At 39.1% G+C, this 144,179-nt stretch overlaps 1 protein-coding gene and 1 pseudogene across 1 annotated transcript; both read left to right on the forward strand.

The window, feature by feature from the left end:
• The first annotated feature begins 2,222 nt into the window (after positions 1-2,222).
• LOC142844668 (uncharacterized) lies at positions 2,223-33,712 on the forward strand. The gene is made up of 5 exons (XM_075963479.1): positions 2,223-2,335; positions 29,433-29,496; positions 30,362-30,488; positions 30,682-30,742; positions 31,916-33,712. Exons 2-5 carry the CDS (start codon positions 29,482-29,484, stop codon positions 33,039-33,041), a joined length of 1,329 nt encoding a protein of 442 aa, XP_075819594.1. The 5' UTR covers positions 2,223-2,335; positions 29,433-29,481; the 3' UTR covers positions 33,042-33,712.
• A 1,381-nt stretch (positions 33,713-35,093) lies between these two features.
• Positions 35,094-121,170, forward strand: LOC142845237 (serine/threonine-protein kinase DCLK2-like; annotated as a pseudogene).
• Positions 121,171-144,179: the final 23,009 nt, after the last annotated feature.

The raw sequence follows: 144,179 nt of genomic DNA on the forward strand, positions 1-144,179 counted from the left end.
CACAAAGCTTGTCACCTATACCTGTGATCACAGCCAGAGGCCGGCTTCTGAAACTGTGGCCCTGAGGGCTGGTTTGGAGCCTCTTCCTACAGTAAAATCTAGCACCAGGTGTGTGTCAAAGGGCTTTTACAACCTTGAGGTCAGGCTTAAAGTCACTTTACATTGTTAGTTTTACAACTTTTGTTTATAGAGCATTAGAATGCTAACTTAGAGTGATTGTGAAAGTTAGTGGCTGGCACAGCCACTTTTCACGGCACCTGAGAGAATGTAAGGCAGAAGAGAGTAGAGTTACATAAGGGGACAGTTAAAAATTAGAATACAAGTAGAGTGTCCCATAGAGACAATATCTAGAAGCTAACTTTTTTTTTTTTTTTTTTTGTGCCAGCACTTGCCTAGCTGAAAAGCTGGGAGGCAGGAAATGACTGTTAAAAGTTTACCTCTGTACACAGTGGCTGCCAGGATGCATGCTCTTAAGGCAGAAAGTGTTTGTTAGTGGTTAACAGTGGCTGGCAGCTCTCTCTCTCTCTCTCTCTCTGTCCTCTCTCTGTTCTCTCTCTCTGTTTCCTCTCTCTCTCTGTTCTCTCTGTTCTCTCTGTTCTCTCTGTTCTCTCTCTCTCTCTCTCTCTCTCTCTCTCTCTCTCTCTGTCCTCTCTTTCTCTGTTCTCTCTGTTTTCTCTCTCTCTCTCTCTCTCTTTCTAAAATGTGTTTTTGCTTACAACTTTATATTTTTGCACTTCTGGACTGGACCCTTAATTTCTACAACTTATTTCTGTATTTTTTATTGCTGAAGAAGGAAGCTCTCTCTGTGTCCACTTGCCCTAGCTCTGGCTACCAAGCTCATTTCTTTACGAGCATCTTCCTTGAAATTTTGGTATATACTGAAGACCAGCTGAGATCTCCAGCCTCATGAACTTAACAACTACTAGAATCTTCAAATTTCTTGGATTACCTGGACCACAGCTTGTAAGACATTCTAATAAATCTACTTTCTATATACGTGGAGAGATTCATTCTACCAGTGCTATTCATGGAGACAACTTTGAATAATGCTGCTGTGGGTTTTTTCACCTGCCCATTGAGGAAGATGTGACGGCATTAGTGCTCATAAACACTTTTTTCCTGTCTTATTATTCTCTAAGTATTCAACTTTCCCTGGAGACTAATCTTTATTATTATCCATTTGACAACTGTTTGTTCTGAATTTCATGAATGAAACTCCAAAGTAATGGAAGCATCATGCAGCTTTCTGGTGGGAGAAAGACTTATTATCTGTTTTTAATCTATGATCTAGTTCTTACTTTTCTTTCCTGGTTATCTGAAGTCCCTGGGACAACCAGGTAAAAATTATCTTCAGTTCACCTGACCTCAGTGTCACATAACAAATATCTCCTTTTGTATCTTTAAATCTCCCTTTAGCTGTTAATATTCTGGGCATCCTTCCACCTGTGGGACAGGGACGTAGTATATAACAGTGGCCCACACAAGCTAGCTAGCCACATTGTGTCAAGGAGAAGAACGGGCAGTGCCTGTGGAGAGCTGGAAGATAGCAGGGTCTGCTATTGGAGCCAAGGTCTCGTGCTATGGATCTTTTCTAGATCTCTGATGATCTAGAAAAGGTCTTTGGGATGAAAGGCAGGGCCAGGAACCACTGAGCTGTGTCTTTAATTTTTATTTTTTAAATTTTTATTTCATTAGTTAATTAATTAATTTATTGTTTTTCGAGACAGGATTCCTCTGTAGCTTTGGAGCCTTTCCTGGAACTAGCTTTTGCAGATTTCTTTCTTTCTTTCTCTCTTTCTTTCTCTCTCTCTTTCTTTCTTTCTTTCTTTCTTTCTTTCTTTCTTTCTTTCTTTCTTTCTTTCTTTCTAGCTTTTGCAGATTTCTTTCTTTCTTCCTTCCTCTTTCTTTCTTTCTTTCTTTCTTTCTTTCTTTCTTTCTTTTTTAATTTAGTTTTAGTTTTTTGAGGCAGGGTTTCTCTGCACCTTTGGAGCCTGTCCTGAAAAAGGGCAGGCTGGTTTAGAACTCAAGGAGATTAGCGTACCTCTGCTTCCTAAGGGCTGGGATTAAAGGCATGCTCCGCCACCATGACCAACCAGCTGAGCTGTGTCTTTAAGCACAGAATAACTCTATGGGAGGTGCTCTTGTCACTCAGGACTCACTAGCCAATCAGGCCCTCCAGGTGACCTGCCAGTCAGAAGTTGTACAGGATCCTTCCGGTGGTGGCCACTTTCAAGCTTGACTTTGAAGAGAATTTGGCGTCAGTGGTTTTGTGTGTTCTACTGTGAGTGCAGGGAGCTGAGCAGGGAGCATGGACAAGCTGGAAAACCATGACGTGGTGAGCTTGGGGTTATCCTCAGACTGAGAGGAGCGGCTAGTTGAGCCATGGGAGACAGTGTGGTGCATCCTCCTCTAAGCTGGGTGGGAGCTGGTGACCAGATGCAGAGTTAATCATATTTCTGCCTGGTCCTGCTGGTACTCCATGCCCCAGCAGGGTCTGTGTGATCCTGTGTGATTCTGCATGATCTTTGAAATTCCTGAGCTGGCTGGCAGCCTCTGAGTAATTTACTATCCTTACTGCGTCTGCTCAGAGATTTGGGAGTGGGACTGTGCTTTGAAATACCCTTATTGTTGACTTCACTGTGACATGTGGGCTCCCTTAGTGCTTGTATTGTCGCAGTGGAACACAGATTTGCCAAAGACAGATAGCTCTGTTTCCTCTAGTATCTTCCAGAAGTTCTTCACTTGGAACATTTAATATTTAGGTTTAGGATCCATCTGGAGTTAATTGTGTGGAGCTTGTAACAGTATTTCTTGTATAGAGTAGCACTCCACTGCTAAATTGTAGAAGCGTAGAATTGATGGTAATAGAATCACCGGTTCTTAGAAGACATTAAGTCACAAAATAGAATTTCGGTAAGGGAGAGCTGCATCCCAAATACCCCAAAGGCAATGGTATTCTAACCTGTTAGAGATTAGTATGATAAAATATAAAAGTTTGTTCCCCAGGATTAACCAGCTACATTCCCATCACAAAGGAGACAAGCCTGATTTACAACCAGCACAAATGCCCATCCGTCCATTAAAAAACTGGCTTCTAAATGCTGTTCAAGGAGCCATTACAGGGTCACAACTAACATTAAGTCCTGTTGTGCCATAAACGTATATTAATTCTATGATTAATTTCCAGTCTTTTTGAAAAGTGTTTTTGAGTCAAGGTCTCCTAATTTTATTGAGATGTGCTTGAACCCTGTCTGTAGCCCCACAAGGCATTGTCCTTGTTCTCCTCTTGACTAAACACTCTAAACCTTGGATTACATGTCTGCAGCACCACACAGTTCTAAAATTACCACACAGTTCTAAAATTGTGTTTGAGTCACATAGTGGACTGTCCATTGCAGAATAGGGAAAGGATTTGTGTGTGGAGCATGGCTTCTCCCTTCAGACCAGAAGAGGAGGAACATTGTTCTGTGTTCACTGTAGGGGGAAACAGACTAGATAATGGCTAAGTCACAGACTGCACTGCAGGGGTCTCCATTATAAAGAAGGACTGATGGGGCCTGGTGAGTGACTTTCTGTGTAATTTCCCTGCATGTTTTCATTCCTTCCATGTGAATGAAGACAGACAGAATTGGTGGGTGTACAATTTAGGGAGGATAGCTTGAACTACTAAGTATTCAGTTTCCAATTAGAGAGCTCTCCTATGCAGATATGTACAATCTTAGTTGACATTGTTAAGTTAGCTGAAAGGTTTGAGAAACAGGCAATTGACTGTAACACCATCACATCACAACACTCAGTGGCTAACATTTTACATGGAACAAAGCCATACAGTCTCTTATTAATGGCACTCTTTCTCTCAGGGAAAGGACTACTCCATTTCAAATTTAGTATAGATAAATGTTCTATTTTCTTTTATCATTTTAAAGCATCAATTATTGGTATCATTTTTAACCTTCATTATTTTTAGATGAATTACTGCTATATTTTCAATATTTCCTAGTTTAAAAATTTCATTCCATTCTTTCTTAAGTGCTGTTTATTTATTTATATCAGTTTAGAGCAGGGTTTCTTAACCTTGTTGGTCACAGCTTCCTTTGGGGGATCAAATGATCCTATCACAGGACTGGCCTAAGACCATCAGAAAGCACGGATATTTTATATTATAATTCATAACAGTAGCAAAAATATAGTTATAAAGGAGCAGTGAAAATAATTTTATAGTTGGGGGTTCAACACATCAGGAGGAACTGTTTTAAATGGTCACAACATTAGGAAGATTGAGAACAATTGGTTTATATCAGTGTCTCCTGTAGCTCAGGCTTTCCTCACACTATGTAATTGAGAATTGCTTTGAACACCTAATCCTGCCTCTGCTACCCAGTGCTAGAAAGATAGTCCTGCAACTCTAACCAGGATGGACTTTGACTGGTCTGTGGAAAGGAGAAATAGATCAGTGAATGAGTATCCTCCAACTTCTCTAGATTTTATTGTGAATTTACAAGTGGAGTAGGACCGATGTAAGAATTTAGTTCACTGACTAACTGTAAAGCAAGCATAGTCACAACAGAAAAGGGAATTGGCAAGAAAAAGGGTGAAAGATTTCCTGCTGGGGCAGTAGTTGTCATTAGCAATGAGTAGTGACACACCATAAACTCTGCATTCAAGAATCTATATAAAAACATAATTAAACCAAATTACTGTAGTTACAGTAGTTCAAGCAAACTAGAAGAACTGGGTAAAAGGGTTTGGTCCTGCCTAACATGACTGTATACCCTGAGAGAAATGATGTGAGTTGTACTTGGTGTGCTCTAATACAGATCCCTAGTCTCTGGAGCACACAACCATGAAGCTTGTTTGAACTTTTTAACCGTATTCTTTTGATATTGTAATTACATTATTTTTACTATCAGTCTCTAGCTTCCAACTGTTCTCATGGACCCTTTATTGTGTTCTAATCCATGGCCTCTTTTTGTTTAACAATCACTGCTTGAATGTGACCTGGGTTTGGTTACAAGACCTCCCAGCTATGAAGTAAAGGGTCGACTACACTGGACATTGAGTGTGTAATAGAATATGTACACATAGGACCATGTGCCTTGGAGGAAGAACAGGAATTGCTCTGGGAAAATGGAAGATTTTACTAAACTATAAATTAGGGTCTTGTCTCACCATAGTGTGGAAGAAAACCTGGAGGGGTTTTGCTCTCTGAGACATTTGATCTCTGTTCACCCCGTAGGCTAACTGCTAATGTCTTGAAGCCCAGCTGGGTGGTTCTAGCTAATGAAGGACTCTACTTGGCAGTCAGTATCACCGTAGGAGGTAGCTTACAGGTTCTTTCCAGGGTTCTCTTGTTCTGCTGATTGGAGATGTGAGGAGGACCACAAAGCCATGCCATGGTATATGTAGGGGCCACTTCCCCAGACCAGGAAGAGCAGGTTGGCTGAGCTATTAGCTGCTTGGAAAGCAATGGACCATGATCCAGACAGGTTCTGTTAGTTTGTTTGGTGATCTGGGTAGTGGCCCTTGGCCTCTGAGCTTTGTTGAGTGTGGATTCCCTGGGGGAGGGAGAGGCTGTGCCATACTGGTGTGGGAGACTATGAGCTTATATAATATTATTGCCTCATGCTATGTAATTGATAATTTCTTTAAACACCCCAATACTGCCTCTGCTGCCCAGTGCTGGGTAGATAGTCCTGAAACTCCTTCAGGACAGGGCCTTGACTGGTTTGTGAGAAAGCAAAAATAGAACAGCTAGTGAGTGACCTCCAGTATCTCAGTCTTTTAGTGCTTGCTTATAAATGAAGAGGGATCTGTGCAAGAATTGAGTACATAGGTCAAGCTTGAAGCTGGTATATTCACAGTGCAGAAAGTGAAAGACAGGACAGTGGTTGAGAACTTTCCTACTTCAACGGAAGTTGAGATTAGCAATGCTTAGCTATTTACTAATTACCTAATTAGGAATTCAGTAATCAATTTTAGATGCTCCATAAATGTCCTGATGGCCATTTCTTGTTGTCCACAGGCCAGGGCAATCAAGAATCTAAATAAAAAACTGACTTTCTCATAAAACCAAATTGCTATATTTATAGTAGTTCAACCAAAATAGATCTGAGTAAAATGTAGCCCACCTAACAGGACTGTTATTTTACTGGTTTTAAATATATCTCCAGAGATGAAAGGTTTGAGAAATCTTTGATGTGCTCTAATATAAATCTCTAGTTTCTGAAGCACATGGCCATGAATCCTATTTCAACTTTTCAAAATATTTTTTTGAGATTATAACAATATCATATCCGCATTCTCTTTCCTGTCCCCACGCTTTACCATGACCCCTTATTATCTTCTAATTCATGGCCTATTTTTCTTTAACAACGGTTGTAAATGTGACCCATGTTTGGCTGCAGGATTTCCCAGGTATGACGTGATAGGTTGGCTGCACTGCACATTGAGTGTGTAATAGAAGGTGTATTCAAAGGACCCTGTGCTTTGGATGAGGAATGGGATATGTGCTAGGAAAGTGGATGACTGTCTACTAAAATACAAACTTTCTGTCTAGAACCCTGTCTACTGGGCTGGAAGGGCAGAATAGGAAGTACTGTGCTGTCTGGTGATCTCTGATCACCCATTAGGGGAGCTGAAAATATTCTGAGGCCCAGCAGAATTGCCCTTAGCCAATGAGGAACTCTGGACATCTTAGCAAGCAGGTAGGTTGCAGGTTCTTTTCAGGATTCTTTTCTACTTTTGTTGTAATGAGTTGTAAGGAAGACCACAACCTATGCCATGGTGCATGTAGGGTGTTCAGAGCTGTAATTTCTGCTGGGATTTGGATGGACCATGAGCCAGGCTGTGGTTCTGTTGCTCTGTGTAATGACCTGGGTAGTTCCCCTTGTCTTCTGAGCCTCCTCGTGTATGGATTTCCCGGGGAGAGGGAGACTCCGCAGCCCTGGCATGGTTGGATATTGTCCTTGTAATATCACTGTCCAGTGTACATACAGAGCCATGCTCTTGGTGTACAGTGGAAAGAAAAATTTGAAAACTGATAATCTGGTTTCTAGAAGTTCTGAATATTGCAGTCTACTTTCAAGTTTGTCTGATAAATGTCTCAAATTGTTTAAAAGCTGGTAGAACTATGGTGATGTTGATTGTCTTTTAGCAATACATGATTAAAATGCTTCTAACTTTCTGCTACCACCAGCTGCAATGGTGTAATTCAGTGGTGTTTAGTTCCATGGGACAAAGGGAGTTTCTGTGCTACAGAGGTTTCTTAGGTTTTTATGGTGTTGGGCAGGTAGATAGAGCAGAATCTATATCTTGCACTAAAATCCATTTGACAGGAAGCAGAAGTTATTCTATATTGTTTTGGGATTGATCTTCAGTGTGTCTGGGTTTACCTGAAAACACAAGGAGGTCTAAGGGGCTACATAACCTTAGCAGGAGATCATCTCTTTTTGCAGAGAGGGCTCTAGAGCATGAGGCCTCTCTGGAAGAAATAACAGTAGCTGGAAGGTCAGAAACAACAGTTTAAGGGTCACATTGAAGTAATTTTATGAAAATTGTGAAGACTTTATTTAATTTCCATACACATAGAATCATAGGTAGCTGGGTAACATTGGTCAGGACCACACGTTTCCTGACTGTTTCCTTTGGTCTTTTGATTAATAGCTGACTATATTTTCCTGACTTTGCTCTTGGCCTTTTCTCTCCATCCTCTTTATTCTTTCCCAAATATCATACACATTCTAGGTTGATCAGCTTTGTGGTAATTTTTTTTTCCTGAGACAGGGTTTCTCTGTAACTTTGGAGCCTGTCCTGGAACTCACTTTGTAGACCAGACTGGCTTCAAACTCACAGAGATCCTGCTGTCTCTGCCTCCTGAGTGCTGGGATTAGAGGTATGTACAATCTCCACCCAGAAAGAAGTCATATTATGTCAATCTGTGTACTATTTTTTGATAATCCCATGATTACTCTGTGTGCTTACAATATGAATGTAGCTTTGTAATAGCTTTCCTGTTATAAATCGTTGGGAATTGCCATTGCACTGTATTCATTTATGATGCAAATTTACCATACACGTCATCTTAGTTTTGATGCCTCATGTTTCCAAGGATCATTTATTTACTTCTTTCTTTATTTAGGTTTTGTTGCTCTTGTTGTTAATCTGTGAGAGACTTTTGGTTTATTGGATAAAAGGTATTATGGATGTTGGCAGGTGGCTCAGCACATATTCATTTTGGAGGTGACCTGAGTTCAGATACCTACACTCAAGTTGTGAGGCTCATAACTCTAGCATTTTTAGATCCAGGGCATCTGAAATTCTTTTTTGTATGTTACTTGTATATATATGGAAGATATTCTCACTCATTGCCAAACATATGCAAAAAATAGCAATAAACTTGCTTTCAAAAGTGCTTGTGACTTATAAAGCAATTAGAGTAAAACAAGCTGCTCTAGGTGTCCACAGATACTTTAAAAATCTGTGATCTTGCATTTTGTGTTAAAATATTTTCATTTCCTCACTTTGATTGCAGACCTACAGGCAATCAGCAATCAGGGGGAGCAAAATGGTGTCTAAGTGATTCTAACAGACATCCTTTTCTTTACTATAAGATAATGAGATTTTTTTAAGTAGTCAAAACTATTTTCTATGAAAAACATGAGAAGGTTTCAAGTGAATCTCTCCAATTTTGGTAGAACAGCTCTCCTCACCCAAGCCATTTTCTATTTTTGTAAAGGATAAAGAACAGAAGTGTACAGGATGAGTGCTAGTCACTGATTTCTTAGAGTTTGATTTTGATTAGAATCTTCTAGTTTTTCTTTAAAGGAGAATAATATGTCTTTGTGTCTTTGTCAGTGCTATCAATCTATGTTGTTGATTTTATTCATTTTTATCTAAGTATATTGTTTATTTTCTGGAAAATAATTGTCTCACCAATTTCTTATTCAGATTTCTCATGTTATGAGTTCCTTGAGTTTTTGTTTGTTTGGAAAGTTTCTGTGGAGAGACAGTTTTAGTTTTATCTTCTTTATCTTAAATGGTTTTTTTCTTCTTTCCATTTCCTGGCATATCTATCTTTGTTTGTGTTTTTGCTGCTTAAGTTATTGATATAATTAGTACGTTGCCTTGGATCTTAATATCTTTTTGTATATTAGCCTCAGCTATCAGAATGGTATTGCTTAGAGTAATCTCAGAAAATACCAATTGAGAGTATGACTAGATAAGACTATCTGATTAGGGTATCTGAGAGAGATTGTGTTGATTTTGATTGATATAGGTAGGCTCTTCCACTGAGTTGGCAATATCTCTGAGCACAAAGCTCTGAGCACAAGATGGTGACAAAACAAGAGGGAAAGTCAGAAAACAATGATTCCACATGTTTTGCCTTTAGTTATCAGCTTGGGTATCTATCCTAAGCTCTCATAAGGAGGAACTGTGAAATAGGGTTAACAACCAAATAAACATGTTCATTACCTGAGTTGCTTTTGATTGCATAATTTAATAACAATAGCAGAAGAAAATTGAAACAAAAATAGGATTCAAAGGGGATTTTGTTGCTGCAAAGGACCTGGAAATGTTGACTCTTATTAGAATGCCGAAGAGATCAGAAAACTGGACAAAGAGCTTAATCAGCTGTTTTTGTAGGACATAAACGAAGGGAATGTTGAGAGTAATGGCAGACAGTGAAGGTCAAGGTCATAGGATTTTAGTGGGCAGTAGACTCTTCAGGGAACCATGGAGTTGGCCTGACCTAACTGTCTTTAGAGACATGTGTCATAGGATTTTCAGGTTAAAGCCCATGGTTCCTGGTCATAATATACCTCCCAGTTCCTGACAGACTGTTGCATTCCCTCATGCAGTGAAACATTCAGGCTGATTTGTGCTTCTTTGTACAATTCCTTAGTAGTCAAGGAACAGGACATTTGAACTTAGACATTAATTTTGTGTATGCTGTATAGCTTGCAAACTTCATTATATCCTGGTATAGACAGAGGTTGTTTAGTCATTTCCCCACTATCCACACCCATAGTAATTATACAGAACTTATATTAATTATAAGACTGCATATCCAATAGCTTAGGCTTCTTATTAAATAACTTTTACATCTTAAATTAACCCAATTCATCTGTGTATTGCCACATAGCTGTGGCCTACCAATAAGGTTCCATCCAGCATCTGTCTCCTCCAGTGGCTACATGGCATTCTCCCTGACTCTGCCTTCTTTTCTCCTCTATCTCTGCTTGCAATTCTTACCTTTTTTTATTCTGTGCTACCATAGGCCCAAAGCGGTTTCTTTATTAACCAATGGGAATAGAACATATTCACAGCATACAGAGGGGAATTTTGTCTACAAAAAAAGGAAGGTTTTAACTTTGATATAGCAAGGTTACATATAACAAAACCATATCAAGCAAGAATTATAGTTACAATATTTAGTCCATTTACATTTGGCAAATTAAGAAAAATACTCTATCATGTATTTTATCTTTATGAGTCTAAAGTTTTTTTTATTTTTTAAAATTTATTTATTTATTAAAGATTTCTGTCTCTTCCCCACCACTGCCTCCCATTTCCTTCCCCCATATATAATCTATCTTTTATAATAATAAAATGGTCTTTCTTCAACTCCACCAAAGACTCTAGAAGGATATATATTACTTAACTAATTATAAGCACTTCCAAAACTCTAGAATTGACAAAGACATCTTGCTGCCTGGACAGTCACCCAAAGTTCTTCTGTAACATCTGCAGTCTAGAGGCCCATAGTGTCTGATAGACTTTTCCATGAAGCAGAAAATTTCAAAGACAGTTCCACTTATATTGGCACTTTCTCAGTCACCTTTTTTCTGTGTCTTGCAGAATGTCTAGCAGACTCTTTCATGAAGCAGGACCTGTCTCACCTTTTTAAGGCAACTTTATTAGTCCTTTTTGTAGGTCCTGCATGTTCAGTTTATACAACATACCATCAAGCAATCCAGTCAAGAGCAGTTTCTTGCCCAAATGGCTAGCCTAGTCACATTGAAGGCAAATTCCATAATAAGTTCCTTCAATGCCCATCAACCCCTCTGAAATAATTGGTGCTACCAGAAGGATTCATGTCTCACTGTCATGAAGAGGCATAAATTTTAAAAACATTTAAAATGCCATATTCTATATGTCTTTGAAAGATTTGAAGAATACCTATCCATATGAAGTATATCTCTGTACATCTAGAAAACTTAACTAACATGACTACAAGTTTAACTATTATAAATGACTTTCTATTAATTTGTATTTTAACTATACATTATCATAAATGAACTGAACAAATATAATACCTTAAACAAGAGCAGACATTCATTTAACAAAATAGACATTAAATTTATATCAATAGACTTCCACTGTTTCTCTGATCTTTCAGGTTTTTACCCCTGATATCTACCTCCCAATTTTTATTGATAAAGATTAATTAGTTAATGTTTCATCTGGCCCCCTAAAAATATGCTTAATAAACAGAAAGGGGTAATTAAGACACCTAGATATAGATTGCATAGTAGTTTTTTAACTTTCATTTTTTAATGCTAATGGAAAGGAAATGGCAGCTGTGGAGAAAGTTAAAAGTTGTAACCTTTCATTTTTTATTTAGACAAAAGGGGAAATGTTGTACAACATTAATTCAAGGTGTGTTACATTTGTTTATGCTGTGAAATATTTGTTTAATGATGCAAGAGTGTGTGCATTCTTTTATGTTGCATTTTTTAACTCTGAAGCCATGTTACTTTGCCTGCCTAAAACAACTGATTGGTCTAACAAAGATCTGAATGGCCAATAGCTAGGCAGGAGAGGGATAGGATGGGATGCCAGCCAGAGAGAATAAATAAAAGGAGAAAGAGAGAAGGATTGAGGACCAAAAAGAGAAGGAGCAGAATGTCAGGGACCAGCCACCCAGCTTCACAGTTAGCCACAGAGTAAAAAGTAAAGAAAGGTATATAGAATAAAGGTAAAATCCCAAAGGCAAAGGTAGATAAAATAATTTAAAATAAGAAAAGTTGACTAGAACCAAGCTAAGGTTGGGCATTCATAGGTAAGAATAATCCTTCATGTGATTTATTTGGGTGTTGGGTGGTGGGCTCCCAAAAGAGCCAAACAGTAAAATACTAACTATAGGATGAATCATCTGTGGTTATATGCCCAAGACTGGTACAACAGAATCCTGAGGTAGATCTATTTCCAATTTTCTGAGGAACTGCCATTGTGATTTCCATAGCAGCTATATAAGTTTGTAAAGGTTTTTCCCCCATAGATAACCAGAGTGTTATAGCTAAAGTGCTGCGTAGCTTATACCAGTTTATATTTTAAGAGTTTTTGGTGACTTGAAATTATTAGGCCTGTTCATATCCCAATATCTGAGTTGGGAGTCCCAGAACCACCTGCTACTCTAGATTCAGGGGATCTGACACCATCTTTTCTTATATGTCACCTGTATATACATGGAAAACATTCTTTCTCACAAATAAACATATATAAAATATGGGGATAAGCTTCTTTTCAAAAATCCTTGTGACTCATAAAACAATTAGAGCAAAACAAGTTGCTTTAGGTATATATTACAAATCATACACTGTTTCTTTAAAAAATTGTTATCTTGCATTTGGTTTGAAAAAGTTTTTATTTCCCCACTATGATGCAGACTTACAGGCAATCTTCAGTCATAGGAAACAAAATGGTGCCTAAGTGATGTTAATCAATATAATTTTCTTTTTATAAGAGAATGGGATCCTTTTAGTAATCAAAACTCTTTATATATTTAAAACATCAGAAAGCTTTATGCAAATTTCTTCAATTATGGTGGATCAGCTCTCCTCACCCAATCCATTGTCTATTATCAGCAAAGGAGAGAAGTTGTACACAGGATGGCTGCTGGCCAGTGATTTCTTGTTATTTAATTTTGGTTAGTATCTTGTCATTCTTATTTAAGGAACTATGATATGTATTTGTAGGCCTGTCTTTGTGTCTTGTTTCGCCTATGATACCATCTATATTATTTTTTTATTAATTATCATCTAAATTTATTGTTGTTTCTCTATAAAATGACAGATTTTCATTATTCTTTTTCAGAAAATTTCCTATATTATGAGGTCCCTGAGCATTTCTCGGTTTAGGAAGTGTCTGTGGAGAAACAGTTTTAGTTTTCTCTTTTTGAACTTAGAGGCTTACTTTTTCTCATTTATTTTTTTGGAAATGTGTCATATTTTTATTAGAGATCAACATAGCATATATGCCTCTGTGCACAAATTTAATAACACATAGAAAGTATAGAACATTATCATTGTCCGTGCAATCACACAGGTTGTTGGGATCCCATGTTAGGGTGACATCTGTTGGAGTCAAGTCTTGACAAGTTTATATGTTCCACCAGGGTAGGATCATGTGGATTAGAAATGTTAGACAAAAACAAAAAAGAAAGAGAAACACAAAGACACAGAATAGAGTTGGGAAGGTAACCCAGTGAATACTGAATTCTCATTTATGTTCCATATGCTTTATATACCCCAATCCAAAAGCAGGGGAAGAAGACAAGACTTCTTTACCATAATACAAACAAGAAACAAACTAATTACCTCTACAATACCTGTACCATCAAGTCACTCTACCCTAAGTTAAGTTGGTTAGGCAGGACACACAGCCACCACACCTTAGGTCGAACATCCTGTAGGTAGATACACCTTGGGTCAAAATTCCTATTGAAGGAGCAAGAATAGCCCTAAATTCAGAACCTTTGGTCAAGGTGAAATGGATTCACATCCATGGGCTCTAGTAACATATAAACAAATGCACATATTTGAGTCATTTTGATTTGGACAAATTTGCAATATATTTAAGATTCTATCATCTGATTCCACTGGAGATATTCTGAATTTTGGCTTAAACTTACCTTTTGTTTTTTAGCTCAATCTTTGAAGTTTGTAGACCTGAAAGTCTGCTTTAAATATTCACTTATCTTAATGTTGATTAATTAATAATATACATGATTATATGTAAGAAAGTAGGATTTTAAAATTTTGTTTACCATCATAAGAATAAAATATTTTGGTATTTTATAATAATTTTGAAAGATTTATGATGAAAAGTGTTTAATAACTTTCAATTATTTACAGAAGTAGAAAATAGAGTAACACATATTTTGTTAATTATTTGACTTTTATTGTGGTTTGTCTATATTTTACAATCTTTGAGGAAGATTATAATTATTAAATAAAAATGTCGTGCATCATTAAGAAGAGATAAAAGGAGACCAACCATAAGATTCCAAAGAACCAGAGCAAACTTAAGACCAAAGCTGAAGACCTTAAAGTATTTCATTTCAAACTACATTTCAAATTACAAACTCATTATAATAACAAATTATGATCCTGGCATAAAAATAGACTGAAAGGTTAGTAGAATAATGGAGAAATCTCCCAAACTATACCCAAACACTTAAAATCAAGTGTAATTTATCATTCTATCAAAAGTTCAATAGGGAAAATATATTCTCTTCCAGAAATACTATTGTGAAACAGGTTATCCATTTGTAAATAATGAATTGGGGCTCTTCCTTTAAAGTATGCATGAAAGTTGGGTCAAAATGGATGAAAAACTTTAATGTAAAACCTGAAATTACAAAACTATATTTTTAGAAGAAAATGTAGGGCAAATCTCAAATGATTTTGGTTTGAGAATATGTCCTTTTTATTGTTGATAGCTACAGTCTCAGAAGTAGAATGAATAGAATGAAAAAATAGACAAATAAAACCACATATAATTAAAAGCACTCTGCATAACAAAGTAACTTGTTAACCATGAAAAGAAAACTGAGAGAATAGCAGACTATATCACCAAACACCTTATCTAACAAGGGAATAAATCTAAAGTTTCATAAGAAATTATTCAAAGCAAAGCAAAATCTAAATAAAAGCAAAACCAAACAGTATGCTCAAACGATAGGTAAAATACTTGAAAATGAAAATGTGTTCATCATTAATATTAGTATTTGAATTTCATAAATTTTTAATTGTTGTATCAGCTGTTTTTTACAGAAAGTATATTTTTCTTTTGATATAACAACTATTTATTTTCATCTTTATTTTTTTAATTTTTTTATTAAATTTTTTTAATTAAAAATTTCCACCTACTCCCCGTCTCCCTTTTCCCTCCCCCTTGCTTCACTCCCCATGCCCCACTCTCCTCCCCCTCCTTCTCCTGTCCAAAGAGCAGTCAGGGTTCCCTGCACTGCGGGTAGTCCAAGGTCCTCCCCCTTCCATCCAGGTCTAGGACTGTGAGCATCCAAACCGGCTAGGCTCCTACAAAGCCAGTACATGCAGTAGGGTCAAAACTCAGTGCCATTGTCCTTGGCTTCTCAGCAGTCCTCATTTTCCACCATATTCAGGGAGTCTGGTTTTATCCCATGCATTTTCAGTCCCAGTCCAGCTGGCTTTGGTGATCTCCCAATAGATCAACGCCACCGTCTCAGTGGGTGGGTGCCCTCCTCGCGGTCTTGACTTCCTTGCTCATGTTCTCCCTCCTTCTGTTCCTCATTTGGACCTTGGGAGCTCAGTCCATTGCTCCAATGTGGGTCTCTGTCTCTATCTCCATCCATCGCCGATGAAGGTTCTATGTTGATGTGCAAGATATTCCTTCGTATGGCTATAGGATAGGGTCATTTCAGGCTATCTCTCCTCAGCTGCCCAAGGACCTAGTTGGGTACATCTCTCTGAACCCCTGGGAACCCCTCTAGAGTCAAGGCTCTTGCCAACCTTAAATGGCTTCCTTAATTAAGATATATACTTCCCTGTTCCCATATCCATCCTTCCATTATCCCAACCATCCCATTCCCCCAAGTTCTCCCTATCCTCCCCTTCTCACTTTTCTCTCCCCATTTCCCCTTTTCCCCATCCCACCCCACCTCCCACTTCCCAAATTTTTGCCCAGCAATCTTGACTGGTTCCAATATCCAGGAGGATAACTCTATGTTTTTCTGTGTGTTCACCTTCTTATTTAGCTTCTCTAGAATTGCAAATTATAGGCTCAATGTCCTATATTTATGGCTAAAAACCAATTATGAGTGAGTACATCCCATGTTCATCTTTTTTGGGTCTGGGTTACCTCACTCAGGATAATGTTTTCTATTTCCATCCATTTGCATGCAAAATTCAAGAAGTCATTGTTGCCGGGCGGTGGTGGCTCACGCCTTCAATCCCAGCACTCGGGAGGCAGAGGCAGGCGGATCTCTGTGAGTTGGAGACCAGCCTGGTCTACAAGAGCTAGTTCCAGGACAGGCTCCAAAACCACAGAGAAACCCTTTCTCTAAAAACAAACAAACAAAAAAAAGAAGTCATTGTTTTTTTACTGCTGAGTAGTACTCTAATATGTATATATTCCACACTTTCTTCATCCATTCTTCCATGGAAGGGCATCTAGGTTGTTTCCAGGTTCTGGCTATTACAAATAATGCTGCTATGAACATAGTTGAACAAATACTTTTGTAGTATGATAAGGCATCTCTTGGGTATATTCCCAAGAGTGGTATTGCTGGGTCCAGGGGTAGGTTGATCCCGAATTTCCTGAGAAACCGCCACACTGCTTTCCAGAGTGGTTGCACAAGTTTGCATTCCCACCAGCAATGGATGAGTGTACCCCTTGCTCCACAACCTCTCCAGCAAAGGCTATCATTGGTGTTTTTGATTTTAGCCATTCTGACAGGTGTAAGATGGTATCTTAAAGTTGTCTTGATTTGCATTTCCCTGATCGCTAAGGAAGTTGAGCATGACTTTAAGTGTCTTTTGGCTGTTTGAAGTTCTTCTGTTGAGAATTCTCTGTTCAGCTCAGTGCCCCATTTTATAATTGGGTTGATTAGCCTTTTGCGGTCTAGTTTCTTGAGTTCTTTCTATATTTTGGAGATCAGACCTTTGTCAGTTGCGGGGTTGGTGAAGATCTTCTCCCAGTCAGTGGGTTGCCTTTTTGTCTTAGCGACATTGTCCTTTGCTTTACAGAAGCTTCTCAGTTTCGGGAGATCCCATTTATTCAATGAGGCCCTTAATGTCTGTGCTGCTGGGGTTGTATGTAGGAAGTGGTCTCCTGTGCCCATATGTTGTAGAGTACTTCCCACTTTCTCTTCTGTCAGGTTCAGTGTGTTCAGACTGATATTGAGGTCTTTGATCCATTGGGACTTGAGTTTTGTGCATGGTGATAGATATGGGTCTATTTTCATTCTTCTACAGGTTGACATCCAGTTATTCCAGCACCATTTGTTGAAGATGCTTTCTTTTTTCCATTGTATACTTTTAGCTCCTTTATTGAAAATCAGGTGTTCCTAGGTCCTTGAGCATTTCTTGGTTTAGTAAGTTTCTGTGGAGAAACAGTTTTTGTTTTCTCTTCTTGATCTTAGAGGTTTACTTTTTCTCATTTCTTGACCTATCTGTGTTTTTCAGTTCTTCATGTTTGATATGGTTAATATATTGATTTTGTGCTAAAAAATCTCCTCATGTATTATCATCTCTACCTTAATTAGCTTCAGCTGTCAACATGATGTAGATTAGAGTCATCTTGAGAGAACATCAGTTGAGGCTTTGCCCAGATCAAAATTGCTACTAAATATGGGAAAATTGTGTTGATTGATGATTCATGTGGGAAGGCTCTTCTCTTCCACTCATGGTTTCAATACCCTAAGAAAGTGGGACTGAGAGGGATAAGAAAGCTAGCTGAACAAGAGAGAGTGACTAAGCAAGAGTGAAAACCAGTAAAAGTTTTTCCTTAGTGTCTCTTGCCTTCATTTTGTAACTTGAATTTCTATCCTAAGCTTCCACAGTTGTGGGTTGTGATCTGGAAATATCAGTCAAAGAAACCTGTTTATTACCTCACATGCTATTTTTAGAGAATTTAATCACAGCAAGAAATGAATAAATTAGGTCAAAATGTGGTGCACCAAAAGTGATTTTGTTGCTGGGTAGAATGTGGGAACGTTGTCTTTTGGAGGAATGTGGATGATATTAGGACTTTAGGTGGCAAAAGGCATAGAAAACTGTACAGAGCTTAATTAACTATTCTTGTAGGACTAGGAATATGGGGGTGTTGAAAGTAATGCACACAGTGGAGCTTGAGTTCATTGGATTTCAGTGGGAAATAGACTTCATGAAAAATTTATCTATTGGTCATTTGTATAATATTTTCTTCCCAAATCATTCCAATTTTCTCCATTCCCTGAGAAGTTGAGTAAGGCAAACTTTAAAAAGTTATTGGGTGATTTCTTAGACAAAGCATTGATTCTGTTAGGTATTTATTACTGATGATTTATTTAGGTCTACAGTGGAAAAAAATGAGTGATGTGGATAGAAACAAAAAGTCAGTTTTGTAGAGAAAAACACTAGGAAGATTCAAATGGCAGTCCTGTCGTGAAAAAGAGGACAACATTTCAAGAAGTTTAGAACCATTAAAGAGAAGGCCCTTCTTATTATTTGAAGCCTAGGAAGGTAAGTTAGGGAAAGATTTCATCTATCTAAGTCTTCAATTTCTCAAAGAAGTAGGCAACCTGATTCCTAATCTGAGAAAGCAACTTCATGCAGAAGCTGCTGGAACTCTGAACCAAGCATAGTAGCATCCATAACAACTTAGAAGCCAAACTGTGTGTGTTGTGGAGGGACCCATGTTGTATTGTTTCTGGAAAAAAGAAAGAAGCAAAATTTATAGGTCATAAATTCTTCCTCTTTAGTTTCAGTTGAACATGGTTTTGTCCATCTGTGTTTGGCAGAGTCAGAAACCCACTGAGGAGACTGTGAAACTTTATCGCATGAAGTTGTGAAGATGAAGATAGAGTTGTATTTTTAGATGATAGGATGTTGTGATACCCAAGCTATGAGATATCTGCCATGGAGAACTACATATAGGAGGTAGATATATACATATATATATAATAAATATATAAGGATATATGTATATAATTTTTCATATGAATAGTGCTATCTAAGCTCTTTGAAAACGAATCCCTACCTGTCTGAGGCACAGCTAAAGGATTTGTTGTTTGCCCTACTGAGTTTTAGTGTTACCATGAACCAATCTTCCCTCACTGTGTCCACATTTCTCTCTCTCTCTTTTCAAAATTTATTCTTCTTGTAAACACAGGCGGCTTATTCATTTCCCAGGCACCCAGACCTGAAGAATCACAGAGAAACTATATTAATTACAGCACTGTTTGGCCTACTAGCTCAGGCTTCTTATTAACTTGCTCTTTCATCTTAACCCATGTCTATTAATCTCTGTGTCACCACGAGGCTGTGGCCTACTGATAAGGTTCTGGGGCGTCTTTCTGCTTTGGCAGCTACATGGCCTCTCTTACATTCTGCCTACTCTCTATATATATCTCTTCCAACCTGGCTATATTCTGCCTTGCCAAAGCAGCTTTATTCATTAACCAATAAAAGCAACACTTATATAGAAGGACATCACACATCACTTTTCTTATAATATATCCCAACTGCAGTTTTTCTGTTCTCCATTTCTCTCAGTCCTCTCCACTACTCCCTTCTCCACCAGATCCAGTCAGTCTTCATTTCCCTTCAGAATAGAGCAGACACATAAGAGATATCAATAAAGCCATACATAGCAAATTGAAATTAGACTAGGCACATATCAAAGACTGCATGGGTCAATCTAGTAGGAGAAAAAGGGTTCCAAGAGCAGGCAAAAGAGTCAGAGACATTCCCCACTCCCACTGTTAGGAGTTGCACAAAAATAGCAAGCTACAAATGATAACATATATATAGAGGAATTGGGGCAAACTCCTACAGGCTCCATGATTGCTATTTCAGCCTCTGTGAGCTCCTAAGAGCCCTGCTTAGTTGATTCTGTGGCCTGCGTTCTCCTGTGTCATTTTAGTTAGAAAAGATTTTGACTATGAATTTTTTTGAAATATTTTTCTGTGTTTTTGGGGTGAGATTGTTCTCCATTTCCTGTTATTATTAGGGTTGGTATTTTTCTAGTGTTTCAGATTTCCTGGATGTTATGTTTCAGGAAATTTTTGGTTTAACATTTTCTTTGATCAATATGTCCATTTCTTTGATCAAGCCTTTAAAGTCTGAAATTCTCTGTTCAATGTCTTGTATTCTTTTAGTGAAACATGCCTCTGTATGTCTTATTTGATTACTTAGATTTTCATTTTCATAATTATTTCAGTTCATATTTTTTAATTGCTCCTATTTCTATTTTAAGGTCTTGAACAGCTTCATTTCTGTCAACTGTTTCTTCATTTGCTTTTTGGTTTTCTTTAAGGGATATATTAATTTTCTCCAATACTTCATTTATCCTTTCTCTACTTTTTTAAAAAAGGGATTCATTTACTTCTTTAAGGACTTCTGTCATCTTCATAAAGTTGGTCTTAACTTAATTGTGCTTCAACTCTATTGGAATATTCAGAGCTTGCAGCAGTAGGATACCTGGAATCTGGTAGTGGCTTATTGCTCTGGCTGTTGCTGATTGTGTTTTTATGTTGGTGTCCAAGTATCTGGGTTTTAGGAATTTGTGGATCTAGGTACTCATCTCTCAGTTTGTTTTTGTTGCATGGGTGTTATTTTGCTTGGTTTCTATTTGCTTTCTAATTTTCTGCTTTATGTGGCCTATGGTTGAGCAGGTGCTCTCATGCCAAGTTAGAGATGGAAATCTTACAAATGGTGTCCACCCATGTTTGGGCATGAAAGGAGAGGAGACCATAGGGAATTTGGAGATAGTGTTGATGGGGACTGAGAGACTGAGGAAGGTCAGTTGGAAGGTGGCCTACATAGACTTCTTGCAGATAGTTGAAGTTGAAGGCTACAACACAGAGAAGAGGAGGGAAGTGGGGTTGGGTATAGTGTTGTGGGATTATCAAAAGAATGGAGGAGGTGCACAGACAAGAAACCCATGTGAATTTCTGGTGACTCCCATAGGTTCTGGTCCAGCAGAGAGTCTTTACCTCTGTTTTCCTATCTTTTTTTTTTTTTTTTGGCTGATGTGGCCTGCACTTGAGCAGAGGCTATGCATCTGATATAGGGGTAGGTACATGGTTTTGGTAGTAGCAGCTGTAGGGTTGCTGAAAGATCATGTCTGTGGGAATGTAGGGAGTGTGGAAATTTCATGGGTTTGTGGTCTGCCTATCTGTTCTCACTGGTGTGACATACACATGAGTCTGCCTAAGATGGGAGGTGTATTATAGTCATATTCCTGTTTTTATGAATGGGAATATGCCCTGTGCCATTATATGTTGTAAATCTTTATTTTTTTATTTTACAACATGTGACAGTCAAGAGATTGTCTAAAATGTCAGAAGAGACTTTGGACATTTGTGATGTTTGGGCTGCTACAGATTATAAGGATCATTGAACTTACACTAAATGCATTTTATTTTTATTTGTATTTATTCTTCTCTCATTCTATATATCCTGATTCAATTCTCACCCTCCTCTACTCATTCCAGTTCCTCCTCCACCAAATCCCATTGTCCCAGCTCCACTGCCTCCTTTTCCCTTCAAAAAAAAAAAGAGCAGACCTCCCAGGGAAATCAACAAAATAAATCATACCAAGGTGCAATAAGACTAGGCACAGACTCATATTTCAAGGCTAGAGAAGGCCAATGCAATAGAAGGAAAAGGGTCCTAAGAACAGACAAAAGAGTCAGAGATGCCATGACTCCTACAGTTAGGAGTTTCACAAACACCCCAAGCTGAACTATAGCATGTATGCAGAGGACCTGGCACAGAGCCATGAAGACTCTGTGATTGCTACATCAGTTTTCTTTGAGCCACTATATGCCCTACTTAGTTGATTGTGTGGGCCATGTTCTTCTGATTTCCTCAACCACTGAATGCTACAATCCTCACTCCTTCCTTCTACAAGATCCCTACAGCTCAAGCTTATGTTTGGGTAAGGATCTCTGATGGGCTTCCATCAGCCCCTGGAAGAAGCCTCTTAATAACAGTAGGCCAGGTATCAACCTATGATTATAGCAAGAAATAGTTAAGAATCATTTTATTGATATCTTTTCTTGGTCTGCTGTTATTTGGTTCTACCCCTGTTCTCTGAGCCATTCAAGTTCTAATTCCTGGCCATCTAGGCAGTGTCAGTTATGGGTTTCCTCTCACAGTATGAGCTTCAAGTTAGACCAGTCATTTATTGGCCATTAAGAAATCTCAGAGTCACCAGTGCCCCAGCATATCTTGCAGGTGGTACAAGTGGGTTGAATATTTTGTGGCTGGCTTGGTGTCCCAGTCCCACTGGGAGCTTTATGTGGTTACAGAAGATGGCTAGTTCAACCTCCATATTCTTGATTACTAGGAACAGTCACTAGGGTCTCCTTTATAGTTTCCAGAATGTTTTCACTACAGTTTCCACATCCCCTGTTAAAAGCTTCTCTATTCCCATCATCTTTCCCTGTCTTCTCCCCATCTCTCCCTTCCTCGCTCACCTGATCCTTCCTCTTCCCATCCCCCCTGCCTCCAGTATACCCACAAGATCTGTTCTATTTCTGCCTACCAGGGAGATCCATGCATCTCCCCTAGAGCTGTTGTTACTTAGCCTCTCTGTGTCTGTGGATTGTACTGTGATTAACTGTGATTAACTGCTAATATCCACCTATAAGTGAGTAAATATCATATTTTTCCATGTGACTATGGGCTTCCTCACCTAGGATATTAAAGAATTCAAGAAACTAGACAACAACAAAGCAAATAATCCAACTATAATGGGGAATACCTCTAAACAGAATTCTCAGTAAAAGAATCTAAAGTGACTGAGAAACACTTGAAGACATGTTCAACATCTTTAGCCATCAGGAAAATGAATATCAAGACGACTTTGAGATTTTATTTTACACCTGTTCGATTTGTTAAGCTCCATAAATCAAGGGGCAGCTAATGCTGGCAAGGACATGTAGCAAGCGGATTCATTGTACAAGTGCAAACCTGTACAGCCAATGTGGAAATCAACATGCAGTCATCAGGAAGTTGTGAGTAAATTCACCTCAAGACCCAGCTATACCACTCTTGGACATATATCCAAAAGATCCTACCACAAGGACATTTGCTCAACTGTGTTCAGAGTGGCGTGGTTCATAAAAGCCATAGACTGCTGTATCTGGGAGAGATTGTGTTGATGATTGACGTGGGAAGGCTCCTCCAATGAGGGTGGCAATATCCCTAAGAAAGTGGGCTTGGGCTACAAAAGGGAGCTATCTTAGCATGAATGAAAGAGTGACTGACTAGGCAAGAGCAAAAGTCAGGAAAAAATCTTTGTCCATGGATTTTTGCATTCAACTATTAACTTGATTTTCTATCCTAAGCTCTGAAAATGATGAAGTCAGATTACCCCACTCATTGTCTGAGCTGGTTTTGGTTAGAATATTTAATCAGAGCAACATAAATGCAAGTTAGGACAAAGAAATGGAAAACCAAAAGTAATATTGTTGCTAGGCAGAACCTGGGAATGATGTCTCTTGAAAGAGTGTAGAAGATATCTAGACTTTCGGTGGTGAAAAAAATATAGAAACTAGTACACAGAACTAAATTGGCTGTTCTTATAGGACCAGGAAGACAGAACTGTTAAGAAGAATGCCAGAAAGTAGAGACTGAGATCATAGGATTTCAGTTGGAAATTATAGACTCCATAACAGATTAAGTTAGAGGTCATTTGTGTGATATTTTGGCTCCAAAATCTTTCTATTACCTGGAAATTTAGTAAAGCACAATTTAAAAAAATGGGATGATTCCTTAAATGAAATATTGGGTCTGTTGGATGGTTATTACTGATGATTCATTCAGGTCTACAGTAAAAAGAAAACACGTGGGGCTGAAATAAATGAAAATGAAAAGGTAGTTTCAGGTGGCAACCAATTACTGAAAGAAGCAGGGATTTTCAAGGAGTTTATTACTATTATAGATAGGCCCTTGCCATGGAATGGAAGTCTAGCAAGGTGCTCCAGGAGTAAGACTCCATCCACATAAATCTTCAATTTATATAAGGAGTAAGCAAAGTGATTCCTAATCCCAGGAAGCAATTTCATACAAAATCTGCTACACCTGTGGTCCAAGTGTGTTAGTGTCTGTCAATTAAGAAGTTAAGCTTTTCAGGACCACTCATCATGTGCTGGTCCTGGAAACAAGAAAGAATCAAAATTTAGGGTACTGGGTTTTTAGTTTGTGGTTACAATTCAGCATTGTTACTGGCATCCATGTTTGGCAGAGACAGAAACCCAGTGAAAAGATTGTGAGAGTTCATACCATGAAGCTATGAGGACAAAACCTGTTGTTGTTTTTACTCTTTTGGAGGTCTGCCACCCAGCTCTCAAAAAGTGACATACACTGAGGCTTATTTTTATTATAAATTTCTGGTCTTAGGTTGTCTTATTTCTAGCCAGTGTTTCTAAACTAATTGTCCCATCTACCTTTTGCCTCTGGGTTTTTATCTTTCTCTATTCTGTATAAATTTTATTTACTTCTTATTCTGTGGCTTGCTGTGCATCTGAGTCGCTGGCCCATGCTTTTCTCCCCTTTTCTTGGTCATCCGTCCTTTTTTTCCTCCAAGATTTCTCCTCCTGTTTATTCTTTCTGCTTGCCAGCCCTTCTTATACTTTTCTACTAAGCTACTGACTGTTCATTAGGCCAAATAGGTATTTTAGACCAGCCCAGTATCATAGCTTCACAGAATTATACACATACAACATAAAAGAATTCAACACATATTTGTATCATTGAAACAATTGTTTCACAACATAAACAAATATAACACATCTTACAATAATATTCCACAACAGCCAGGGTTGTATTTTGATACAGCCTAGGTTGCATTTTGATACCACAAGATATTGAGATGCCTAAACTATAAAACATCTTCTGTGGAGAACTAGCTGAATATAGGGAGTGAAATTAACCACAGAGATATATGAAAAGATGCAGGGTTGGGTGGTAGTGGTGCATGCCTTTAATCCCAGCACTCGGGAGGCAGAGCAGGTAGATCTCTATGAGTTCGAGGCCAGCCTGGTCTACAAGAGCTAGTTCCAGGACAGGCTCTAAAGCTACAGGAAAACCCTGTCTCAAAAAAAAAAATGAAAAATAGATGCAGGGATAGGGCCATCTAAGCCCTTTGAAACTGAAGCCTTGTGTATCTGAGACAGAGCTACAGGATTTGATATTTGTCCTGCTGTGCTTCAATCTTGCCTTGGTTCAATCTTCTCTCACTATGTCTCCATTTCTCTATTTTGGAATGTAAATAGTATTCTATATTCTATACCATTGTATGTTGGAAAGATGTAACTTGTTTTCTGATTTTTACAAGATGTTATTTGCTGTGGGACACTGGTCTTGTACCTTGCAAAGATTTGTCACTTGTATTAGTTTAATAAAATGCTGATTACCAGTAACCAGGCAGGAAGGATATGTGGGGTGATGAGAACAGGTGAATTTTGGGAAGAGGAAAGGCTAAGTCTGCAGTCATCACCCAGACATAGAGGAAACAAGATGAGAATGCCTCACTGATAAAAGGTACCAAACCATGTGGCTAACACAGACAAAAATTATGTACTAATGTAAGATGTGAGAATTAGTTAATAAAAAGCCTGAGCTAATAGGCTAACCAGTTTATAATTAATGTAGACCTCTGTGTGTTTCTTTGGGATTGAATGACTGAGACCAGGTAGGACAGAAACCTCTGTCCACAAGTCACTGTCAAGTGATTGTTTTGAGCATCAGAAGAGACTTTTAACATTTGAAAAGTGTAGGGGCTATTGCAGACTATGAGTATCATTGAAATGACTAAATTAATTTTCTTCTTGGATCACCATAAGCCTCTAGTGACCCAGGTTAGAATTTAATTGATTGAATGAAAACCTCCCAGATAAGAAGATGTATTTTAACATGTGCCTCTTCTTGGTAACTTTCATTTGATTGCTTGTGAAATTATTAGTAGGAGGAGCCTCTCTGGATGGAATCTTTCATTGGGGCTGTGATATGATGTAGTAAAGAGGGCTACTTGTTTGCTCCCAGCTGCTCAGCCCTGAAATAATCACACAGAAACTGTATTAATTAAATCACTGCCTGGCCTTTTAGCTTTAGCTTCTTATTTAAGGCTAACTGTTACATTTTAATTTAACCCATTTCTATTAATCTGTATAACACTATGTGGCTTTGGTTTACCAGCTAAAGTTCCCAGAATCTGTCTCTGGCAAGGCTACATAACTTCTTTCTGACTCCGCATTCTTCCTCCCAGCATTCAGTTTAGTTACCCCCCCCCACCTAAGTTCTGCCCTATAGCTCTGCTATAGGTCCAAAACAGTTCCCTTATTAAACAATGATAATCACAGCATAGAGAGAGGAATTCCATATCACCTCCCAATTCTTCAACTCCATCAGAGACTCCAGAAGGATATAATATTACCTAGGTAAACAGGAAGTATATTGTAAGCAACTTCCAAAACTCTAGAAATGACAAAGACATCTTGTTGCCTGTACAGTCACCCAAAGTTCTTCTGTGTTGTTGGGGGCATCCAATCTTCAGCTCACGGGTCCATACTATCAAGCAGACTTTTCCATAAAGTAGGAAATTTGAAGAACTGTTCTGCCTTGCAATGGAAAAGTCCATCAGTTGCCTTCTTCTGTGTCCTGCAGAATGTCTAGCAGATGCTTTCATGAATCAGGAACCCTGTGAGTCCTGCATGTCTAGTTCATCAAGCAGTCCAGCCTAGAGCAGTTTCTTGCCCAAATGGCTAACAAACTCCATAAGGAGCCTCTTCAATGCTGATTGTCCTCTTGAAGTAGATTGGTGCTGCCAGGAGCAGATGTGTCTCATTGTCATGAAAAGTCTTAAGCTCTTAAAACATTTTAAAGGTCATATTGTGAAAGTCTCTGAAAGATTTGAAGAATCCCTATCTATCTGAAATACATTTCTATACATCGAGAAAATCTAACTAACATGCTACTAACTATTACTATTATAGATGACTCTCTATTTACCTATATTTTAATTATACATTACATTTTTAAATGAGCTAGACAAATACAATGCCTTAATCAAGAGCAGAAATGCATATAATAAAATTGACCTTAAATTAGTATCAATAAACCAAGATCCATACCAATGCAAATATCTATAGCATATTCCCTTTTAAATGTAAACAAACATTTATGAACAGTATTTAGGAATATGGGCATAGTTCTCTTCAAACTGCTTCCTGCTCTTTATTTGGTGAAGTAATTTTTTGGGTGTGTTCATAGTGACCTTTTGGGCAGTCTTGCTTCATCAAACCACATTAGTCTGGAGGGATTCCACAGGTTCTCATCCTTTGTGGGGAAAAAAAAGGGAGAACCTCTTTTGCAAAGCAACAAATCCTTAGACCCAAATTCTGAAGACATGATACCTTTAAAATATATATGTTGGTTACTTAGCTCCTTTACAGCCAAAAAAATTAAAGAAAACACAATAATATACATAATCCAGAGACTCTGTATATAGTCCATGTTTATGTGGCTTATTATTTTATTCTATTACTTTTTAATATTTATTTTATTATCTTTACTCCTTTAATTTATGATTGTCTATACTCTGATTCTTTAAAGACTTTGTTTCATTTTTATAAACCATTTACTTCTTTTTATAACTTTCTATATTTTTCTTCTCTCTCCCAAGCCTATGTACATTTTTTAAACACACCATGTCTCATTTAGAGGTCTTTTATGTATGAATCTGTCCTATTGTGTGTCTGTAATTCTTTACTGTTTAGGAGCGCTTCTTAAAATGCTAAGCACTTTGGAACTTAAGCTGTGCCATTGGTAGAGCAAATACGGCCTGCCTGCTTGCTCCATCCAGTCAACATGGCAGAGGCATGCTTGCTGCCTCTGAGAGCCATGTACATTGCCCCATTTTCAGGCATATAGGGGATCTAAGTTGCCAGTAGCAATCTGCTCACAGATCCCATAGCTGGTCCTCCAGAAAGTCAGAGTTCACGGTGGCAGCACAGTCCAGAAAGCCGGCATTTCAAAATGGTGCAGGTTTTTTTTCCTGCTATCTCTGAATCAGAAAAAACTCTCTTAAAGGAACCACAGCATGTCACCAGTAAGCAAACCCCATTTGGGGAAATAAATGTGGCTAAACTTTATTTATTTAGTGTCTAGAATTCTTTTCCAAGCTCTCTAAGATTTTAAGTGGATTTTAGTTGGCCACATAAGCACCAGTTTGTTGTGGGAAGCCACTTGTTAGTTCCCAGCTGCTCAGCCCTGAAATAATCACACAGAAACTGTATTAATAAATCACTGCTTTGCCCATTAGCTTTAGCTTCTTACTGGCTAACAGTTACATATTAATTTAACCAATTTCTATTAATCTGTATATTGCTATGTGACTGTGGCTTACGTAAAATTCTCAGCATCTGTCTCTGGAGGGGCTCCATGACTTCTTTCTGACTCCACCTTCTTTCTCCTAGCATTCAGTTTAGTTTTCCCCACCTAGCTAAGTTCTTTCCCATAGCTCTGCTTAAGCCCAAAGCAGTTCCTGTATTAACCAATGATAATCACAGCATACAGAAGAGAATCCCACAATATGAGTTTCTGTAGCCTCAACCCATTTCCTGTTCTTTGTGCCTACCATGTTGTGGTTGAAACTAATCAGTCAGCTTTCTTCTTTTGCTGTCATAACTTCCCCACCATCATAAATTCTAACACTAAATCACACAAGATCAGTAGAATTAGCTGCTATTTGGTGCCTAGGTGGTTTAATAGCCCACTGTTTTCATTTTTGTTTGTTTATTTTTAGAGACAAGGTTTGTCTTTGTAGCCCTAGCTGTCCTGAAACTAGCTCTATATACCAGGCTGGCTTCAAACTCAGAGATCTTTTGACTCTGACTCCCAAGTGCTGGGATTAAAAGTGGGCCAGCATTCATGGCTTTTGTTTTAATATTGTTGTATGATGGTTCCTATCAAGCATATGCTATTGTACTGAGCTTCACCCATATCTTGAATTTTAAAATTTGTCAGAAGGTTTCATTATGTTTCCCAGAATGGCATGTATTCATGACATTAATACTGCCTGTGCCTTCTGAGTCATTGGATTGCAGGTGCATAAACTTCTTCCTGCCTGTTTTGTTTGTTTTGAATTTTTATTTTAAAAAGAATATTTTTGTAGTAGGAGGAGGGTGGCCCTTTGTTCCCTTCTTGGTGACGAAGATGGGATTGCTTGTCGTTCTGGCTAGCTTACACCCAAAATAATTACACAGAAGCTGTATTAATTTAAACACTACCTGGTTCATTATCTGTAGCCTCTTATTGGCTAACTCTCATATATTGATTTAACCCATTTCTAGTAATCTGGATATCACCACAAGGTTGTGGCTTACTGGGAAAGATGCAGCATGTCTGATATTGGCACCTCCATGGTGGTTCTCTATGACTCTGCCTTCTTCCTTCCAGAATTCAATCCTGTCTACTCTGCCTACCTCTACGTATTTTACCTGTATGCATGGATATGCACCATGTGAGTACCTGGTCTTTACATTGATCAAAAGATGGTATTAGAAACCCTATGCTGGGAACAATGGATAGTTATGATCCCCCATGTAAGTCCTTGAGCCCACCTGTATGCAAGACCAGGAGGACTATTTACTGTTGATCTATCTTTCCTGCTCTGTGTTGATTATTTATAATCAGCATATTAATTGCTATTGTTTTCATTTGTCAATTTGTAACTTTAAACACACAGTGCTTTTAGTAAAATCTTATTTACATTGCAGTTAAAATTGGGACACTTCAGGTTTCTGGTAGATGAATAAAGAGTTCAAGTGAATGCATAACTCTTTGTAGAAACTTCAGCAAAACCCTATGAGTTATTTCTTTTATATTTGTTTGATATTTTTCATGTGAAACAGATATTTAATATGTATTTCTTGCTGTCCTAGAAGTGATTGCATAGACTAGGCTGGTATTCAACTCAGAGGAAGATAGATATACATGCCTCTGCCTTCTGAGTACAAGGATTAGAGGTATGATTCAATACATCTGGCTTTTTCATCTTATTTTTCTTTTTGTAGGTAGGAATTAATCTTTCATACAGTTTCTCTTATCTGTACTCTGTACTCTTGATCTGTTTATATATCTTTCATTGTTGGTTAGTAGGCATTTCTCTTGTAAGGTGATATCCCATTCAAAGGGTCAGAAATGACAGAGGTGAGCCTCCTATTCATTTTGCTTCTAAAGTGACTTGGTGATTAAATTATGATGTCTGTGTCATGGAATAAGTATGGGGAGCACCATAATTATATGACTATACTGTCAAAGAAGTATAGCTTTACAGTGTTGTCAGAATCATGCTTTTGGTTGTACACATGTATGGCATATTTTAGAATACAGTGACCTATGATGATGTGCATGTTGACTTCAATTGGGAAGAATGGACTTTGCTGGATCCTTCGCAGAAGAATCTCTACAAAGATGTGATGGTGGAGACCTACAGAAACCTCACTACTATAGGTAGGGCTGAATTGTCTTTCATGTTTCAAATAAGGGGACAACTATTCATTGGTTAATGGTGCTCTTTTGTAATATGATTGAGAAAGAAGAATGGGGTAAATAAATCAGGCATGGTTGTAAGGTTTGCTACAAATGGTAGCTAAATTTTTTTTTTTACAATTTTTAATATATAATGTCTGGCACTATATTTTAGGATACAGTTGGGAAGACCATAATGTTGAAGAACATTGTCAAAGTTCTAGAAGACATGAAAGGTAATTTTCATTTATAAATATACAAATATACCTCTGAAGAATTGTAATACATCCTATATGTTTTAAACAAAAGCAGCAGTGTATATAATAACATGCATTGATAATTATTAAATTCTCACAAAATCATATACCTTAATTTCAGATAGGTGAACTGCATTTACAAGTCATTCTTTTAAGAAAGAAGTCAAGGAAACAATGTCTTAACTTATATTACCATTTGAATCATAATACAATGAGAACTATACTGTAAAATTGTCTGTTTATTTCATATTATTCATATTATAAAAGATATACATGTTGAAAAGATGATAAGTATATCTCTAAAACTCTATTACACTAATAGTCCATAGAAAAGGTAGTTTAACCCATATACTTGTGACTGTGTTAAGTTTAGTGAGGGGGCAGTTAGAGTCATGAATCAAGGGGCAGCTGTTGTGGAGAGGCCTTAATTCAGATGCCACAAGTCTATGAGGACATAAAGTGTGAACTCAATGTGGAAATCTTGTATTCGTTATTCTTCCTTTACTAGGTATATCATATGTAACTCTGGATACAAGCCACATGAGCATAGGGATGTGAAAAGATATAGCATACTTCTCTCTCAGAACAAACAGAAGATATGTAGCAGTCTCCGTGTTGACTATACTTGTTGAATTTGATGTAAAAGTATACAAGTAATTAGTTTTATAGCCTCATTGTTAATATATCAACCATCTCACATTTCAGAAAAGCACCATGAGTACTAGGACTGTATAAATATTTCTGTTTGTCCTAGCTCACTTAGCAAATGTATTATCACTCACAGTAGAGGAAACATTATGAATGCAATAAGAGTGGTAAAGCTCTGAGTTTTTTCAGTTCTCTTCAAATACACGAAAATTCTCATGTAGAAAAAAGATTCTGTGAATGTGAATCATGTATCTTCTAAGATGAAAAGCAAGCCTTAATGGGGAAAAACAAAATTGTAAACATGGTAATAAAACGTTAACATATAATTCCTCTTTAAAATAGGACTAAATTGTAAAATTAATTCATGCAGATAAAAAATTCAACAATGTATTAAATGTAGTAATGCTTTTACATGTACCATTATCATTGTAGGCATGAAAAAAGTCAAACTAGAGAGAAAACTTCTGCATATACTCAATGTATTAAAGCCATTACATGTGACAGTCATCTTCACATGCCTGAAAAAACACATACTAGATTAAAACCCTATGAAGGAAATGAGTGTGGTCAAGCCTTTTCACATCACAGTCATCTTCAAATGCATAAAAAGACATACACTGGAAAGAAACTCTATGAATGTAACCAGTGTGGTAAAGCCTTTGCACGTCACAGTAATCTACAAAGGCATGAAAGAAGCCATACTGGAGAGAAACCCTATGAATGTAACTTGTGTGGTAAAGCCTTTGCATGTCACAGTAATCTACAAAGGCATGAAAGAAGCCATACTGGAGAGAGGCCCTATGAATGTAATCAGTGTGGTAAGGCCTTCACACGTCACAGTCATCTTCAAAGTCATGAACGAACCCATACTGGAGAGAAACCCTATGAATGTAACCAGTGTGGTAAAGCCTTTGCATGTCACAGTCATCTACAAAGGCATGAAAGAAGCCATACTGGAGAGAAACCCTATGAATGTAATCAGTGTGTTAAAGCCTTTGCATGTCACAGTGATCTTCAAAGTCATGAAAGAAGCCATACTGGAGAGAAGCCCTATGAATGTAATCAGTGTGGTAAAGGCTTTGCATATCACAGCTACCTCAGAAAGCATAAAAGAACCCATACTGGAGGGAAACCCTATGAATGTAACCAGTGTGGTAAAGCCTTTGCATGTCACAGTTACCTCCGAAAGCATAAAAGAACTCATACTGGAGAGAAACCCTATGAATGTAATCAATGTTTTAAAACCTTTGCACATCATAGTACTCTTCAAACACATGAAAGAAGCCATATTGGAGAGAACCCCTATGAATGTAACCAGTGTGGTAAAGCTTTTGCATATCACAGTCATCTACAAAGGCATGAAAGAAGCCATACTGGAGAGAGGCCCTATGAATGTAACCAGTGTGGTAAAGCCTTTGCATATCACAGTCATCTACAAAGGCATGAAAGAAGCCATACTGGAGAGAGGCCCTATGAATGTAATCAGTGTGGTAAGGCCTTCACACGTCACAGTCATCTTCAACGTCATGAACGAACCCATACTGGAGAGAAACCCTATGAATGTAACCAGTGTGGTAAAGCCTTTGCATGTCACAGTAACTTCCGAAAGCATAAAGGAACACATATTTGATAGAAACCCTATGAATGTAACCAGTGTGGTAAAGCCTTTGCATGTCACAGTCATCTCCAAAGGCATGAAAGAACCCATATTGGAGAGAAACATTGTGTATGTAATTAGTGTGGTAAAGGCTTTGTTTATCATAGTCATCTTCAAAGACATACTAACACATACTGGAGACAAACCCTATGAATGTAATGAGTGTGGTAAAGCCTTTGTACGTCACAGTACTCTTCAAATGCATAAAATATCACACTGGGGATAAACTCTATGAATGTAATCAGTGTGATAAAGCATTTGCATGTATGAATAATCTAAATCATGAGAAAAAATTATACTGCAGAGAAACCCTACAAATGTATTCAGTGTGGTAAAATTTGTGCTTTATATAGGAGTAAAATTTTTGTGTGCAGCAATCTTTTAAAATCTTTGCATATTACAGTAGACATTGACTACCTGAAATAAAAAAGAGGACCTCTTATTATACAGTATTTGGTCAGATCTTTAGCCAAAACATTTATAATCAGCTACACAGTGATTTGGTATTCCCCTCTGTATGCTGTGAATATATTTTGTTGCCTTTGTTTAATAAAAATAGCTGCTTTGGGTCTATGGCATGGCAGAATAGAGCAAGGCAGGAATTCCAAGCAGAGATAGAGGAGAAAAGAAAGTGGAGTCAGACTCCATGTCCTGGAATCTTACTGGTAAATCACTAGTCTTGTGGTAAAATACAAAATAATAGGAATGGGTTAATATAAGATGTCAAAGTTAGTTAATAAGAATTCTAAGCTAGCTGGGCGGAGGTGGTGCATGCCTTTAATCCCAGGACTAGGGAGGCAGAGACAGGCGGATCTCTGTGAGTTTGAGGTCAGCCTGGTCTACAAGAGCTAGTTCCAAGACAGGCTCCAAAGCCACAGAGAAACCCTGTCTCAAAAACCAAAAAAAAAAAAAAAAAAAAAAAAAGAAAAAAAAAAGAAATCTAAGCTAATAGGCCAAGCAGTGTTTTAATTAATATAGTTTCTGTGTAATTATTTTGGGTCCAGGCAGCCAGGAATGAACAAGGATCTTCTGCCTACAACACAGTGCTATTTCTTCTGTAGAAATAAATTTGACAGTGTTAACAATCTTTTCAAGCATTATGATGTCATTTTTATACTGTTTGTATTTACAAACTCATGGTAAAATGAATTTATGAAGTCCTATGTGTAGGGTAAATGGGCCAGCTAAGGAAACACATCCTGACTCTGAAATCAGAGCCAGTGAAATACATAATTTTGACTCTGAAACTGGAGACAAAGGAATACATCCTGACTCTAAAACCAAGACAAGGAAATACACTTTGTTTCTGAATCCAGAGCCAATGAAAGAAACACCTGACCCTGAAACCAGACTTAAAAGACTATAAAAGGCAAGTGACAGAACACACTTTGACCCTAAAACAAAAGCCAAAGAAACACACTCTACCCTTGACCAACTGAGCACAAAACCAGCTAATCCCTAAGCTCAAGATCTACCAACCTCTGAGCATGAAATCCAGCCAATCTCTGCATTGTTCAAGATCAGGGATTGACATCTAACCAATTCCCACTCTGAGAATCTTCTCCCTGGGAACACTCTATGACTAAGAAGTCCTATATAAGTTCTGTACATGTTCAGTTGGCTTCTGCCCTGGCAAGACAGCCCCTCTCCTGGATTCTTCCCTTCCAAATAAATTTCTTGAATGAGTTTTGGGTGAAGACCTTCACTGTAGTGGTAAGAAACTTTGTAGTGGATTGGAACAGAGAAGCTTTGGTCACCTCTGCTGGCAAACTCCCTTAAAGGAGCAGGGCAGAAGTAGCAACTCTTCACCAAAGACTGCAACATTTCTGCAAGTTTCCCATTAACTCCAGTGAAGCAGAGAAGTAACAATTTGGGCTGAAGATGAGAAAAAAATGGGCATCTCTGTTAGGAAACTCCCTAGTGGAGTGGAACAGAAAAGCACTGGGCACCTCTGCTGGGAAACTCCCTTAGGGAAGTGGAACAGAACAGCCATGGGCATGTCTGCTTTGAAGCTCTCTTAGCAGAATGAAGCAGGGTCCAGCTGTGATGGCTCTTTTGGAGAGGAGCAGTATTGCTACATCCTGCATGGAGAACATCTCCCACTGGAACACAGCCTCATGTATAGCGGGACTTCCCAATAGCCAGTATTTGTCAGGGACCATCTTTGACAAGTATACCAGTTACCACGGTAGGGGTATGGGGATTAGAAAAATAAGTAAAGAGAATGAAGACATGTAGTAATAAGAGCAACAGGGCTGTGTCCCCAACACCCCAGCTGCCTGCTCGGCTAGCTTATGCCCCGAAATAATTACACAGACACTGTATTCATTTAATCACTGCTTGGCCCTTTAGCTCTGGCCCTTACTGGCTAATTCTGATATACCGATCAACCCATCTCTAATAATCTGTGAGCACCGGTCTTACCGGGAAGATTCTAGGTCGGAGCTTCATCGCGTGTGTCTCCCTGGGAGCGGGGCATGGCGTCTCTCTGAGGCGTCTGCTCTGGAGAGGAGAGCTGTCGAGTCTGACCTCACTTCCTCTTCCTCCCGGAATTCTGTTCTGTTTTCTCCACCTACCTATGTCCTAACCAATAAAATGGGCCAAGGCAGTTCCTTTATTAGCCAATGACCTTCCTCCATCAAAGACACAAGTGAAAATAATAAAACAGAAGCATAGGATAGTACTGGCAGGGAGTTCCAGTGAATACTGTAAATCTACCTGCATTTAATTTCCCATTATGTTTATACCCCAATACAACAGGGGGAAGAAGACAAAAGACTGCTTTAACACAATGCCAAGGACAACTAGAACAGTTACTTGCTTCAATACTTTGATTCATCAAGTCCTTAATTACTGAGAAAAACATTCTGTTATTCAGGCAGTGAACCGACCCTAGACCAAGGATCCTAAAGGCAGTCATTCCTTAGGCCAAACATCTTAATTCAAAAGAAGGAGCAGAAGTATTTTTATAATTCTCTCACCTTTGCTCAAGGGGGAGTGGATTTATCTGCCTAGGCCCTCTTAAAGTCCAAAACACAAAACAACCACACCTTAGGTCAGGGTGTGTAGCCATACCTGTTAACAACTTTGCCACCCTGAAACTGACCTTCAGACAAGGTGGAAATAGGCTCATGGTTTGGGGCCTCTACAAGGATACCTTTTCTTCTCATAGCTGTAGGTATCCAGTACACTTTCTTTCACAACTGTAGGTATGGCCTGACTTCTACCAACCAGGCTACCATTTTCTTCAGAGCCCTAGGTATCAGGCTACCTTCCCTCCACAGCTTCAGTTATAGCCAGACTTCTCAACAGTCAGGATTCCTTTCTCCTTATAGCTGTAGGTATCCAGTATACTTTCCCTTCACAGCTGTAGGTATGTCCTGACAGGACAGTGAGGGTACCTTTCTCTTTAGAGCTATAACTATTCAGAATACCTTTTCTCCACAGTTTCAGGCATAGCCTGATTTAATAACAGTCAGGGTAGCTTTCCTATCAGCTATAGATATCGAGGATTGTAATTTGAGACTGTTCAGGAAGTTTCTGGAGCCATCTAGACACAAATAGTCACACAGAAAATATATTAGTTACAACACTGTTTGGTCTGTTAGCTCAAGATTCTTATTGACTAATTCTTACATCTTAAATTAACCCATTTCTGTTAATCTCACTATAGGCTGTGGCTTATCAGTAATGTTCTGTTCTGGCATCTTTCTGCTTGAACAACTACATTTCTTTTACTCCACCTATTCTCTCTCTCTCTCTCTCTCTCTCTCTCTCTCTCTCTCTCTCTCTCTCTTCCAGCCTGACTATATTCTGCCCTGCTGTAGGCCAAAGCAACTTTTTTTAACCAATGGTAATAAATCATGTTCACAGAATACAGAGGGGAATCCCACATCCCAAGATTGTAGCGGCGTAAACGAATGCAGACAGATTGTAAAAATATATATAGTTTTAATGTAGAAATAGACTTACAGAACCACCATTCCCGCGGAGACCAGGAAAGCAGAAGCGACAGCTCAGAGCACGCTCGCCAAATTTAAAGGCAGACATTAGCCCTAGACGAACACGCCCCCTAAGGGGTGGGACTTATCCCTACATCTCCCCTTTTTGTCTAAATAAGACAGAACTAAACCAAATACAACTACATACAATAACAACAAATAATAAATATAACAAACAATATTGAGAACAAAAGCTTTGCTAAACATTCTATCTCAAGGAGTCCAAATAATGTAAAGAGTAACTACAATTATATAATCTTCAACTCAGTCAAAGATCTGAGAAGGGAATAAACACTACTCAACAAACGAGATATATCCAAAATGTGCAACAATTGACAGAGACAACTGACTACCTGGGCAATCACCCAAAGTCTCGTTTGCAATGTTGAGTCAACCAATTTTGGCTAAGGCCTAACATAACTGACATACCATTATTAAAGGCAAGGAACTTTTCAAAACTATCTTACCCTGTCTTGGCAGGATATGACAGTCCCGTTTTATCCACTGATGCATGCTCTGTATCTGTGTCAGTGGTTGAGGTATGGGCATTTCTTTGCCCAAAGGCCAGTTCTGCCAAATAGAAAGGCTCCAGGTGGAGTGTCTTTGGTGCTCAACATTCTCTCGGGAATAGAGTGGTGTTGCCAGGAGCAATTGTGTCTCACTATCACGAAACTCTGAGTTAGATTAAAGGCCATTTTCTACAGCTCTTTGAAGAGATTGAAGATTATCTATCTATACTGACGATAATCTCTATAAATCTAAAGAACCTGATTAGTCTGATTATAAATGACAAACTTAGATGACTATTTATCTATATAATTCTCAATCTCTATCTAACTTAAAGACTAAGACAATAAACAACTGTGTAACAAATGAGGATAATGACCTCCAAATATAAACACTGTACAAATATACATTGCAATATGGCAAATATATATTAATACACAAACATTATATAATTTTCTTAATCAGAGGTAGAAATGTACATTGCAATGTGGTAAATATTTACAATATATATATATATCAATACAATATATGTCAATACATAAAAATGTTTTAAACAGACATAGAAACATGCATGCATACAATAGTCAATATAATTTAACTTTGTTTCAATATACAAGAATTGATACCAATATATTTGTCTAAAAGCAGTAACTCACAATTATAAATCTATTATCACATCATTCCCTCTTTTTTTTTTCAAAATGATCCCTGAGCTTATAAAATTCCTCCCCCAACCTCCCATCCCCTAAATGATGTCCCTAAACCCAGGGGTAAACTTTACTGGGAGAGGGGACGTCGTCCTCTAGAATTACTTCCACCTCTCATGGGGGCAACGTTCTTTCTGGGGGATCCTGTGAAAGTAAAATGATGGTTAAATTTCAAGATCAATGTCTTTTAAAATTGCAAATAGTCTCTGAGTATTTTGTGAAGGTCTGGCCAGAATGTTGTACAAGATGTGCACCATTTCAGCTAACCAAGTTGGGATCGTCTTGTGCAGCTGGTATCCAAAACAGGTCTTGTAGTAGTGCTATCAGTATCATGACGTCATATCAGCCAGGTAGAGTTGTTGTTGTGGGGCCCCATCTTCTTCCTGGAAACTTCAAATGTCACTTCAGGAAAAACTCATTGTTCATTGTGAGAAACTTAAACATTAATCATATAGACATATATATACATACATATATATATTCAATAAAAGGCATGATAGATATATTCAATGAAAAATATGATAGATATGAAGAAAAGCAAAGATGTTTTCTAAACTCATATTTCTTTCTGTCCCATATCATGGCTCTTGACATGAGACAGAAACTCCAGAAACTCTGGGTTTTTCTCTTACTAACAGGCTTGGAATTGAAGAGGGACTGAGCCAGAGTCCAACTTCAAAACCAGCTCTATATATTTATGAAGAAATGTTTAATAAGACATATAAATAAAAATTAATACTTACAAAATGTGTCCATCCATCAGTAATTAAATATTCAGGGTCCCTCAATTTCTTTGAAGATGAGTATTTTCCTGTGGAGATAAGAAAAGAACCCTGCCTCCAACCTATCTGTATTTCTTACCATCAGTATGTTCGCCATCCTTATGAAAGAATTGTTATTTATCTTTTCCAAGTGGCTTCTCTTCTTCAAACCGAACCTTTATTAATTTTGATGGTATCCACAATTTTTCCTCACCTGTGGAGATAAGAGCAAAACCCCTTCCCCAACGTAGCACATATCCTGGCTTCCATTGTGAGGTCAGCACATCCTTGAACTAAACTGGTTGATTTAGTTCAGTAGACTTTTCCATTATCCAATGTCTTTCTGCAGCCGTTGTTCCTTTCTCATTAGCGTTGAGAAAATTCAAGGTTAACAAAGCATTATGTAGCCTATTTCTGGGGGTGTTTTCCACCCCTTTCTGTTTGTTCAACATATCTTTTATAGTTCGATTTGATCTTTCTATGACTGCTTGACCTGTAGGATTGTATGGTATACCTGTAACATGCTTGATATTGTAATAATCAAAAAACCGTTTCATTTTCCTAGAAACATAAGCAGGACCATTGTCCGTTTTTATTTGTGTAGGTATACCCATGATAGCCATGACTTCTAATAAATGAGTGATTACTGAATCAGCTTTTTCTGAACTTAAAGCAGTTGCCCACTGAAAGCCTGAATAAGTGTCAAAGGTGTGATGAACACATTTTAATTTGCCAAATTCTGCAAAGTGGAACACATCCATCTGCCAGATTTCATTCCTTTGGGTGCCCTTTGGATTAGCCCCTGCAGGCAGTGGCGTTTGGTTATAGAAAGAGCAAGTCGGGCATTTCTTTACAATCTCCTTAGCTTGTTGCCATGTAATTGAAAACTCCTTCTTCAAACCTTTGCTATTAACATGATGTTTTTTATGAAATTCAGAGGCTTGTAGCACACTACCAATCAGTAATTGATCAATTTCTGCATTACCTTGTGCTAGAGGACCTGGCAGACCCGTATGGGATCGGATGTGTGTTATGTACATAGGACAAAGCCTGTTCCTGATCAAATCTTGAACCTGGAGAAACAATGAGGTTAGTTCAGTATCATCAGGTATAAATTCAGCAGTTTCAATATGTAAAATAACTCTTTCTGCATATTGTGAATCTGTAACTATATTAATAGGTTCTTTAAAATCCCTTAGCACCATAAGAATGGCATATAATTCTGCCTTCTGGACAGAATTATACGGACTTTGTTCCACCTTATCCAAGTCTTCTGATTTGTAGCCTGCCTTCCCTGATTTATTGGCATCAGTATAGAATGTATGGGCTCCAGTTATTGGAGCATCACGGACGATTTGAGGAAGAATCCAAGAAGTTCTCTTTATGAAGTTAAGCCGCTTGCTTTTTGGATAGTTGTTATTAATGTCTCCCAAAAAATTAGCACAAGCTCTTTGCCATGGTTCATTATCTTCCCATAATTTCTTTAGTTTATCAGCAGTGAAAGGCACTATAATTTCTGCTGTGTCTATGCCTGCTAGTTGATGAAGTCTGAGCTTGCCTTTTATAATTAACTCAGAGACTTTTTCCACATAAGTTTTCAGTTTCCTACTTGGTTTATGTGGTAAAAAGATCCATTCCAAAATAATATCATCTCTCTGCATTAAAATTCCTGTAGGAGAAATTTTTGATGGTAGTATGACGAGAATACAATTGAGCTCTGGATTCACCCTGTCCACATGTGCCTGTTGTAATTTTTCCTCAATCATTGTCAGTTCCTTTTCTGCTTCAGCTGTTAATTCTCTGGGACTGTTTAAATCTTTATCACCATCCAAGGTTTTGTTCAAATGAATTATTAGATCAGGTGTTATTCCAATAGCTGGTTGTAGACTTGAAATGTTACCTAACAGTCTTTGAAAGTCATTAAGAGTCCGTAGGCGATCTCTCCTAATTTGTGCTTTTTGTGTCTTAATTTTTTGCAAACCTATTTTATAACCTAAATAATTAACAGAATCTCCCTTCTGAATCTTTTCAGGAGCGATTTGCAATCCCCATTTAGGTAAAAGTATCTTTATTTCTTCAAACAGTCTGTTCAAGGTATCCATGTTTGAATCGGATAACAAGATGTCGTCCATGTAATGGTATACTATAGATTTGGGAAATTTCTTGCGTATTATTTGCAATGGTTGGTTCACAAACTATTGGCACAGGGAGGGGCTATTTAACATATCCTGGGGGAGAACGGTCCAGTGGTACCTCCTCGAAGGTTGAGAATTGTTATAAGTAGGCACTGTGAAGGCAAATTTTTCTCTATCTTCTTTTTGCAAAGGTATAGTGAAAAAACAATCCTTTAAATCAATAACTATGAGAGGCCATCCTTTTGGTAATAAAGAGGGCAAAGAAATTCCAGATTGCAGAGGGCCCATAGGTTGAATAACCTTGTTGATGGCCCTGAGATCTGTCACCATTCTCCATTTACCTGATTTTTTCTTAACCACAAATACAGGAGAATTCCAAGGGCTGGTAGATTCTTCTATATGTCCAGCATCTAATTGTTCTTGTACCAGCTGTTCTAAAGCCTGTAACTTTTCCTCAGCTAAAGGCCATTGCTTTGTCCATATTGGTTTCTCAGTCAACCATTTTAGAGGCAAGGCTGTTGGTATCTCTGAAGGGACATCAATTGCTTGTTCTTGTACAGCCCGAATGGTCGGTTTTCTCCATTTGTAATATCTTTTAATATTATTCTCAGAAATATAGGCTCTAGAAGTATCAGGAATGTTAATTTCGGTATTCCATTGTTGTAATAGGTCACGACCCCATAAATTCATTGCGATATTGGCTACATATGGCTTTAATTTTCCTATTTGTCCCTCTGGCCCTATACATTCAACCCATCTCGTGCTCTGCCTTACTCGAGATAGGGTTCCAATTCCCAGGAGCTGAACATTTACATTCTGAAGAGGCCAATACAGATGCCAAGATTCTGGGGTAATGATACTTACATCAGCACCTGTGTCCAGCAGGCCAGTAATAAAAATGCCATTTACACACACTCTCAGTTTAGGTCTTTGATCATGTATAGAAGTTTGCCAAAACACATGTAACTTATCTTTCTGATCATTATTGCTTGTAACAGTAGGCATGGGGCTTCCTAATTGTCCTGATGAGGCACGTTCTCTGCAGAAACTGGATATGACTGAACCGTGTTTGCCATGGGGGCCTGTGAGGCCCCCCTCTCACGTTTCCCCATTGTATCAGGTTGCCTTGTCTATCTCTTGTAGACTTGCATTCATTCGTCCAATGTCTGTCTTTTCCACATCTTCTACATAAACCTGAAGGCTGAGTCCTCCTATTTCTGTTATTTCTAGAAGATGCATCATTATTATTTCTGAAAGATGCATTATTATTATTATTATTATTTCTGAAAATCCGTTGTCTACAATTCCGTTTCATATGACCCATTTTGCCACAATTAAAACATTTGGTATTCTGGTGTCTCCTTTTACCATTGGAAATTGCTTCTTCTACCCATGCTTCAGTGCCATAATCAAATGTATCAACATTGAGTGTATGCAAGACCCATTCTTCCAAAGGTGCTGATCTGACCTTTAAAGGCCCCCAAATCCTTTTGCATTCCACATTTGCATTTTCATAAGCCAAAGACTCAATCATTATACGTCTTGCTTCTGGGTCAGATATCCCTATTTGTACAGCCTTAGTTAATCTTTGTAAAAAGTCACTAAAGGGTTCTCTCTGACCCTGTTTAACTCTGACAAATGATTCCATTCTCTGTCCTGGGTCTTGTGCCCTGTCCCAAGCCCTTAAGGCTGCTGTAGTACACATGAAGAGTGTGTTTTCATCCAAATTAGCTTGTTCCTGAGGGTCGGAAAAGAGCCCTTCACCTAGAATTTTATCTAGGGAAATGTCAATTCCCTTTGCTTTTTCCTGCTGTTCTAAGAGTCTAGCCTCTTGCCTGAATAAGCATTGCCATTTCAATTGCGGTCCACTCTCAAGTACTGCAGAGCTCAGCTGGAGCCAGTCTGAGGGGGTTGCTCTGCTTGTCGTGGCCCAAGATCTTAGCATCTCTTTAACAAAAGAGGCTTGCATCCCAAAAGTCATGACAGCCTGTTTAATTTCCTTGAGGTCATTCATATGGACAGGCTCCCATGTATCCTCCTTGATGACCCTAGGGTTTCTGGAACCAATCACCTTCTCTGTTGTTATTACTGGAAAGACAGGTAGAGCTGTAGGTAGAGCTTTGTGGAAATTGTCCCGGAGAGATTTACCCACAGATGTAGTTAAAATTTGCCTTTCTACCCTTTGCTCTTCTTCATCAGAATTTAGAAATTCCTCAATCTTTTCAATTCTATTCACCATTGCCTTCTGCAATGTCTGAATCTCCTGTCCAGAATTATGTTCCAAAGCCTTCATTGAGGATTCTAAAGTATGAAGTTTGTCCGTTAGAGATAACATCTCATCTTTGGACATAATTTTTATGGCATAAACCGTGCCTTCTTGTATTGACAATCTTTCCGTCAATCTGTCATAAGCTTTAGACAAAATCCGATTGTCACATTCAGCAGTTTTGATTCTCTCAGTTAATGCTTCATTTCCTACAGAAAGGGACTGAATCTTATTGTCCAAATCAGCTGTTCCCTCTTCCATAGTAATGAATTTCTCCTTAATATCAGCCACTAATGTTTCAGTTCCTACAGAAAGGGACTGAACTTTACGATACAGATCAGCTGTTCCCTCTTCCATAGTAATGAATTTCTCCTTAATATCATCCTGGAGAACTTCAAACTGATTCTTGAGAAGATTGTTATCAGCCTGGAGAACTTCAAACTGATTCTCGAGAAGATTGTTATCAGCTTGGAGAACTTCAAACTGATTCTTGAGAAGATTGTTATCATTCTCAATTGTTTTTAAGCGTTCAATCTCTGCCTTAAGAATCCTGGATTCGTCTCGTAAAGACTTTATCATATTTCTATTATCAAACCATTTGGTGCCAATGAAAACTACGAATCCCAGAAGGATCCATAGAAGTGGGGTGATAGACACCTCTTGTAAAATCTCCCACATGGTACAATTAAAAAAACTGTTAAATTCTTGAACAGTAATGTGTTCAGACATTTTATTTATAAAAGAAAAAATTTTTTACCTGCAATGATCGGTTCCTGTCAGTGGTGGTCTCTGTGTTTTTGGAGCCTGTCCTAGAACTAGCTCTTGTAGACAAGGCTGGCCTTGAACTCACAGAGATCCACCTGTCTCTATCTCCCAAGTGCTGGGATTAAAGGCGTGCACTACCATGGCCTGGCAGGCCTCAAACTCACAGAGATCCGCCTGCCTCTGCTTCCCAAGTGCTGGGATTAAAGGTGTGTGCTACCACTGCCTGGCCGGCCTCAAACTCACAGAGATCCGCCTGCCTCTGCTTCCCAAGTGCTGGTATCAAAAGCGTGCGCCACCACTGCCCGGCCAAGTCACTTTGTGTCAGACCAAATCTGCCGCTGTGGCAGCTTTTGTTGCAAAACCGCAGGTACTTGAGCTTCTGCTAATTCAGGCAGTGTGGTTTCGCTGCAAAACTTAGCCAAGGCAGGCAGAATGGGCCTGTGTGGCCAAGTATGTCTTGGACTTGGCACTGGGGCTGGAGTCACGAACTGAAAAACAGCACCCGGGAGGGTGCTGTGTTAGCTAGCGGGCTACCCGCTTGAGTCGGGGCAAAATAGCCCGACGTTGGACGCCAAAATGTAGTGGCGTAAACGAATGCAGACAGACTGTAAAAATATATATAGCTTTAATGTAGAAATAGACTTACAGAACCACCGTTCCCGCGGAGACCAGGAAAGCAGAAGTGACAGCTCGGCGTGCTCGCCAAATTTAAAGGCAGACGTTAGCCCGAGGCGAACACGCCCCCTAAGGGGCGGGACTTATCCCTACACAATATACCTTCTCTTCACTACTGTAGATATAGCCTGACTTCTGACAGTCAGTGTTGTAGGGAGGTTGCTTGTTTGGTTCCCAGGCACCTGGCTAGCTTAGATCTGAAATAATCACACAAACACTGTATAAATTAAACAACTGCTTGGCCCATTAGCTCTGGCTTCTTATTGGCTAAGTCTTACATATAAATTTAACCCATTTCTATTAATCTGTGTATGGTCTTGTGGCTGTGACTTACTGGGTAAAATTCCCAGCATCTGTCTTCAGCATCTCCATGGCATCTCACTTACTCTGCCCTTCTTTCTCCCAGCATTCAGTTCAGTTATCACTGCCGAACTAAGTCCTGCCCTATCAACAAGCCAAGGCAGTTTTGTTATTCATTAACGGTAATCACATCACACAGAGGGGAATCCCACATCAGATCAGGGTATCTTTCTCCACACAGCTGTAAATATCCAGACTACCTTCCTTTCATAGCTGTAGGTATAGTCTGACTTCTGACAGTCAGGATAACTCCCCCCCCCAGAGCTGTAACACTTGCACTATGAATTTTAACAGTAATGTAACCCTTTTAGATTTTATATTTCTCCTCAATTGAATGGAATCACTGATTCAGGTGTAAAACTTTATTTGTTCCTTTTCTGTTGCTGTGATATAATGTCTAGGTCAACTTATAAAAATTAATTTGGCCTTTGGCTCCAGCGGCATACAGGATCACCATGAAAGTACATGACAGCTGGACAGTGGTGGCATACACTTTTGATCCCACTCTCAGGAGGCAGAGGCAGGTGGGTCTCTGTGAGTTTGAGGCCAGCCTGGTCTACAAAGCTAGTTCTAGGACAGACTTCAAAGCTACAGAGAAACACTTTCTCAAAAAAGAAAGAAAGATAGTGTTATGGCTACAACTGTCTAACATGACAGCTAAAACAGGAAGCTGAGAACTCAAATCCTTGACCTACAGCATGAAGCAGAGGGTGTAAACTAGAAAAGCCTACCCCCAGTGACTTATTTCCTCCAGCAGGACAGCATTTCATAAGTCTTCCCAAATGATTCCATCAACTTAGAAGGATTGATTTCTCAGACTTCAAGCCTGCCTGATTGCTTCATGGTGAAGAAAAACTCTGTAAGCCATTAGGTGCCTTAACACCTATATTATAGGAATGAATTCTTACATGAGAAAAAATTTTCATGAGTGAAAATATGTTTAAAGAGTTGTTTTGATTGTGATTATGTGATATCAGTGTGCTTAGTGTGGGTATGTGAATGTGCATGCTGGTTTCTGATATATTAGATTCTAGGATTTTATTGCAGAAATTACAGGAGGTTGTCAAAAAATCAGACCTTGGTCCAGGTAGCAAACATTTCTTAACTGCCCAGCCATGTTTCTAGTGCTCTAAATATTTTAAAACCTATTTTTCAATTAAAAGACAGAAATAGGAATAAACTCACATAAAAGAAAACGCTTTCTGAAAATGATTTTGTAAAGGCTTTAGACATTACAGTTGTCTTCAGCTTCAAGAAAAAATTAATGATCCATTTATTTTTCATCATAGCCTTGAAGGAAGTAAATTATTTACTATGCTCACTGAAGACTGATGGTAGAGATCACTGCATTGTGGTTTCTACTTTGAAACATTTGAGGTAGATACTAAAGTGTGCTCCATGTGTGACAGATCCATTTAGTGAAGTTTATTTTGTGGTCCTTATATTTCTTCTGTGACCTTTGTTAATCTGTTGTGTTTTTACTTAGTGATAGGTATTTTCCTACTATAATGTGTAGAATGGTAACCCCATCATCTAATTGATTCATTTTTTTATCTAAATATCAGGCAGTGTGTGATCATACTTTTTAAGTAAGAGCATCTATGAAATGGTGATGGGTTGTTGCTCCTGGTTTTGTTTTTCATATTTCCACAAATTCTCAAATTCCCTTGAGATTTTCTTGTTTGTTATTCAGTTTTGCCTAGATGCTAGTAATGATTCAGGGATACATTTGAACTCATGATCCTCATGAGTCTACCTCCTTAGTACAAGTCTAAGGGTAGATGAAGTACTCACAACATTTGCTCTTTGGTCAACACAATTTAACAATGTTTATGTTAAAAATGCTTAAGAGAAGAGAATATAAGAAACATTAATGATCTCGTGTGTGTACTCAAAACAGTATTTTCATTTATCTGGTAGAGATGTAATAAAGTAGGATAATGAACATTCAATTGTGTATCTCATACCATAGCTTGATGTTTTATATGTGTGTTATAAATATATATTAGAATATATATACATAATACTGATGTTCCATGCTTCCCCACTCCCAATTAGTTAACCATTTTATCTTGAAGAATTGCCTTCTAAGGAAATTATCCAAAGATGTCAGGTAATGTAAGGGCACTAAGATTTATTTTGTAACAGATTTACGGTGTGTGTGCAATGTGATTATGGGTTTTTAGGACCAATGCAGATATTTGGAGACCAGAATACCACTTTGCAGTTTCTACTTTTGGTCCTCTTAATCTGATGATCAAGGTCAGTTTTCCATCCTTGCACACCACAGACCTTTCCCATGGAGCCATTTCCCTGGTCCTCAAATAAGATTATGAGGAATATTATAATAGTAAACTATTGTCCTCTTTTCAGATTGTAAACAAGACAGATGAACCCTGTATAATTTGAATGCAAAATCCTCTTTGCATAGGAAAATATTTATATGATCAAACTGCCACACCAACTCCAGTGTCGTCTGTGTGACATGACATATGTCATTATACCAGATGGGAGCTACGTATCCTATGGGACTAGGCTTTCTGGAGGTCAATGGAAGACAGCCTGGTATTAGCCACCGCTGAGGCATAGACGGGTTTCTCGATTAGATGGCTATGCGGGATATGAACTTTGCACAAATTCTTTCATAATAATGATAATCTTTATATATATAAGACAAGGATCATTCTCTTCAGAAACAGCTCTGGGATAAAGAAACACAGTATGGGAATGTATAAGACTACAGCAGAACCTTTGTCATACACAGGGTGTATGATGAGCAGGGGAATAGATGGGTTAATGTTGATGGACAAAGACTGTTATATAATACTTTGAACTTTATGGATAGGCTTGCTAGATCCCAACCCCCATGATATCTGCTGCATAAGAAGGTATTAAAAAGTATAGTTCAACAGGTGCAGAGAACTGACTAGGTATATTTGGTCACTAGATGAAATAAAGGGTTAGGAAGAGGAAGGGCCATGATAGCGATAATGAGACAGAAACTTTCTATTCATAAGATGAAGCCACTTGTCTGAGGTTTACAGTCCCAAGGACAAGATTTCCTCTTCTAAGGATGTTTTATGTCTAACACCTCTTCCTGATAATGTACTTTTCTTAAATGTTGCTGATGTGACTAAAAGAAGCTTTCATACTGTGCCAACCAATGACACATGACCTTCTGATTTGTTCTTTGTTTGAATACTATATAATGAAAACATGAATTCAGTAAAATTGCGGCAGATTCCAACCACTCTCTTCTGTGTTGTGTCTGTCTGTCATTCACCGAACTTGTGCCTTCCTGTTACCAGGACCCTGCTTCTCCCACGGTCTGAGTGGCTCCCCTGAGCTGGTCCATGGCACAAACATTTTTTTAACTTGTTTATTCTGGGGACTAAACATTTTTTATAACACTTTCTCAAAAACCACAATTGAATTTCAATTAATTGTCTCATTCATTAAAATTGGTTGCTGATAAGCCTGATGACCTGTGTTCTATCTCTGGGTGGTCCATATTGCTCCTACTAGTTTTTTCTTTTATTTCTAAACTTGGGAAGTGGCATATGCACACTCCTACACACATAAATAATTTTTAATCCTGAATAAGTGCAATTGAGACCAATTGCAGTCAAATGAATCCCTAGGTTTTATCACTAAAACTCACATAGGGGAAGAAAATAATAGACATATACACACAAACACTGTTGAAACATTTTTACATGGATAAAGTTAATAAAGCAAAGAAAATGACCCAATTATTGAGCACATATTAAATTATTACACATTTCAATTACAGAATTTCAAGAAATTTACTCTTCATCAGAAGAATGATGGTCCCTTTTAAATCATACTTTATTTTTCATTCTCTGATTCAATGATAGGTCATTTAAAAACATATACCTCAACTGGATTTAGAGGTGCGTGGCTATAATCCTAGCACTTGAAGGATTGTATTTGGCCAGTCTCTGAGTCTGTGGCCATCTTGGCGCCCATAGTGAATTCCATTGCAGCTATGGCTCTGTGGACATTCCCTGTGTCAAAAATTCCAAAAATACAATCTTATCTCAAATTTTGGAACTTAGCCTAATATAAACTGGCTGGACTCTGAATGGTTTTAACAAAATCTTTTATAGTCTTACATCAAGAGAACTGTGTTAACAATGAAACTCAGAAACAATATGGAGAGGTAAAGAAATCCATTAAATTCTTTGACAACCATCAAGAGGGGACTTTCCTCACCTTCAAGTGATAGAAGACAGAAGGAATAGTAGCTCATCTTCATCTTTAGCATTATTATGACCTGGAGAGTTGGCTCAGTAGTGCTGCTCCTCTTGGATACTGAAGTTTAATTCCTGGCACCTATATCTGATTCTTCAGAATGACTTGTATTTCACAGTCTTGGAGATCTGGTGCATTTATCTGGCCTCCTAGGGAACCAGATATGCAAATGGTGGAAAGACATCTATGTATATGATTACATATTGTTAAAAGGGTTTTCTTCAGGTGTCTATTACCTTAGAAAAGAATAAAATTTAATTTAAGTGTATAAGTTTTGCCAGTGAGGTACCAATGGCATGCCAGGAACCAGTAGTGACTAGAAGATGCTGTCTGATCCCCTGTGACTGGAGTTACTGAAAACTGTAAACTGTCTTTTGGGTGCTGTAAATCAAAAGTCAGGCTCTGCGGGTGAGCAGCCAGTGTTTTAAGTGCTGAGCCTTCTATTCAGTCCCATGAACATGTCATTAATAGCAATAAGGTGTGACTGGTTGATCTAAGTAACAGATGACTCCCATCAAATGCAGCCTTCCTGTCTTAAGGTCCACTGTCTTCCAACTATGAGCAATATTGTTTTGCTTTATCTTTGTATTATAATTCATCAAGAGACTAGAGCACAGTACTGTCTTTATTCTACAGATGGTTGAAACCCAGGCTCATGGAGATTGGTGGAGTTTTAATATAATTAAGTGTAACTGCTCATCTTACTCATCCCATCATTCTAACGAATGATTAAATGGAGTTAAAGCCAACTAAGTCAAGCATGGTTACAGATGTATAACCATGGTACTTAGAAAGTGGAGGCAGGAATTTCAGGATTTCAAAGTCATCTAAAATGAGAATGGTCAGTAGGGTATGGTGGAAGGCCCATTGAACCCAGAGAGCCTGTGGTTTGCTCAGGACAGTGTCCATAGTCTTTCCTAGAGCCCTAAAACTTCAGGGCTGTGGCACCAGCAAATGTTAGCTGAGGTATTTGCCAATCTAAGTTTTTTATTCATGATAATGTTTTCTGTCCAAGTCAGCCTAGGTCACTTAAGGGTCAGAATTATGTCGCTCAATAAAGATTACAATTCTCTTACAATTGGGTGAATTAGCCTCAGGCAGGGATGAGATCCCTATTTGTGTATCTGAAACAACATGCTCAGTTCTGAAACAATAACACAAAACCAACAGAAATGGACCCAGCAGGTTTTATTAATATAGTTGTACATCCTTATTCATACAGACTTAAGGAAGGAATTAGAAAAAAAAATTTGGGAATAAATTTTAAATAAAAATGCAGCTTGCAAGATAGCTTAGCAATTAAGAACACTGGGTGTTGTTGCAGTTGGCACAGGTTACATTGCCAAAAACCATGGTTGCTTACCATCTCCTGCAACTCCAGTTCCAAGGGATCTGATTCATTTATCTGGCTTCTGCGGGTACTGCACAGAAACACCTGTGGGTAAACACCCATATACATAAAATAAAACTTAAAAAACGAGATTCTGTACAGCAATGTCACAGACTTGAAATAAACACCAATCAGGGCTGTTAATCAAAAAAGCAACTGTGGCCTTTCTCTGAGACAGCTAGCTTGGAGGCAAAAGAATGATTATTTTGAGGTTAGAATGGCTCAGAATAGCTGTTGACTTAAGAACAATCACAGTGTGGATAGGTGACTTTCCCATAATATTGTTTTAATTTGTATTCTATGTCCTTTGTATGTGTGAGGATTGTAGCATCAATTCATCTTAAATATATCTTTTAGATCATATATTAAGATGTATTTCTCTTTTAAGTCATACATTGTGATATATTTTATTTTTATCATAATGCATAATCTAAAAGATAGTTTTGTTCTGTAAATCTCCATCTGCCTAAGTGGCTAGACTTGCATTCTCCTGTCCCTATTTACACTGTTCAATGTATAACCTCAGGCCTGAACCTAAAAAAAGACTTAAGGATGACAGCATATGTGGAATGCAAAATCTGGACCAGGTGGTCTCCTCTTTTAGCATTAACCACCATGAATGCATACTGTTATTAACGGAATTTATGTCTATTAAACTTTAAGTGTGTGAATTATTTATCACTGGGAAGACATATTAATTCTAGAATAGCAGTACCTCAAGCATTGTAGAAAAATGTTTCTGAGAAAAATGTTTCTTTCTTGGATTAGGTAGCCTTGATCCCACACCATTGCTCCCCAGAGCAATGACCTTGTTGTCCTTGTAATTAAACTAAATTCTTAGATGAAAGAACACAATGACCACTGAGCACTAAAATTAAAAACTTAAGACATGTAGTCAACTGTCCATTACAGTAACAGGAAAAGGATTTGTATGCAGAGCATGGCTTCCACTTTCAGACCAGAATAGGAGGAATAGTTTATTGCATACACTGTAGGTAGGCAAACAGCTGCTGGAGTCACCATTATGAAATAGGACCTGATTGTGACAGGATCAGTGATTTTGTAATTTCCCAGCATATGTTAATCTGTCATGAGAATGAAGGCAGGCTAGATTTGGGCCGTATAATTCTGGAAGGTTAGCTTGAGTCAATAAATATTGACTTTCTAACAAGGGAACTCTCCTATGCTTATATGTCCAATCCTGCCTGTCATGATTCTATCCATTAGCTGCAGCTGTGTGTTTCAGGTCACAGGTCTCAGCAGCTGACATTGCACATAGGGGCATAGTGAAGTAATGCCTTTTAATGCCAGTCTCTCTACCAGGAAAGGTTTTTCTCTTGTCCAAAGTCAGTATAACTGTGTTTTTAAAAAAATTATGCTTATGTTTTTTAAAAAGATAATTGCTATTTTCACTTTTTAAATTTTATTTACCTTAAATGTTCTAATCTCTGCACTAATCTATTTGTTTCTATTCCCTATTATTTCCAGGTCATTAAGAATTTCTTTCCATTTTTTCTCAAATGCTGTTGATTATTTATTTCTGTCTCCTGTAGCTTAGGCTTATCTCACACTACATATTTGAGAATTCCTTTGAACACCTAATCCTGCTCCTGCTACCCAGAAAGCAAGTCCTGCAATTGCTTCAAGATTGGGCCTTAACTGCTCAGTGAGAAGGATAATAGATGAGTAAATGAGTGTCCTCCAGCTTCTCTGGATTTTATTATGAACTTGCAAATAAAGAGGGACCCATGTGAGAATTGAGTTCACTGACAAACTGTAAAGCAGGTGTAGTCCCAGCACAGAAAGGGATGGGCAAGAAGGAAGATGAAAGTTTTCCCCCCTTCAACCGTAGCTTACATTAGAAATAAGCAGTGAGGTAATCAATTTTAGATGATTATTAAATCTCCTGACTAGCCATTTCTTGCATCCACAGAGCAAGGAATCAAGAATCTGGATAAAGAACAGAGCTTATCATGAAACCAAATTAAAATAGCAATTCTAGTTTGACCAAAATAGAACTGAATAAAATGGCATGACCCTGCCTAAAAGAACTGTTATTTTACATGTTTAAGATGGACAGCCCGAGATGACATGTGTGACTAATATTTTGTGCTCTCTAATATAAATCCGTAGTCTCTGGAGCACATGATCATAAATCCTTTTTAGGAATAATTTTTAGAGTAATTTTGTGGATTATAGTTGCATCATTTCCATCATTTCTTTCTTGCCTCTAAGCCCTTCCCTAGATACTTCATTGTTTTTTAATTCATGGCCTCATTTTGATTTAACAAGACTTACTGTTTGAATGTGACCTATTTTTGGCTTCAGGACTTCTGAGCTCTGAGGAAAAGGGTTGGTTACACTGGTCAGTGACTCTATAATAGAATACATACACAAGAGACCATGTATATTGGAAGAGGAACAGGAGACTGGAAAGCTTTCTACTAAAATACAAATTTACCAGATTTTGGCCCTGTCTTCCCCTAGGGTGGAATGGCAAAGTTGGGAAGGGCTGTGCTGACTTAGTCCTGTAGGGGAGCTGCTACTGTCTTGCAGCCCAGCTGGGTAATACTAGCTATTAATGGACTCTGGGCAAGCCTAGCAATCAGGAGTACCAGTGAGAAGTAGATTATGAGCCATGATGGAGCCAATAGGGAGCCATACGAATTTTTTTTTTTTACCCTAAATTGTCTAATTTCTACCTCCAGTTCTTATCCCACCTCCCTCTGAAGAGATAACACTAACTACCATTGTGGGATTGGGGCAATGACTGATCTGGTTTCTTGTAGCTGATTTTAGGGTATCAGGTGACAGTATTGTGATACCCTTCCAGAGAGACTCTTGTAAAGACCAAACTCTCAGATGCAGACAGAAAAGGAATTCCTTTACTGTTGTCTGGGAAGAGCTAAAATATCCAAAGTCTATAAGACATTCTTGATGAGCTCACAATAGTCCCATCTGTTAGATGTTTCCCTTTAACTTCTAAAGTTGGTCTCCAGAGTTATGAACACATAACCAACATTCACACCCTTTTATATCTGTTTTATCAGCCAAAAGTCAGCATGATGCTCTTCCCATGTATCTTCTGAATAGAGAGAGAAAGGGTATTTAGCATCATTTAATTTGAATGTTAAAACAATAAATGTCCTTTCCTTCTTTGCTGTGGGAAGGTGTTCTAGGAGCCAAGGTCTGATGTCTCACATCTGGACAACAGCTTTTTAGTCAAGAAGAAAATGTTAGTGAGATTTGTTATCTAAGTAACATCTCATATAGACTCATATCTAATGTCTGTGGAGTGCTATCCCTTGTGTTGTTACCAATTCTCTTAGTCTTTGATTAAATTTTCTCCTTGAGTACTGAAGAACAATGCAGGTTGCCAAAATTAATCTTTCTTTCTCTGTTGTCAAGGCCAGTTGAGCAACTAGTCCTCAGAAGTCACTTGGGCTTGGAAGGGATCTCAGACTCTTCAGGTCTCTCTTTTATCGTGTGTCCATCATTGTGAGAATAATGCAAAGGCTTTGCTTTATTACTGTGGCTTCCTTTGAAGCCTCGAGGAAATATTTCCCACCTTGATCCTCCATTTTAGACTTGATAATGTTTCAGATTTGTTGAGTGGCTTCTCCATGGCCTCCATGAACTGAACAATAAGTGATCAATGGCCCTTGTTCCTAGGGACCTCATTGACCTTGTATGGAAAGGGGAGGAATATTCCCCCTTTTGATCCCTCTGACCACATTAGAATGGCCTCTGAGAATGATTATTAAACACCCAGAAGATCAGTTTTACACCAGTTTTGTACTTTTAACTACTTTATAATATTTCAATATTATAAACTTAATAAATTTTGTTTGACATACATTTTAGCCAGTCCTTGAAATAATTGATATCTGATCTTTCCAACTTCAATAAATATATGATCTCTAAATCTCATCCTTTATATACCTTAAACAACTTACTCAGACCCTCATTTATTCTAGAGCCACTCAGTCATCATTATCTTTGTATAGTTCTTTTTGTTCACTAAGGGCATTTACACTTTTATGTTCTTCTAACATGTTCTTTTATGTGCTGCTATTTTCTAGTATCATGAGAAATAGAAACATTGACAAATATGTTTATGATCTGTTGTGAGATATTTCTCCCCTGTGGAGGGGAGGAAGCAATGTCTTTCCCAAATGTAAGTCCCAGTGAAGATGCAAAGTACAATTTCACCAAAGTCCATCCTGAAGAACCAAGAATTTTGTTGAGTTTACTTACTGAACATGGGTGAAAAGATATAAAGATTTTAATACTGCAGTGATATTAGTCAAAATGACCTCAATGTCCCATACAGAGTAGCACTATTAGGAGGTGGCCTTGTTGGAGGAAGTATGTCATAGTCACTTTCTGCTATATGTTGATCTGAATGTAGAACTCTCAGTTCTTTCTCCAGTACTGTGTCTGCCTGTATCCACCATGTTTTCTGTCATGATGATAATGGACTAAACTCTCTGAAACTGTAAGCCAGCCTCAATAAAATATTTTTCTTTATAAGTTTTTGCTGTGGTCATGGTGTCTCTTCACAGCAAAAGCAGCTCCACAGGAATGTTTCCAGTGTGTACAATGGCTCTTCCATAGCTGCATATGTGGAGCTTATCTTCTCTCTACTCTTCCACTGCCCGTATACTCTCTATTATATTACTTTTCTCAGTGGATGTAGGAAGTAAGCCTGTTAGCACTCAAGTTAAATTAACACTTTTAAAGATGGCTTTCTCATAGGTTCATACACAGAATCTACATCCTCCCAAATCTTTCCCAGGCTGTGTACTCTAGCTCATCCCTAGAACCACAAGGTCACATATCATTGTATACAGTTGCCTGGAAAAGAGACTACATACTTGATGGAGGGTATACCTTCTTTCATGATAGAATATCAACAGTCAGCAAAAGTGTTGGTGGTCATCCTTTGTAAACAGGTATAGTAATAGGAGCAGCGGGGCTGCATCCCCAGCACCCCGGCCGCATGCTAGCTTATGCCCCAAAATAACAACACACAAACTGTATTCATTTAAACACTGCTTGGCCCATTTCTATCTAGCCTCTTCTCAGCTAACTCTCGCACCTGGACTAGCCCATTTCTTATAATCTGTGTAGTCCACGAGGTGGCTTACCAGGAAGATTCTAGCCTATGTCCATCCTGGGTTGGAGCTTCATCGCGTGCATCTGGCCGGGTGAGCGGGGCATGGCGTCTCTGCTCCAGAGAGCAGAGCTGTCAAGTCTGAGCTCACTTCCTCTTCCTCCCAGCATTCTGTTCTGTTTACTCCACCCACCTATTTTCTAACCAATGAGGCCAAGCAGTTTCTTTATTACTTAACCAATGACCTTCCTCCATCAAACAGGCACAGCTGATCACAGGAAAGTACTGATTGTCTTAAGATAGTGCTGAGTAATAACAATTAAATGAAAGAAAGCTGAATCAAAACTAAAAGATAATGTAATAAATTAATATTTCTTAGGTACAAACTGTTCAAATAAGCCTTGGATAAAACACAAGACACTCTTTGTATGATACATGGCATCACTACTGTATCCATGCTTTTGGATTTTAATGTGAGTATGTAGTTGATACCAAGAAACAACAAATATATAACAAACATCATGGAATTGATGTTTACAACATCCAGTACAACACAACTAAGAAATCCCTCTTAAAATTAGTCATGCTCCAGCTTAATCTAGAGTGTCCTTTATACAGTGGGTTTCTCATTTGTTGTTCTCACTACAGATTTGTATACACAAAAGATAAATAAACATTAACATTTTAGCATTCAAATCTCTAACAGTCCTCTTTAACATACTACTTGTCTTTGTGGTATTTCAGAGGCAGCCGTCCCTCAGCCAAATTCTACTTTGTGTGACTTACTAATTATTGGCCAATCCTTTTTATCACCAATTTTACTCTTCTGTGTTGCAATTTAGTAGTGTAATACACAGTACATGAGATGCCATTTACAACTCCCACAAATTACCTCCAAATGGACCTTACACCTAAATGTCAAATGCTAAGTGCAGAACTTCTAGAAGATACTTGAAACTAGGCCTCTCTGAGTTTGGCAACCTGCCTTGGCTTTGGGAGGTTTCTCTAAGGCCCTCATGTATATAGCAATAACAGCTGTGTCTCTAATCTCGGGAATATGCTTGAGAGAGCTGGTAAAGATGGGGCCAGGGCCTTTGGACAATGGTTTTTCAGATCCTCAGAACCAATAACTTTTCATGGAAGGGTGAAAACTGGTTATCAGTCCCAACACCACTGTGGACTTTGTTTATAATGTTCTTGAGTTACCCAATGTTCCTCTTGTGCAACATTGTCTGATTATCCTCTTTCTGAATTTGTATACTTCCATTTAAAACCGAACCCATTGTTTTACATTAGCAAGACATTGATGTTAAATTTGGCACAAATCTCCAGTCAATCTGGGATATGTCTGTCTTTAGATTAACCCACCTGTTCTGTCACTCAGACCTCACTAGCCAATCAGAGCCTCCAGCAGACCCACCAGTCAAATGGGAGGGTTCTTTCTGAAGTCAGGCTTCTGGTTTAGCTCTTCCAGAAGGAAAAAAATCACAGTCTCTCTCATGCACTGCACCTTAGACTCCCTTGTGGGAAGAGAGCGTGTCAGCTCGGCAGCTGCACCATGGAGAGTGAGTGGTTGTTCTCCACAGATGGGAGGAGCGGTGGGCCAAGGTGAGTGAGGGGCCAATGTCCCCATGTGCGGAGGAGTGGCAGGCCTTGGTATGTGAGGGGCCGTTCTCGCTGCTGGTGTGGTGGGACCTCCCCTGGCTGGGTGGGAGTCAGTGGACAGACACAGAGTTTAGTTTGTTTCTGCCTCATCCTAAGTAGTTCTAAGTGATCTCTGCTGGCAACCTCTGAATAACTTCACTGTCTGGGCTGTGTCTGCACAGAGCAGAGTGTAGGAAGCCTCAAGTGGTGGTGCCTGTAGTGCTTATATTGTCGCATGTGGAGAGATACCACCAGATTTGCCAAACTTGGAGACTGGTCTCTCCAGTATCTTCAGAAGTTCTGCACTTTTAACATTTAGGTTTAGAATCCATCTGTAGTTAATTTTATGGAGCTTGCAAATGGTTTCTCCTGTGTAGAGTATTACTCCACTGCTAAACTGTGATGTAGAAAAGTATAATTGATAATAGAATTAATGGTATAAGGATTTACCAGTTCTTAGGAGACATTAAGTCACACAAGGTAGAATTTAAGTAAGGGAGGACCACAAAAACCTCAAAGATAAATAGTATGCTAACCATGCCTGTTAGAGATTAGTATGATGAGATGCAAATGTTTATTCACCAGTGTAGATTGCTGCGTGGAGCCGCACCTAATGGTGCTGGCTTCTGCCCTCCGCGATCCCAAAAGCGAGTGCTCTCTATGATAATCAACTCCTATTATTGGATAAGGCCTGACTCATCCTATTGTCATGCAATGATTGTCAGCTGCTTGCATGTGCATGGACTTATGGGCAGTGCCCACCTGGCAATCCAGGGTTGGTGGCCCATGCCTTTTTCATGGCTGGGAGAGGTTTGCCTGGGGAGAGAGGGAGATATCTTCAATTGTCAAAAGGTCCTGAATAAACTGCTTGCAGGAAGAGCTCTGGTGTTGCATCTTCCTTGCTGTTCGAGGTGGGCGTGACAAATGGTGGCCCCTATGGGGAACCTCCAAACCTCTCTCCATGGAGCTCAGAACTTGCTGCAGTCAGGGGGTGCACCGGTAAGTCCTCAGGTAAGGCTGGGGATCCGCGACAAAAGCAGGTTTTCCGCTCTCGCCAGTAAGAAGGGAGAGCAGGGTAGTGAGAGCTGCAACTAAAGCGGGCGGGTCATGTCTGCATTCGTTTACGCTGCTACATTTCAACCCAGCCGCCTGCCCCTATTACTACAGGGTCAAAGTGAGAGCTGCGACTAAAGCAAACGGGTGAAAATGGGAGCTGCGACTAAAGCGCACGGGTCAAAGTGAAACTAAAAGAAAGAATAGGATTTTAGAATGGGCACTTCAACATCACATAAGATGCTGGATAGGGGTTTATCAATCTTGTTGATTTTTCTCCAAGAACTAGCTTTTTGTTTCAATGATTCTTTGGATTGTTTTCTGTGTTTCTATTTTGTTGATTATTTCCAGTCTTCTACTCCTCCTAGGTGAGTCTGCTTCTTTTTTCTATAGCTTTCAGGTGGGCTGTTAAGTCTCCAATGTGTGCTTTCTCCATTTTCTTTAAGTGGGTACTTAGTGCTATGAACTTTCCTCTTAGTACTGCTTTCATAGTTTCCCATAGGTTTGAGTATGTTGAGTCTTTATTTACATTGAATTCAAGAAAGACTTTAATTTCTTTCTTTATTTCTTCCTTGATCCAGGTGTGATTCAGTATTTGACTGTCCAGTTTCTATGAGTTGTAGGTTTTCTGGGGATAGCACTGTTTTTGAATTCTAACTTTAATCCATGGTGATCTGATAAGACACAGATGGTTACTAATATTTTTTGTAACTGTGGAAGTTTGCTTTGTTACCGACTATGTGGTCAATTTTCCACATATTCTTTCCTGTTTGGGTGGAATGTTCTATAAATGTCTGTTAAGTCCATTTGATTCATTACCTCCATTAATTCTCTTATTTCTCTGTTAGGTTTCTGTCTGGTTTACCTGTCCATTGGTGAGAGAGGAGAGTTGAAGTCTCCTACTATTATTGAGTGTGGTTTAATGACTGCCTTGAGTTCTAGTAATGTTTCTTTTACATAATTGGGTGCTTTTTTATTAGGAGCATAGATATTCAGGATTGAGATTTCATCCTGATGAATTGTTTCTGTTATGAATATAAAATGTTCCTCCCCATCTCTTCTGATTGATTTGAGTTTGAAGTCAACTTTGTTAGAAATTAGTATGGCCACACCTGCTTGTTTCTTAGGTCCATTTGCTTGATAAACCTTTTTCCAACTGTTTACTCTGAGTAGATGTCTATCTTCATGGTTGAGGTGTGTTTCTTGTGAACAGCAGAATTTTGGATCCTGTTTTTGTATCCAATCTCTTACCCTGTGCCTTTTTATAGGTGAGTTGAGTCCATTGATATTAAGTGATATTAATGACCAGTGGTTGTTAACTTCAGTCATTTTTTTTTTGGTAGTAGAGTTTGTGTGTTTCGCTTCTTCATGTTGTGCTGGTGAAGGATCATTAGATGTTTGAGTTACTGTGGGCATTGTTGGACTCCTTGGTTTGTGATTTTCCTTCTATTACTTTCTGTAAGGCTGGATTTATGGCTATGTATTATTTAAATTTTTTTTATCCTGAAAAATTTTGTTTTCTCCATTTATAGTGAATGAAAGCTTGGCTGGATATAGTAGTCTGGGCTTGCATCCATGGTCTCTCAGTTTCTGCAGTACATCTATCCAAGACCTTCTGGCTTTCAGGGTTTCCATAGAGAAGTCAGGTGTAAGTCTGATAGGTTTACCTTTATAAGTTACTTGAACTTTTTCCTTTGCAGCTCTTAATATTCTTTCTTTATTCTATATGTTATTAGACCATCAAGTGTTTTATACAGCCAAAGAATCACAACTTCACTGAGTTATACAATTGCAGCATAAACCAAAGCAACATGCCTTAAAATAGTATTTCTCAATACATATTACAACCAGGTTATAGGGTGTTGGGGGTTGAACTCAGGGCTTTGTGTAGAGTAAGTAAGCACTTATCAACTAAGCTACAACCCCAGCTAGAAAAAAATTTAAAGGAAGCCGGGCGGTGGTGGCACATGCCTTTAATCCCAGCACTAGGGAAGCAGAGGCAGGCGGATCTCTGTGAGTTCGAGACCAGCCTGGTCTACAAGAGCTAGTTCCAGGACAGGCTCCAAAACCACAGAGAAACCCTGTCTCGAAAAAAACCAAAAAAAATTTTTTTAAAGGAATAAAACTGGGGATAAAAATAGCTTTGAGTATGCTGGTTAGGATTAAAACCAAACTAAGATAGGAAAAACATATTCACAACTGACTGATAACATTTGTTTGTGATTTAATATGAATTTCAAGAGTGTGTTGGTCTCAATGGAAATATCTCCCATAGGCTAAGGCATGTGAATACTTGGTCTGCAGTTGTTGGCGCCGGGAGGGTTTACGAGATATGGTTTTGCTGGAGGAATGTTATAAGCCACACATTGGGGTGACACCTGTCATGTTTCAGCCTTGACAATGTTCACACATTCCAGGGTAGGGGCATGAGGATTAAAACTATTAAGCAAAAGGAACAGAGATATGAGAGAAATAAGAGACAGAGACACAGAATAGCACTGAGAGGGAAATTCAGTGAATATTAAATCCTCCACATTCATTTTCCACATGCTTATTTTATACTCCACTCCAAAAGGGGAGAGGGAGGCAAGAGACTTCATTAACATGATATAAGGAATAGACCAGGTATCCTGCAGGCAGCCACTCCCTGTAACCTCCTGCCAAACCCCCACCCCCTTAAGGAACAGGAATAGATTTGAATTCTCCAACCTTTGGTGAAGGTGGAGCAGGCCCACCTTTGTATTCAAACTACTAATTAACCACACCCTAGGTCAGGACCTCTTATTTGGAGCCATACCTGTTGTCAACACCTTTGAGAGAACAAGAATAAGCTCAAACCCTATGACTCAAGGTGGAACTGGACTCACCTTTCTGGACCCTGGCAGAGGAAGTAAGTTTCTGGAGTGGGCCTTGAAAGCTTTGCCACTTCCAGTTCACTTTCTGTTTCCAGATTGCAGTTGAAGAGGAAAGTTCTCTGCGTCCTTCTGCCACCATGCCTGCTGCCTGTTGCTTCTGCCTTGCCATTATGAACCCTAACCCTCTGGAACTGGAAGCCAAAATAAGCTTTTGTATGAATTGCTTTGGTCATTTTATCACAGGGAGAGACTAATTAACTAACTAACTAATACAAAGGGCTTTTTTTTTTTACTTAGTCATTTTACAACCTCCTGGGGCTGAATGACCCTTTCACAGGGGACACATCTCAGATATCCCACATATCAGATATTTTCTTTACAATTCTTAACAGTAGCAAAATTGTAGTTATGAAGTAGCAATGATGTAAGCATGAATTCTAATTCTTATTAATAATAAAAACTGAGAGTCAGATACTGGGTGTTAATGCTGAAGATCAGAGAAGCAGAGTGCCAGCCACTAGAGAGTTTTTACTTCTACCAGTGCACAAACCAAGGGGCAATCCTATCTTCAGACTGCATCTCCAGACTGTATCTGTCTCCACTAAATCTTCAGACTGCAGTGCTCTTGACTCCTCCCTCTTTATAGTCCTGTCTAGTCCTATCTACCTCCCTAGTGCTGGGATTAAAGGTGTGAGCCCCCACTCCCTGGGTTCAAGTGGTTTACCTTTGAACTACGATCTTCAGACAAGCTTTGTTTGTTAAAACACAAACAAAATAACAGTACACAGTGAAATATGGTTTGGGGTCACCACAGCGTAAGGAACTACATTAAAGGGTCACAGCTTTAAGAAGGTGGAGATCCACTGCTCTAGAGCACCACCACCAATAGTGGTAAAACAATCTACATGAAAATCTAGCATACAAATGATAGAGATTGCTAACTGCATTGCAATTTAAAGATATTTATAAATATAAAGATGATATGCAAAGGTTCCATACTGCAATGCCATCCAAGCACAGTGGCTGTGAAAGAACTGGCCAACCTTCATGACCTGTGAAAATGTAAGTTATCAGGATAAAGCTGCAGGTAATGTTTGAACTAACTTAACTGCTATTCACGGATCCCTTCAGTGCTTAATGCTATGTTGGTGTGCAGAATTGATGCAATGCCCTTCAGAATGCCATGCACTGAGCCAGCTATATAGCTAACTGACTTCTATTCCTAGTAAGTGAATATTCTCTGCCCGTAACTTGCTGTGAGCATATCTTTAAATTAGGTATTATCTTATTTTCCCAACTAATTCCTGTCCAAGTTACATACCTTGCACCTAAAGAGTTAGAGCTTTTGGTGGGAGTTTGTGTGGCTGTGCTTCATTTAGAGGTAGTTATTTAGATGTATTTCACAATGGGGTGATGCATACATTTTATCATAAAAACCAACACAAAATTAAAATTCCCATTGTGAACTCTAAGGATATCTTACCCTTGACCAGGTGTGGGGAACTGAGGGCAGGCCATGGATCTGTTAGTTTACACTAGTGCATGAGAACTATTTTTGGTCTCATTAGTAGAATTTCTGTTTTCACATTTAGCTAATTTCTTAGGTCTTAAGACAAACTTCTGTAGTGTCATTTTCTTTGTATTTTTAAAAATAAAGCTTGCTTGAAGCTTGGAAAAGTAAAACAGCCACACTGGCCAGTCTTACTGACTATGCAGCAAATGACACATACTTTAATCCCAGTAGTTACAATTACATCCACCTTAAATCCCAGTAGTTACAATGGCATACACCTTTAATCCCAGTAGCCACAAAAGCTGGGATTAAAGGTGTGAACCATCACCACCTGGATCTGTTTGTGGATTGATTTTGTGTAGCCCAGGGTAGCCTTGAACTCAAAGAGATCCATCTAACTCTGTCTTCTGAGTCCTGGGATTAAAGGTATGTGCCACCACTCCCTGGCCTGTAGGGCTGACTAGGGTGGCTGCTTTGCCTTCTGATCTCCAGTAAAACTTTATTTATTAGAACGCAAATACTATAACACTAAAAATGTCCAATGTTTTTGAGGATGCAGTGATTTGACCTTGTCAAAAGAGATAAAAGTGTACAATTTATTAGCTTTGAAAAGCAGTATGCAAATTTTTGTAACTCTCTCAAAGGTCTTACTGCTTGAACTCATAAATTCATTTTAGAAATTTGTCTTAAATAGCCTGAAAAACAAACATGAGAAACTGTGCATAGGGGCTGTAGGGATGGCTTAGAGGTTAAGAGCACTGATTGCTCTTCCAGAGGTCCTGAGTTCAATTCCCAGCAACCACATGGTGGCTCACAACCATTTGTAATGAGATCTGGTGCCCTCTTCTGGTTTGCAGCATATATGTAGGAAAAACACTGTATACATAATAAATAAATCTTAACAAAAAAAAAAACTGTGCATAGCAACTTTAAGCCCAGCATGGAATCAGGAAATTGGATTGCTACCAGTTAAATACCGAATGTGAAAACATTCCATTTCTTCCTTCATACTGGACATTTCCATGTGTGTTTGGGGAAATCTAACAGTTGAGGAAAAGGCTAAAGGAAAAAAACAGTGAGCTCTGTGTGTTGTATTTTTTATTTTGCTCACAAGGATAGGAAAGACAACTTAAAAAGTAATGCAGCAGAAACAGTAGACTGGGGGCACAGAGGTGAGGGGGAGGGAATGGGAGGAGAGGAAGGAGGGGAAACTGCGGTCGGGCTCTAAAATAAATAAATAAAAGTAATTCAGAGGTTGTCATTACCATCAGAAAACAAATGTTTGCTGTTGTGATCCTGCTGCATCATCCTGAAGTTAAACAGTCTGAAAGTGATCTTTGAAACCTTGGAAGATGGCTATAGAATGCTACAGGGATTACTCTGGTCACTTGTTGGTTAGTTGGTCTTTCTTCAGAGATAGGGTCTTACTGTGTGGCCCACGTTGGCTTGGAGTTGATACATTCACTTGCCTCTGCCTCCTAAGTTCTGTGATTGTAGACCTGCCATACCCAGATATTTACATCTCCTGTTAGATCTTATTAACTTACATATTTTTCATGTGCAAAGAAAGTGATGTTTTCAAGCTTTGACATGATACATTGTTTTTGAAAAAAAGTATAGATTTGACTTTTGTATGCACAATTTTTGGATCCTACATTCTTGGCACCCAGGCCATTCTTGAGGAGCTGTGGTTATCTTTGTGATTTAAAATTTTGGTTTAACTTGCTATTTTCTGTTTGGTGTATGGTTTAAGGAGAAATAGAACAGTATCTCTTGCCTTAAAATGACAAGGAGTTGGGGCTAGAGGAGTGGTCAGCAGTTAAGAGCACTGGCTGCTCTTCCAGAGGTCCTGAGTTCAATTCCCAGCACCCACATGGTGGCTCACAACCATCTGTAATGGGAACTGATGCCCTCTTCTTTCGTGCAGGCACACATGCAAATAGAAGCACTCACACACATAAATAATTCTTCTAAAAATAGCAAGAAATTGGGCTATGTTTAAGATTAATGAAAACCTTAGTTAGGCAGTGTTCATTTTTACTTTATTTTTCCATAAAATTTCTTTATTCTCTGGATTGGTCAAACTAACTACTTGCTGCTGATGTTTTTTTTTTTTTCCTTTTGTACTTTTGAGACACGATTTCTATGTATCCCTGACTGTTCTGAAATTCTCTATGTTGACAAGGCTGGCCTTGAACTCAAAGAGATCTGCCTGCCTCTGCCTCTCAAGTGCTGAGATTAAAGGTGTGTGCCACTATGCCCATGCCCAGGTCTAACTGCTTTCTTAAGATTCTTTATAGTGTGTGCATGTGTGTGTATGGTGTGTGTGGTTTAGTGTGGTATGTGTGGTGTAGTATGGTGTGAGTCATGTGTATGTATGTGTGTGTGGTGTATTATGATGTGTGTAGGTATGTGTGTGTGGTGTATTGTGATGTGTGTAGGTATGTGTGTGTGGTGTATTGTGATGTGTGTAGGTATGTGTGTGTGGTGTAGTGTGTAGGTATGTGTGATGTGGATGGTGTGTATATGTATGTGTGGTAGGTGTGATGTGTGTGTGGTGTGTGTATGTATGTGTGGTGTGTGTGTGATGTGTGTGGTGTGTGTATGTGTGTGGTGTAGTGTGTGTGTGTGGTGTAGTGTGTGTGATATGTGTATGTATATGTGTTTGTGTAGTATGGTGTGTGTAGTGTGTTTGTATTGTGTATGTGTTGGTTCAGTGTGTTTGATGTGTGTATTTTCATGACAGATTTCCTTTGAAGAGAAATGAGAAAGAAACTTAGACATATTAATGAACTGTCTTTATACAATTTTAGATTGTCCTAAGCATATTTTGTCCTAGTTCACTTACTACCTGAGTTTGTTTTAGTTTAACATTAACTGGGTGTGTGTCACAAAGATAGAAATTGTCCTTTAGACAACTCGCCATAAGCCGTCACTGATCGCATCCTGAAATAGTGGACTTTTAGAGGTGTTGGTTTATTTCATGGACCGAAGGCTTTGAGATTGAAAACATTATGAGTATCATGTGATAGCAGCATTCATGTCCTTGTTATTACGCTTTGAATTTTTTCCTTCTTTAGAATGTTTACATTGCCTATTGGTATTGCCTCCATTTATAAGATTTGAATTTATTAGTAATATTAACTAATATATCTAAAGTCTTCATAAAATCACTTAGATCAACTTTTAGAATTTCATTTAAGTTAACTCATGGGTTCTAAACCAGCAGTGATTTTATTTAAGTCCTAGGAGACATAGAGCTATATCTGGACTCAGCTTTTAGTTGTCACATCTAGAAATGGGGATTTTGGTGATTGATCATTTGAAGGCAGAATCCTAAGATTCACAGGCAACTATAACATGGTTCTTTGGGCTCTATATATTAATAGTGCTGAGAATTTAAAGTCCTGGTTTAGTGTAACAATGTTATTCAAAAGTAAATACTCTTTAAGTATTAACATTGTTAGTAGATATCATACTGAACTTTATTTTTGACCTTTATTTTTGACAGACAGGCTACAAGGACATCTGTGTTGTCTAATGGACACAAACTTTGGGAAGTTGTGGTTTATAATCTGCTGGCTTGGGTTTCAGCCTGTCTCTATTGTGCATGTTTAGGTAGTGCAGCTTCACAGATGTTTAAAGAAAGACATCATAAATGCTTTTGTAGGTATTTAAAGTTAGGTACCAAACATCATGTTTTAATCGTAAGTTTTTAGTACTTAGAAGCATGGTGTAAGGCTTTAAATTAAGCATTGTCACACACGAAGGCTATCTGCTTGCTTGTTAACACATGGGGTTTGGAGAGGCAGGAACATGCCAGAGCCTCTAACCTCATCACTGGAGTAGCTGGTTGATAGGACAACAGTTTGGTTGGCTGTTTGGAGATGGAGCTTCGTGGGGGTATTTCTGTGAAGTGATGCCTTGCTCTGGCTTCTTAGCTCTCAGTTACTACTGTCTGTTGGCTGAGTAAGCAGCCTTCTCTGCTATATTCTTCACCCACTACTTTTTTGTCTTGTCTGAGGCCCATACTGTAAAGCCATCTGATCATGGATCTCTAAAACCTTTAGTCATTTTAGGTTCCTGGAAGTATAAAAAACAAATAGCCATATTTTTCATTATCTTAAAAAAATTACAACCTTCACTCATGAGGCAGAGGCAGGGAGATCTCTGTGAGTTTGAGGCTAGCCTGGTCTACAGAGTGAGTTCTAGTACAGCCAGGGTTACACAGAGATACTCCACCTCAAAAACAATAATAACAAAAAATCCAAACAGACAAAACAACAACGACAAAAAAAACCCCAACAAAACAAAAAGGTTCAATCTTGAATTTGGGAGTAGCTCAGTAATAAACACCTGACTTGCATGGGAGTGGCCCCAAGTTCCAACCCAGCAAAAAGGAAAAAGAAAAACGATAAATGAAAATTCCTAATGTAAAACTCATATATTTTAAAATGAGATGACTAAGAAAAATAATCTATAAAGAGGAATACAGGCCGTTTCATAATTTTGTTTAAACACACAGTGAACTTTGATTTTTTTTTTTTATGAATAAAGCCTTGAACTTTTAAACACATGTATAGGGAAAGAAGGCCTTTTAAACATGTTTAAAGTTAGAAAGCCTTTTTTTTTAAATAAGCCACAGTGGCAAAGTTCTTAAAAAATGTCTCTTTTTTCTGGTACAGAACTGAAAGGTCCAAATATAACTTTTCCCACATATGTGAAGAGATCTAGCTTTTAGCATTCCCAAAAACAGCAGAGTTTAACATGAAAAATCATTTTATAGAATTTTGGAACAAGTTGGTTCTTGTCATGGACAGAGGCAAAACAGACTTAGAAATTGCTTGCAGTTGATGCTTTTAGGGTAAAACACTTCTAGACTTTGGGACCACTGACAGCGTTGAGATGCCCATGTGCAGTGTCCTCTTCAGGGAGCATGACATCCACTGGTGTGCCTGCCATATTAGCCATCTTAGAGCCTAGGACTCTTTTGACCCTCACTTTCATAAAGCTTACTTTTTACCTGGGTCTTTAGCACATGGTCAGCTAGTTGTAGATCCTTGCTCTGCTGCATCTCTTCACTCTTCCTTTTCCTGGTAGAGGTGCTTATTTCCTCCTTATTGGTTATTCAGAGATCAAAGGTTAAGCTTGGCCATGCCCTCCACATTCTCAGGGAAGAAGAAGAATGAATTGAGTCTAAATTAAATAAAAATCCTTCATAAAGGCAAATACGCTTGCTCTCTCAGTAGCCCCATGTAATTTTTCAGATTTAAAAGTTGACCTCATGCATTTGTTGATGTTAATATAGAAAAGCCTCACTCTCAAACTTTGTAGTGTTTTTCATGATTATTCTCCTTGGGTATTTTTAGGACTTTTAATTGTAGTATGATAGAACTGCCGGACTCAGTGTAGTGAGCTCTGCAGTTAGTAATGCCTCCATGGAGGTTTAATGTTCAGAGTCTAAAGACTGTTCATATTGAAGCAGCCAGCACCTACCCAGAAGAAATGCTCCCATTTTCATAGGCATTTCAGACTCTTACTCGAAAAGTTTCATATGTTTTTTTTTTTTGTTTCTTCACTTAGTATAGTGGTCAGTATTTTATATATTACCAAAGATAAATGTCTTAAAAGTTTTAGAAGCTGAAAGTGACTATTATTTTTTTTGCAGAACATTTTCTCCTAGGTAATATCAGTGATGATGTAGTAATTTCTCAAACTTCTAAGAAACAGGAAGTATGATCATTAAAATTCGTGCCCAACAAATTAATCATGTGGTGTGGAGCCCGGTAAGTATAAATACAATCTGATATATTCATTTCCTATGATGTAGTTCTGTTATTGGGCAGAGTTTGTACTTAAGCGGCGAGGGATGACACCTATAAGATTTTTTTTCTTTTTTCTTTTGGTTTTTTGAGACTGGGTTTCTCTGTGGTTTTGGAGCCTGTCCTGGAACTAGCTCTTGTAGACCAGGCTGGTCTTGAACTCACAGAGATCTGCCTGCCTCTGCCTCCCAAGTGCTGGGATTAGATGCATGTGCCACCACCGCCTGGCCAAGATTTTTTGATAATAAAGTTAATAGAACTCTGATCTTGATCATCCTGCAATAGGTATGAGGTCATATTCTTACCCAAGGAATGCTACAAAGTACATCCAGAGAAAATTCTTAGGTGTGTGTGTATATGTGGAATAGGGTGCACATGGTTATACATGTTCACACATGTATGGATGCCTGAGGCTGACATCAGGGGTTCTCCTTTGTTGCTCTCCACAGTTTGTGTTAAGGTGAGTCATTGAATCTGGAGTTTGCTTTTTTGGCTAGTTTGGCTGTCAGATCTCCAGGAATTTTTCCCCTGACTCTGCCTTCAGGGATTACAGGCAGGCTACCTTATCTACTGGTGTTTTTCCTGTGGGTTCTGGGCATTCAGGCTCAAGCTTCCTTCTTTGCTGACAAGGGCTTTGCCTACTGAGTCACTGCTCTAGCCCTCAAAGAACCTTTGACTTCAGGTCACTGTCTTCATTATAAAAGTGTGGCTCCAGAAATGCTTGCTTTCAGAGCTAATTTCTTTTCTTTTTTTTAAATTTATTTATTTATTAGGGATTTCTGCCTCCTCCTCGCAACCGCCTCCCATTTCCCTCCCCCTCCCCTATCAAGTCCCCCTCCCTCATCTGCTCTAAGAGCAATCATGGTTCCCTGACCTGTGGAAGCCCAAGGACTGCCCACCTCTATCCAGGTGAGCATCCAAACTGCCTAGGCTCCCCCAAAGCCAATACGTGCAGTAGGATCAAAAACCCACTGTGATAGTTCTTGAGTTCTCAGTATTCCTCATTGTCCGCTATGTTCAGCTAGTCCGGATTTATCTCATTCTTTTTCAGACCCAGGGCAGCTGGCCTTGGTGAGTTCCCGATAGAACATCCCCATTGTCTCAGTGTGTGGGTGCACCCCTCACGGTCCTGAGTTCCTTGCTCGTGCTCCGTCTCCTTCTGCTCCTGATTTGGACCTTGAGATTTCTGTCCGGTGCTCCAATGTGGGTCTCTGTCTTCTTTCATTGCCTGATGAAGGTTAATATTCATGAGGATGCCTATGTGTTTGTCTTTGGATTCACCTTCTTATTTAGCTTCTCTAGGAACATGAAATTATAAGCTCAATGTCCTTTATTTATGGCTAGAAACCAAATAAGAGTGAGTACATCCCATGTTCCTGTTTTTGGGTCTGGCTTACCTCACTCAGGATAGTGTTTTCTATTTCCATCCATTTGTATGCAAAATTCAAGAAGTCCTTGTTTTTTACTGCTGAGTAATACTCTATTATGTATATATTCCATACTTTCTTCATCTATTCTTCCGTTGAAGGGCATCTAGGTTGTTTCCAGGTTCTGGCTATTACAAACAATGCTGCCATGAACATTGTTGAGCATATACTTTTGTAGTATGATAGGGCCTCTCTTGGGTATATTCCCAAGAGTGGTATTGCTGGATCCAGGGGTAGGTTGATCCCAAATTTCCTGAGAAACCGAAACACTGCTTTCCAGAGTGGTTGCACAAGTTTACATTCCCACCAGCAATGGGTGAGTGTACCCCTTTCTCCACAACCTCTCCAGCAAAGGCTATCATTGGTGTTTTTATCATTGTCGTTTGGGAGCTAATATCCTAATGAACAGATTCAAAACACAAACGTTGGAGTGTATTAAGAAAACCAACCAAAGGTCCAATGAATGTTATCAGATAGCCTCTGAGACTTGTAGCTGAGATCCCTCCCTGCCCGTACCCATCTCTCTGGTGAGACTAGCCTTGAATGACTAAATTATCTCTCCAGCCCCATCAATGCATTTTTTTCCAAATGCCTTGTTTTGTGACTTTCATTGTTCTGTAACTGTAGACACCTCACAAACAGCCTCCACATTGGAACACAGAATTTGGGATAACCTAAATTTGTGTTTTTGAACCACGATGACTCAGATTTGCCTCCTGAATAAACTGACTCTCATTCGTGAGAGCTGTTGCTGTGATCTTACACCGACAGTTTTTAGCTACAGTCTTATTCCTGTGCTTTAGAGTTCTAGGCTTTCCACTTAGTTGCACCTTTATGCCCTTTGAACAACACCCCCCCCTCCCAGAAATTATGTATTTGAGTTCTTTAGATTTTACATGTGAGATCACATAAAAGATATTTTTCTAGCTTATTACACTTAAGGCAATGTCCTCTAGGTTCATCTATAACAAAAAAATAAAAGCAAGCAAGCAAGCAAAGCAGCGTTTGGATGCATAGTCAGACTGGTCTCAAATTTGTGAGACCACAAAAAAATCTCCTGCCTCAGCATTCCAAGGTATGGGATTATAAGACCTGCCTTCTCATTTTTGTTTCATGAGTAAATGAAATTCTCATAGATGACAGTTTCTTTCTCTCTTGACACTTATGTTGCTTCCATGGCTTGACTCTTGGATGAACACAGAGTACAGACTCTATTAAGGTTTTGACTATACATACAAAGTGGGATTGCTAGATCATCTGGTAGTTCTAATTTATTCTAAAGATTTGCTTACATATTTTAAAATTACGTGTGCAAATGTGTGTCTGTGCATATGAGTGAAGTCTACAGTTCAAAGAGGGTGTCAGTCACTCTGTAGCTAGAGTTACAGCTGTTTGTGAGTCACCCAGTGTGGGTGCTGGGCATCGAAGTTGGTAAGAACACTGTGCAATCTTAGCCACTGAGTCATTTCTCCCATCCTCCTATTTTTAATTCTTGAGAAAGCTCTGTGCTGTTTTCCATAATACCTATACTAATTTATATTCTCACCAACCAATACAAATCAACAGCAACAACAACAACAACAAAATAGTCGCTGTATGGCCCAGCCATGACAAGTTCAATAGAGACCTAAATTTTATTTTACCCTAATGCAACACCTGATTCCAAGAAAGATCACTCAGGCACAACCCAGGAACAGACCATCCAAGAGAAAATACCTAACATTCCACAGCCCCCATGCACCCACCCCTTTTCACCAGGACTCCCCCATGAGTGAAATAACTAATTAAAGCCTGCTGCAGAAGACAGAAATTTAAAAAAAAAGCCTTGAGAAAAATTTGAGAACTTCACATTGAAAAAGTAGGAAAACAATTAGTAGTCACACGGATAGGGTCCTGCTTCAGTTTGGGAGCTAGGGGGGGCAGCTCCCACTCTGGAATAAATGAAACCTGGGTGAACCTGAACCAGATCTACAAGGAGGAATGGAGATGTGAGGTCCAAAAGCAAAACAAGAACCCAAAGTCCAGGAGGAAATTGCCCCAGTGGAGCACTTTGTCCAAATTCCCTGTGACTTACACCAAGGCAATGTGAGCACACAGCCTTTGAGCCGCCCTAGCCTCTGGAGACAAAACATGAGTCCTCCCATTTTCCTAGCCAGCCCAGTGCACATGGTACCAGCAAATGCTGCTTAGTCCTGTGGTAAAATAAACACTGATTTTCAGGATCTGACTTATTCCTGAAATACCCTGCTAATACTGTCCTATGTTTTCTGTCTTATTATTTTTATTCATCTTTATATTCCTTACTTTTCATTTCTTCCCTGACAGCTTTCTGGTTTGGTTTTGTTTGTGGAGACAGAGTGCCAAGAAGCCCAGACTACCCTTGAACTCCTGAAGCTGCCGTTTTAGCCTCCCAGGGTCATGATTATAGACATGAGGCTCCTGCCTGGCTGACTTACAGTAGTGGATCTTCCCTCTCCTTCTCTCCAAAAACATTAATGGAATTTGTGCTTTTATCCCTTTTCCTAGAATAATCTAAGCTTTCATACAGAAGACCTAGGTATCCCCATACCAATATCCAGGTTTGGAAGATCTAAACACTTTGTGATGAAACATGGCAGACAGCCAAAGCATTCGGTGTGCTTTTCTGACACTGCATTGCTTCTACTTGGTTTTCTTTTGACACTTGCAACAAAGTTGTTTGAAGTAAACCTAAAGAAAATTGGCCTTCCTAATACAAACTGATACATGCATTAAAATATTTAAGGGCCATTTTCACCATTTCCTTTTTTCTAATATCTGGGTCTGACTGAGAAATAAAATGGCTCCTATGGTCTCTTGGAACCGATTTTTAAAAAAATGGCTGGATTTTCATCAGCTAGCTGTGTAATCCCTTGAAGTTTGTCAAAATTAACTACTTTTTCTGAGACCAGTTCCATACCCCGAAGGAGGCAAAGAACCATGATGTCCCGCCTCTGTCAGCGCTTTGGCCAGGTTTGTAATCCTAATGTGGTTCTCTGGCCGGCATGGCCACTTCCCCCATAGAGACTGTACTGTCTACCAAACGAGTCTGGTCTGCATATTGTCTCAGTGCTTCCTGAATTCTACGTGGCTCCTCAGGAGTGAGAGTAGAAGCTTGGATGATGTAGTAGTCATGCCAGGCTAGAACATAGGTCTGGGACAGATAACAGATAACTGCTTTAATATAAGCAGAAGGATTAGTATAAAAGAAACACAGCCACTTTTTTATTTGAGAGATATCCGGAAGAGAAAAGGGAATATGGACTTTTATTGCGCCATTGACCCCCACCACTTCCTGAAGAGGGCAGAGAAGAACAGAATTATGGTGGGATCTGGTATAGGAGGAGACAGGGGAGGATTGGGAGGGGCTAGCTCAGTGTGAACAGGGGATCCAAGGATTGGAAGTTGTGGTAGGAGGGGGAGGTTGGGAAGGAGGGGGGAAAGGAAGAAGTTGACCTTCAACTTCCGGTTCGCTAGGGAGGCGGTAGGTGAGGGTGGGGAATGAGAGAAATGTGGAGAACATTGCTTGCAGGTGGGGTGGGTAGTGAGAAAGTGTTAGGTTGTGAGCTTAGGCCCCAGTCCTTCACATCTATCCCAGCCACCAGGCCTGGTCTGGACTTCAAATCCCAGCATGCCAGGTCCTGACCCCTCCCTGGGGGTGGGGTCGGTACCCCTCCTGGGGTACTTAAGTCCTCCCCCTGGGGGTCACATTCCTTTGTCTTCCTGTTTCACCCAGGGGAGCGCAGATATCCCATTAAACCTGGATATTTCTTAATTTGGCGTGTTTTGATTTGGCTTGATTGGGACTTTTTGTGTCGTCAGAGAGCTTGCTTAGGAAATATTCCTAACATTTGGAGGCTCCCACCGAGCTAGGGCAGGTCCTTTCCACGTGGCAGGCCTAGTGTTGAAAGCCCCCTAGTCTGCAGGTGGAGCTCTACGCCACGCTTACAACCGGCTTATGGGCTTCAGCTGCTGCGTCTTGGTGAGTTCCTTTTCTTGTCTATGCTATAGGGTTTGGGGGGGGGGACCCATTCGTACTTATTTTCGTTGTTTTTGGATTTCCATTTGAAGTCGTGAGCTCTCGCTGGGAATTCGAGTCAGGTTGCAGTCAATCCTGCGGGATTGGGGTTGGCTGAGGTGGAGATCCGTTTCTATCAGGACTTCGGGCATTCAATCTCCGCGACCCCTTTTTGACCTAACAGCCACTTAGGAGGACGCTCTGAAATGGATTTAGGCCATGTGGTTGGGCATATACTCTTAAATGGGCACTTACAGTTCAAAGCCAGGTCTGTTTTTGCCCCTGTAAGCCTCTTACCAAAAAAAATCATTTAAATTGAGCCTGACTGATACAAATGAGCAAAACTTAAATATATATGGTTTTTTGTCCATGTTTTTTTTTTTTTTGTGTGTGTGTGTGTGTCTGTTCTCTCTCTCCACCCCCACCTTAGGCCATCTCTCCACCATGCTGCCTGAGGCACTGCCCCCCCTCCCTTCCTCAAGCCCACACTCCCTACCTCCTCTGGTGGAGCTACATTCATTCCCCAGTCCTTCACGTCTATCCCAGTCACCAGGCCTGGTCTGGACTTCAAATCCCAGCATGCCAGGTCCTGACCCCTCCCTGAGCTAGGGCAGGTCTGCTTACAACCAACTTCTGTGCTTCAGCTGCTGCATCTTGGTGAGTTCCTTTTCTTGTCTATGCTGTAGGGTTTGGGGGGGACCCATTCATACTTATTTTTGTCGTTTTCAGATTTCCATTTGAAGTTGTGAGCTCACGCTAGGAATTTGAGTCAGGTTGCAGTCAATCCTGTGGGATTGGGGTTCGCTGAGGTGGAGATCCGTTTCTATTGGGAGGCTGGTCATTCAATCTCCATCTTTTTGACCTAAGAGCCACTTTGGAGGACACTCTGAAATGGACTTAGGCCACGTGGTTGGCGGAGCTGTGTTGGATATTCCTTAATTTGGATTGATTTGATTTGGGAATTTATGCATTGTCAGAGAGCTCACTTAGGAAGTATTCCTAACACAAAGTAGAATTTAAGTATTTTATTTTTCTAAATTTTTTTCTAAATATTTTTCTAAATTTATCTTAAATATTGTTCACATTCACTATTGTTATAGCTTTGATGTAAGTTTTTTTTTTTGAGTTTTGGCTTTCTCTGTCTTTGAACTCACAGAGATCTGCCTGTGCCTGCCTCCCAAATGCTGGGATTAAAGATGTACACCACCACTTTCCAGCAAGAAGTCATATTATGTCAATCTTTGTACTATTTTTTTTTTATAATCTTATTGATAACTCTGAGTGTTTCCACTATGAATGTAGCTTTGTAATCTGCTTTTCTGTTATTAATTGTTGGAAATTGTCATTGAATTGTATTCATTTTATGCTGCAAATTTACTATACACAACATCTTTGTTTTGAGGTATCAAGTTCCCCAAAATTAATTATATGCTTCATTATTTACTTTGGTTTTATTTTTCTTGTTGCTGTTAATCTGTGAACTACTTTTCAGTTTATTGGATACAATGTCTTTGCAGGTGGGTTTTGCTGATGTGACGTTATCTGTTGCTTGAGTTTTTGTGCATGAAGTTAGCTTTGTTGGTTTGGGGTTTTCCTTGTAGTACTTTCTGTAGGGCTGGGTTTGCGGCTATGTGTTGTTTAAATCTGGTTTTGTCATGGAATATCTTGTTTCCTCCATCGATGGTGATTGAAAGGTTTGCTGGGTATAGATATCTTTACTTGCACCTGTGGTGTCTTAGTGTCTGCAGCACATCTGCCCAGGACCTTCTGGTTTTCTTAGTTTCCATTGAGAATTTGGGTGTAATTCTGATACGTTTACCTATATATGTTACTTGACCTTTTTCCTTTGCAGCTCTCAATATTCTTTCTTTATTCTGTATGTTTTGTGTTTTAATTATTATATGTCTAGGGGATTTTTTTTATCCAGTCTATTTGGTGTTCTTTAAGCTTCTTGTACCTTCATAGGGATATCCTTCTTTAAGTTGGGAAAATTTTTCTCTATAATTTTCTTGAATATGTTTTCTGTGCCTTTTGTCCCTATTATTCTTAGGTTTGTTCTATTGGTTTTTTCTTTCAGTTTATTTACATGATGTATTATATTAATAGATTTTTGTATGTTTTACCATTCTTTCATTCTGGGATGAAGCTGACTTGATCATGGTGAATTTTTTTGATGTGTTCTTAGATTCAGTTTGCTAGCATTTTATTGAGTATTTCTGCATATCTATGTTCATAAGTGAGATTATTTTTTAATTTTCTTTCTGGGTTGAGTCTTTGTGTGGTTTTTGGGATCAGGGTAATTGTAGTCTCATAAAAAAGAGTTTGGCAATGTTCCTTCCAGTTCTATTCTGGGGAACACTCATAGGAGTATAGGAAGTTTTGATAGAACTCAGCATTAAAACCATTTGTCCCTGGGATATTTTTGTTTGTGAGGCTTTGCTTGATAGCTTCTATTTCCTTGTAGTTTATAAGTCTATTTAAATTGTTCACCTGGTCTTGATTTAATTTTGGTATATGGTACCTAACCAGAAAACTGTCCTTTTCTTTTATGTTTTCTAATTTTGTGGAGTACAGGTTTTTGTAGTATGATCTAAGGATTTCCTTAGTTTCTGTTGTCATGTATCCTTTTTCATTTCTGATTGTGTTAATTTGGATGTTCTATCTCTGCTTTTTTTATTATTTTGGATAATAGTTTGGCTAGTGACCTTTCTTCAGTTTCTTTATATGCTATGAACTTCCCTCTTAGCACTGCTTTCATAAGTGTCTCATAGGTTTGTGTACTTTGTGGCTTCATTTTTGTTTAATTTAGGAAGTCTTTTCTTTATTTCTTCCTTTGACCCAGGGGTGGTTCAATAGTTTTGTGTTCAATTTCCATGAATTTGTATGATTTCTGATAGTATTTTTGTTGTTAAGTTCTAACTTTAAACCTTGGTGCTCCAATAAGATACATAGTGTTATTCCAATTTTTTCATATCTGTGGATATTTGCTTTGCTATGAATTATGGTCACTTTTAGAGAAGGTTCTGAGGTGCTGAGAAGAAGGTATAATTTTGCGTTTAGGTGAAATGTTCTGTACATGTCTCTTAAATCCTTTTCATTCATGCCATCTGCTAGTTTCCTTATTTCTCTGTAAATTATTTGTCTGGTAGACCAAACTAACATTGTGGTTAGTGGAATAATGCTAGATAGTAGGATAGCTACACCTTCTTGTTTCTTATGTGCATTTAATCAGAAAACCTTTTCCTAATCCTTTACTTAGTTAATGTCTGTATTAGAGTTTGAGGTGTGTTTCTTGTATAGAACAGAAGTCTGGATCTTCTTTTCCTATCCACTTTTTTTAGCCTGTGTCCTTTTATAGGTGAGTTGCGACCATTGATATTAAGTGCTATTAATGACCAGTGGTTCCTGTTCTTTTTCAGTGGGAGTGGTTGTGTGTTTCTTTTCCTTGGGTTTTGCTGATCTGAGGTTATCTTTTGCTTGATTTTATTTTGTGGGTGAAGTTAGCTTCCTTGTTGCTTGCTTCTAGTACTTTCTGTCAGGCTGGGTTTGAGGATATATATTGTGTAAATCTGGTTTTGTCATGCACTATCTTGTTTCCTCCTTCGATGGTGATTGAAAGGTTTGCTGGGTATAGATATCTGTGCTTGCATCTGTGGTCTCTTATCTTAGCACATCTGACCAGGACCTTCTGGTTTTCTTAGTTTCCATTGAGAAGTCAGGTGTAATTCTGATATATCTACCTTTATATGGTACTTTACCTTTTCCCTTTGTGGCTCACAAAATTTTGCCTTTAGTCTATATGTTTTGTGCTATTGGGTACTTAACTTTGATCCTTGTGTTCTTTAAGCTTCTTCTATCTCTGTAGTAATATCCTTCCTTAAGTATTTATGATTTTGGTGAATGTGTTTTCTGTGTCTTTGAGCTGGAGTTCTTCTCCTTCTATCCCTATCATTCTTGGGTTTTGTCTTTTGATGTTTTCCCAGATTTCCTGGATGTTTTGTGTTAAGAGTTTGTTAGGTTTAATGTTTCCTTTGGCTCATTAATTTATTTGATATAGCTATTTTCAACCCCTGAGATTCTCTCTTCCATCTTTTCTATTCTGCGCGTCTACTTCTTTCAGTGGCTGTCTGAGTCTTTGGGAACTCTTCTTGGTCTGCTCTTTGTCTCAGGCAGCCACTGAGGTCTCCTTTAGCATCCTCTCGCTCTGTTCTCCAGGGTTGCTCTCACAGCTTGTGTTTTATAGTTCCCCTCTTGGTCCTCTCAGCAGGAACCTCTTCTGCTGGCTGTCTAGATAACTGGGGTCAGGTTGGTCATGCCCCCGGCTGGGTTGCTGTTCACTCACCTCTTGGTCCTCTCAGTATTGTATTTCAGAGTACCACTGAGGTTGCAGGATAGGTGAGTTTGGGTGCAGGATGGTGTTTGTTGCTTGTGGGGGTCTAGTGGATTGGAGTGGGTATTGATCCAGCCTACCTGCAAGAATCTCTCCTTTTGACTGGCTAGAGAAACTGAGGCAGTCAGGTTAGAGGTCCAGGTTTTTGCCTCACTATGAAAGGCCTTGAAAGTGTGTTTTCATAACTGGTGGCTGGTCACTCACCTCTTGGTTCTCTCTGTATGACAGCAAGCTACTTTCAGAGGTTATGGTTAGGGGCACAAAAACTCCATACAATGGGGGTAAAGTACAAAAATAATCAGGATGGAAACTGACAATAAATTACTTTAAAAGATGGTTGACCATTTAACCAAAGTCAAAATAATGAGTTTGTCTCCAATATGGTTCCAACATCTATTGGAACCCATAAGCTCGCATGTCAGATGGACCCCAGGTTGAGGTTTTACTTCCTCTGAAGGAGAGAAAAGGAACTTGCAGGCATGTAGTCTGACTTTATCTGAATGGAATCATATTGTGTTTCCCTGATGACTACAAAATCTCTAGTTAGGAGTTTTGAATGATGGTGACCAGATGACATCCAGGTTGTGTGGAGATCCTGAGACTTGAACTGAAAAGTAAGTGTAAGGCTAAGTTAATCAGATACTTACATGGAGCTGTGGTTGAAAGAATTGTTTGCAAAGCCCTAGGATCAAATGCCAAAGAGCAGTGCATAGGGTGCATTTCAGTGGGTTGGCACCATCTGTGTCCTGAACTACTATGGTGGTTCAGCCTCCTCCAGGTCTTCCATTATTTACTTTTTTGGCTCCTCCTGTAACTATCAGTGACAGTATCTTACAGCCCCCATTTTGCAGTCTCCACAGGAATGTAAAGCTCTTTAGTCTCCATCCCATCAATCCCCAGTACTTGTCTGCCTGGCAAGAATAAGGATATTCTAAGATACATTTAAATTTCTCCCTTTGGCTAACAACTACTGAACTAATAGACACTATGTAATTTGAGTTTCCCTGGGAATTTCACTGTGGAAAAAGACTGAATCCTTCAGGTGGGACCATGTTTACTTAAACATTTACTCCTTATCTGACCACCTTACAGGAGAGACAGGAGGGTTTCAGACATCGAAATGCTTTCATTATATGACTTAGTTATATTAACTTAGTTTTGTATATCCCTTGTCATCTATCTAAACTTGTTAGGACCCCAAGGATAAATTAATCACCCTATATTTTCATCACCGTTCCAAATTAGTGTCACCAAAAAATACCATGTTTATTATTTTTCTTAATAATTTGTTCTTTTTTCTTTTCTATTTTTTTATCTTAAGTAATAGCCTAATTATGAATCTCTGGCTGTCTTGCAACTCAGTGTATAGAGTAGGATATTGTAGAAAATCAGAGTTATGCGGCTGAAGAGATTGCTCTGCGGTTAATAGCATTGCCTGCTCTTCCAAAGGTCTTGAGTTCAATTTTCAGCAACCACATGGTGGCTCACAGCCATCTGTAATGGGGTCTGGTGCCCTCTTCTGGCATGTAGGCACACACACAGACAGAATATTGTATACATAATAAATAAATAAAGAAAGAAAGAAAGAAAGAAAGAAAAAAAGAAAAAGAAAATCAGAGTTATTTGGCCACCTTATCTCCAGAGGGACTCATGTAAGAATTGTGTTCCCTTACAAACTGTAAATCATGTATAGTCCCAGCACAGAGAGGTCTTGGCAAGAAGGAGCATGAAAGCTTTCCCTCTTAGACCATAGCTCACATAAGAAATAGGCAGTGAGTCAATCAATTTTAGACGATTGCTAAATGTTCTAACTGACCCTTTCTTGCATCCACAGATTAAGGAATCAAGAATCCGAATAAAGAACCAAATTTATGAAACCAAATTTCAGTAGACGCGTGCTGCCACCATGTGGCTAAATAGTGCAATGACACATTTTACAGTTCTGGAAGGCTGGCTGTCAGGTCTTGAAGCTCAGCAATATACTCTTGAGCTCAGTGAAGCTTAGGGCAGTAATTGTCAGAGTTTTATCTGAATAGTACCCATAGAATTCCTGAATAATCTTACGATTTTCATGTATAAGTTCTCTGCTGGTGCTGGTGCTGTCCTGATAGGTCCATAGCATTGATTCAACTGCCACAGACTCTGCCTTCCTCCCTGTAAAAGTTAATTATACTGTTGAAGAGATGGCCGGTCTCCCTGCAGGGCAATTATTCAAACTGTCTTTCCCCTCTTTGTCATCAGTAAGGCTCAAAAGAGCCTGGGGAAATAATAAGAAGACACAAGGCTCTCTGCCACAGTTATCCTGTTCACTGGGTACAATGGGGGCATGGGCAGAGTTAGATTTGTTTCAGTTCTAACTTTGCAAAAACCCTTTCTGCTTTCTTTGCACCGCTAGCTAGCTATTCGTTTTTTGGAGGCAGTCTGTGATCAAAGTCTTTTCATGCTTGTTTTCCAGATCTTTCTCCCAAGCTAATGGTTTAAGCAATGAATCCTTTGAACAACTTAAAGTAAAACATGATCTGTGTTACAAAGGTGACGCATAAATCCAACTACACTTAATTAATAAAAACCAGGGGACAGATATGGGAGTAAAAACCTGGAAGACCAGAGAACTGGGAGCAGTCACCATTTGCTTTCTATGCATCTCCTTTCTGCATTTAAAAGGGTGAGATTCTGTCTCTACCCAACCACCACCACTACCACCACCACCGGGCTCCTATGGTCAACTAGTGGTTAGCTCCACCCTGGATCTCCAGGCCAGTTTTATTTGTCAGAACACAAACAAAATGCTACACAACACATATGGAAGGATTTTCATGAGCCTTTTGGAGGGGTGTTCCTCACTTGATCAGACAACAGAGCTGATTGATTAGATCAATCAAATCATTCCTGATTTGTAGACCTATTATGTCAGGAGGCTGCATTCTAAGAGTCAGCTGAGGAGCTACCGTGTGTGTGTGTGTGTGTGTGTGTGTGTGTGTGTTACACCCAGGCATTGAGCTGAGACTGCTGTCTCAGAGGAGTTTCCAGATTCGAGTAGGATGCTTAGGTGTAGCTCACAGACATGAGAGAGACAAAGAGTAGGAAACACTACATTATGAAAAGAGGAGCCATCTGATGTCTTATTATCTTAACTCTGATAGATCTTGATTACCACAAGACAGCACCTCCCTGGGTCTTAACTTGTGGATGTTTATTGTCTGTTGGAAGTGTATGTGAACCCAAGAAGCAGAAACCTTTCTCCTTGCCTACTTTATTGTTTAGGGTCAGAATGAATGAAGTTATGACATTTTTAAAAACTTGTTATGTCTGGTGCTTACTATGGAATCACGTGGCCAGACTTCAATTTGGCTCAGGACTGATGGAGTTCAAGATCGTTTGGCACTGGTGGTGGAGAAGCAGCACTCATCACACTCTGAGTTTGTTCAGTGACAGAAAGTAAAGGATCCTAGGAGGATTAGCATAGAACAGTAGATCCTAGCCTAGCACGGGACATTTGATTCAGACTTCTGTTTGTTTACCAGAAAACTGACAATCAGAAAGGTGACAAGGTGTTTGCTAGAGGTCACTGGAAATTTTGTAGCAGTGAAGCTCATAATCTAGGGTTTGAGTCCTTTATCATGTTCTTTCAGAGACAGGGTTTCATACAACCTAAGGCGGCCTGGTATTAAAGCAGAATACTGCTTTAGTATTCGAGATGCTGAGATTGCAAGTGTGAGTCTTTGTACCTAGTTCTGACTCTTCAGGCATAACTTCAAAAACTTATTTATTATGTGTGCATGTGTGTGCATTTTTGTGGGCATACATGCACTCATGCACCATAGCATACATGTTGAAGACAGAAGACAGCTTGTGGGAGTTGGTTCTACCTTGTGGTTTCTGGGGATTAAAATTAGGTCCTCACCTCTCTGCCTTCCTGACTTCAGGCATATAGCAACCCCCCAAAATTTGAGCTTGTACAAAGCCATACATTGCCTTAGATCACCCACCCTCTCTAGAAACCTATAGGTTATAACCTATAGTAAAGAACTCTCTTTAGTTGGGATTCAGAACAAACCCCTATTGCAGTGACTGATGTAACTAAGCTGTCCTTTCTACCTGAAATAAATATCAGCTCTTATTTATACCAACCTGGAACAGAATCCTTTGCTCATTTAAAACATCTGGGTGATCAGAAAATTAAAACCAAACAGAAGCATTTCTTGTTTTCTGTGGGACCAGGCAGACCAGAAACAGGAAAAAGTGATAAGTAGGAGAGGGCTGTAAGGTCCACGCTCTCTTCATCATAGCTTAGACTTTCAGTGGAGAGAGTCTTAGGTGGTGATAAGGCCTGAGTGAACAGTCTCTCTTTTAGCCTTATCACCTGGCTACAGGCTTCCTGGGATGCAGTTCCTCTCATTGTTCTATGGACTTCTATAGTGTTTGTTCCCTGAATGTAGCATTTTTGCCTAGTCAGTATTTCTTTTAGTCTTCTCAGACTCCTACTTCTTTATGAGTCTCTTGCCGGGCGACAGTATAGTAGACGCGTGCTGCCACCATGTGGCTAAATAGTGCAACAACACATTTTACAGTTCTGGAAGGCTGGTTGTCAGGTCTTGAAGCTCAGCAATATACTCTTGAGCTCAGTGAAGCTTAGGGCAGTAATTGTCAGAGTTTTATCTGAATCGTACCCATGGAATTCCTGAATAATCTTACGATTTTCATGTATAAGTTCTCTGGTGCTGAGCTACGAGAGCCAGTGTGGTTCATCTTCCCCTGGCTATGTGGTAGTTAGTGATCAGATGCAGATTTCTTTATATTCTTGCCTGGTCCTGCATCATCCAGTGTGCTCCAGCATGATCTGAGTGGTCCTGCATGTTCTTTGTATCTCTTGGGCCGACTGGCACTCTCCTGACTGCATCTGTGCAGAGCACAGGGAGCGGGACTGTGCTTTGAAATATCCTTTATGAAATCAGCCCCATGTAACACAGATTTGCCAAGGTCGGAGAGCCCTGGTCCCTCTAGTATCTTCCAGAAGTTTTGCACTTTGAACATTTAACATTTATGTTTACTATCCATCTGTAGTTAATTCTGTGGAGCTTGTAAACAGTAGTTCCTTTACAGAGTAGCACTCCACTGTTACTGTGATAAGACTAGGATTGATGGTATAAATTCTTAGAAAATATTAAGTCACAAAGTAGAATTTATATAAGGGAGAGTTGCATCCCAAATCCTCCAAAGGTTAATGGTATGCTAACTGTACATGTTAGAGATTAGTATAAGACATAAATGTTTGTTCCCTAGGATTAACCAGCTGCATTCCCAAAACAAAGGCGACAGCCCTGTTTTACAAACAGCAGAAACACCCATTCCTCCATTAAAAAACCATCCTTTTAATGCTGCTCAAGAGACCATGCCAGTGTCACAACCCCATTAAGTCCTGTTGTGCCATAAAGGTATATTAATTCTAGAACATTGGCATTTCTAGTCTTTATGAAAAGAAATTTTGAGTCAAGGTCTCCTATGTTGATTGAAGTATATTTGAACCCTGTCTGTAGCCCCACAAGGCATTGCCCTTCTTGTCTTCTTGCCTAAACACTCTAAACCTTGGATTGCATGTCTGCAGCACCACAGCATTCTGAAATTGCCAGTTTGAGTACATAGTGGACTGTCCATTGCAGAACAGAGAAAGGATTTGTTTATGGAGCCTGTCTTCTCCATTCAGACCAGAAGCGGAGGAACACTGCTCTGAGAAAACAGATAATAGCCAGGTCACAGACTGAACTTGAAGGCAGTGAGCTGCAGGGGTCTTCATTTTAAAGAAGGACTGACTGATGGGGCATGATGAGTGACTTTCTCTATAATTTCCCTGCATGTATTAATTCCTTCCATGTGAGTGAAGACAGACAGAATTCGTGGGTGTGCAATTTAGGGAGGGGAGCTTGAACTACTGAGTATTCAGTTTCCAATGAGCAGATCTATGCAGATATGTACAATCCTGATTGGATAAAGTTAAGTCAGCTGAGATGTTTGAGAAACAGACAATTGAATGCAACTCCATGTGTTAGATTACAGCACTCAGTGACTAACATTTTACATGGAAGCTGAGCAACCTCTTCCATTGCTGGTCTGGGTCCTCAGAACCCAAGACTTTTCACAGAAGGGTGAAAACTATGGTTATCAGTTCCAACACCACTGTGGACTTTGTTTATAATGTTCTTGGTTTACCCAATGTTTCTCTTGTGCAACATTGTCTGATTAGCCCCTTTCTGAATTTGTATACTTCCTTTTAAAACCCAACCCATTGATTTACATTAGCAAGAGACTTGCTGTTGAATTTGATTTAGTTCTACAGTCAATCTGGGATAGGTCTGATTAGCAGCCATTGCTGGGACCTTCTGCTCACCTGATTCTGACACTCAGACCTCACTAACCAATCAGAGCCTCCACCAGTCAAATGGATGGGTTCTTCAGGGAGCAAGGACTCCCGGTTTATCGCTTCCTGAAGAAATCACAGTCTCTCTTGTGCACTGTGTCTTGGGTTCCCTTGTGGGGAGAGAGTTTGTCAGCTGTACCATGGTGAATGAGTGGTTGCTCTCCACAGATTGGAGGAGTGATGGGCCAAGGTGAGTAAGGGGCCAATGTCCCCAGGTGGGAGGAGTGGCTGGGCTTAATGCACGTGGCTGCTTTCCCACGTTTAGAGTGGCTGTGCTTGGCGGGTCAGGGGCCACTGTCCATAAACTAGCCTGCTGAGGAGTGCGGCTGATCTGTACAGTCCTCCCCTGATTGGTTGGGAGCCAGTGGACAAAGAGTTTAGTGTGTTCCTGCCTTATCCTAAGTAAGTAGTCCTAAGTGATCCTTGCAACTCTCCATGGCAGTCTCTGAATAACTTCACTGCCTGGGCTGTGTCTGCACTGAGCAGAGCATTGGCAGCTGCAAATGGTGGTGGCTGTAGTGCTTATTTTGCCGCATGTGGAGAGATATCACAAAATTTTCCAAACTCGGAGACCACAGTATCTTCAGAAGTTCTGCACTTTTAACATTTATGTTTAGGATCCATTTGTAGTTAATTTTGTGGAGCTTGTAAATGGTTTCTCCTGTGTAGAGTAGCACTCCACTGCTAAATTGAAGTAGAGCATAATTGATAGTAGCATTAATGGTATAAGGATTTACCAGTTCTTAGGAGACATTAAGTCACTCAGTAGAATTTAAGTAAGGGAGGGCTGCATCCCAAATTCCCCAAAGATAAGTAGTATGCTAACCATGCCTGTTAGATATTAGTATCATGAGATGCAAATGTTTGTTCACCAAGATTAATAAGCCATTAAGGTACATTCCTATAACAAATGAGACAACCATGATTTACAACCAGCCAAAAGACCCATTTCTCAGTCAAAGACCTCTAACATGGTGCTCAAGGGGCCATTATAGGCTCACAACCTGTGTGCCATGAAAGTATAATAATTCTAGAACAGCTGCATTTTTCAGTTTTTAGAAATGCTGAGTTAACTTTTAAATTAAGGGATGTACATGACTTTTATATTGTGCATTGTCCCATACCCTGTCTTGACATGCAAAACTGTCAGTATCAAGGGATTACAGAACTTCAATAAAGAACACCAGAAAGTGGCAGACAGAAACAATAGGCTAAATGCAAACCCTAGTTTCACTGAAAAATCCTGTTATTGGAAATGGTAACAACAAACAAAGCAATTAGTACCTGAGCTTTACCTCAAGGTTATAAAAATTCTTTTGTTCATGCATAATGCTTGCTTCTTGCTATAAATAGGGTAGTTTGTAAATCTCCCATCGCCACTGATATAGAAATCCAATCTCAGGTGGTGATCAGATATAACTGATAAGCTTTGTGTGCCCCATGGAGGTTTTTTCCTTTTTTTCTGGAATCAACTTTGCTTCGGGTTTAATAGATTTTAGTGGTCTGCCCCCTCCTCAATAATTGCATGCCACCTGAACACAACAATAGTAAGCAAAATGTTGTCTAAGTGACACTAACAGAATCCTATTCTTTATCATAATAGAATGATATCATTTTATTTTTTTCTTTATTTTTATTTTTTGGTTTTTCGAGACAGGGCTTCTCTGTGGCTTTGGAGCCTGTCCTGGAACTAGCTCTGTAGACCAGACTGGTCTCAAACTCACAGAGAACCACCTGCCTCTGCGAGTGCAGGGATTAAAGGGATGCGCCACCATTGCCTGGCTGAATGATATCCTTTTAGTAGTCACAATATCTTCTACAAGGTTAAAACCTCATAAGGCTTCAAGTGAATCTCTCCAAAGAATGTGGTGTACTGGATGAGTTATCGTCATTGATTTCTGGTAGTTTGATTTTGATTAGAATCCTGTCATTTCTGTTTAAGAAATTATAGTCTATATTTGTAGGCTATGTCTTTATGTCTCATTTTTTGAGTGCTGCAATCTATATTGTTAGTTTTATTATCATCTGATTGTTCCTCTGGAAAATGATCGGCCTTCAACAATTTTGTATCTAGAAAATTTCATGTTAAAAGTTCCTTATGTTTTCGTTGGTTTGAGAAGTTTCTGTGGAGAGTTGGTTTTAGTTTTTTTTTTATTTATTGTTCTTAGAGGCCTTCCTCTTTCCATTCCCTGACATTTCTGTGTTTTCCAGTTGCTGTTTGGGCTTTGGCTGTTTAAGTGATTGGATGTGATTAATACATTTACTTTCGATCTTTAAAACCTCCTTGTATATTATTGCCTTTTTCCTAATTAGCCTCACCTGTCAACATGACATTGCCTAGGGTTATCTGAAGAAGCATCAGTTGAGGGTGTGCATAGATGAGAACATCTAATTGCTGCATCTGAGAGAAATTGTATTGATTTAAAGTGTGGGAAGGCTCTTCCACTGAGTTGACAATATCTCTAAGCAAGTGGACCTGCAGAAGAGAACTAGCTTAGACAAACGAGAAAGGTAGGAAGCAATGTTTCCCCATGTATTGTCTTCATTTATTAGCTTGAGTTTCCACCCTAAGCTCCCACAAGGATGGACTGTGATCTAGGGATATCAACCAGATAAATCTCATTATCTAAGTTGCTTTTGGATAGAGTTTAATCACAACAATGGAGAAGAAAATTGGAACAAAAATGGTACCTCAAATGTACTTTTATTACTGCAAAGGACTTGAAATTTTTAGGTCTGCCCTTGCTATCCTGAATGGAATTGTTTTATTGTTGTTTTGTTATTTAGCCCAAGGAGGCAACTGATGCATAGCAGCTTTCCTCCCAGCCTCTGTATGCTGGAGTTACATGTCATGTACTCCCATTGACAAAGAGCCAAATATTTGAATTTTTTATACATGGTCATTACTTGTGCAGCTGGCACTACTTTATCTTTTGACACTGTGGCCAGTTATTTTCATTTGCTTTTCTTTGAAAATAGTAAAGCTCATAAACCCTATAAGACCAGAAATAGACAAGTACTTTCTCACCCTATCTCAGAGCTTTTTCAACATTAGCTTTAATTCTTTACCAAGTATCTATATCTTAGGTGCCTTCTGGATACCAAATAATTTTAAGGCTTCATTATTTCCACACACATTTCTAAATCAGAAAGAGAAATGTGAACCCTATGAGTTTTTATTGAATGCTTTAGGATAGCAAGGTACAGAGAGGATTTGGCTTGTCCCATTACCCTGTAATGAAGATTACTTATCTGGTTTATAATTTAAATCCCTTCCTAACTTTTACTCTTTATGGTCCCTGTTCTGGTACCACCTTTCAACATCTACTGCATTGTGGTCCCTTGGTATGGTTGTCTTGTAAATCAGTACACAGTGATGCATAGTATGAACAACTGCACAATAAGATTTATTTACTATGGCGTTTTATACATACTAAAAAGTGATACCTCAACTCTGAAACCTCTGTACTCATGTACGTGTGTACTCTTGCTTCTCCTTCCTAGAAACAATACCTCAATTAATCAGTAATAAAAGTGAAAAAAAGTACAAAGATACAATGCAAAAAGTATACAGAAGCAAAGCACTCCTTTTTAACTGGTACAGTGTGAGCAACTGCGCTCAAAAACAAATTCTTTATCCATGGTATAGATTCTGAGAGAACATTTGAGAAATAGGCAGTTTGCTTTCATCTATGCTTGTTCTCTCATGCAACCATCTGTGCCACAAGGAGCCTGAACTCTAAGCTAGTTTTGTGCCTCCATATTTTCCTCCTTTTAGATTTTTAAGTTAATTGAGTTTTATTCATAAAGTATGTAAATATTCTGCATTTGGTTGAAAGAAACTCTTACATAATCAAAAATAGAAAAGAATAACAATTATTACAATAAGCATACCACCAGATGTATGAGGAATACTTTGTACGAATCCCATAGCATCTAATTTGTCCAAATTGTCCTGTCACTTTGTTATCAAAAATTTGTGCAATAGTTGAGGCATCTGAATCAGGAAATGATTAGGAAAAGTAAGTTCTATAACATCATGTAAATGATCAATGAGAGATCAAGGAGCAGCATTGTCAAAAAGATAAATATGAATAACCTTCCATTCATGTAAAAATTCACTAAGCTTAATCAGTAATGCCAAAAGTGGTCGAATTCCAATCACAAATGCTTTTGCACAGATAAATATTTCTTTCCCAACCATCCCACAGATTTCTTAAGCACATCAATCTCTGTCTGTGGTTTAGTATCTATTTTAGCTTGCTGAGTCCAGTCCCTGAGAATCTTTATACCATTGCCCACCTGACACAGAAGCATTAGCAGCAACAGCAATAAGGTTATGAATTTCCTCTATTACAAAATCTAACATGCACTTTGTTCTTTTCAATATTTAGATAAAGAATTCTACATTAATATCCAGAGGATTTTGAGCCCAACACTGACCTAGGTTTACAGACAGCCAAATTTGTGTATGTTGCTGTAGTATCATAAGTAATGATGAAGATTAAACCTAACAGATAAATTAATACATGAATCCAATTGAAAATCATAACTACTAATTCCAGTATTGAAATTGGTTCTTCTAACTAAAAATACATATGTTAGGGTACATAGGTAGTAACATTAGTATTCCTGAGTAAGGTAAATATATAAGTAGAGGCGGGTACTGCTGTTCCAACGACTGAGCCTTTAAATACCTGAACAGGTTTTAAGGCAGCTATGATCTTCCAAATATGGATCTATATTGCATTATGGCTGTGTGCAAGGCAATCAATGTCAGAAAATGGCTTCCTGTTAACTTTTTATTCTTGGCTTGATTCATCCTGGTAACACTAAGCAAATCACAGGTGGTGATATTTCAGAACAATTGTTACTAAGCTAACCATATGGGCTCCAATTGACCCATTTATATTGAAGTATTTTGCCCAATTTGTTTAACAATTTTATAAAGGATGGCTGATGTTTGAAATTATAATATGTATAATCTGTACATACAGGTTATGCTGTTTCTCAATTTTCAGTACCATTATCCCAGGTATGATTAATGGAATATGCTGAGAGTCTTTGATGACAAGTACGATATGTGCCTACTTTAATATTTCATAGGTTGTTCATGCGTATTTTTCTTTAAATTTATTTGTATCATTGATTACATTAATGCATTTATGAATTTTGTACCATCCCTGCATCTTTTTGATGAAGCTGAATTGTTAATGAAGGTTTTCAAAATGTATTCCTGGATTCGGTTTTCCATCATTTTATTCAGTATTTTTGTGTTCATGTTCATTATTGAGATTGTTAATTTTCTTTCTCGGGTGAGTCTTTGTGTGGTTGTCATCAATCTTAATGTAGTCTCAAAAAGAGGTCTGGCTATGTGCAACACTTATAGGAGTATAGCAATTCTTCATTAAAACCATTTGTCCCTCGGATATATTGTTTGCTTTTTATGAGTTTCTATTTCATTAAAGAGTATATGCCTATTTAAACTGCTCACCTAGGCTTTATTAGATTTAGGTAAATGGTACCTAGCCAGAAAATTGTCCATTTCTTTTAGGTTTCCCAATTTTGTGTAGTACAGGTTTCTGTTGTTTGCTCTAAGTATTTTGTGGATTTCATTAGTGTTTGTTGTCATGTATTCCTTTTTATTTCTGATTGTGTTAGTTTGGATCTTCTCTCTTGTCTTTTTTATTAGTTTGCATAAGGGTTTGTCTATCTTTTATTTACTCAAGTAACCTGCTCTTTGTCTCATTGATTCATTGCATTTTTTGTTTCTAAATACTTTATTTGAGCCCTCAATTTGATTAGTTTCTGTTTTCTACTCCTTCTGGGAATGTCTGCTTTTTTTGTTCTAGAGCATTCATATGTGCTGTTAAGTCACTGAGCTTTCTGTATTAGCTATGAACTTTCCTCTTAGCACTGATTTCATAGTGTTCCACAGGTTTGGGTACAATGTTCCTTCATATTTTTTTTAAATAAGACTATTTATTTATTATGCAGTGTACTGCCTGCATGTATCCCTGAAGGCCAGAAGAGGGCAACATATCTTTTTTTGAGGGCACCATATCTTATTATGGATGGTTGTAAGCTACCCATGTTGTTGCTGGGAATTGAACTCAAGACCTTGAAGAGTAGCCAGTGCTCTTAACCACTGAGCCATCTCTCCAGCCCAGCAGTGGTTATTCCTAGGGCCCATGTGCATACACTGGTAAAGAAAGAAAATGACGGTACACATATCAACTACCTTTTCCTCCCTTTTGAAAGCATCTCTTAAACTGGCGCTTTCTCTCCTAAAAGCACCTGCCATTTGCCTGCCTGCTTCACATAATTGAAGACTGTTTAGTTACAGCAAGGAATGAGATTCTGATAATGCCAGAACATAGATGAGTCTAAAAAGCAGTTTGCTCAGTATAGGCTAAATGCTGAATGGTCCCACTATGGGAGCCTCCACAGTGCTAAATGTACAGATGAGCAGTTGCTGGGGACTGGGGGAGGCAAGAGACCCTACTGGGTATTTGTTCTCCCTGAGGATCATAAAGATGATTTGGAACTCCGAGGAGGTAATGGTTGTGCACATGAACATGGGAGGGAGGGATCCATCCATATCAGCGGTTTACAGTGGGCACCCAGACCTTGAATCCCTCCAGAGCAGCTCTCTCCGAGACTAGGTGCTAGGAGAGGCACAGCAGTGACTCAGTGCATGCCAGTGGCAGGTGGAGAATTCAGGCCCCCGGTTTGGAGGAGGGCTTGGCTGCAAAGATCGCTCCTCTTTCCAAATGGTGTAGAGTTTTCCTCAGCTTACACCAGCTGCCAGTACCACCTCTAGGGCAGATGCCCCATGGCACAGTGACCCCACTCCTGTGACAGAAGAAATTTGGTCACTATAAATACCTGACTTGGGATGAAACCCCACAAACAGGCTGAGCAGACTTTAAGGAAAGATCTGGCAAGGAGGGGGCAGGGCTCACACACATGCTAGGTGGCTGGGGAATCCATGACATGGTCCTACATGGTCCTGCTCAGAGATTTTACTAGCCAGGGCTGCAGTTATAGACTGAAGTTTAAGACGCAGTGATGAAGGTTCTGGGGAGGGAAGAGCTGGAGTGTTTCCCTAGTCTCTGGGGCCAGCTTTTCCTCTTTCTGTCTTGGCTTCAGTGAGATCTCCCCATGGTCCATGAAGAGCTGGGTACCTGTCTACTTAGCTAGGGCAGTGCACAGACCTGTCTCCCTGCCTGCTTTCAGCAACACACTGAACCTGGATGGGGCACACTGCCACGTGACAGGAGTGGCTGGATCAGGTTTTCCCCAGCCTTGGCTCCCATCGCCCTCTGTGGTTCTCACCTCCTCCTGGGCCTGAGTCCTTGTGTTAACCTGGCCGTGGGACACTTGCCCTCCCACTGCATGCATGGCAGTCCAGCAGCTGGAATCCTTCATATTTGTAGAATTTTAGTATTTAATTTATTTTACCTTGACCCATGGGTGGTTCAGTGGTTTGCTGAATTTCCTTTGTTTTGTAGGATTTATGAGATTACTATTGTTTTCAGGTTCTAATTTTAAATCGTGGTGATTTGATAGTACACAGTGTATTACTCCATTTTTTTTTGTTTGCTGGGTTACACAGTGTGTGGTCAGTTTTGTGGAAGTTTTCATGAGGTGCTGAGAAGATGGTATGTTCTTTTTTGTTTGGGTGGAATATTCTATAGATATCTATTAGGCCCATTTCATTCATTACATCTCTTATTTCTCTTATAAATTTTTGTCTGGTTGACCTGTTAATTGTCGAATGCGGAATACTGAGATATCCTGCCATTAGTGTGTAGGTTTTGATGAGTAATTTGAGTTTTAATACTGTTCCTTTTACATGTGTGAATGCAGTTGTATTATGGGTATAAATGACAAGGATTGAGACTTCATCTAGACAGATATAACTTGTTATATATATATAGTGTCATTGTATATAGTGTCATTCTCCAATTCTTCTGACACCTTTATTTTGAAATCTAATGTTAGATATTAGGATAGCCACACTTGCTTGTTTCTTGGGTCCTTTTCCATATTTTTTACTCTGAGGTACTGTCTTTTTTTGAGTTTGAGGTAAGTTTCCTGTTTATAACAGATGGCTTATTCTTGTTTTCTTATCTATTCCCATAGCCTGTGTCATTATATTTGAAATTAGCGTATGTATATTAAGAGATATTAATTACTAGTTTTGACAATTACTGTTATTTTTCTCTACTGAAATGATCATGGTTTCATTTTCTTTCAGTGTATTTATCTGATAGATTTGATTGGATTTCCATGTGTTGAACCGGCCCAGTATCTCTGTGATAAAGCCTCCTATTTTTTTGAATCACGTTTTTCAGAATCTTATTGGGAATTTTTTCGTCGATGTTCATGAGCGAGATTGGTCTTTAATTCTCTATCTTGGTGGATTTTTATTTTTTCGTTCAGTGTCATGGTACCACTGTTGCTTAATATAAAGCTTCTCTTTCTATTATGTGACACACGCTAAGGAGTTTGGGTATCAGCTCTTTGAATTTCTGGTAAAATTATGTAGTAAAACTAATTGGTGCTGTGTTTTTCTTGGTATGTAGGGTTTTTTTGGCTGCTTATATTTCCTCACCACTTCACGATCTATTTACATTGTTCCCTTTGTCTTATTGAAATTTGGTATATGTTATTTATCTAAAAACAAGTCCATTTATTTTACATTCTCCAACTTTGGCATATAGGCCTTTGTGTTAAGATATAATTATTTCTGAATATCTTCAGTGTCTGTTATGTCCCTCATTTCATTACTTATCCTGTTAATTTGCATGTTCTCTTTCTGTAACTTTTTATTACATTGGATAGCCATTTGTGAATATTGTTTTTACTCAAATAAACAGTTCTTTGTTTCATTGACTTCTTTGGATTGTTTTCTGTGTTTATATTTTGTTTGTTTGAGTCCTCCATTTGATAATTTCCAGCCTTCTACTCCTGGGTAAGAATGTTTTTTTTCTATAGCTCTCAGCTGTGCTTTTAGGTGTCTAATGTGAGCTCAGCGCTGCTTTCAGTTTGTTTATGTTGTGTCTTTGTTTTTGTTGAATTCAAGGAAGACTTTAATTTCTTTTATTTCTTCTATGACCCAGGCGTGGTTTAGTAGTTGACTGTTCAGTTTCCATGAGTTTGTCTGCTTTCTGGTGTTATATGCCAGACATCATTACGGATGTTTGTCAGCCACCATGTGATTACTGGGAATTGAACTCACGACATGGAAGAGCAGGCAATGTTTTTAACCACTAAGCCATCTAAACAGCCCCGTCCCTTTTTTCTTAATTTTTTTTTTTTGATTTTTGAGACAGGGTTTCCCTGTAGCTTTTGTTTCCTGTCCTGGAAGTAGCTGTTCTATACCAGGCCTGACTCTAACTCACAGAGATCCTCATGCCTACGCAAAATTTTTTTGTGGCATATTAGCTTTACTTTGTTATCAAGTATGTGGTCAATTTTCTAGAAGTTTCTGTAGATGCTGAGGGTATATTTTTTAATATTTGGCTTGATCTACAGATGTCAAGTCCATTTATTTAATTATGTCGATTATTTCTCTTATTTCTCTGTTATGTTTCTGTCTGGTTGACCTATCCATTGTTGAGATAGTGCTGCAGTCTCCAACTATTAGTGTGGTTTGAGGTGTAAATTTATTTCTAGTAATGTGGGTGCGTTTATATTACTGAAATTTATATTTGGTATTCATACTTCATCCCTTGAAATATACCTGCTATGAGTTTAAAGTTTCCATCTTATTCTCTTTTGATTGGTTTAAGTTAGAAGTCATTTTTGTTTCTACAAGTTAGTATTAGACCTTTTTCCTTTGCTTCTCTTAATATTCTTTCTTAATACTGTATCATTTGTGTTTTACGATGTGGTGAGGGTTTCTTCAACTCTATCCATTACCGGTTTGATTCGCTTCTTCTTGGTTTCCTTTCCTAGGGTATCTTTGGATTTTTCATTTCTTCAAAGTTGTTGTTATTCTTCTTCCATTTGTTTACAGTTGTTTTTCACATTCTGTTTGATGGACCCTATCTCTTTTCTAATTTTAATTTTAAGGTCTATTTTTTCTTCCTCGGGATTAGGGTGTTCAAATTTTCCTGTTGTATATTCACTGGATTCTCATACTATCATGTTGTTTTTTACATTTTTGGAGGTATTCTGACATAACAGCATGTACATTTGTACCAATCCTGTTAGGAGAGTCTTGGCTGCTTGGTACGCTCTTTGCTGTGGCTAGGTGTGTGCTTGTGGTTTTTTCTTGGTCTGCATTCTCTTAGTTCTCTTAGCCCTGGAGTCTCTTTTATCCACTCCACCCTGGAGTAGGCTGTGATGGTGGACCTCAACACCCTGCAGGTAGATAGGAGTCCTTGGTGGAAAGCTTGGATGGGATAAAGCCCCACTCGCTGGCAAGGGACATCACAGACAAAAGGGCGGGCTTGCTTGGGTACATGCTCAGTGTGATTAAGAAACTACTGCAACAGTTGCCCTCACTACTTTGTCCCCTATGTCCCAGTCCCCTTCCATTTTGTATTCTGGAGTTCTTATTTCCTCATTTTGCAGCAGACTTGTTGGCAATCATAAATCATAAGAATGAGAATATAAAAATGTTGGTTCTAGAAATGGAAAAGTAAAAGTGAAGAAATGTGGTTTTAACATTAGGAGAAAGAAAGCAGAATGTTAGCAGCTTTCTCTTCAGCTTAAGTTGATATGAGAGTCCCATCTGTCTGTGCTGTGAATATGGTTGCTTAATAACAAATCTGTTTCAGATAGTGTTTGAGCCAGTCAGGAAATTGAAAGTCAATGTTGATAGAAAGAAGGCAGAGTCAGAGAGAAGCAATATAGCTAGTAGGGAGACAGATGATGGAATTTTACAAGGGAAGACAATATATAGATTAAAGGAGATTGCTTTAATTTATGATATGAGTTACCCATAAATACGCTTAAGCTATTGTCCAATGAGTATTCCAAGTAATATGGTTTCTGTCTTATTATTTAGTTCTGAGCATCCGGAGCAAACAAGCAGCCTCCCAACCATATCCATTCGTTCCTCAGGAGGTAAGACATTTTCATCTTTTGATGTCTAATTTCTTTAGCTCTTTATATATTTTGGAGATTACTTTGGACATTAGTTTTTTGCATGTTGATAGATATTTATTCAACATTCCTCTAAATGTTGACATACAGTTATGCCAGCACCATTTGTTGAAGATGCGATCTTTATTTCATTGTATAATTTTAGCTTCTTGGTCAAAAATCAGCTGAACTTCTGTGTGGATTACTATCTGTGTCTTTGATTTGATTCCAGTGGTCAAGTCTGTTTTCATGCCAATACCAAGCTGTTTCCAATACTTTATCTCTGTAATGGAGGTTGATGGATTGTCATGCCTCTGGAACTTACTTTCCTGTACAGGATTATGTTGTCCATCATTGGTTTTTTGATATTGATTATTGCTCTTTAAACTGACATTAAGAATTTGTTGTTGTTTTGGTATGGATTCCATTTAATCTACAGATTGCTTTTGGACAGATTGCCATATTTATTATGTTTATTTTCTCTATCTAAGAACATGGGGAGATCTTTCCATTTCCTGGTGTATTTTCAATTTCTCTCACCAAAAGCTAAAAGTTAATTTTGTAGCATGGAGGCCTTAGTGATCTTCTGGGAGGGCTTTTGATCATCATTTTGGAACCACCATTATGACTGTTAGGTACGGTAAGTCCGACGTAGATAAGTGGCAGTACCTTACTGTGTGCTTCAGTCTCTTGTAGATAAAAGAGGCGCGCACAGATACTTTCATTTGCGGATACTTTCCTTTTCGCCGCACTTGTAAGACGGACGTAGATGAGCCGCGGGTGCCGGCTTGTCATCAAGAGCTCCTAGCAGTCTGTTATCACAGCACTAGAGTCAGTGTTAAAACAAAGACAAAAATTGCCCATCAGACGCTGAAAAACTTCGAGAAAGATTCATCGAGTGGCTCACTGGTATGCTTGCTCCGGTAAGGGGCAGGACCGTACTGTGCCCTTCAGTCTCTTGTAGATAAAAGAGCAATGCACAGATACTTTCTTTTTTGCAGCACTTGTAAGACGGACGTAGATAAGCCGCGGGTGCCTGCTTGTCATCAAGGGCTCCTAGCAGTCCGCTATCACAGTACTAGAGTCGGTGTTAAAACAAAGACATAAAAATTGCCCATCAGACCCTGAAAACCTTCAAAAAAGATTCATCGAGTGGCTCACTGGTATGCTTGCTCCGGTAAGGGACAGGACCTTACTGTGGGCTTCAGTCTCTTGTAGATAAAAGAGGCGCGCACAGATACTTTAGTTTTCGCAGCACTTGTAAGACGGACGTAGATAAGCCGCGGGTGCCTGCTTGTCATCACGGTCGCCTAGCAGTCCATTATCACAGCACTAGAGTCAGTGTTAAAACAAAGACATAAAAATTGCCCATCAGACGCTGAAAAACTTCGAGAAAGAGATTCATCGAGTGGCTCACTGGTATGCTTGCTCCGGTAAGGGGCAGCACCTTACTGTGCGCTTCAGTCTCTTGTAGATAAAAGAGGCGCGCACAGATACTTTGGTTTGCGCAGCACATGTAAGACGGACGTAGATAAGCCACGGGTGCCTGCTTGTCATCAAGGGCTCCTAGCAGTCCCTTATCACAGCACTAGAGTCGGTGTTAAAACAAAGACATAAATATTGCCCATCAGACGCTGAAAAACTTTGGAAAAGAGATTCATCGAGTGGCTCACTGGTATGCTTGCTCCGGTAAGGGGCAGGACCTTCCTGTGTGCTTCAGTCTCTTGTAGATAAAAGAGCTGCACACAGATACTTTTGTTTTCACGGGACATGTAAGACGGACGTAGATAAGCTGCTGGTGCCTGCTTGTCATCATGGGTTCCTCACAGTCCGTTATCACAGCACTAGAGTCTGTGTGAAATCAAAGACATAAAAATTGCCCATCAGACTGAAAACCTTCGTAAAAGAGATTGATCTAGTGGCTCACTGGTATGTTTGCTCCGGATCGTTGACTCTCCTCGCGGAAATGTCCTAGAAGAAGTCCAGGACAGTATGTCAGAAACTGAACGTACTGAGAGGTTGGGCACGCACAGGAAGAAGGCCTCCCTGGTAAGTCTAAGGATGAGGGGATGAATACTTCGGACCCTAATGGTCCACAATGCACCATGATAAAGAAAAGTAAGGAGAATGGTACATTAATCTCTATTCTCTTAGACTGTGTCATTATATGTGGATTGAGTACATGTTTAGTAAGACATTAATGACTAATAGATGATAATTCCTGTTATTTTTCAGTGACAGTGGTTAGAGTTTTGCTGATGTGAGTTTTTTTTGCTTGAGAATTAGTGTGTGAAGTTTTCATTCTTGCGTTGATGTTTTCCTTTTGGTAAGGCTGGGACCTTTTTAATCTACTTTATTTGTTCCTTATGCTTCTTATACCTCTTTATTAAGGTAATATATATTCTTTTATGTTTTGAAAGTTTCCTTTTGTAATTTTCTTGATTATATTTTCTGTGCCTTCTATCCCTCACTTTCTTAGGTTTTGTTTTCTGTTTTCCCAGATTTAATGTATGTTTTGTTAAAAATTTTTTAGGTTTCATGTTTTTATTTCATTACCTGATCTAGCATTCTTCAAACCTGAGATTCTCTCTTCCATCTCTTTTATTCTGTTTGTTGTACTTCCCTCTGTAGTTTCTGTTCATTTTTCACTGGATTTTCATATCTGGGGTTTCTATTGTTTTCTTTATGGCTTATATTTCAGTCTTTGGTCTCAAACCATTTTCATCAGCAGTCTGGTTTTTTCCCCCTTCATTATCTTGCTTTTTTTGTGTGATTTTTAATTTTTTTCATATTTTAGCTGTTGCTTTTTTTCTTCGTTTTTTAGTTAGATTTTCATTTCACTTTATGTCTTTATCATCTCAATAAAGTTATCTTCTTACATAAGTATAGTCCTTTTTCCTTTGTTTTGAAATGTGCCTGGTCTGTGATCACATGATTCTGATGTTTCAGTGTGACCTCTTAGAATGTTGTATAAATTATTGCATTATAGTCGACCAACTTCTTCTTTTCATTTTACCTTGGCAGTGTCTTTGTATCTTGTTCAAATTGTTACAGTGGCTGTCTGAGTCTTTGGGAAGTGTTCTTGGTCTGCGCTGTGTTTTGGGGGTCTCATTTCTCCTGCTCTTTTTCTTCCTTTTTACTTTATTGCTCCTTTGGTTTGCAAAACAATATTTTCCCAGCTTCATGTCATCTGCCCCAGGAGGAGCCTGCACTTTGAGCCAGTTCTGTGTCTCCACAATTTCATTGTTTTTATTTTTATTTGAATTCAAATGGTGTTTTAACCATAAAGTATGCAATTATTATGTTTAGTCAAATATAAAACTGATACATAATCAAACATAAAAAAGTATTAGCATGATTACGATAATCATACCACTGGAGGTATGAATAATGATTTGTAAGAATCCCTTAAGATCTAAACCTGCCAAGTTGTCATCAAAAATTTGTTCAATGTTTGAGGGTTATGATTTAACAAAAGTCCTATGTAAGTGATCATTGAAATATTGAGCAGAGGCATTTCCCAGAAGATAAGCTGGAATATTATTCCATTCCCGTAAAAAATCTTTATAATCCAAATTATTAATGCAAATAGTGGTTGAATTCCAATCACAACAAACACAAAGTAATTTAATTAGTTCCTTCCTGCAACGATACAGTTTTTTTCTCAGTGAACCCACAGTTTGCTTTGGTACATCAATTTCTGTTCAAAGTCGAGCATATATTTAAACCTGCTGAAACCAGCTTATGAAAATATGCCATTGCTCTACAAAGTCTTTTGTCTGCAAGGATGTATGTAAAGCGATACTAGCCACATTAGCAGTATCAACAACAGCAACAAGGTCAGGAATTACAGCTCTTACTAAACCTAACATGAACTTTGTTCTTTTCAATATCATATTGAATAATTCAACAAAAATATCATCTATAGAATTTTGATACCAAGCATGACCTTACTTTATAGGCAGCTAAATTTGTGTATGTTGCTCTAATATCATAAGTGATGATGATAAAACTGAATAGAGGTATTAATGCATGACTACAATTGCTAATCATTAAAACTAATTCCAGTAGGACAATTGATTCTTTCAAAAAAATACATATGATAGCGGCACTGAAGCAGTAACATTACTTATAAATAAGGTAAATACATAAGTAGAAGTGGATACTGGTGTTCCAAATAATGATCCATTTAAAACCTGAACAGGTTTAACGGTAGCTACTATTTGCCAATTATGCATCTGTTTTTCAGCTTTCACTCTGAATAAGGCAATAAGATCATCACTGATTCTTCCATCTCCCCATGCAGACAACAGCTTCCATTTACCGTTTTATTACTGGTTTGATTCATCATTGTACCAATAATCAAATCAGAAGTGGTAATATTCCTTTCAGAACAAGTGTTAATAAAGTCACTATATGTACGACAATTGATCCATTTATTTTGAATTTTTTCCAAATTTTCCGAAAGAAATTTTCCATATAAATGGCTTATATTTTAACATAATATTTAAAATATGGATATAGGTGATATGCAAATTCATAATTTTCAGTATTATTATCCAAGGTCTCAGTCATAGACTGTGCTCAGAGTCTTTGAGGATGATTGCTAGATTTTCCTATTTTAATAATAGGTTGTGACCACTGCTGAAATCCCATTGAAATCCAAGCACCATTTCCAAATAGTATTGGCTCCCTTTTATCCATATAAGTAAAACTATATGGAGTCCCATCAAAATCATTCAGATGAGTTAAATTATTCCAAGGAGGAGTAAGGATACTGGGATTGTTATACACTAACACATCAGTATCTACCCAAAAGACAGGCTGAAACATTGTTGGGTTAGGGACATAAGCCCATTAACTTACATCTGATCCCCGAACTGAAGAGACAGATAGCAGAGCCATCAGGGCCGGAAAATGATGTTCATCCATAACAGCTATTCTGGACTGCTGTATAATAATCTGAACCTATGATGGCAAGAGATTTCACCCGACCCCATGAAGGTTAGGATGAGGACCTATGTCATCAAGGTCGCTTCCATAGAGAATTGCCATAGAGAGAATTTGTCTTCTTTGACAGAGGGGCCATCATGAGTCCATTGGAAAACCTGTCTTTATTTTCTGCTCTTAGTTCTGATCCATAACCGACGCACATCTTGCAGAGTAACAAGACTATATCTTCTCCCTTTCAGCATTATCAATGCCAGCTGCCATTCATTACCTTGCATTTTTGTCCCCTATTTATTAAATACGGCATTTGTGGAGTTTATAAAACGTTTCTTTGCGGATTAAGTTATGCGCATGCAGTGTATTTAGGAAATTTTATATAAACAACGCTTGCTGTAAACTGGTTCTCCCATTATTCTAAAAAAACACATTAATTCAAAACTTCCTTTTTCCTCTTTTTGATTTTTTTAAATTTAACAATAGCTTGTTCTTGTGGATTATATTAAATACTTGTAACAGAAGCAATGATATATGATTCACAGAACCTAGGAAATTCTTTAGAATTATATCAGTATGTCCATTATCTGTTTTAGTAAAAGAGGTAACACAGGTGATGGAAAAGGTGTTGTATAACTTGTGTGTTCTCCAGCTAACGGAGTAGCCCATATAAATGAACAAAGAGTATCTATGGTTACTTAGGGGAATTATAAATGTTCAAAATCTGTAATGAGTAATAACCATTTGCAAAATTTCATTTGATTGAGATCCTTGATGATTAGCCCACTGAGTAATGAAATGGATATGTAACAGATGACAAATCGAAGAATTTAAAATAATTTATTTAGCTTGTTGAAATGGAATTTTATGTTTGACATGTACATTATTATCATTAGTATGTAAATGTTCATGTTCTCCCTGAACAAAGGAAAAGGTACTAATTTATAATGTGAGGATTTTCAAATTTAATATATCCATGCAAATTTGTGTTTTCGTGCATGAGTAAGAGACTTTATTTTGATTTAAGAGCTAAAATGTATTTAAACAAAGTTAACAGAATGCTTACTGGAACGAAGTACGGCATTAAATGTATTTTTAACAATTACTACAATAGAAGCTCAATCACCTACGATATTTAATTCTTGAGGTAAATCTTGCTTGGCTTTTACAACAGCATACAATTAATTTTGTTGTATGGACGAGTAATCTGTAAGTACTACCCAGTACTTATATTCTGTCCAATAATCACTTAGTTTTTCAACCATCATTAAAAATAGTTAATGCATCAGGTGAAGGATTGAAAGCTAAAATTTTTTTTGAAGATTTATTTATTAATTATGTATGCAGCATTCTGGCTTGCTCGATGTATGCCCGCACACCAGAAGAGGGCGCCAGATCTCAGTACAGATGGTTGTGAGCCACCATGTGGTTGCTGGGAATTGAACTCAGGAGCTCTTGAAGAGCAGCCAGTGCTCTTCACCTGAGCCATCTCTCCAGCCCCTGAAAGCTACAATATTATTCATTAAAAATGTAAGTACTCCCACAATTTTCTGTGGGTAAATGATATTCAAAGCTCCAGTAATAGAAAGTGCATGAATTTGTAAAGCTTCTTTAATCTAAAACATGTATTCTACTTATTCTTTTGGAAATGCAAAAATGATAGTAGAAAAGTTTAGACCTGTGAAAGTCAGACATCGTGGTTGAATTCCATATTTGTTTATAACTCGTTGTTTTTGAAAATATATGCTTTTTGTTAATCCATTCAATGGGAAATATATTTTGAGCCAAAGAGTCTGCAGGATATTGATAAGTATCCAATAATAATATTTTAAATGGATTGTTTTTTCAAAAAATCCATTTTCTTAGGACCATGGGCCAAGTTAAGTTCTATGAGCAAATTTAAAAGGAGATCGATGGCAATATAATTCCTGATCCCATTGACAAAGAGGCCATATATTTGATTTTTTTTTTATGCATGGTCATTACTTGTGCAGCAGGCACTACTTTCTGTTTTGACACAGTGGCCAGTTATTTTCATTTGCTTTTCTTTGAGGATAGTAAAACTCAAATTATATAGACCAGAAACGGACAGGTACTTTCTAACCCTATCTCATAGCATTTTCAGCATTAATTCTTTACCAAGTAGGTGCCTTCTGGATACCAAAGAATTATAAGGCTTTATTATTTCCACACACATTTCTAAATCAGAAAAATAAACGTGAACCCCATGAGATTTTATTGAATGATTTAGCGTTGCTAGGTACAGAGAAGATTTGGCTTGTCCCGTAACCCTGTAATGCGGATTACTTATCTGGTTAATATTTTACACTTCCTAACTTTTACTCTTTATGGTCCCTGTTCCGGTGACACTTATCAACATCTACTGCATTGTAGACCCTTGATATGGTTGTCTTGTAAATCAGTACACTGGGATGCAGAGTATAAACAACTGCACAATAATATTTCTTTATTATGGCTTTTTATACATACTCAAAAGCACAACCTCAACTCTGAAACCCCTCTGTACTCACGTACATGGTCATGATAAACTCTTGCCTCTCCTTGCCAGAACAATACCTCAATTAATATCAGTAATAAAAATGAAAATAAGTACATAGACACAAGGCAACACGTATACAGAAGCAAAGCACTTCTTTGTGACTGGTAGAGTGTGAACACCTGAGCTCAAAAGTCAACTCTATCCATGGTATATATTCTGAGAGAACATTCGAGAAATAGGCAGAGTTTGCTTTCATCTATGCTTGTTTTCTCATGCAACCGTTTCCGTACTTTGTCTCATCTATACCACGAGTAACCTGCACTCTAAGGTAGTTTGGCGCATTCATTATTTTCCTTTTTTTTTTGATTTTTATTTGTGGTAAAAGGAGTATTAACCATAAAGTATGAAAATTTTCCACATTTGAAACAAACTGATACATCATCAAAAATAGAAAGGCATAAGAATGATTGCAATAAGCATACCAACAGAGGTATGATTAATACCTTGTGTGAATCCCTTAGTATCTAATTTTCCATATTATCCTGTCAATTCATCATCATAAATGTGTGCAATGGTAGAAGAATCTGAATCAGGATACGATTAGGAAAAGCAAGTCCTATATCATCACGTAAGTGCTCAATGAGAGATTGAGAAGCAGCATTGCCCAAAAGATAAGGTTGAATAACCTTCTATTCATGTTAAAACTCATTATGAGCTTTATCAGTAATGCCAATAGTTATTGAATTCCAATTACAAGGCAAAGTAATAAGTTCTTGCACAGATAAATATTTCTTTCCCAACCATCCCACAGTTTGCTTAAGTCCATCAATCTCTGTCTGAGGTAGAGCATGTATTTGAGCTTGTTGAGTCCAGTTCTTGATAAACTTTATACTGTTGCCCTACAAAATGCTTTGTTTGCAGGGATGTATGTAAAGCAATACCAGTCACAGAATCATTAGCAGCAACAGCGATAAGGTTAGGAATTACAGCTATTACTAAATCTAACATGCAATTTGTTCTTTTCAATATCTTATTTAGGAATTCTACATGATGATCTAGAGAACTTAGAGCCCAAGAATGACCTAGGTTTACAGGCAGCCAAATATGTGTATGTTGCTGTAGTGTCATAAGTGATGAGGATTAAATTTAACAGAGGGATTAATACATGAATATCATAGAAAATCTTTACTACTAATTCCAGTAGTGAAATTGACTCTTCCAGGTTAAAATACATATGTAAGTAAGTAGCACATAGGTAGTAACATTAGTATTACTGAATAAGGTAATTTTACAAGTAGAACCAGATACTGCTGTTCCAAGAAATGTGCCCTTAAAGAGCTGAACAGGTTTTAAGGCAGCTATCTGTATTGCATTATGGGCTGTGTGGAAGGCAATCAATGCCAGAAAATGGCCTCCTGTTAACTTTTTATCATTGGCTTGATTCATCCTGGTAACACTAAGCAAATCACAAGTTGTGATATTGCAGAACAATTGTTACAAAGTTAACCATATGGGCCCCAATTGACCCATTTGTATTGAAGTATTTTTCCAAATATGCTCAACAATTTTCCAAAAGATTACTGATGTTTGAAATTGTAATGTGTATAATCTATACATACTGATTATGCTGTTTCTTAATTTTCAGTGCCAATATCCCATGCATGATTAATGGGCTATGCTGAGAGCCTCATGTATTTTTTTTAAGTTTATTTATATCATGGATTGTGTTACTGCATTTATTCCTGGATCTGGTTTGCCATCGTTTTATTGAGTATTTTGTCGTTCATGTTCATTACTGAGATTAGTTTTTAATTCTTTTCCTCCGTTGATTCTTTGTGTGATTTCGCATCAATCTTACTTCATACTCATAAAACGAGTTCTGGCAATGTTCCTTCTGGTTATATTTTTTGCAACATTTGGAGGAGTACAGGAAGTTCTGATGGAATTCTTCATTAAAACCATTTGGCCCTGGAGTATTTGTTTAGCTTTTGATGAGAGCTTCGATTTCCTTTAAGAGTATATGCCTAGGGGGCTGGAGAGATGGCTCAGTGGTTAAGAGCATTTCCTGCTCTTCCAAAGGTCCTGAGTTCAATTCCCAGCAACCACATGGTGGCTCACAACCATTTGTAAAGAGGTCTGGCGCCCTCTTCTGGCCTTCAGGCATACAGACAGAATATTGTATACATAATAAATAAATAAATTTAAAAAAAAGAAGAGTATATGCCTATTTAAATTGCTCATCTAAGCCTTATTTTATTTTAGGTAAATGGTGACTAGCCAGAAAATTGTTCATTTCATTTATGTTTCACAATTTTGTGGAGTACAGGTTTCTGTGGTATGATCTATATTTTTTATAATTTTATAAATTTTATAATTTTTTATAATTTTATGTTTAAAATCTATTTCTTGTACTATCTCTGGATTAGGGTGTTCAAATTCTCCTGTTGTAAATTCCCTGGCTTCTCATACTATCATGTTGTCTTTCAAATTGTTGGAGGTATTCTTACATAAATGCATGCACATTTGTACCAATCCTGTTAGGAGAGTCTTGCCTGCTTGGTATGGTCTTTGCTGCGGCTACCTCTGTGCTTGTGGTTTTTTCTTGGTCTGTCTTCTCTTAGTTTCCTTAGCTCTGGAGTCACTTATATCTATTCCACCCTGGAGTAGACTGTGGTGATGGACATCAACACACTCCAGATGGATAGGATTCCTTGGTGGCAAGCTAGGATGGGATAGAGTATTTTTGCATTCATGTTCATAATTGAGATTAGTTTTTTCTTCCCTTCCTCTTTTGAGTCTTTTTGTTTTCGCATCAATCTTACTGCATAGTCATAAAAAGAGCTCTGGCAATGTTCCTGGTTATGCTAGCCCCCCCTCCCCCACAGCTGCTGAGCACGCCTCCACGCCCGGGAGCACGCAGCTCCTGCTGCCTGGAGGGTGGGGCCCCCATGAAAGGTCCCCCTGCTCCTCAAGCCGCACCGCCCTCTTCCTCACCACCTCCCTCTCCTTGCCGTTTGTGGTATCCCAAGAGTGGTAGAAGGAGTCCTCCCGGATCCAGGCTCTGCCAGGCGGCCGCGAGCTCGAATGCCCGCAAGCGTGCGCCCGTGGGAGGAGGCTGCGCTCTTCCCTCAGGGGCCCAGCTCAGCGTGAGGATCCCTGTCAGCTTTGCTGCTCATTGGACATGGACCGGTCCCGGCAGCGGGTGAGGTGGCGACGGGAACCCGGGACCCCAGGCCGCGCGACACAGCCCCGAGGCGCCTCGCCCACGCTTGCAGTCCATCCCATCCCCTCCGCTTCCTCCATTTAGCGCGCCGGATAGCGAGCTGGACACGAACCAGGGTAAGCCTTGGGCCTTTCAACTTAGTGGTTTCTGGCCTACTGCCCGCGCGCTATGTGTGAGGCATGGCCCGGCAAAGGAGGCACTTAGGGGGCTTGGGGCTCCCCAGCTGGCGGCGGTGACGGAAAAGCCGCCACCGCTTTTAGCTGGCTGAGCGGGCCCACCTGCAAGCATGGCCCCCGTGCTCGGGCCAGGTGTCCCAATGCTTTAAGGCCAAAGTGCCCAGATCACGGCGCACTGCAGCTGGGGCTGTGGGGACGTTCCTTCATTAATTTATTTATTTGTGGAGAGCTTTCTCTGAGCAACCTTGATGGCCAGCACCAGGAGCATTGCGCTGTAGCATTTTGAAGAACGGGACAAAAGGCCGCTGCCAGGGTCACGGAGAGGGGCTCCCAGCTCCTCAGGGGGCAGCAGCATCTCTGGCCCCAAGGGCAGTGGGCTCATCCTCCAGCCTGGAGCACAGTGCACACTGCAGCTTCTACCGCACGCGGACTTTGCAGGCCTTAAGCTTTGAGAAGAAGGCCAAGAAGGCATGCTTCTACTGGAATGGGGACTGCTACTTCAATGGCCTGGTCTTTGCCATCTCCAATGATTACTTCAGTACCTTTGATTCACTTCTCACAGAGCTGACCCTCTCGTTTTCTGACAATGTGAACCTGCCTCAGTGCGTCCGCACAATCTACACCATAGACTGCAGTCGGAAGGTCACCAGCTTGGATGAGCTGCTGGAAGGTAGGAGGGGTGGGCAAGGCTTGGCAGGTGCAGGCAATGCTTGGAAGGTGCAGTGACTGTGGGCTGAGTACTTCCCCGCCTAGAGCGGGGCAGGTGCTTTCTAGGCAGCCAGGGGGATTAGAGCTACTCTGTAGGTTGTGTTGGGCCCGGGTGCACACATTCTCTGTCCTTCTCAAGAGATTTTTTTTTTTTTTGGAGAAAATTCTAATGAGTAGAGACAAATACAGACAATGGTACCTTTAAAATTAGCCAACTTATTTTTGCTGGAAGGGCAAGCTGTTTGAAAGCATGGTCCTCCAGTGAGGCGCGGGGTAACCCTTGGTGAAGCTCAGCGTAGCACCTGTACCATCCCCCTGTTTGGGATCCCACTGTACCTTCTGTGCATGGCTGTGGTTCTGACTTGCTCCAGGTTGGCTTTTCTGATTTCACTTACGGCAAAAATCACTCGAAATCAAGAGGGGCGATCCAGCATAGCAGGTATCAATCTTGGCTTCATCTTGGACCATATTGGACACTTTGAAAAGTATAGGTGACTGTCCCCACCCACCCGTTAGATATTATGATGTGCATGGTTGGGGTGTGACTTGAGCGTTTAAAGTTTTGAAAGTTACTCAGATGATTTCAGTGTGTCGACAAAATGGAAAAGTAGCTGTGCTTAAAGAATTTTCCACATTTGGTCGACAGCAGGGTGAATCAAGATGAATCTCACCTGCCTTCTCCCTGAAGAGGATAACTAGGGTCAAGGGAAGTTACAGCAGAGGCCTATTAGAAATTAGTGCCTGAGTTTCTCCATTACTTTTAGCAAATGGTTCCCTTGCTCTGTCTACAGGACAACATAATTAAAATTGTCTTCTATATAATTTAGCAGTAGAAGGGACTACCTCACACTTTGTCTTAGAAGTGAGATTTGGTTTTAAAGACTAAAAGAAGAGAGTAAGAAATCTGTAGGTGTGCCAGTAAAATGAAGAAAACATTATTGAGAGGACCACATTACTTTCATATGCATATCAGAATATACATTTAGAGCAATTTAGTTCATTGAGCTCTTTCTTCCTTAAAATATCTTTTACAAATTTAAGATTAATTTTGAAATGATAAAATTGTTTCTCAGTCAGCGAGAGTCTGCTCCCCCATTTCCTTGCTCATCATCTTCATCTCTTAACGGTATTTTGCCTCACCTGAAGAAAGTCTTAAAAATGCATTGCTGGATCTATGCATGTTCATTAAGCCCGTGTGATTGAAACAACCTGAAAAGTGGCTCAGTGGATATGTGTCTCCTTAGTTTAGTGATCAAAGTCAGTAGCTGAGAAGTTACACATGAATCTTATAGTGCACTTAAATACTTAGTAGCCTGGCTCCTAGAGATACTTGTGTCATGGTCTTCAGAATCTTCCAGCAAAATTATGCCTGACACCCACTGCCACCTCCAAGTGCTGCGATTAAAGGCATACACCACCATGCCTTGCCTACTTTATTTTTTTGACTCTGAATAGACCATGTGGAGATTCATATGGCTATGTCTTCCTCTTCCTCCTCCTCTTTCTCCTTCTTCCCCTTTTCCTCCTCTTCCTTCCCCCAGCCCCTAACTCCCTTCTCCTCTTCCAGGTGCCCAGGCACTTTGACATCAGAGTTACATCTCAGGCCTGCCCTGCTTATTGTTTATCTGTCCTTCAGATATGACCCATTTCCCTCAAGTCTTCTCATTCTTGGAAGGCCTGTCTGTCTGTCTTTCATTTTTGGACGAACACTTGTTTTCTGAACTTTTGTTACTTGTGTGAGTGCTGAATCTAAGTCACAGTCGGTATTGCTTGCCTAAACTTAGGGATAAACTGTGCTGTTAGATCCATGGAAGATTAAGGATGCAGGAGAGGAGAATTGAAGGACCCCAGAGGCTGGGGAACCACTGCTTGGATGAGCCTGTTAATGGGATGCTACACTCATTGTGCCCCAGTTTGTTTGCAGATGTCAACCGTCTTTCAGTTTGAAACCCTTCCACTAGCCTTGTAGTTGCAGTTTATTTATTTGGACAAGAGTCTCATTGTTGTAGTTCTGGCTGACCTGGAACTAAGATACACCTTCTTCTGCCTCCCAAATGCTGGGTTTGAGATATATATGACCACTCTTGGCTATATTTGATTTTATTTGCTACATAGGAGTTATAGCTATGGGGTATTGTGAGCTATCTCAATGCATGTACACAGTGTTAATGATCATGTCACAGTAACTGGTGTATCTATCACCTCAACTTTTTTTGTTTGTGCTAGAAACTTTCAAAATCCTCTCTGCTATTGACTTGGAAACATTTCACTAAATTTTTGTTAACTGTAGTCATTCTACTACTGTGTGGAACAATAGAAGTTGTTCCTCATAATCCCCTGATGTTACAAAACCTGAATGTTTGTGCCCCTGGAAATAAGAATAGAAGCCTGGTAGTGGTAGTGCATGCCTTTAATCCAAGCACTTGGGAGGCAGAGGCAGGTGGATCTCTGTGAGTTTGAGGCCAACATGGTCTACAGAGCAAGTTCCAGGACAGGCAAAAAAAAGAAAAAAAAAAGAAAAAAAAGAAAGAAAGAAAATAAGAATAAGTGCAGCAGGTGGGTGTAGCTCAGTGGTAGAGGGCTGCTTTACAAGATTCCAGCTCGTGGTTCTAAGCCCATGGGTCATTACCTCCTGGGGCTGAATGACCCTTTCACAGGGGACACATATCAGATATCCTGCATATCAGATATTTTCTTTACAATTCATAACAGTAGCAAAATTGCAGTTATGAAGTAGCAATGATGTAGCATGAATTCTAATTCTTATTAATAATAAAAACTGAGAGTCAGATACTGGGTGTTAATGCTGAAGATCAGAGAAGCAGAGTGCCAGCCACTAGAGAGTTTTTACTTCTACCAGTGCACAAACCGAGGGGCAATCCTGTCCTCAGACTGCATCTCTAGACTGTATCTGTCTCCACTAAACCTTCAGACTGCAGTGCTCTTGACTCCTCCCTCTTTATAGTCCTGGCTAGTCCTATCTACCTCCCTAGTGCTGGGATTAAAGGTGTGAGCCCCCACTCCCTGGGTTCTAGTGGTTTAGCTTTGCACTATGATCTTCAGACAAGCTTTGTTTGTTAAAACACAAACAAAATAACAGTACACAGTGAAATATGGTTTGGGGTCACCACAGCGTAAGGAACTACATTAAAGGGTCACAGCTTTAAGAAGGTGGAGATCCACTGCTCTAGCGCAACACCACCAATAGTGGTAAAACAATCTACATAAAAATCTAGCATACAAATGATAGAGATTGCTAACTGCATTGCAATTTAAAGATATTTATAAATATAAAGATGATATGCAAAGGTTCCATACTGCAATGCCATCCAAGCACAGTGGCTGTGAAAGAACTGGCCAACCTTCACGACCTGAGAAAATGTAAGTTAGCAGGATAAAGCTGCAGGTACTGTTTGTGCTAACTTAACTGCTATTCATGGTTCCCTTCAGTGCTTAATGCTATGTTGGTGTGCAGAATTGATGCAATGCCCTTCAGAATGCCATGCACTGAGCCAGCTATATAGCTAACTGACTTCTATTCCTAGTAAGTGTATATTCTCTGCCCGTAACTTGCTGTGAGCATATCTTTAAATTAGTTATTATCTTATTTTCCCAACTAATTCCTGTCCAAGTTACATACCTTGCACCTAAAGAGTTAGAGCTTTGGGCAGGAGTTTGTGTGGCCGTGCTTCATTTAGAAGTAGTTATTTAGATGTATTTCACAGTGGGGTGATGCATACATTTTATCATAAAAACCAACACAAAATTAAAATTCCCATTGTGAACTCTAAGGATATCTTACCCTTGACCAGGTGTGGGGAACTGAAGGCAGGCCATAGATCTGTTAGTTTACACTAGTGCATGAGAACTATTTTTGGTCTCATTAGTAGAATTTCTGTTTTCACATTTAGCTAATTTCTTAGGTCTTAAGACAAACTTCTGTAGTGTCATTTTCTTTGTATTTTTAAAAATAAAGCTTGCTTGAAGCTTGGAAAAGTAAAACAGCCACACTGACCAGTCTTACTGACAATGCAGCAAATGATACATACTTTAATCCCAGTAGTTACAATGACATACACCTTAAATCCCTGTAGTTACAATGGCATACACCTTTAATCCCAGTAGCCACACTAGTTTACCATAGAAACCAAACAGTAGTGGTGCATGCCCTTAATCCCAGAATTAGAGATGATTATAAAATGGGAGGAGACAGCTCTCAGTCACAGTCTCATTCTGAGACTTCCTGGAGGCAGAATCACCATTTTCGGACTGAGGTTAAGGTCAGAGCCAGTGACTGACTACTTTGCTTTTCTGGTCTTCAGGTTGAACCCTAATACCTGTCTCTGAGTTTTTATTAATCATGCTCCCACTCCTATATCTATATGTGGAAACCTCAATATGTAGACATACCTTTCTTCATATCTGCGTCCACAGTAGCATCTCTGCACTTTTCCTGGTGGAAAGCATCACAAACCCCAACAGTTGGATGTATCTTCAGGAGAGAACTGTGCTTAGCTTTCAGATGTGTTGAAAATGTGGTCATAGAGGTCACCCACCTTATTTTGTGTCCACCGCAGATGGAAGTGACAGGGAAGCTCCTTGGGCCTGACACAGAGGTACAGTGCACATAGTACCCCAGCTGGAGCAGGGGATTTTGTGTTACCTTGATGATTCCCATAATTTTTACTTCAGCCAGTGCACAGTTTGGTTAGAAAACCCAATTAAATCGTTTGACATAGTAAACTAATAAAACAGTCTTACTTTTTCCTACTCTGTATTTTTCTTGCAGCTATGTGGGGTACTCATCTTCTGATGGAAATAAGCACTTTTGACTACAATGCACTCAGAAGCTCACCCACGTTAGGCTTCACTAAGAGCACATATAACTGAATGTAGTTTTCCTCGGTTGCATTCTTTTTGGGAAAATTTTCCTTAGATTTTGAAATTAGGAAAGCATTGAAATTCCTAAGATTTACCAGTATTAAGCATTAAGTGCCTTTCCATGTTTTCTTCTGCATTCCCTTGTTTAAGTGTGATGAATGCATGTCTATCAATATATCTGTCATTTTCTCCAGAAGTGAAGAGCCTGTGTTTCAGGCTTAATCAGGTTTTGTTTTCCTCATAAGGTTGTCTGCTTGCTCCTTCTACAAGAATGAAGTAAAACCATGGGCTCCAGATTTCATGTCACAGAATTTGACTTGAATGTCAGGATTATTTATAAATTAGTTAGTGACCTAAATAATTAAATTATAGCAAATGTGAGAACGATATTGACTTACACACAAGTAGTCTAATACTGCTGGTGTATGAATTTCCTACTTGGTAAATCATATGTAGCTCTCCCACAGCCAGCATCATTCTCAATAGTGGAAAACTTCAAATCTTCTATTTTAGGAGGAGGAGGAGATACTCACACTCATCCCATAAGCAACTGAGGGCCCCAGGAAGAACAGATTTTTAGAAAGACGAAGGTGTTGGAAGAAGTGTCTAGGTCAGCAGTTCTCAACTAGTGGGTTGTGATTCCTTTGAAAGTTGGACAACTCTTTTGCAGGGGTTGTCTAAGTGTCTAAGACCACTGGAAAACACAAATAATTTACTTATGACTCATAACACTAGCAAAATCAGTTATGAAGTAGCAATGAAAATAATTTTATGGTTGGGAGTCAACACAGCATGAGGAACTCTATTAAAGGGTCACAGCATTAGGAAAGTTGGGCTTTGTCCTAGATTATAACCAGGGTTTGTTTTCAAAGCAACTAGGGAAAGTAAAAACCTTACGTATGCTTTCATAACCTGTCTACCAGTGACTGTTTTAGCTGGACCAGGGTGAGGCTTGGATCTGCTGAAGGAACAAGATCACCTAAAACTAGAGAATGATGAGAAACCAATAGCTTGTAAGCTCAGTGTGCAGAAAACTGTATGTGCACATGCACACCATGGAAGTGTGAAGCTCTATTCTGTGTACACCTTGACTCAGAACTTTCCAAATTATAGAACTGGTCTACATGTTTCTAGTAGGAACATTATGAAGGGAAAGGGGGGACAGGGAAGGAGTTAACCACCTCTAACTGCACAATCACATGAAGGGCTTACTCTCCTGCTTGTTTCTGTTCTTCCAAGCCCATGCAGAGAAGGAAATTAAGACATGAGTTGAAAAGTGTGTGTCCTGGGTGGTTTGTCAGCTGTGCAAGGTCTGGTTGATCAAAGGAGATGGACATAGAAAATCTGCTCACTTTCTTTTTACCTTGTTTTTTTTATTTTTAAGAAGACTTTACCACTTACTTAATATATCCCTGTCCTAAGAAACAACTATCTTCTCTTGCTAAGGTTATTTTTATATAGTCTTCTATTACACATTTTGAGTCAGAACATTCATTAAGTTTTCATCAAAAATAAAAATGGCAAGAATTTTTTTGATATGACTTGTTCTTTTTCTGTAAAATTCAATGATAGCACCATCATATTTTTCTCACTAATACATACATGTGCATTGCATGGCTTTATTAATTTTATCACTTTTTGAAATTCTGTAAAATTTTCTTATGACCATACTATCAAATGGTTCTATGGGGATGACAACTTGGGTGGTGATGGTTGGGGAAGACTTCAGGGTGCTGCTGTAGGAGTGGTATTATAGTTTAGGATTGGTTCCCTGTGTCTCCCAGGCAGAACCCTAACAATTTGTCTACACAGAAGACATGGCATGTCCTCAGAATTCCTTTCCACATCCCTGATCTGTCACTTGTGCAGGAGCCTTTGGGCATCTCTGAGGTTCTCTACTAATCAGGTCCTGGAGGACATTTTGACAATAGTATATTTTGACATTATTAACTTATCCTCAGGATTTCTTTTTTATTACTTTGGTTAAAACATTTATGACTCATCTGATATAATTACTATATCAAGAATGAATCTATTTGTACTAAGTATATGAAATAATGTGTTCTTTGTGATTATATCTCAGAGAAAATCTTAGCATGTAACCTTCTGTGTCAAAAAGTCAGTACCAAAATAATTGATTAAGTTATATATTTCTTGGAAAAGTACCATCTTTTCAGTAGGAATTTTAGAAATTTTGGAATGTAAAAAATTTAGATATCGATAAATGATAGGCAAGCAGTATAGCCTCTGTGTCCTTCTTAATTAAACAAAAGCCTGATTAAGCTTTGTGAGAAATGACTGTATAATTTTAGCTTAATATCTGCTCCCATTTAAGAAGATATAGAAAAAGTTGTCCACTTGAAGTTTTAGTTTTGTTTTAAATTTATATTCCTCTAGAGAAAACAGTGCCAGCAGTATGCTGCTTTGAGGAGCCAAGCCTTTCACTTCACAGTGCTTCAGTAGTTGAATGGATGATACTACAACTGAATATGATAAGTCCACCGTGTAAGGATGTAGTGATTGCTGTTTGAATAAAATTAGAAGGATTTTTATTTTTATGAATATATTTTTTTTCAATTATTTCAACCAGAATGAACTATTTATGTTTATTTCTGAGACAGGGTCTCACTGTGTAGCCTAGATGGGCCTTAAACTCCTTGCATAGCCTAGAGTATCCTTAAACTTGGTGCCAATCTTTCTACCTTAACCTCTGCTCCTAGGACTGCAAGCTTGAGCTACCTAATACCCAGTACAATCCCTCTCCCTTTGTAGTAACAGTTCAGGCTGAGTTCAAGCTGGCCTTGAACTCAGATCTTTCCACTTTAGCCTTCAGAGTAGCTAGGATTACAGGATTCTACCATATCACCATGGCTGGCTAGGATGAGCTTTTATGAAGAATAAATTAGTTTGCATTTGGAATCATGAAGTACTTTGTAATTTAGTTACTTGATTTATTTAATTCTGCAGCTAATGATCCTGAGAATCAAAGTGTGGAGTAATGACTTATCAAAGGTGAGTCATTTGGGTAAACCCAGGTCTCACTCTTCATTTCTGGGCCTAGTGCTTTTCACATTATATGTGTAATTTTCTGAAAACCAACCTAGGTACTTTGGAAGAAAGGGAGGTGGGGGAATGTTAAAGGAAAGGGGTATTATACTGCACCCCCTTTCTGTGACCACAAGTTTAGGAGTTACAGGTTTCCAGAAGCCATTGTTTAGACATAATGCATCCAGGCTTACTATGGCCAATGCTCAGAGATCTGATATTGTGCTAATAAAATTGTTATTTGCTTTTTAGGAGAGAGTTACGTGTGTGCCTCCAATGAACCATTTCGTAAAGTTGATTACACCAAAAATGTTAATCCAAACTGGTCTGTGAACATCAAGGGAGGTACAACCTGAGCCTTGGTCATAGCCTCTGTGAAGAGTGAAATGAAAGAAAGCAAGGACTTCATCAAACCCAAGTTAGTGACTGATTCAAAGTGGAGTGAAGCCGAGGAAGGCCATGCGGATCCTTCTCAATAAACCATTAAACTTGATTCAGGCGTGGTCAAGAGGCTGTGTACCCTGAATGGAAAGCAGGTAGGTGGTGCTTCCTACAGCTCACCATCTTGCCTTCTTTGAGTTTACATGTTGACTATCTTTGCTGGTGTTTGCTGATGTCTTATACGGTCTGGAACTTGCCGTATAGAACAGGCCAAGCTTGAGCTTGGGCTCCACTGTCTTCCCAAGTGCTAGGATTAGAGGAATGCAGCATGTCCAGCTCTTTATGTGCAGGATTAGGGGCGTGCAGCATGTCCAGCTCTTTATGTGCAGGATTAGGGCCATGCAGCATGTCCAGCTCTTTGTGTTCAGGATTAGAGGCATGCAGCATGTCCAGCTCCTTGTGTGCAGGATTAGAGGTATAGAGCATGTCCAGCTCCTCATGCTGCTGCAGTTATATCAGCAACAGAATGTTGTGGTCTCCTGGAATTGGTCCTTGAAGATTTACACGAGGACTATATGTGTGAATTAGCCTGTAGCAAGAAAGATGTAAGGGCCTCCCATTTTTCCAGCATCTTAGAATCCTTGTACTCCTCATTTTTTAGAAGGAAAGATGTCAATTTCCAAGGAAAAGGATAAGTTGAGTGGTATCATGTGCTAAACAGTAAGTTATCCAGAAATAATTATCAATTAGTGTTTAGTGGTTTGTGCCATGGGACAATGGTCTGTATCCTGTCACTTGTATTTTAAATAAATGCTGTTTGACCAGTAACCAGGCAGGAAGTATAGGCGGGGCAACCAGGCAGGAAGTAGAGGTGAAACAACAAGAATTCTGAGAAGAGGGAAGTTTCAGTTTGCAGTCTTCATACAGACACAGAGGAAGCCAGACACAGCAAGCCACATGGCTAACACAGACAAGTCTTATGGGCTAATATAAGTTATAAGAGTTAATAAGAATCCTGAACTACTAGGCCAATCAGTTTATAATTAATGTAGGTCTCTATGTGTTTACTTGGAACTAAGTAGATGTGGGACCTGGTAGGACACAAACCTCAGTCAACAGAATGATGTGCCAATGTGGGGCTGACCAAATCCACTTTAAAGCCTTAGAGAGCTTGGGAAGTATTCTAGATAGAAAAGAATAGAGTTAAGCACAGCTGATAGCAGCACTTTCTCAGGTAGGCTCTGCTTGCTAGAGGCAAGCACTCTCATTTAAGAGAGGCTTCCTGGGGCTGGAGAGATGGCTCAGAGGTTAAGAGCATTGCCTGCTCTTCCAAAGGTATTGAGTTCAATTCCTAGCAACCACATGGTGGCTCACTACCATCTGTAATGGGGTCTGGTGCCCTCTTGTGGCCTGCAGGCATATACACAGACAGAATATTGTATACATAATAAATAAATAAATATTTGAAAAAAAAAGAGGCTTCCTGACTCAGCTTTAGCTGCAAACCTTAAATGAAATCTCTCCTTTTGACTGGCTAGAGAAATTGAGGCAGTCAGGTTAGAGGTCCAGGTTTTTGCCTCATTATGAAAGGCCTTGAAAGTGTGGTTTCATAACTGGTGGCTGGTCACTCACCTCTTGGTTCTCTCTGTATGACAGCAAGCTACTTTTGGAGGTTATGGTTAGGGGCACAAAAACTCCATAAAATGGGGGTAAAGTACAAAGATAATCAGGATGGAAACTGACAATAAAATACTTTAAAAGATGGTTGACCATTTAACCTAAGTCAAAATAATGAGTTTGTCTCCAATATGGTTAATAGACATCTATTGGAACCCATAAGCTCACATGTCAGATGGACCCCAGGTTGAGGTTTTACTTCCTCTGAAGGAGAGAAAAGGAACTTGCAGGCATGTAGTCTGACTTTATCTGAATGGAATCATATTGTGCTTCCCTGGTGACTACAAAATCTCTAGTTAGGAGTTTTGAATGATGGTGACCATATGACATCCAGGTTGTGTGGAGATCCTGAGACTTGAACTGAAGTAACTGTAAGGCTAAGTTAATCAGATACTTACATGGAGCTGTGGTTGAAAGAATTGTTTGCAAAGCCCTAGGATCAAATGCCAAAGAGCAGTGCATAGGGTGCACTTAAGTGGGTTGGCACCATCTGTGCCCTGTATCCATTCTACTATGGTGGTTCAGCCTCCTCCAGGTCTTCCATGTTTACTTTTTTGGCTCCTCGTGTAACTGTCAGTGACAGTATCCTACAGCCCCTATTTTGCAGTCTCCACAGGAATGTAAAGCTCTTTAGTCTCCATCCCATCAATCCCCAGTACTTGTCTGCCTGGCAAGAATAAGGATATTCTAAGATACATTTAAATTTCTCCCTTTGGCTAACAACTATTGAACTAATAGACACTATGAAATTTGAGTTTCCCTGGGAATTTCACTGTGGAAAAAGACTGAATCCTTCAGGTGAGACCATGTTTACTTAAACATTTACTCCTTATCTGACCACCTTACAGGAGAGACAGGAGGGTTTCAGACATCGAAATGCTTTCATTATATGACTTAGTTATATTAACTTAGTTTTGTATATCCCTTGTCATCTATCTAAACTTGTTAGGACCCCAAGGATAAATTAATCACCTTATATTTTCATCACCGTTCCAAATTAGTGTCACCAAAAAATATCATGTTTATTACTTTTTTTTAAATAATTTGTTCTTTTTTCTTTTGTATTTTTTTATCTTAAGTAATAGCCTAATTATGAATCTCTGGCTGTCTTGCAACTCAGTGTATAGAGTAGGATCTTTTAGAAAATCAGAGTTATGGGGCTGAAGAGATGGCTCAGCGGTTAAGAGCATTGTCTGCTCTTCCAAAGGTCTTGAGTTCAATTTTCAGCAACCACATGGTGGCTCACAAACATCTGTAATGGGGTTTGGTGCCCTCTGGCCTGTAGGCATACACACAGACAGAATATTGTATACATAATAAATAAATAAATAAATAAATAAATAAATAAATAAATAAAATCAGAGTTATTTGGCCACCTTATCTCCAGAGGGACTCATGTAAGAATTGTGTTCCCTTACAAACTGTAAATCATGTATAGTCCCAGCACAGAGAGGTCTTGGCAAGAAGGAGCATGAAAACTTTCCTTCTTAGACCATAGCTCACATAAGAAATAGGTAGTGAGTCAAACAATCTCAGATGATTGCTAAATGTTCTGACTGACCATTTCTTGCATCCACAGATTAAGGAATCAAGAATCAGAATAAAGAACCAAATTTATGAAACCAAATTTCAGTAGTTGCACTATTCTTATTACAAAAATAGAACTGGATGAAATGTTGTTTCCCTGCCTAAAAGAACTGTTATTTTACATATTTAAGATGTACAGCCAGAGATAAAATGTGTTACTAATCCTTGATGTCCTCTATAAATCACTATACTTTGAAGCACATGACCATAAACCTGTTTCACCTATTTAGATTAATTTTTGTGGATTTTAATTACATCATTTATGTTACCACTTTCTTGCCTCTAAACTTTCCAGAAATGAGAAAAATCATGAATTTTGCTTTAGCAAGGGTTGCTGTTTGCATGTGACCTAGGTTTGGCTTCAGAATATCTGAGCTATAAGGGAAAGGGTTTATTACACTGGTAATTACTCTGTAATGGAACACATACAAGTAACACCATATTTTGGAAAAGAATAGGAAGTGCTCTCAGAGACTGGAAGAGTTTCTCCTAAAATGCCAATATTCCAGACTAGAACCCTGTGTTCCCCTAGGGTGGAATGGCAGAGCTGGGAAGGGATGTGTTGGCTTAGTCATTTGATTTCTGCTCATCTAGTTGGGCAACTGCTACTGTCTTGAGGCTCAGCTGGGCAATTCTAGCTATTGAGGGATTCTGGGCAAGCCTAACAATCAAGAACACCAGTGGGAAGTAGATTGTGAGCAAATAGGTAGCCAATAAAGAGCCATGAGAGTTGTTTTTCTTCTTCCCTAAATTGTATAGTTGATTTCTACCTCCAGTTCTTATCCCACCTTCCTCTGAAGAGGTAACACTAACTACCATTATGGAATTGTGGTAACTGCTATTGTCTTAAATCCCAGCTAGGTGGTCCTAGCTATTGATGGACTCTGTGTGGCAATAATGAGCCCCAGTAGTAGGAAGTTTACAGGTTCTTTCAGTGTGTGCCCATATTTCGATATGGCACAAAAGCCATTAGCCCTGTCTGAGCTGATCACGTAGCTTTGCAGACAAGCTGTCTCTGCCCCTAACAAAAGCCAGGATGCCTGCAGGAGCTTCTTTTGTTAAAATGTGGATTACCTGAGAAGAAATGTTTGACTGAAGCCAATGACTTAAGAGTTCAGACGTTTGGTGCTTCCTTTCTTTTGTAATTTGGAAGGTGTCTTATAGAGATGCTAATTCAGGGCCTACCTGACTGTTAGCTGCAGACATGACTTGAGCCCAGGCACCTGGTTGCCTAGGTGATGGCGTAATGTGTTTTTCCCCCTCCCCACTCAATTTGGTGTGGGTATATAAAATGTTTGGACAATAAACGGGGGCTATCTGGCCTTTTCCATGATGACGGTGTAAGCTGTGTCGGTTCTTTTCCTCGCGACTCCGGTCCAGCCGGGTTAGGGAATCAGAGAATTTATGTTTGATCCTCACAGGCCCCTACATAATTGGTGCCCAACAACATGGGGCTGACCACTGAACCCCAAGATTAAAGACAACTGGAGCTGACCACTGAACCCTGAGACGAATGCCAGAGGAAGAAGTAAGAAAAAGGAATACAGTGCTGAATGCCTTACTCCATGACCCCAGAGAAGAGACAACATGAGAGACAGTGTATGCTGTCTGCTGAACCCCAAGAGAAACTGGAGAATGGATGGAGGAGAACGTGAGGCTAATCGGCGCTCCCCAAAAAGCAAGGAAGACGTGACCAGACTTGAGAAACCCACGAGAGAAGAAATCGGTGGATGTGTGAGTAGTGAGCGCTCAGAACTAGAGATGTAAAATAGAGAAAGAAATGTAGAAAAGCGGGACAAAATTTAAATCAGGAGTAAAAATTTGTAAATAAGTTAGATGTGGGATAAGGAAAAATTATTCAGTTATATATTTTGGTAACTAAGTTAAAGTGGAGCAGAACAATGGCAGAGTTATTGAGAATCTGCAAGCATGATAGACCCAGAATTGTAACTTTTATTGCTTGCTAAATGGGTAGAAAAGGTGAAGGAAAAATGACTTTTGGCCTAAGAATCACCAAGTTGCTGCAGAGATTGAGGTGCCACGTGCTCACGGTAGCCAGTTAATCTAACCCACCTGTAATTAAAAGGCAAGGAGGAGCAAAAGTAAGTTTAGAGAGCAAATTTAACCTCACACAGTCTATAGAACAGAGGAGAGGATTCAGAAATTCTCCTAATTTTATGATTTACAAGTTAAAATAAAAAAAATAGTTAAAAATCTGCCCGCCAGAGCTCAGGAAGGCAGTCTAACAAAGAGAGCCTGTGTTATACCCCCTGCTGTGCAGCGCAGCTTTAACTGAAAGAAAAAAAGCCAGATTTAAATTAAAATTAAAAAAGCCTCTGAGATAAGCAGGTTAAAATGCTTTTTCATTTCACAATTTTGCCTTTTTGTCAAAAGTCTGCTGTTTGTAGGCAAGTGAATTCGTATCCAAGGTGGATTGATTTCAGTACTGTGCCTCTAGTAAAGGTTAAAGTCAGAGATTGTGATGCATTCAGAAGTTCCTTGATTGTACAGGATTTTAAGATTGTTCAGGCTAGCCTGAGTTTTTGTCTTTTCTCACAAGGTTAAGGATTGTTTTTTCAAAGTCTGTGAAGATTGCTTTCAATAACATTGTCAATTTTGCTATGATTGGTGCTATCTTTACAAGAGAATAGGAAATCTTTCAATTTTCTGATGGCTTAAATTTCTTCCTTTAGAGATTTAAAGTTCTTGTTATACAAGTTTTTCAATTTGTGTGATTAGAGTTACTCAAAAATATTTATGATATTTATGACTCTCGTTTATGATATATGTAGAGGAGATACATTGAGTTGTTTTCAGATTCTGTGTATGATAAAGTAATTCTGCTATGAACATGGTTAAGCACGTGTCCTTGTTGTATGGTTGAGCATCTTTTGTATATAGGCCCAGAAGAGATAGCTGAGTTTTAAAATGGTTTGTTGCCTAATTTTCTGAGAATTCAACAGCAGTGGAGGAGTTTCTCTTAAACATAAGTTGTGAGTTTTTGATCTTGGTCATGTTACAGAGATAAGATGGAGTCTCAGAGTTGTTTTGATTTGCATTTCTCCAATGGTTAAGGATATTATATTTTAGCAATTTTTGAATGTTTTCAGTCATTTTAAGTTCATCTATTGAGCGTTTTCAGCTTAGGTCTGTTGCATATTTTTAATGGAATAATTGTTCTTTTGGTGACTAATTTCCAGAGTTCCTTGTATATTTTTGAAATGGATTAGTGATTGGTGAGGATATTTTCCTGTTATATAGGCTATTATATCTTGTTGATTATGTCCGCTGCTATACAGAAGCTTCTCAGTTCAAGAGATCTTATTGTTTCTCAATGTGTATGCCACTGAGATTATGTTAGAATTGTGCCAATGCATTTAAATGTTAATTCTAAAAATTTTTCTCTTATGAGGTTAAATACTGTTGGTTTTATGTTGAGATATTAAAAAGAAAAGAGAGGAGAAGATGAATTTGGTTCATCTGATGCATTTTGGGTACAGACCATAGGTCCTCAGAGACCAGAAGTCACTTTGTTTATAAATGGAAAAAAGATTTTCTGGCCTCCTGGATACTGGCGCGGATACTTCCATCTAACTGCCAGTCAGTGGCCTTCTAAGTGGCCAAAGACAGAGACTATTACAGTTACAAGGAATTGGTCAGACTAGAAATCCTGAACAAAGTAGCAATGAACTGCATTGGAAAGATGAGGAAGGACATGAAGGAACCTTTAAGCCGTATATTATTCCCCATTTACCTGTGAACTTATGGGGCAGAGATATCATGTTTAGAATGGGAGTATATTTATATTCTCCCAGCATGGCTGTTACTAATCAGATGTTTCAACAAGGATTATTACCTAATCAAGGTCTAGGAAAAGATAATAAGGGAAAGATTGATCCTGTCGTATCAGACAGTAGACCTTCTAGAGCAGGATTAGGGTATTTTTAGGAGAGGTCACTGAAAGACCTGCACTCCATGCAGACCCGATAATATGGAAAAATGACGACCCTGTATAGGTGAGTCAATGACCTCTAACACAAGAAAAATTGCAAGCTGACCAACGGTTAATGCAGGAACAGCTGGATAATGGACATATTTCACCATCTAATTCTCCATGGAACTCTCCAATTTTTGTTATTAAAAAGAAATGGGAAAGTGGAGATTAATTCAGGATTTAAAAGAGTTAATGCAACATTTCAGGATTCTCTTGTTTCTAAGGAGATGTAAGGAGGACCACAAGCAATGCTATGGTGAATGTAGGAGCCACTGCCCCCAGAACAGGAAGAGCAGGTTGGCTGAGCTGTCAGATCTGCTTGGACAAGGATGAACCATGAGCCAGACAGGTTCTGTTGTTCTTTGTGGTGACCTGGGTATTGGCCATTGGCCTCTGATCTTTGTTGAGTGTGGGGAAGGCTCTGCCATTCTAGCATGGGAGTCTGTGAGCTTGTAATATTGTTTCCTCATGCTATCTAATTGAGTATTTCTTTAAACACCTAATCCTGCGTCTGCTGCCCAGTGCTGGGTAGCCTTTAGGACTCGGCTTTGACTGGTCTATGAGAAGGAAAAATAAACCAGCTAGAGTGACCTCCAGTCTCTCTGACTTTTCATGTTTGATTGTAGATAAAGAGGGATCTGCAGGAATTGAGTGCATAGACAAAGCTTCAAGCTGGTAGATGCACAGTATAGAAAGGGAGAGACAGGACAGTGGTTGAGAACTTTCATACTTCAACAGTTGCTGAGATTAGTAGTGTGGAACTAGGTAACCACAGCAGGGTGGTGTTAAACAGTGAGGGACTCTGGGAAGGCTTAGCAAGCAGGAATAATAGTGTGGGCTAACTTATAGGTCGTTCTTTTCATGAATCTTTACTGCTTCCCTCGTAGTGACTTGTAAGGAAGACCACAAACTATGCCATGGTGAGTGCAGGGTGTTTAGACAAGGTCTGTTGAGCTGTCATTTCTTCTGGGTTTGTTGAACCATGAGCTAGGCTATGGTTCTGTTGGTCTGTGTAGAGACCTGGTCAGTGTTCTTGTACTCTGAGCCTCCCAGTGTATGGATTTCCTGGGAAGAGGGAGACTCTTCAGCTCTTGTATTGTAGGATATTATGCTTGTAATATCATTGTCTAGTGTACCCATACGGGCGTTATTTTGGTGTGCAGTGGGATGTCAGATTCGAAACCCGATGTTGTGGTTTCTAGAATTTCTGAATAGTATATTTTACCTTCAAGTTTGTCTTAAATGTTTCAAATAGTCTAAAAGGTTGTAGAACTATGGTGATGTTGATTATCTTTTGCAATACATGGTGAGAATGCTTCTAACTTTCTGCTCTCTCCAGCCACAATGATATGATTCGGTGATATTTAGTTCTAGGGGACAAAAGGAGCTACCAAAGTTTCTCAGGTGTGTGTATATGGTGGACTCCAGTGATAAAGGGTATGGAGATTTCATGTACATTGCCCTTTTTATGTGGGTGGGTGATGGGATCTGGTACTGGATCATGGGGCCAGCATTTTAATATGCTGCAGCTTTAAGAGAGACTAGATTTCCTTTCTCTAAAGCTCAGAAACATTGCAGAGATAGAATCTAAGCCAGAAAATGGGAAGGAATGCTGGGAAATTCTCTTTTCTGGACATCACCTGGCTGCCACACTTAGGAAATCACAGCAGTGGGGGTTACTTGAACAAGACCTGCAGAAGACTGGGCCTATTAACATTTCTTGATGAAAGGTGGAGAGGCTCATGAAACCCCACGCCACCCTGAGGAGTTATAGGCAGCTAATGGCTGATAGAGGAGGGAAGTCATATTCCATAGCTCTGTAGTGCTGGTAAGCTGACCTAGTTCAAGTAATAGATCCCTACCTATGTTCATGTAAGTGACTCTAATTAAATGTGATAAAGTATGCACACATGAAAAAGACATGAGGACTAGAGAGATAGCCCAGCAGTTAAGAGCACTGGTAGCTCTTCCAGAGAATCTGGGTTCTATTCCCAGTACCCAAATGGTGGCTAACAACTGTCTAACTGCAGTCCCAGAGGATCTGACACCTTCTTCTGGCCTCTGCAAGAATGTGGCAAGCATGTGACACACAGACGTAAAAATAAACAAAATACTTATATACATTAAATAAGTAAAAAAATAAAAAGATGAGAAAAAGTATTTGGTAAGAGGGGCATAAGAGAGGACAATGGAAGGGAATGAATTCAAAGTACATTATGTGTGTTTATAAGAAACTGAAAGACAAGTAGAGACCAGATTTAGTAATATTAGAGTGATCTGATCACCTTCCCTGCAGCCCCAGGCCCCTTTCTGTCTATCATTCCTGCTTCAGCAACCCCTGCTTTATGAGCTCCAGGTACAGTTATAACCCTGGTCCTTGTTTTCTCTGCCTTCCTGACTTCAGGCATATAGCAACCCCCCAAAATTTGAGCTTGTACAAAGCCATACATTGCCTTAGATTACCCACCCTCTCTAGAAACCTATAGGTTAACCTATAGTAAAGAACTCTCTTTAGTTGGGATTCAGAACAAACCCCTATTGCAGTGACTGATGTTACTAAGCTGTCCTTTCTACCTGAAATAAATATCAGCTCCTATTTATACCAATCTGGAACAGAATGGGTGATCAGAAAATTAAAACCAAACAGAAGCATTTCTTGTTTTCTGTGGTACTAGGCAGACCAGAAACAGGAAAGAGTGATGAATAGGATAGGGCTGTAAGGTCCACGCTTTCTTCATCATAGCTTAGAGTTTCAGTTGAGAGTCTTAGGTGGTGATAAGGCCTGAGTGAACAGTCTCTCTTTCAGCCTTTCACCTGGAGACAGGCTTCCTGGGATGCAGTTCCTCTCATTGTCCTATGGACTCCTATAGTGTTTGTTCCCTGAATGTAGCATTTTTGCCTAGTCACTGGCGGATCTGATAGTGTTTGTTCCCTGAATGCCTAGTCACTGGTGGAGGAAGAGCCATTGTTAAAAGTGTGGTGGAGAGGGCCTTTTCTCTTAGATGACGTGATTGGACCAAACTCACTTTGTTGTGCTGTCTTTGGGATACATTTAAAGTGATTGTTTACAAAAACTTACCTGATTTTTTGAGTCTAACTATTTCTTTTAGGCTTCTCCGACTCCTACTTTATGAGTCTCTTGCCGGGCGGCAGTATAGTAGACGCGTGCTGCCACCATGTGGCTAAATAGTGCAATGACACATTTTACAGTTCTGGAAGGCTGGCTGTCAGGTCTTGAAGCTCAGCAATATACTCTTGAGCTCAGTGAAGCTTAGGGCAGTAATTGTTAGAGTTTTATCTGAATTGTACCTATGGAATTCCTGAATAATCTTACGATTTTCATGTATAAGTTCTCTGCTGGTGCTGGTGCTGTTCTGATAGGTCCATAGTATTGATTCAACTGCCACAGACTCTGCCTTCCTCCCTGTAAAAGTTGAATATACTGTTGAAGAGATGGCCTGTCTCCCTGCAGGGCAATTATTCAAACTGTCTTTCCCCTCTTTGTCATCAGGTAGGCTCAAAAGAGCCTGGGGAAATAATAAGACACAAGGCTCTCTGCCACAGTTATCCTGTTCACTGGGTACAATGGGGGCATGGGCAGAGTTAGATTTGGTTCAGTTCTAACTTTGCAAAAACCCTTTCTGCTTTCTTTGCACCTCTAGCTAGCTATTCATTTTTTGGAGGCAGTCTGTGATCAAAGTCTTGTCATGCTTGTTTTCCAGATCTTTCTCCCAAGCTAATGGTTTAAGCAATGAATCCTTTGAACAACTTACAGTAAAACATGATCTGTGTTACAAAGGTGATGCATAAATCCAACTACACTTAATCAATAAAATCCAGGAGACAGATATGGGGGTAAAAACCTGGAAGACCAGAGCTTCCTATGTATCTCCTTTCTGCATTTAAAAGGGTGAGATTCTGTCTCTATCCAACCACCACCACTACCACCACCACCGGGCTCCTATGGTCAACTAGTGGTTAGCTCCACCCTAGATCTCCAGGCCAGTTTTATTTGTCAGAACACAAACAAAATGCCACACAACACAAATGGAAAGATCTTCATGAGCCGTTGGAGGGGTGTTCCTCACTTGATCAGACAACAGAGCTGATTGATTAGATCAATCAAATCATGCCTGATTTGTAGACCTACTATGTCAGGAGGCTGCATTCTAAAAGTCAGCTGAGGAGCTACCGTGTGTGTGTGTGTGTGTGTGTGTGTGTGTGTGTGTAAGTGTGTGGAACACCCAGGCATTGAGCTGAGACTGCTGTCTCAGGAGTTTCCAGATTCGAGGTAGGATGCTTAGGGGTAGCTCACCGACATGAGAGAGACAAAGAGTAGGAAACACTACATTCTGAAAAGAGGAGCCATCTGATGTCTTATTATCTTAACTCTGATGGATCTTGATTACCACAAGACAGCACCTCCCTGGGTCTTAACTTGTGGATGTTTATTGTCTGCTGGAAGTCTATGTGAACCCAAGAAGCAGAAACCATTCTCCTTGCCTTCTTTCCTGTTTAGGGTCAGAATGAATGAAGTTAGGACATTTTTAAAAACTTGTTATGTCTGGTGCTTACTATGGAATCACGTGGCTGGACTTCAATTTGGCTCAGGACTGATGGAGTTCAAGATCATTTGGCACTGGTGGTGGAGAAGCGGCACTCACCACACTCTCTGAGTTTGTTCAGTGACAGAAAGTAAAGGATCCTAGGAGGATAAGCACAGAACAGTAGATCCTAGCCTAGCACGGGACATTTGATTCAGACTTCTGTTTGTTTACCAGAAAACTGACAATCAGAAAGGTGACAAGAGGTGTTTGCTCGAGGTCACTGGAAATTTTGTAGCAGTGAAGCTCATAATCTAGGGTTTTAGTCCTTTATCATGTTCTTTCAGAGACAGGGTTTCATACAACCTAAGGTGGTCTGGTATTAAAGCTGAATACTGCTTTAGTATTCGAGATGCTGAGATTGCAAGTGTGAGTCTTTGTACCCAGTTCTGAGTCTTCAGGCATAACTTCAAAAACTTATTTATTATGTGTGCATGTGTGTGCATTTTTGTGGGCATACATGCGCTCATGCACCATAGCATACATGTTGAAGACAGAAGACAGCTTGTGGGAGTTGGTTCTACCTTGTGGTTTCTGGGGATTAAAATTAGGTCTTCATGCTTGGTGACAAGTGTCCTCACCTGCTGAGACATCTTTCCAGTCCCCAGTTTTAAACCTTAACCCAGCATTCCCCACTCAATCAGCTCCTGTTTCCATGTGATGTGTCTATTTTACATATGCGTGTATGCAACCGGATACATCAAGAGCAATGAGTATGTACATAATTACAAGTGATCACAAATACTTCGTATGTAAGAGTAAAAAAGTGGACACACTCAACATTTTCATCAGCAGGTGGAGGAATAGATTGAGGTCTCATGGGACACTACTCAGAAATGAATATGAATGGGCTGCTATACACCATAGTATGGATAAATTCAGAACAATTACATTGGGTTAAAGTAGTCAGGAACCATTGTGCTGTGCTTTTAAGCACAGTATAACCTTATGGGAGGTGCTCTTGTCACTCAGGCCTCAATAGCCAATCAGATCCTCTAGGTGACCTGTCAGTCAAGAATTTGTGCTTGGTCTTTCAGGGCCCAGTTTCAGGCTTTGAAGAGAAGCTGGCACATGTGGTTTTGTGTGCTGTGCTATGAGAGTTGCTGCAGGCAGCTGAGCAGGGAGCATGTAAAAGCTGGAAAACCACAACATGGTTAGCTTTGGCTATCCCCAGACTGGGAGGAGGGGCTAGTTGAGCTACGAGAGCCAGTGTGGTTCATCTTCCCCTGGCTATGTGGTAGTGAGTGATCAGATGCAGATTTAATTATATTCTTGCCTGGTCCTGTATTATCCAGTGTGCTTCTGTTGGTCTTTAATGCTCCAGCATGATCTGAGTGGTCCTGCATGTTCTTTGTATCTCCTGGGCAGACTGGCACTCTCCTGATGCATCTGTGCAGAGCACTGGGAGCGGGACTGTGCTTTGAAATATCCTTTATGAAATCAGCATGAAATGCCGGCTTGTATCGTCATCGTGTAACACAGATTTGCCAAGGTCGGAGAGCCCTGGTCCCTCTAGTTTCTTCCAGAAGTTTTGCACTTTGAACATTTAACATTTAGGTTTAGTATCCATCTGTAGTTAATTCTGTGGAGCTTGTAAACAGTAGTTCCTTTATAGAGTAGCACTCCACTGCTACTGTGATAAGACTATGATTGATGGTATAAGTTCTTAGAAAATATTAAGTCACAAAGTAGAATTTAGGTAAGGGAGAGTTGCATCCCAAATCCTCCAAAGGTTAATGGTATGCTAACTGCACATGTTAGAGATTAGTATAAGATACAAATGTTTGTTCCCTAGGATTAACCAGCTGCATTCCCAAAACAAAGGCGACAGCCCTGTCTTACAAACAGCAGAAACACCCATTCCTCCATTAAAAAACCATCCTTTTAATGCTGCTCAAGAGACCATGCCAGTGTCACAACCCCATTAAGTCCTGTTGTGCCATAAAGATATATTAATTCTAGAACATTGGCATTTCTAGTCTTTATGAAAAGTAATTTTGAGTCAAGGTCTCCTATGTTGATTAAAGTATATTTGAACCCTGTCTGTAGCCCCACAAGGCATTGCCCTTCTTGTCTTCTTGCCTAAACACTCTAAACCTTGGATTGCATGTCTGCAGCACCACAGCATTCTGAAATTGCCAGTTTGAGTACATAGTGGACTGTCCATTGCAGTACAGAGAAAGTATTTCTTTATGGAGCCTGGCTTCTCCATTCAGACCAGAAGAGGAGGAACACTGCTCTGAGAAATCAGATAATAGCCAGGTCACAGACTGAACTTGAAGGCAGTGAGCTGCAGGGGTCTCCATTTTAAAGAAGGACTGACTGATGGGGCATGATGAGTGACTTTCTCTATAATTTCCCTGCATGTATTAATTCCTTCCATGTGATTGAAGACAGACAGAATTCATGGGTGTGCAATTTAGGGAGGGTAGCTTGAACTACTGAGTATTCAGTTTCCAATGAGCAGATCTATGCAGATATGTACAATCCTGATTGGATAAAGTTAAGTCAGCTGAGATGTTTGAGAAACAGACAATTGAATGCAACTCCATGTGTTACATTACAGCACTCAGTGACTAACATTTTTACATGGAAGCTGAGCAACCTCTTCCATTGCTGGTCTGGGTCCTCAGAACCCAAGACTTTTCACAGAAGGGTGAAAACTATGGTTATCAGTTCCAACACCACTGTGGACTTTGTTTATAATGTTCTTGGTTTACCCAATGTTTCTCTTGTGCAACATTGTCTGATTAGCCCCTTTCTGAATTTGTATACTTCCTTTTAAAACCCAACCCATTGATTTACATTAGCAAGAGACTTGCTGTTGAATTTGACTTAGTTCTACAGTCAATCTTGGATAGGTCTGATTAGCAGCCATTGCTGGGGCCTTCTGCTCACCTGATTCTGACACTCAGACCTCACTAACCAATCAGAGCCTCCACCAGTCAAATGGGAGGGTTCTTCAGGGAGCTAGGACTCCGGTTTATCGCTTCCTGAAGAAATCACAGTCTCTCTTGTGCACTGTGCCTTGGGCTCCCTTGTGGGGAGAGAGTTTGTCAGCTGTACCATGGTGAATGAGTGGTTGCTCTCCACAGATTGGAGGAGTGATGGGCCAAGGTGAGTAAGGGGCCAATGTCCCCAGTGGGGAGGAGTGGCTGGGCTTAATGCACGTGGCTGCTCTTCCCACGTTTAGAGTGGCTGGGCTTGGCGGGTCAGGGGCCACTGTCCACAAACTAGGTGGAGTGGCCTGCTGAGGAGTGCGGCTGATCTGTTCAGTCCTCCCCTGATTGGTTGGGAGCCAGTGGACAAACACAGAGTTTAGTGTGTTCCTGCCTTATCCTAAGTAAGTAGTGCTAAGTGATCCTTGCAACTCCCCGTGGCAGTCTCTGAATAACTTCACTGCCTGAGCTGTGTCTGCACTGAGCAGAGCGTTGGCAGCTGCAAATGGTGGTGGCTGTAGTGCTTATTTTGCCGCATGTGGAGAGATATCACCAAATTTTCCAAACTCGGAGACCACAGTATCTTCAGAAGTTCTGCACTTTTAACATTTATGTTTAGGATCAATTTGTAGTTAATTTTGTGGAGCTTGTAAACGGTTTCTCCTGTGTAGAGTAGCACTCCACTGCTAAATTGAAGTAGAGCATAATTGATAGTAGCATTAATGGTATAAGGATTTACCAGTTCTTAGGAGACATTAAGTCACACAGTAGAATTTAAGTAAGGGAGGGCTGCATCCCAAATTCCCCAAAGATAAGTAGTATGCTAACCATGCCTGTTAGATATTAGTATCATGAGATGCAAATGTTTGTTCACCAAGATTAATAAGCCATTAAGGTACATTCCTATAACAAATGAGACAACCATGATTTACAACCAGCCAAAAGACCCACTTCTCAGTCAAAGACCTCTAACCTCAAGGGGCCATTATAGGCTCACAACCTGTGTGCCATGAAAGTATAATAATTCTAGAACAGCTGCATTTTTCAGTTTTTAGAAATGCTGAGTTAACTTTTAAATTAAGGGATGTACATGACTTTTTTGTTGTGCATTGTCCCATACCCTTTCTTGACATGCAAAACTGTCAGTATCAAGGGATTATAGAACTTCAATAAAGACCACCAGAAAGTGGCAGAGAGAAACAATAGGCTAAATGCAAACCCTAGTTTCACTGAAAAACCCTGTTATTGGAAATGGTAACAACAAACAAAGCAATTAGTACCTGAGCTTTACCTCAAGGTTATAAAAATTCTTTTGTTCATGCATAATGCTTGCTTCTTGCTATAAAAAGGGTAGTTTGGAAATCTCCCATAGCCACTGATATAGAAATCCAATCTCAGGTGGTGATCAGATATAACTGATAAACTTTGTGTGCCCCATGGAGGTTTTTTTTTCCCTTCCCTTTTTTCTGGAATCAACTTTGCTTCTGGTTTAATACATTTTAGTGGTCTGCCCCCTCCTCAATAATTGCATGCCACCTGGACCCAACAATAGTAAGCAAAATGTTGTCTAAGTGACCCTAACAGACATCCTATTCTTTATCATAATAGAATGATATCCTTTTATTTTTATTTTTTATTTTTTGGTTTTTCGAGACAGGGTTTCTCTGGCTTTGGAGCCTGTCCTGGAACTAGCACCACCATTGCCTGGCTGAATGATATCCTTTTAGTAGTCACAATATTTTCTACAAAGTTAAAACCTCAGAAGGTTTCAAGTGAATCTCTCCAAAGAATGTGGTGTACTGGATGAGTTATGGTCATTGATTTCTGGTAGTTTGATTTTGATTAGAATCCTGTCATTTCTGTTTAAGAAATTATAGTCTATATTTGTAGCTATGTCTTTATGTCTCATTTTTTGAGTGTTGCAATCTATATTGTTAGTTTTATTATCATCTGATTGTTCCTCTGGAAAATGATCGGCCTTCAACAATTTTGTATCTAGAAAATTTCATGTTAAAAGTTCCTTATGTTTTTGTTGTTTTGAGAAGTTTCTGTGGAGAGTTGGTTTTAGTTTTTTTATTTATTGTTTTTAGAGGCCTTCCTCTTTCCATTCCCTGACATTTCTGTGTTTTCCAGTTGCTGTTTGGGCTTTGGCTGTTTAAGTGATTGGATGTGATTAATACATTGACTTTGGATCTTTAAAACTTCCTTGTATATTATTGCCTTTTTCCTAATTAGCCTCACCTGTCAACATGACATTGCCTAGGGTTATCTGAAGAAGCATCAGTTGAGGGTGTGCATAGATGAGAACATCTAATTGCTGCATCTGAGAGAAATTGTATTGATTTAAAGTGTGGGAAGGTTCTTCCACTGAGTTGACAATATGTCTAAGCAAGTGGACCTGCAGAAGAGAACTAGCTTAGACAAACGAGAAAGGTAGGAAGCAATGTTTTCCCCGTGTATTGTCTTCATTTATTAGCTTGAGTTTCCACCCTAAGCTCCCACAAGGATGGACTGTGATCTAGGGATATCAACCAGATAAATCTCATTATCTAAGTTGCTTTTGGATAGAGTTTAATCACAACAATGTAGAAGAAAATTGGAACAAAAATGGTACCTCAAATGTACTTTTATTACTGCAAAGGACTTGAAATTTTTAGGTCTGCCCTTGCTATCCTGAATGGAATTGTTTTATTGTTGTTTTGTTATTTAGCCCAGGGAGGCAACTGATGCATAGCAGCTTTCCTCCCAGCCTCTATATGCTGGAGTTACATGTCATGTACTCCCATTGACAAAGAGCCAAATATTTGAATTTTTTATACATGGTCATTACTTGTGCAGCTGGCACTACTTTCTCTTTTGACACTGTGGCCAGTTATTTTCATTTGCTTTTCTTTGAAAATAGTAAAGCTCATAAACCCTATAAGACCAGAAATAGACAAGTACTTTCTCACCCTATCTCAGAGATTTTTCAACATTAGCTTTAATTCTTTACCAAGTATCTATATCTTAGGTGCCTTCTGGATACCAAATAATTTTAAGGCTTCATTATTTCCACACACATTTCTAAATCAGAAAGAGAAATGTGAACCCTATGAGTTTTTATTGAATGCTTTAGGATAGCAAGGTACAGAGAGGATTTGGCTTGTCCCAATTACCCTGTAATGAAGATTACTTATCTGGTTTATAATTTAAATCCCTTCCTAACTTTTACTCTTTATGGTCCCTGTTCTGGTACCACCTTTCAACATCTACTGCATTGTGGTCCCTTGGTATGGTTGTCTTGTAAATCAGTACACAGTGATGCATAGTATGAACAACTGCACAATAAGATTTATTTACTATGGCATTTTATACATACTAAAAAGTGATACCTCAACTCTGAAACCTCTGTACTCATGTACGTGTGTACTCTTGCTTCTCCTTCCTAGAAACAATACCTCAATTAATCAGTAATAAAAGTGAAAATAATTACAAAGATACAATGCAAAAAGTATACAGAAGCAAAGCACTCCTTTTTAACTGGTACAGTGTGAGCAACTGCGCTCAAAAACAAATTCTTTATCCATGGTATAGATTCTGAGAGAACATTTGAGAAATAGGCAGTTTGCTTTCATCTATGCTTGTTCTCTCATGCAACCATTTCCCAAGTTTGTCTCATCTGTGCCACAAGGAGCCTGCACTCTAAGCTAGTTTTGTGCCTCCATATTTTCCTCCTTTTAGATTTTTAAGTTAATTGAGTTTTATTCATAAAGTATGTAAATATTCTGCATTTGGTTGAAAGAAACTCTTACATAATCAAAAATAGAAAAGAATAACAATTACAATAAGCATACCACCAGATGTATGAGGAATACTTTGTACGAATCCCATAGCATCTAATTTGTCCAAATTGTCCTGTCACTTTGTTATCAAAAATTTGTGCAATAGTTGAGGCATCTGAATCAGGAAATGATTAGGAAAAGTAAGTTCTATAACATCATGTAAATGATCAATGAGAGATCAAGGAGCAGCATTGTCGAAAAGATAAATATGAATAACCTTCCATTCATGTAAAAATTCACTAAGCTTAATCAGTGATGCCAAAAGCGGTCGAATTCCAATCACAAATGTTTTTGCACAGATAAATATTTCTTTCCCAACCATCCCACAGATTTCTTAAGCACACCAATCTCTGTCTGTGGTTTAGTATCTATTTTAGCTTGCTGAGTCCAGTCCCTGAGAATCTTTATACCATTGCCCACCTGACACAGAAGCATTAGCAGCAACAGCAATAAGGTTATGAATTTTCTCTATTACAAAATCTAACATGCACTTTGTTCTTTTCAATATTTAGATAAAGAATTCTACATTAATATCCAGAGGATTTTGAGCCCAACACTAACCTAGGTTTACAGACAGCCAAATGTGTGTATGTTGCTGTAGTATCATAAGTAATGATGAAGATTAAACCTAACAGATAAATTAATACATGAATCCAATTGAAAATCATAACTACTAATTCCAGTATTGAAATTGGTTCTTCTAACTAAAAATACATATGTTATAGGTACATAGGTAGTAACATTAGTATTCCTGAGTAAGGTAAATATATAAGTAGAGGCGAGTACTGCTGTTCCAACGACTGAGCCTTTAAATACCTGAACAGGTTTTAAGGCAGCTATGATCTTCCTAATATGGATCTATATTGCATTATGGGCTGTGTGCAAGGCAATCAATGTCAGAAAATGGCTTCCTGTTAACTTTTTATTCTTGGCTTGATTCATCCTGGTAACACTAAGCAAATCACAGGTGGTGATATTTCAGAACAATTGTTACTAAGCTAACCATATGGGCTCCAATTGACCCATTTATATTGAAGTATTTTGCCCAATTTGTTTAACAATTTTATAAAGGATGGCTGATGTTTGAAATTATAATATGTATAATCTGTACATACAGGTTATGCTGTTTCTCAATTTTCAGTACCATTATCCCAGGTATGATTAATGGAATATGCTGAGAGTCTTTGATGACAAGTACGATATGTGCCTACTTTAATATTTCATAGGTTGTTCATGCGTATTTTTCTATAAAATTATTTGTATCATGGATTACATTAATGCATTTATGAATTTTGTACCATCCCTGCATCTTTTTGATGAAGCTGAATTGTTAATGAAGGTTTTCAAAATGTATTCCTGGATTCGGTTTTCCATCATTTTATTCAGTATTTTTGTGTTCATGTTCATTATTGAGATTGTTAATTTTCTTTCTCGGGTGAGTCTTTGTGTGGTTGTCATCAATCTTAATGTAGTCTCAAAAAGAGGTCTGGCTATGTGCAACACTTAGAGGAGTATAGCAATTCTTCATTAAAACCATTTGTCCCTCGGATATATTGTTTGCTTTTTATGAGTTTCTATTTCATTAAAGATTATATGCCTATTTAAACTGCTCACCTAGGCTTTATTAGATTTAGGTAAATGGTACCAAGCCAGAAAATTGTCCATTTCTTTTAGGTTTCCCAATTTTGTGTAGTACAGGTTTCTGTTGTTTGCTCTAAGTCTTTTGTGGATTTTATTAGTGTTTGTTGTCATGTATTCCTTTTTATTTCTGATTGTGTTAGTTTGGATCTTCTCTCTTGTCTTTTTTATTAGTTTGCATAAGGGTTTGTCTATCTTTTATTTACTCAAGTAACCTGCTCTTTGTCTCATTGATTCATTGCATTTTTGTTTCTAAATAATTTATTTGAGCCCTCAATTTGATTAGTTTCTGTTTTCTACTCCTTCTGGGCATGTCTGCTTTTTTTGTTCTCGAGCATTCATATGTGCTGTTAAGTCACTGAGCTTTCTGTATTAGCTATGAACTTTCCTCTTAGCACTGCTTTCATAGTGTTCCACAGGTTTGGGTACAATGTTCCTTCATCTTTTTTTTAAATAAGACTATTTATTTATTTATTTATTTATTTATTTATTTATTTATTTATTATGCAGTGTACTGCCTGCATGTATCCTTGAAGGCCAGAAGAGGGCACCATATCTTTTTTTTGAGGGCACCATATCTTATTATGGATGGTTGTAAGCTACCCATGTTGTTGCTGGGAATTGAACTCAAGACCTGGAAGAGTAGCCAGTGGTCTTAACCACTGAGCCATCTCTCCAGCCCAGCAGTGGTTATTCCTAGGGCCCATGTGCATACACTGGTAAAGAAAGAAAATGACGATACACATATCAACTACCTTTTCCTCCCTTTTGAAAGCATCTCTTAAACTGGCACTTTCTCTCCTAAAAGCACCTGCCATTTGCCTGCCGGCTTCACATAATTGAAGACTGTTTAGTTACAGCAAGGAATGAGATTCTGATAATGCCAGAACATAGATGAGTCTAAAAAGCAGTTTGCTCAGTAGAGGCTAAATGCTGAATGGTCCCACTATGGGAGCCTCCACAGTGCTAAATGTACAGATGAGCAGTTGCTGGGGACTGGGGGAGGCAAGAGACCCTACTGGGTATTTGGTCTCCCTGAGGATCATAAAGATGATTTGGAACTCCGAGTAGGTAATGGTTGTGCACATGAACATGGGAGGGAGGGATCCATCTACATCAGAGCATTTTACAGTGGGCACCCGGACCTTGAATCCCTCCAGAGCAGCTCTCTCCCAGACTAGGTGCTAGGAGAGGCACAGCAGTGACTCAGTGCATGCCAGTGGCAGGTGGAGAATTCAGGCCTCCGGTTTGGAGGAGGGCTTGGCTGCAAAGACCTTTCCTCTTTCCAAATGGTGTAGAGTTTTCCTCAGCTTACACCAGCTGCCAGTACCACCTCTAGGGCAGAAGCCCCATGGCACAGTGACCCCACTCCTGTGACAGAGGAAATTTGGTCACTATAAATACCTGACTTGGGATGAAACCCCACAAACAGGCTGAGCAGACTTAAAGGAAAGATCTGGCAAGGAGGGGGCAGGGCTCACACACATGCTAGGTGGCTGGGGAATCCATGACATGGTCCTACATGGTCCTGCTCAGAGATTTTACTAGCCAGGGCTGCAGTTACAGACTGAAGTTTAAGACACAGTGATGAAGGTTCTGGGGAGGGAAGAGCTGGAGTGTTTCCCGAGTCTCTGGGGCCAGCTTTTCCTCTTTCTGTCTTGGCTTCAGTGAGATCTCCCCATGGTCCATGAAGAGCTGGGTACCTGTCTACTTAGCTCAGGCAGTGCACAGACCTGTCTCCCTGCCTGCTTTCAGCAACACACTGAACCTGGATGGGGCACACTGCCACATGACAGGAGTGGCTGGATCAGGTTTTCCCCAGCCTGGGCTCCCATCGCCCTCTGTGGTTCTCACCTCCTCCTGGGCCTGAGTCCTTGTGTTAACCTGGCCGTGGGACACTTGCCCTCCCACTGCATGCATGGCAGTCCATCAGCTGGAATCCTTCATATTTGTATAATTTTAGTATTTAATTTATTTTACCTTGACCCATGGGTGGTTCAGTGGTTTGCTGAATTTCCTTTGTTTTGTAGGATTTATGAGATTACTATTGTTTTCAGGTTCTAATTTTAAATCGTGGTGATTTGATAGTACACAGTGTATTACTCCATTTTTTTTTGTTTGCTGGGTTACACAGTGTGTGGTCAGTTTTGTGGAAGTTTTCATGAGGTGCTGAGAAGATGGTATGTTCTTTTTTGTTTGGGTGGAATATTCTATAGATATCTGTTAGGCCCATTTCATTCATTACATCTCTTATTTCTCTTATAAATTTTTGTCTGGTTGACCTGTTCATTGTCGATTGCGGAATACTGAGATATCCTGCCATTAGTGTGTAGGTTTTGATGAGTAATTTGAGTTTTAATACTGTTCCTTTTACAAGTGTGAATGCAGTTGTATTATGGGTATAAATGACAAGGATTGAGACTTCATCTAGACAGATATAACTTGTTATATATAGTGTCATTGTATATAGTGTCATTCTCCAATTCTTCTGACACCTTTATTTTGAAATCTAATGTTAGATATTAGGATAGCCACACTTGCTTGTTTCTTGGGTCCTTTTCCATATTTTTTACTCTTAGGTACTGTCTTTTTGAGTTTGAGGTAAGTTTCCTGTTTATAACAGATGGCTTATTCTTGTTTTCTTATCTATTCCCATAGCCTGTGCCATTATATTTGAAATTAGCACATGTATATTAAGAGATATTAATGACTAGTTTTGACAATTACTGTTATTTTTCTCTACTGAAATGATCATATGGTTTCATTTTCTTTCAGTGTATTTATATGATAGATTTGATTGGATTTCCATGTGTTGAACCGGCCCAGTATCTCTGTGATAAAGCCTCCTATTTTTTTGAATCAGGTTTTTCAGAATCTTATTGGGAATTTTTTCGTCGATGTTCATGAGCGAGATTGGTCTTTAATTCTCTATCTTGGTGGCTTTTTATATTTTCGTTCAGTGTCATGGTACCACTGTTGCTTAATATAAAGCTTCTGTTTCTATTATGTGACACACGTTAAGGAGTTTGGGTATCAGCTCTTTGAATTTCTGGTAAAATTATGTAGTAAAACTAATTGGTGCTGTGTTTTTCTTGGTATGTAGGTTTTTTTTGGCTGCTTATATTTCCTCACCACTTCACGATCTATTTACATTGTTCCCTTGGTCTTATTGAAATTTGGTATATGTTATTTATCTAAAAACAAGTCCATTTATTTTACATTCTCCAACTTTGGCATATAGGCCTTTGTGTTAAGATATAATTATTTCTGAATATCTTCAGTGTCTGTTATGTCCCTCATTTCATTACTTATCCTGTTAATTTGCGTGTTCTCTTTCTCTAACTTTTTATTACATTGGATAGCCATTTGTGAATATTGTTTTTACTCAAATAACCAGTTCTTTGTTTCATTGACTTCTTTGGATTGTTTTCTGTTTTTATATTTTGTTTGTTTGAGTCCTCCATTTGATAATTTCCAGCCTTCTACTCCTGGGTAAGAATGTTTTTTTTCTATAGCTCTCAGCTGTGCTTTTAGGTGTCTAATGTGAGCTTAGCGCTGCTTTTGGTTTGTTTATGTTGTGTCTTTGTTTTCGTTGAATTCAGGGAAGACTTTAATTTCTTTTATTTCTTCTATGACCCAGGCGTGGTTTAGTAGTTGACTGTTCAGTTTCCATGAGTTTGTCTGCTCTCTGGTGTTATATGCCAGACATCATTACAGATGGTTGTCAGCCACCATGTGATTACTGGGAATTGAACTCACGACATCGAAGAGCAGGCAATGTTTTTAACCACTAAGCCATCTAAACAGCCCCGTCCCTTTTTTCTTAATTTTTTTTTTGATTTTTGAGACAGGGTTTCTCTGTAGCTTTTGTTTCCTGTCCTAGAAGTAGCTGTTCTATACCAGGCCTGACTCTAACTCACAGAGATCCTCATGCATACGCAAAATTTTTTTGTGGCATATTAGCTTTACTTTGTTATCAAGTATGTGGTCAATTTTCTAGAAGTTTCTGTAGATGCTGAGGGTATATTTTTTAATATTTGGCTTGATCTACAGATGTCAAGTCCATTTATTTAATTATGTCGATTATTTCTCTTATTTCTCTGTTATGTTTCTGTCTGGTTGACCTATCCATTGTTGAGATAGTGCTGCAGTCTCCAACTATTAGTGTGGTTTGAGGTGTAACTTTATTTCTAGTAATGTGGGTGCATTTATATTACTGAAATTTATATTTGGTATTCATACTTCATCCCTTGAAATATGCCTGCTATGAGTTTAAAGTTTCCATCTTATTCTCTTTTGATTGGTTTAAGTTAGAAGTCATTTTTGTTTCTACAAGTTAGTATTAGACCTTTTTCCTTTGCTTCTCTTAATATTCTTAATACTGTATCATTTGTGTTTTACGATGTGGTGAGGGTTTCTTCAACTCTATCCATTACCGGTTTGATTCGCTTCTTCTTGGTTTCTTTTCCTAGGGTATCTTTGGATTTTTCATTTCTTCAAAGTTGTTGTTATTCTTCTTCCATTTGTTTACAGTTGTTTTTCACATTCTGTTTGATGGACCCTATCTCTTCTAATTTTAATTTTAAGGTCTATTTTTTCTTCCTCGGGATTAGGGTGTTCAAATTTTCCTGTTGTATACTCACTGGATTCTCATACTATCATGTTGTCTTTCACATTTTTGGAGGTATTCTGACATAACAGCATGTACATTTGTACCAATTCTGTTAGGAGAGTCTTGGCTGCTTGGTATGCTCTTTGCTGTGGCTAGGTGTGTGCTTGTGGTTTTTTCTTGGTCTGCCTTCTCTTAGTTCTCTTAGCCCTGGAGTCTCTTTTATCCACTCCACCCTGGAGTAGGCTGGGATGGTGGACCTCAACACCCTGCAGGTAGATAGGAGTCCTTGGTGGAAAGCTTGGATGGGATAAAGCCACTTGCTGGCAAGGGACATCACAGACAAAATGGCATGCTTGCTTGGGTACATGTTCAGTGTGATTAAGAAACTACTGCAACAGTTGCCCTCACTACTTTGTCCCCTATGCCCCAGTCCCCTTCCATTTTGTATTCTGGAGTTCTTATTTCCTCATTTTGCAGCAGACTTGTTGGCAATCATAAATCATAAGAATGAGAATATAAAAATGTTGGTTCTAGAAATGGAAAAGTAAAAGTGAAGAAATGTGGTTTTAACATTAGGAGAAAGAAAGCAGAATGTTAGCAGCTTTCTCTTCAGCTTAAGGTGATATGAGAGTCCCATCTGTCTGTGCTGTGAATATGGTTGCTTAATAACAAATCTGTTTCAGATAGTGTTTGAGCCAGTCAGGAAATTGAAAGTCAATGTTGATAGAAAGAAGGCAGAGTCAGAGAGAAGCAATATAGCTAGTATGGAGACAGATGATGGAATTTTACAAGGGAAGACAATATACAGATTAAAGGAGATTGCTTTAATTTATGATATGAGTTACCCATAAATACGCTTAAGCTATTGTCCAATGAGTATTCCAAGTAATATGGTTTCTGTCTTATTATTTAGTTCTGAGCATCCGGAGCAAACAAGCAGCCTCCCAACCATATCCATTCGGTCCTCAGGAGGTAAGACATTTTCATCTTTTGATGTCTAATTTCTTTAGCTCTTTATATATTTTGGAGATTACTTTGGACATTAGTTTTTTGCATGTTGATAGATATTTATCTAGTTTCATTCCTCTACATGTTGACATACAGTTATGCCAGCACCATTTGTTGAAGATGCGATCTTTATTTCATTGTATAATTTTAGCTTCTTGGTCAAAAATCAGCTGAACTTCTGTGTGGATTACTATCTGTGTCTTTGATTTGATTCCAGTGGTCAAGTCTGTTTTCATGCCAATACCAAGCTGTTTCCAATACTTTATCTCTGTAATGGAGGTTGATGGATTTTTATGCCTCTGGAACTTACTTTCCTGTACAGGATTATGTTGTCCATCATTGGTTTTTTGATATTGATTATTGCTATTTAAACTGACATTAAGAATTTGTTGTTGTTTTGGTATGGATTCCATTTAATCTACAGATTGCTTTTGGACAGATTGCCATATTTATTATGTTTATTTTCTCTATCTAAGAACATGGGGAGATCTTTCCATTTCCTGGTGTATTTTCAATTTCTCTAACCAAAAGCTAAAAGTTAATTTTGTAGCATGGAGGCCTTAGTGATCTTCTGGGAGGGCTTTTGATCATCATTTTGGAACCACCGTTATGACTGTTAGGTACGGTAAGTCCGATGTAGATAAGCGGCAGTAACTTACTGTGTGCTTCAGTCTCTTGTAGATAAAAGAGGCGCGCACAGATACTTTCATTTTCGGATACTTTCGTTTTCGCCGCACTTGTAAGACGGACGTAGATGAGCCGTGGGTGCCTGCTTGTCATCAAGGGCTCCTAGCAGTCCGGTATCACAGCACTAGAGTCGGTGTTAAAACAAAGACATAAATATTGCCCATCAGACGCTGAAAAAGAGATTCATCGAGTGGCTCACTGGTATGCTTGCTCCGGTAAGGGGCAGGACCGTACTGTGCCCTTCAATCTCTTGTAGATAAAAGAGGCGTGCACAGATACTTTCTTTTTCGCAGCACTTGTAAGACGGACGTAGATAAGCCGCGGGTGCCTGCTTGTCATCAAGGGCTCCTAGCAGTCCGTTATCACAGTACTAGAGTCGGTGTTAAAACAAAGACATAAAAATTGCCCATCAGACCCTGAAAAACTTCGAGAAAGAGATTCATCGAGTGGCTCACTGGTATGCTTGCTCTGGTAAGGGGCAGGACCGTACTGTGCCCTTCAGTCTCTTGTAGATAAAAGAGGCATGCACAGATACTTTCGTTTTCACAGCACTTGTAAGAAGGACGTAGATAAGCCGCGGGTGCCTGCTTGTCATCAAGGGCTCCTAGCAGTCCGTTATCACAGCACTAGAGTCGGTGTTAAAACAAAGACATAAAACTTGCCCATCAGACGCTGAAAAACTTCGAAAAAGACATTCATCGAGTGGCTCACTGGTATGCTTGCTCCGGTAAGGGGCAGCACCTTACTGTGCCCTTCAGTCTCTTGTAGATAAAAGAGCCGAGCACAGATACTTTAGTTTTCAGGGCACTTGTAAGACGGACGTAGATAAGCCGCAGGTGCCTGCTTGTCATCATGGGCTACTCGCAGTTCGTTATCACAGTACTAGAGTCGGTGTTAAAAAAAGACATAAATATTGCCCATCAGATGCTGAAAAAGAGATTCATCGAGTGGCTCACGGGCATGCTTGCTCCGGTAAGGGGCAGGACCGTACTGTGCCCTTCAGTCTCTTGGTAGATAAAAGAGCCATGCACAGATACTTTCCTTTTGGCAGCACTTGTAAGTCGGACGTAGATAAGCCGCGGGTGCCTGCTTGTCATCAAGGGCTCCTAGCAGTCTGTTATCACAGTACTAGAGTCGGTGTTAAAACAAAGACATAAATATTGCCCATCAGACGCTGAAAAACTTCGCAAAGCATATTCATCGAGTGGCTCACTGGTATGCTTGCTCCAGTAAGGGGCAGTACGTTCCTGTGTGCTTCAGTCTCTTGTAGATAAAAGAGCCATGCACAGATACTTTCTTTTTCGCAGTACTTGTAAGACGGACGTAGATAAGCCGCGGGTGCCTGCTTGTCATCAAGGGCTCCTAGCAGTCCGTTATCACAGTACTAGAGTCGGTGTTAAAACAAAGACATAAATATTGCCCATCAGACCCTGAAAAACTTCAAAAAAGATTCATCGAGTGGCTCACTGGTAT

Source organism: Microtus pennsylvanicus, chromosome 2 (assembly GCF_037038515.1).
Source record: "Microtus pennsylvanicus isolate mMicPen1 chromosome 2, mMicPen1.hap1, whole genome shotgun sequence".
In the NCBI taxonomy this organism is placed as follows: domain Eukaryota; kingdom Metazoa; phylum Chordata; class Mammalia; order Rodentia; family Cricetidae; genus Microtus; species Microtus pennsylvanicus.

Excerpts from the sequence above, each read along its gene's own strand:
- LOC142844668 (XM_075963479.1), top strand. Across the intron at positions 30,489-30,681 it reads CAGAAACCTCACTACTATAG|GATACAGTTGGGAAGACCAT; the intron begins GTAGGGCTGAAT and ends ACTATATTTTAG. Across the intron at positions 30,743-31,915 it reads AGTTCTAGAAGACATGAAAG|TCATCTTCACATGCCTGAAA; the intron begins GTAATTTTCATT and ends TACATGTGACAG.